General features: G+C 32.6%; 1 protein-coding gene across 1 annotated transcript; it reads left to right on the forward strand.

The window, feature by feature from the left end:
• Positions 1-8116: 8116 nt before the first annotated feature.
• Positions 8117-83127, forward strand: LOC129217242 (uncharacterized). Its single transcript, XM_054851516.1, has 4 exons — positions 8117-8240; positions 51333-51689; positions 52913-53231; positions 82778-83127. The coding sequence occupies exons 1-3, from the start codon at positions 8175-8177 to the stop codon at positions 53225-53227; spliced, it is 738 nt and encodes a 245-aa protein (XP_054707491.1). The 5' UTR covers positions 8117-8174; the 3' UTR covers positions 53228-53231; positions 82778-83127.
• The last annotated feature ends 20031 nt before the right edge of the window (positions 83128-103158 follow it).

The raw sequence follows: 103158 nt of genomic DNA on the forward strand, positions 1-103158 counted from the left end.
TTTGTATACATTTCAATATCTTCTTCCGCCCCGGTATCTCATTTGAACCAGTTGCCCCTTTAATCACGACGATGTACTATGTTTAGCGCCAAAGAAATCTGCGTAATATCATTCAACTACGAAAATTCGCAGGAAAAAGAAGTATTTGGCTCATAAAGCCGGAAAAAAAAAACCCCCACATAAAATGAAGTAAAATAAACGTATTTATAAACGATACTTGAAACAGTAATGTAAATTTATACCATCGAACTGTACTGAAAATTAAAGTCGTTGAGCATAGATCAACCAGATAGTGACTTAGAATGCATTACGTAATTAAATTCCGTCCCACAAAATTTGCGAAACTCTGAGCGGATGCTAGTTTAGCTTCATATTAGGTAAATTCACTGGTCACCCAGTTTTCGAAGGATCTTGGCATTGTTTTCACTGCAATTTGAAACATCCAGTAGGATTGAAAACAAATGGGATATTAAACCGAATTCCTTTTCAAGACGTAATCATCTTGGATGACCTATCTGTCACTTTCAAGAATTGATCAGCAATCTTTATAATTTTCCATTTTCAGAAGGATCAAATATAAATTAGTGTTCATTACAAACAAAATAAAAGATATAAATATTAGAAACGCATTTATGTGTTTGAGTTATTAATTTATAGCATCGACAGACTTATAGCCGTGAACTTGAGCATATCAATAAGGAATCAACAAAACACAATTGAAGTCTTCCATTTTATTCTACTTGTTCTGATAATATTATTTAAAAATAATTATTAAATTCAACATTCTTTAATATTTATACAAATTAGTTCGAATTTTTAAACATTTAATTTTTGGACTTATTCCCTGCTTAAATCTGACGATTCAATTAAGAAACACTTCTGAATTTAAATTTAAATTTCAAACCTATTTGGAAATATATTTATGAAACTAAACGTATGAAGCGCGATAAAGAAAACGGCAAAATTACGATGTAAACACAAAATTCCACTTTCAGAATTTCACAGATAATATACTTCAGTTTTAATTTCGAGAAGCTGGTGCTGTATATTTAAAACGAAAGCTGTTGACTCGTTGGAGATTATTTTTGATCCAGTTCCTTATCTTTTGAGTTAACAATAAATTCGTTATTCTGAACTCGATTGCAACTGTATCGGTGATAAGGTGAGGTGTTTAATAACAAAAACACTAAAATCCATGAACTATCAAAAAGGTTTTTTTTTTTAATAGTTTTCTCTATGGAGTTCTGTCCCCTGTTTGCTGGCGCTCACCAACCCCTGAAGATTGCTTTGCAATCTTATTTGATTCCAAAAGATTTAAATCGTCGATTAGAAAGAATTAGATTAAAAAATGCGTTCCGAGTTCCGCTTCGAACAAAATGAAGATACCCCTTTCCCTCCTGTAAAAATAGAACTTAAGTAAAGAGTTCATAAAGTAGATCCCAACTGTTCCCACCCTAAGACAAAAAGAACTTGGTAGAAATATACATAACCCCGATATTTAAAAAAAAAAGCTGTTTGACGAGCACCCTTTTCCCGGGTTCCAAACTAACTTGTACCATCTTGTACAGTCCTATAAGTGCTAAGGTGCTCCTGAACATAGCAAAACGGCAGTTTTGTACATTTGAAATGTCGCTTTCAAATTCGTCGTCTATAGTAATATATTTTGCTTTTTAGCTCCGGGCTTGAATTGAGTTGAGCCTTGGACTTTTCGCTAAAATAGAAACCCTTATATCTGCTGTTATAATTAGTTAAGGAAATTAGAACATGCTTTATTTAATGCAGAAAGAAAATCTCTTTCAAATGACATAGAATGTTAAGGGGTATGGGAAATCTTTCATTCCTTAATAGGCAATTTATGTGAAATTTTAGCTCAAAAATTAGTTACAAAGAAACTAATTCGAAATTTAAAATGTAAAACCCCCGGGGCTGGAAATAATTGTTTACAAAATTTCAAGGCTGTAGGTGTTTTGGGGTCTCCAGGACGCAGGCCCGCCACAGACTTCTTTTCACAATTTCTTTGACCTAACTATATATATATATATATATATATATATATATATATATATATATATATATATATATATATATATATATATATATATATATATATATATATATATAGAGAGAGAGAGAGAGAGAGAGAGAGAGAGAGAGAGAGAGAGAGACAGAGAGAGATAATTTGGTACTTCGTTTTTCGTTGTTATACCAGTGATTCTTAATTTGTGGTCCTCGGACCATTAGTGGTCCGCGAACAATTTTCATGTGGTTCACGAAAAGCTTGTGGAAATTGATCTGTATCATTTTTATAACTTAAACTAATTTTATTGGAGAAAACTTTCGGATTCCCCTCTTTTCATCTGATATAAGTATTAAGTAATACGTGGTACGTTTGAGGTTTATTCATGATTCGAAAGGGTGCTAAGCGGTCCCCAGTAGTGAAAAAGTTGAGAACTACTGGTCAATACTATCCTGCCACCATGCGATTTGGAATTATTTATTTACACGCTAAACAGCTTCACATACATAAAGGACTGCGTGCCAAGTGCTTTGCCTCTGGACACACACAGAGAAAATTTACAACACAAGATAAAGAAATAACACCCCGGGTACCGGCGGGGATCGAACCTACGACCTCCGGCTTAGAAGATGAAGCTTCTACCACAGAGCCACGAAGGCCCTGGTTTGGAATTGATACTTCTTAATGAAGCCACAAACAGCTGCCAAAAACCCGTTTTACTTAAATACCAGCTTAATTCCATATCGCCCCAGTAAAAACGTATAGGTAAACAACACTATTATGATAAACTGCTTAATCAACTAACACTTTTGATTGCACAGGCACATGGCATAAAGGTGAGAAACCACATGAATTTAATTGGGATTTAAATGCAATATTTTTTTTAAAAAAAAGGTAAAATAAGTCCAATTTACTTAAAAACTAGCTCACTCCCCCTTTTTTCCCTTATCGCCACTGTAAAAACGTACGGGTGACATTAACAACACTGTTCTAATAATTTACTTAATTTACTCACATTTGTGATTGTAAAGGCACTTGAATAAAGGTGAGAAACTACATGAATTAAATTGTAATTTAAATGGAATATCCTCATATATATAATAGCCAATTGATTGGTCGAGTAATGCTCCTGATGTCACCAACGATGAAACTCGGGCCACAGCATGATAATTTGATAATATATTTTGGTAATGTTTGACATGCAGGGAAATGCTTTATTTTGACGAGGTTGAAATCCGGTAACTTAACTGTTTCATTGGTAAGGCTTACGAGAATGAAGAAACGAAAAAGTGATCAACAATGAACGCTATCTCCTTGAGTTTAGGGTCCATCCACTAGAGTCAGGGTTAAAATTTCAACTATCAAAATATCACTAAACAGGCAATTGCTTTGTTTAATTGTAAGCAGTTTCAACCGTCATACCTTGACGGGCGATTTTCCAGTTAACGAATAAAAGTAAAATATATCCAATTTAATTAAAACCTAGCTCAATCCATGTTTTTACATATCGCCACTGTACTGGCTACATCAACACTATAATAATACATTGTTTAATTAACTTACATTCGGTAGGGCATGCATAGGTACCTGGCATAAAGGGAGGAAACACACAAGTTTAATTGGGATTTAAATGGAATATGAAAGAATAAAAATAAATAAGTCCAATTTACTACAAAACCAATGTCATCCAAATTGTTTTTGTCTAAATAATTAATCAATACTGATAATTTCAAAAAAAAAAAAAAGTCTTACGCTGAATGTTATTCAAACGAGAAAAAAAATATTTTCGAAAAATGAAATGAACAGAACATGGTTTTTTTTTATGTCTCTTCTTTAGCGTTTTATAAAATACATTAAGCTAGTTTTGTTACTAAACACCTAAATCTAAAAAGGCAAAACTACTACAGTCGAACTCTAATATAACGAGCCCTGATTTAACGAGAACTCGGTTTTAACAAGGAAATTAGAAATATTTGGTTGGTACAATGTTAAATATATGGGAGCAAAACTCGCTTTTAACGAGCAAACCCCGCTTAAAGCGAGCAATATTTTTGTTATTCATAAAATTTCTATTGACTTCCAGCAAAATAATGACTCTTAAATCCTTAAAACAAGTGATGATGGCATTTTTTTTTTAATTGTAGCTAGAGAAGGATTGAAAAATTACATATTTGTGGATGTCAATGTCCTTCCGAAATACTTATTTCCGATTATATTGTAGCTCAAACTCAAGCTAAGTCAAACGAAAAAAAAAATCAATGAAAGCGATGACGATAACAAAAATTCGGAAGAAGTTGAAACTGATAACTATCGTCTACATACACACTATCTTTTGATACGCAGAAAATTTTCAACCATTTTTCGACACCAGGGGTCAAAATAGCCAATGAATATTTCCCAAAAGACGTCAATAAAGTTAAAAAAAATGAGAGTAAGACAGTTCAAAGGAATTAACCAACTTTTTTGGAATTGTAGAGAAATTGAAACCAGGCAAATCAAATATTGTGTAAGAGTTTCAGTGCTTTTTTTTTCTCAAGCCCGTTTTTTACGAGCATTCTGTTATAACGAGCAAATACCGTGGTCCCTTCTCTTTCGTTATAAGCAAGTTCGACTGCACTACATCTTCAAACCAATTTAGCAGTTTCAGGTTCTGCCTCTCGAAAGTTAGAAGACCAGACTTTTTCACTCCAAGACAAGTTTTTTTTTAACTTAAAACATTTAACTTCACATGTTTTATATAATGCATATAAAACATGTTTTATATAATGCTTTGAATAAAGGACACTTTCTGCAAGTATCTATAACTTTTAAAAGCGAAGTTCTCTTTGTTTCAATGACTTTTTTTTTGTCTATTGATGTAGTTTTTTCGTAAAAGCAATCCAATTTAGTACGCAATCAAATATTTGCGAAAGAAATTTTTGGCTTTGGCATTTCTGTTAATTAGCTCTCTTGATGAAAAAAGTCAGCAAGAACAATACCCAGTATAAATAAATTATTAATAGATGATTCATTTTATAGAACAAGGTAACAGAATGTCATAAATCAGAACTTCTCATATAAGTAAAAAAAAAAAAAAAGCTATTTGTTCAGTACATTTCTACCAATCTATTTTAATGATGCCCTCCTTAATTTTTTTTAATTCGATTAATCTTGAGTAATATTTTGTTACTTATGGAGCTGATCCCGATTATTAAGATTGCTTTAAAATTTCAGGATTGTGTACTTACAGTGCATTCTGAATTTCTTCTTTTTTAGTTATTTCGACTTGAAGACTTGATTCACTTGCTGACTTTTCAGAAATACTAACCACTTTCAGTGATTAGCTGTGGTACGACATTTTGTAGTTTTCAATTATTTATGCCCAACATCGTTCTTCCTTCCACTAACTGATCTACCGGTACTTTTGTTTACTCCAGATAACTGAAAAGCATACATATAAAACTTGAAACTGAATTGGATGATTAAATTTACCTTTTTGAACTTGTTGTACAAAAAAAAAAAAGATCCTTTTTCAGAACGAAAAATCAAGTTCTGAATATTTTTGCATTACAAGAGTTTATTTAAATATTCGCATATAAGGCAAAAAGTCACGAAAACGTGCAAAAATTAGCTTCTTTACCAAAGCAGTGGCATATGTTTCAAAAGTTCAAGAGAAAAAAGTGAGTAAATAATATTGATAACAACGATAGTGATGACAAAATATCCCCTTCTAGTCCTAGCACAGTTAAAAGAAAGACATTATTCCTTTTTTAATAAAGTGTTTAAAAAACCCCGAGTTTGAATGTTTTCCATTCATTTTCAATTGTTTTGAGGAAATCCGTCATTCTTATGCATTGCAAAATATTTTTCGCAAAAAGTTTAAGTTAAACTGAAAATAGATGTTGATACTTGCATGATTTACTGTAATTTTATAAGAAAGTTTTTCACCAATTTATAAAAAAAAATCTAACTTTTAGATTAGGGGGGATTATTATGATTACAAGAAATAAAACTTTTTTAATAAAGAAAATTTAAATTTTGTGAAAATTTTTAGAAAATATCAGGATGAAATATGAAAACGCATTTAGGTAACATGATAAACAATAACAACAAAAAAGATTTTTGATGAAAAAATATTTAACCCCTGTAATAGTAAACCACACAAAAGATGCTCAACTTCTTTCAAAAATCTTCGATCTCAGTCCCAAAGTAACTGTATTTAGTTACACTAAACATTTTTGGCATTGTAATTTATCCAGTTTTATTTATAAAAGCTATTGTGCATCAAAAGACTTTAGCTTTAATCTCTCTAAAACCACTTTCCTGTAATGGGAAAGACCTACTTGAAAATCATGACTGTTCCTTTATGATTTATTGTTGTTAAAAATGATTTGTAAAAGGAAGAAATACAAAGAGAGAGAGAGAGAGAGAGAGAGAGAGAGAGCATTCCTCACAAAACTTTTGAGAGGTTGAAAACTTCATATTTCATTTTCCTCGTTTCCGGATTTAGTTGAAGAAAACTACAGATATATTTTGTATGAAAAATGCATTTCATTTTTTTTCCTAAAAAAATTGTTATGTTTGACAAAATGCAAACTCGTATACCTCATTTCAAAAAGGATTCAATGCTAAACTTGATACAGAAACAAAATTCAAATGTTTGCAGCACAATTAAAGTTTAATGCACATTAAACTGAAAAATAAACAGTAATTAGATGTTTTGTATATTCTAAGTTTTCTGATCAATTAATGCTTCTGAACTAAGAATCAATCAAATGTTAATAATTGCCAGCATAGCCGACATCATGTTTGGAGTTGAAACAAGTTATTATTGTGTTTTGCTCTATCGAAGGAAGACAGTTTATTATGTGATTAAACTAAAATATCTGCATAACTTCTTTTGCGTTGCAAACATTTGATTTTTTTTTCTGCATTGAATTCAGTATTAAATCCTCTTTTAAAATGATGTTCACGAGTTCGAATTTTGTGAAATCTAACATTTTCTATAAGCTTGCAAAGTTGAAATAGTTCTAAATGTGTCCACAGTTTTGGCTACCACAGTACAGAGGGAGAGAGACAGATCTGTCAAGAAATGAAAAAAGGGCAGGGTGCTTGCTTTGAAATAAATGACAATTTTACTTTTAAAGGACATCCAAATCTCACATGAAAAATTGTTCCATAGTGCACTGTAAAGTTTTACCAGGATTAAAGTACAAGAAACTTTCCCCAAAAATCCGAAAATTATAGTCTATTAAATCATTTATAAAAGAAAAAAAAAGGTTTGCAGCTTTTTCTTTTGAATGAATAATAAACTTCACTTTTAATGAAAAAAAAAAAAAAAACTTAGGCTTTGAAAATAAAATCATCTCCGTGTCGGAAAATAAGTACCAGAAAAACGTCATCGCTATACTAATATTTGTATTTTCGCGCCACGATATGTTTTCAATAATACCACGGATAGAGCAGATTTTCTCTCAAGAACAACCCCTCCGTGGCACTCAAATTGCAAGGATATTCCAATAATATATTTTTTTAAGATCTTTTTTCTGTAATCTTGTAAGATTTGTAAAACATAGTAAAACTAAGTTCTCATGTTACAATACAATAATAAACGAATGTGTTTTGGTGAATAAAAATACATTATTGTTTTGTTTTTTTTAATCCCATTAAATAAATTACAATAACATAAGTAATAGCATTTATGAAATTTGATTATTACAAAAACTGAAAGGAGATGACTAAAACAATTTCTGTGTGGGGATAGAAACTAGTATAGACGATTTAGAAACCACTTATTTAATCCCATAATAAAAAATATATACCGTTGCTGACCTTGACTGGAATCTCACCATTTCTATTACAGCAACTTAACCACATAATTTAGTTTGCCCTAAAAAGCTCATTTTCCAATTTTAATCCATCTTCGGAATCATAACTTCCGGAAATTTCTCAAATCATTAAAAAAAAAAAAGTTTTGCGGCGAACGTCACGTGAAACGTCATAAGCCAAAAGAGGCGTGTCTGAGCTCTTTGAACCCTGATTCGCCGAAATTCCTAGAACGGTGGGCATCAAACAGCCTCCGATGGAGGCGCCCCGTATAAAATTCGTCGGCCGCTACTCTGTTCTTCCCATTTTCCGCCGAATCAACTGGTGTCATTTCGAGGAAAGAATTTCCCAGATGTATCTCCACGTCTCTGCATTCCTTGCTGTTGTGTTCCATTATGTTCTCTGCCTACCCAATCAAGTAAGTATATTTAATACTAGTACAGTAGAGCTTCGATTATCCGGCACTTCTTGATCCGGAATCTCGTTTAACCAACATCAGTCTTTCTTGAGTATTATTACTTTTAATTGGTAAATATTTGAAACACGGTCAACGAGCCTATTTTATAAAATGATATTAAGTTTGAAAGAAATCAAATCTAAAATTATTTTTTACCACGCATTAACGTTTAAAGTTGAAGAACAAAACATGTATAGTTAACAACACATCATTAATGTAGAGAAACACACATCATTAATGTACAATGAAGACACATCACTAATGTACAAATTAAATATTACTGTACCACGACTTGCTAAATTTCTATTGCATTTTCTGACAAAAATGTGTTGTTTATAATTTTATAACTCAAATTAAAATTCTTACATTTAGAAATACTTTTGTGAATGTTCACATGATTCACTCCAGATTTAAAAGTTTCTACAGTCATCCTCTTTTATCTGGTATTTTTATCTAACCGAAGATGGTTCAGTCCCCATCACTTTCGTTAATTGAGGTTCTACTGTATCTAGTAAGATAGAAAGATAGAGTAACCCCTTTCCTTACACTTATTTTTAACCACTTCAAACAGGAGGAAGACATAAATTCACACCGTACGGCTTTTAAGGGGGGGGGGGGGCAAAGCATAATTTTAGAATTTGGTCATTTTTTTATCGGTAGAAGAGAAAGGTCTTGTACCATAGTTTGGTCCATCAAAAAGTATATTGTGAACGAAAATTTGTAAAAATTACTTTAAGGCTTTTCTCCGTTTTACTGATTAAAACATTTAAAGTGTACCTTGGAAAAGCAACCTAACTCCACTTTTTGAAGAAATCTATGTTTTACGTTTTATTTATTCGAAAACAAATGTTCGTTTTAACATATCTAATATTTAGAATTAAATACAATTTTATCAAAAGTGCTTTAAAAAAATTATTAAGCATAGTAAGTAAACTTACATTTCCGTTTTATTCGAAGATTGGACTATGGCCGTTTCTGCAGTGGCCCCCTTCATTTGTGATCGAATTATTCAATGAATATGAAACTAATTGTATAAGATAGTGCAAGTAATTAAACTACAATAATTATCTTGCATGTTCTCCATGAAATATTTCTTCTCCCAAAAGAATTAACCGACAAAAAATTTGGGGGTGAGGGTTGAATCAAATGCAAAGCTTAATTGAGAGAGGAAAAGTATATGTACTATTCATGTAACTGTAAATTCCACTAACATGTAAAGAAGAAATTCCCATTCTCTAATCTAAGCAATCTCAGTTCCACTCTTAAACATTTTTTTTTTTATGCTGGCGCAAAAAGGATTTATGTAATCGCATGTTAACGTGTAGCAATTACAAATATCAAGATAGTTAAGGCAAAGCTAAACGGTTTGCGTAAAATTCAATAGAATAATAAAAAATGTATCAATGTTTTGATAAACTATTCACGTACAATTGTAACAGCATTTTCTGCATTTTCGTTGCTATTTCGCTGTTACGCTTAAGTGTCGTGTCACAGTTGTAACAAAATCAAGAAGACGTTTTTGCGCTATCTGTCTTCATAGGGTTGGAGAGATTGCGCACATGGCTGACGGAGAGATTGTTCTTAATAATGACAGTAGGATTAAATTTTTAACAACAATAACTATGCTCATAACGACATTATTGTATGGTTTTTGTATACAATCATTGTTGTAGTGGTAGTAAATATTCTAATCTCAATCATTAATAAATCAGAAAATTTATAATTCTTAAAAAGGAAACAGAAATTGTAATTTAAGAAAAAAAAATAAAGATACGAAAACAAGGAATGTCAGAAAATATGCAAAATTACATTAAATTACTTTGCAACTTGTTTAACTTTAAATTTATCAATTTCCGTTTTACACTTAACATACATTACATTAATTGTTTTTATTAATATATGATACTTCGGGTCACATAATTTCTGACAACATTAAAGTTTTCCCTTCTGTATTGAACTCGGAGCTTTCAAATGATCTGGAAAGAAACCCCAAAAACACCGGATTTTACGTTTCTCAAGGAGCTGGGTTGAAAAAACGTAAACTACGTAAAATACATAGAAAGCAAAAATCAAATAGAAAAAAACTAAAGACAGTAAAGATGACCCTTTTAAGAAGTATAATATCTTTATTTTAAGAAATAGAAAAACATTATGTGCCATTTTACATTAATCAACTGAATTTTATTTGTTATAAACGAGAAATACTTTAAATATTTTGCTTATGAGAAAATAATGATAGTGCATCTAGATTGACCATTATTTTGGTTTTTCTTAAACTACGTGATGATTGTACAATTGGACATCCAAACATTTTGTACCTTAGGACACGTTCCAAGGTACAACATATGCATAGTTCGTAATAATTAAGATATTTTTAAGAACATGAAACAATGTTCCAATCTTATGTAATATTTTAAGCACATTTAATTATAGATTATAATTCATAAATCATTATTCATAATTAATTATTCATAATGTAATTCACTAACATGATTTTTTTTTTTTTTTTTTTTTGTGCAAAATTGGTTCAAGAACTTGGCTGTTTCCTGAATCATGAAGACTTCCCATAGAACAACAGGGTGTGTCCCAAAGTACAAAAGGATGTTGTAGCTTGGGACAGCTTGGAACATTTACTTTAAATAGCTGTCAATATTTTATTTTCAAGCTGTCTGAATTTTTAAAAAAATATATTGCACAGGAGCATCATGTTGAGGTATTTTAATGTGACTTTTTGATTTTAAATTGGATTCAAATAATTGACGTTAAAAGTTAAAATATGAAAAGTGTTCCAAGGTACAACACTCTCCCCTAGTCTTTATGACAAGTGTACGGGTGCAAAACTATATATTTATTACCGCATCCTAATTACCTTTTTTTATGGATATGTAACGCATTACTAATCTCGAAAATCATCAGTCATACTATGACGGATGCGAATTTCCGCTCCATTTTTCTTCCATTCCATTTGTAGAAACAAGAAACCCGACGAGTAGGATTCTCACGCGGTTCGTGATTGTGAAAACACAATTTGAATTCAAGACGTCAAAATTTAAATGAATACCAGGGGCTGGATGCTAGATGTTTATACTATTATTTTTAGTAGTTTATGTTGGAGAAAACTAATGCTAGGGATGCCCTTATGCCGGGGTGCCCCCTCCCCTTAGAGCAAGGTTGAAAACCCTAGATACCGCAAAGACCCTTTAAAAATTAATATCTCCCCCCCCCCCCAAAAAAAAGTGAAAGATAATCCTCAACCTCTTTTCAATTTCAATGGCGCAGTCTGGGCCATGATCTCCCCCTCCCTCCCCAGGTGAGCATTCCTGCCTTATGCTAGTCAAAGTATCCATAAAATTAATGCACTATCATCAAAAAATTTTATTGAGTTTACTTTAAAATAAAGTTAAACAAAGCCACTTGTTATTCAATTGAGATCATTTATAAAATGGTTTAGTATACAAGTGCAACCAGCCCAAAAATATGATCATTATAATCGACTCGTAAATATCATGCACAAAAGAATTATTCGCACATCATTTGAGAAAGTTGAAGCATCGTTTGAATAACAATAAAAATATTCAATTCAATTTTCTACGTTTCATCACTTGTGCACTCTTGGAGAAAAACGCAATTGTTTTAAGCAGATGCTAATGCTTAAATTCGATTAATTACCAAATAGCGTGTGTAATTTGATTTTGTTCAAATGATTCTGCCGCAAATATTGCTCAAAGAAACATTTCAAAAAGAAACATTTTTTTCAAAAAGAGCGTTCTGTTTGATGCGTTCCAATTTGATTCACTGCTACTTTCCATAAAATACACTCATTTATAAAAATAATTGAATTAGCAACTAAGTAAAGCAAAATTGTTCTTGACTCAATGAATATAATTTATTTTCATTGAAACTGCTCGGTAAAAAAATGGAAAGCCTGAATGAGCTGTCTCGTCAAACTATTTTGAGAAAGTTGTTTTACTAAATTATCTTTTATTTTTCTTCTTGATCAAAGAAAATTTTTTGATTTTTCTATTATCTAACGTTTTTGTAGAAACAAGAGTAAAAAAAGGAACTTTTTGCATTACTTATGCTTAATTGCTCGGTTTCTGTTAGGAAAGATTTATTAGTTGCTTTTAAAAGATATTTTCTTGTGCTATAAAAAGTATGTAATTTTCTGTTATCAACCGAAATACATATAGTACTAACATTCATCATACCTGAAAAAAGAGATTTGTTTAATACTTTTTCCAATTTTTACGAAACATGAATCCTTGTATAAATTGGTTATTGAATGCTTTCAAACCTGTTTTTGTGCGGTTTTTTTTCGTATGATTTTTTTTTTATATTATCAGATCATTACGCCGTATATATATATATATATATATATATATATATAAATGGATGGATGGATGTGGGTATGTGTGTATTGATTTCTTCCAAATTTGGCACAAAGGTAAATTGTTGCTCAGGAATTCATATAGGCGGGTTTTTGGAATTTTAAAAAACACTCAAAGAGGTCTAATTTCATTTTTTGAGTCATGAAATTGCTCTTTTCTGCACGAACTAATTTTTGTATAGTTATGAATTTAGTCTAAATGAAAAGCCCGTAAAAAACTGCCCTAGATGAAGTTTCTTCAAAGATTGTCTTTAATCATTGAATTTGTGAACCTTGGTTCAAAGCAAATATTAACATATAACCACCAGGAGCAATTTTAAGTGCAATTAACACAAAACGTATCCTAAACGATGGCCATCAATGCCGTTTAGTGATGAGCGTTAAAGCATGTTTGGCGAGAAAACCGTATGTATAATAAATGATGCTGTACATCGTTTCTTAAACGGCGACCTACGAAGCCCCAGGGGTCCATTGATGCTACTCATGGTGCTACTTAGTTTGAATGCTACCGTTTGATGATAATTTTTAAATATTGTTTAATTATAAAATCCACAACAGTAAGGCTTCGTGTAATTTTTGATCAATGTTTATCCCGTTAATAGCAGGAAAATACAAACATGAGTAAGGTAATAATGTTGCATTCAATATTGACGTACAATCTTCGACTGTTTCAGCATTAGACTACTTTTATTAAAACCACATCTATTTCCTTGCAACAGAAATTTTATTTAATGTTCGATGATCCTTATCAAACCAATTTGCAATTTGTAAATTTTCTTTATACTATTCCTTGATTTGCGTCAAATCTTTAAATAATTCGATTCAACTATATCGGAATTTGTGAACCTTGGTTCAAAGCAAATTAAACTGGTTAACAACATATAACCACCAGGAGATATTTTAAATGCAATCAACACAAAAAGTATCCTCAACAATGGCTGTTAATATGGATCAGCGACAAACGTATAGCATGTTTGGCAAGAAAGCCGAACGAAAAAGAAATGCTGTCTTTCAGTAGTTATTAAATTGCACCCTGCAAAGACACATGGATGCATTGAAATCACCATCGGTGGTTCTTCTTCAATTTGCTTGCGCATTTGGCTAATCAATTTCAATTAATAATTCCGTAACAGTAAACGAAATTTTGATCACTATTTTCTATACATAAACACCACAGAAAATACCAAAATGAGATAGGTATTATCGAAGTACAACCTTCAACAGTTTTACAATTAGAGTACTAAATTTATACTAAAACGACATCATTGCATCGGAAATATAATTTAGTATTGTATTATCCTTAAACAAATCGATATGTATATGTTATTTATACTATTCCATGATTTACCTAATTCAGTTCACCTAAGTTTCACAGAAACCGCTCCAGGTTATCAAAGATCAGAGGTAAAAATACTAATATGGCTAATGAATTGTAAAATAATCATTTTTGCGCATAGTAGCGTAGATTGAATTTATCTTTCAAGGGGGGGGGGATAGTCATGGGTTTCATTATATGTACATAAACTATCATACTAGGATTGCTAATGTGTGGTAGAATAAAAGGCTGTGCACCTTTAGACTCGAAACCACACGAAAGTTTAATACGACAGAATTCATAGTTTTAGAAGGGTAAACGTTTAAAGTTTGAAAAATGTAAAGAAATATTAATATGAATTTAAACTTTTAAAATGCATAAAATGTCTCCATTTCTTACGTAAACAAGTTTCTTAGTTGTTTAAACTTTATATTACTCTAAAGCTCGAAGCAATAGTACACCTGAAGGAACATCTTCGCTGACTAGCAATAATTTTAAACCAGTTAGCGGGTATGAGACAACTTTTCACACGAAGAGATTGCTACTGAAATAGGCATGATGAAATATTACGCCACATTATAAAGTTTTTTCGTTTTAGTTTTCATCGTGAAATTAGTTGAGCAAAGCTCCATTTTCAGTTACAAGACTCTCAGATCGATAACTTTTGTTGTAAACAATCGAAAAATATTACTGTTTGTAACTACCACTAAGTAATTCAACCGTCATTGAAAAAATGCTGTAAGATAAAAATGGATACGCATACGTGTTATAGAAGCAACTCTGTTTACAGTGGAGGGATAAAGTAAAACAATTTGTATCTTACGTATATCCGCTAATCGCAATACATCATTCTTTAAACTTGAAGAAATTAAAATCTCCAGTGAGACTTAAGTTCTGTATCACGATCAATAAGTCAGAAGGGCAGGCAATTAAGTACTTTAAATGCATGTGAAATTTACCTATTTCCCATATAGATAATTTTTACGTTGCATGCTTAAGGTTGGGTTCATTAAAAAAATGTATTTCATTTTGCTGCTGGAAGGGGGACTAAGAATTGTATTTAGGAGCAAAATTTGAGTTAAATTTAGAAAATTTTGAATAATTTAATTTTTTAGTATTTGGATTATGTTTCTAAACGTGGAAATAACATTTCATTCGTTTTGAAGCTGTGGATGTGAGGAAAAGAATAAGCAACAAGCTTTTGTAAAACATAAACAAAAGAATTGTATATTATACAGTTGTAAGTAGAAACAAGACTTTTTTTCCTTTCTTTTAATTTCATAGCCTGCAAATAATTTTTAAAAAAATGACGCGGATAGTGACCAAAATGTGCACGTCTATTTCTTTTTCTACAAGGCAGTTTAATTGACGGGTTTTATATAGTTTGTTCCATAATTTGGCGTCCACGTACTCCATTTTTAATGCTTTATGTATCCTAAAATAATAACTGTGACTGTTTCTATGGCAACTATTATTCTGTGGAACCATTCCTACCCCTAATAACGACTGTGCCTCTGCAAATTAAAATTTCGATTTTCTCAAAGGAATACTTCAGAGCAGCAAACTTAAATAAGTGCTCTTACTACCTGCATCAATTTCAGTTATCATGTACAACATTTACGGCAAGTGTGAGGTTTTAAAAATTTGAAATAAAATTTCAATCCAGACAAATTTTGAATCGTTGCAAGACACCAATCTAACTGTCATTTTTACCTACGAAAATAGAAATTTGACATAAATATAGGGGAAAAAATGTAGTTGACGTACGTCTTTTTATGCAATTTACACTTATCTAATATTACTCCATGGCATGCTACTAAATCTTCACGGAAAGGGCAAACAGACACATTTTGTGAAGTTATTTGTACTAAGTGAACGTTTTCTACGGAATGTGCTTACATTCCTGAACACTTACAAAAAATTATAAAATGAGTCTACCTAACACGTAAAACCTTGAAAGTAAAAACACCGCCAATTATCCGTAAAACGGAATGTTAACGGCTATTAATAACAATGACCGAATTCCTTATTTTCTGTACAGTGGACTATATGTTTAGCTTTTGGTCATTGAAGATGATTTTCATATCTGAAAATGTTGTAAGGGTGGCATATTTTATATATTTTCGTAACTGATAACAGCCATTGAATTTATTAACGACTCTTTCTAGGAAAACACTCCAAGATTTTTTTTTCCAGAATAAAATGTATGTGAAGAGTACTATAGCATGCTTTAATGTCTTGAGGTATACAAAACCGTCAAAGGCAGCACAACGGTTTTCGTATTCGAAGTACCACGCAAAAGGTTATCCCACAAGATATGCAAGACAATCATTTGTCTCTGCATTAAGACATTATATGTACCGCCCGTCTGATTCAACCGCAGACAACGTGCCAGTGGACACGACAGAACCAAGGAATATCGTTGACAGAACCCCGATAACTTGCCTCATGCTGTTTCGTTTTTACTTGATGCGATTTTTCCTGTAAATGCTCAATTTTCTGTGCTATTTACATTCTTTTGAAAATTTGAGCCTAGAATGGTGTGAATGCAGTTTTTTACTGTCATTTAGATAGAACTAATCCATTTAATTATCTAAACGATATGTTGCATTGAGGAGCACCCGGGCAACGCCGGGTAATAAGCTAGTATATATATATATATATATATATATATATATATATATATATATATATATATATATATATACAGGAAATACATAGAACCATTTTACATTATTTTAGCACATTTAGTGGCGAATCCGGGCGTTTTAGTTGAAATTTCGCAGATATATATCAGTTGATGTATATCATGATACATATCACGATATATATTTTGAAAATGTCATGACATTTTGATATTTTCGATATTTATTTTTTCAACTACATATTTCGAATATAAAAATTGTATTAATCATAGTAATATTGTTCATTTATTATAAAAATAACCAAAAAGTTATGCACTACATTTATAGAGAAATAAAATGTCATCATCATAAATACAGCATCATTACACAAACATCATTAATGCAGCAAAGTAATATATAATGTTCTTTTTTTCTTTTATATTCATTATTATTATTAGTAATAGTAATGTAACAATTTTAAATCATATTCAAAGTGTCTAATTAAATTAATATTAAACGTTGATCAGAAAAAAAGAAAATGTCTTATGACTGTGCAGCAAATAATGCATATTTTTATCATTTTAATAATGCATCAAAATATCCGATATATATCAAAATATCGAATCTTTTCGATATTTTCAAGCCCTGATTCAAAGTAAATGCAGCATCTTTCAGAATTGAAATACTTTGTAAGTTTTTTTCCTGGAATAAATTCCTGGAAGAAAATAGTCTTTTACCGTTTGTAAGCTCCTTAACGCAACATTGAAATAAGTGACACGCTGTGTCTGCTCATCTTCACTGGCAGGCGAAAAGTCCATAAGGACGGCTACGGATGGAGCAGTAGCATTTCTGTTTTCATAGGTTAACTTTCAACAGCGTGGATTAGTTTTAAAAAAACACACAAAAGGAACCATGTTGTTTATATTACAACATTTTTTCCCTTACTTCTTATGTTAAACATAAAATGCCGAAAATTCACAAATAACAAACTTTCCATCCGGGTTAAAACGTTATTAGTGTATGGAAAAACTGACACCTGATGAAAAAGCGTTAAATACGGGAAAAACGTATATTTGAGGAACTTAAAATTGGGGTTCCAAATTATGTAAGCAGGCCCAGAGCCTGTTGCTGGTCGTCGCATTTGTATTCGTAATACATGAATTAACTTCTAGTGCAGTCAATCTTGCCTTGCGGGACGATCCGTTTTCAGACAAGAAAACATTTCAGGTGTAATTTAGCAGTATGTTACCTCCTCCAAGCCAGGGCTATGGCAGAACTGCATGCAATATCCCTAACAGTCCGGTTATCACGTCCAGAGACTGCAGTTTCGTTCTTATCACCAGTTTGTTGGCACTCTCAGCTTCAGTAAGATGACATCTGCCCCCAGTGCTCCCAGCTCGATTATTCACTAATCCAGACTGATTAGTTCTAATCTGAACGAAACTGCAGTCTCTGGATGTGATAACCGGGCTGTCTGGCATATTGCATGTATATTCAGTAAATTACCGCCCATTAGCCAGGGCTAAAGCAGAAATACGTGAAATACACCGCCAGCTCAGTCATTTCCAGTCGAGGAAGGCAGTTTCGTGCTTATTAGCACTCATCAGCCCGGCATAGGAGAGCGACTGAGCTGGAGATGGAAACTCCAGCTCTTCTCACTTTCCTATGCCGGGCTGATGAGTGCTAATAAGCACGAAACTGCAGTAATCGGCTGGAAATGACTGAGCTGGCGGTGTATTTCACATATTGCATGTATTCCAAGTGTAGGTTAAGGTGCGCGTTTAAATACATTTACAGTTTGAATCATTTTTCTGCTACAAAAATGTGTACCTGGGAGGTCAAGGGTACTATGCCACAAAAACAAAAGTTTCCAGGAGGTGTGTTTAAAGTCCTTCTATCTCTAAACCAGCATGTGCTAGCAAGTGCTGTTGCTATCGTGTATCTAGCTTACTTTTAGAAATTGGACTCAGTGCTTTATACCTCTGAACGAAAGATAAGAGAAAATCACCATCTTCTGTTCAGAGAAAAACAGTGAATAGGGACCGCAAAACAGTGGATAGGGACCTATCCTCCGCATCAGAAAAAAAAAAGTATTCTGGTCAGTCATTTTGCTTTTGTTCGTTGCTAAGAAGTTTCAAAATTAATGAAGATGTATCTATTTCACTTAATATCTATTGAATGCTTACAATCTAATGTGTACTAAACGTTATCAATAAAAGTAAATCACCATTAAAAGTATTATAGCGTTCATTAATTTAAAAGGCATATCAAAGGGGTTTTTTTTTATTTGGTGCCAGCATTCTGTTAATTTGTGGCGTTTTCTGATGAAGTGTAAAAAATAGTAAAGCATTATAACACAAATCAAAGAATTTTAAATAATGACTTTTTTTCTCTTCCATTTAAGAAGAGATTGCTTTCTATTGCTTACATTCTAAGTAATTCAGTAAATAAAAAGCAAATAGTTCAGGTAAAAAACGAAAAAAAGCACAAATGTAATGTAACTGATTCTTATGACCATTAAGGCTTTTTACTTTTCCAAAAAGTTTAATTTAAGAAAACAAATATTAAGAATTTTATCATCACTGTGAACTTGGTTGCTTTGAAACTTTTTTTTTCTTTAATTGTATTTCAAGGGCTAATGTACTTAACGAACAAATGCTTACTTAGAAAATAGCATTTAAAATTATGTACTTCAAAAGGGAATTCTAACTGAACTTAAAATTTTGCGATTGCTTTTTAGCGTCAACCATTTTTTATTCTGTCATTGTATTTATACGAGGTATTACCATGCAAATTTGACAACTCTTAGCAACGTCTTTTTTTTTTTGTGTGTGTGTGTGTGTGTGTGTGTGTGTCTTTCCTCTTTTTTTTTTTCCTTTTCCAAAGACTTTTTTTTTTTTTGAATGTATTTAATGTTAATGAAAAAATACGGTTATATATTAGTCATAAATCTGCCAGAAAGCTGATGGTTTTAATATTTATTTGAATGTTAAAGAATGCTCTTTCTTCATATGGATATTTTGTTAAACGAGAATTAAGTATGAATTCCAGTAAAAGAAAAATAGTAATTTATGCTGAAAATAAAAACGACGCCTGTCAACTCAAAGACAGTCGACGACTGTTTGACTCAAAGACGTCTGTCACAAAATTCGATTCTAATTCTCTTATAAAAAAGGAATGGAAGAATGGTTTACATTTGCTTCTGTGTTCCACTATACCTTTTCTCCCCTCCCCCCTCTCTCTCTCTCTCATTCTTTTCCCCCTCAACCTCTCCCTCCTTCTCTTCTTAATCAGCATTTAAAATTTTTTGGAGCACTGAAACGTTTAAAATAAACAACGCGACGTCTACTGAAAAATCATGATAATCAAAACTTAAAATTTTAAATAATTTCTATTGCTTGCAGACTTTTTTTTTTAATTTTAAAATAAAATATTGTTGGGGCTAGCCCGCACGACCAATTCGGTTTTTTCATTACTACTGATGTATTTTTTTATTTCCAATGGTTTCGGTCTGTGTTCTGACTAGAGATGAGAACTCGGAAAATTTCGGGAAAAAACTGACACAATAACGTTTTTTTCCGAAGGATTTTATTTCCACTTCGGAAAAATTGAAAAAAAAATATTTTTTTTTTCATCTTTTCGGTTTCAATTGAAATTTTCAGCAAAAAGTTATTAGAAATTTCTCATACTTAAATTGATACAATTTTCTCCCCCCATCCCTTCCATGTTAAAATACTGTCTAATATGATAATGTAAGTTCTCTTGTATGATAATATAATTTGCTTATAGATTAGAACATGTAGTACTTTTTGCAAAAAAAAAAAGAAAAAAGAAAGAAAATAAATAAACTAATATCCTTAGCAAAGAATTTATTTTCCTTACTTATAAAACAATTAAGCATAACTTTAATCACAGAACTATGTTTCTTCTGACTGTGCTAACCAAATGTACAGGGTGCGACAAAAGAATCCGGGCAAGCAATTTTCCATGTAACTTTATTAAAAATAACGTTATTAAAAAAAATTATTATTTTGTTTATAAATTAACAAAATACAAAAAATAATAATATGAGAAGACCTTTAGCAATCAATAAATTAATTGGTTTCAACTGGCCGCCTTTTGAAGTAATACAGAGGTGCAACTGCTTATTGAAATTTTTATTCAAATGCCACAAGTCCATTAATCAATCCTATTCCGTATGAAGCAATTGGTTTAGAGAGTCCAAACTTTTGTATAGTTTAGGGTAGAGCTTTGACTCTAAAATAGGGCATACAGTGTAAAAAATAGGTTTGAGGTCTAGCGAATAGAGCGTTCACTCTAAAGATGATATTTGTCAAAAACAATGCACCTTGCACCACTTTTGTCTTTTTGGCCGCATGACCTGGTGTGGAGTCAAATTGAAATGCCCAGTCTACATTGCTGTGCTGAAGTGCTGTTAGATCCACAGAAGTACTACAGCATCTAAAATGTCTTTCTGGTCCATTTTTTTATTTATTTTATGGCCCTCATCCACAAAAAACCAGAGATTTTTTGTCGCTTGTGCTGATTCCATCGCAGACAAAGCCTGACTTCTTATTTTGGCGATGCTTAACATTTTCTAAGGTGCTTGGAGTGTCTACAGATCAAATCCCATTGTTCTGGGGGTTATGAGCTGGTTAAACGGTAAATCAGTGCGTGGACTTGCTGCCCATCTTAAACGTTTCTGGCATCTTTGGAGTCATACGAATGCCTGAACTTTTTGGAACTCGTAAAATTTCTGTTTCAGCCGTTTTTGAACTTAGTTGCACTTATCAGCCACAAATTCTCATCCCATCTTACGAACGACTTCTCTCGAGGAAACCTAAGGATTTCATTGAACTCAATTTTGGATAACCTGAGGATTAACGGAAATGTTCACTGTTTGTTTTTGTGCATTGCCTGGACGTCGACTATCATTTCCAAACCACTTGAAGCGGCATACCGAATCAAATAATGTTTGTCGAGGCACTACAAGCAACCGAACTGTCGCTCTACTTGGTTAAACAACTTTAAAATATCAGGTGTTCTGCTTAAAATTGTAAGAAAACCGAAAAACAATACATAAAGTAGGAGATATATTGTAAATTATTTTCTGATAAAGTGAGCGAAAAAAATAAATAAGACACTCAATATAAAAGGAAATTACTTTACTTACATTCGATGATGCAATCTTTGTCCGAGGTTAAAAATTTTATATGCGGAAAAAAAAAAAAAAAAAAAAAAAAAAAATTCGCAACCAAAAAAAAAAAAAAAAAAAAAAAAAAGCTCCACAAAAACAGGTTTGAGTGTTCAGTCCTGTTATTTGGGCAATCAGGGGATTCAATTGCACCCTCCCCCTACTGGATTTTAAAATGCAATGTAACTATGCATTTTTCATGTGTTTTGATATTTACGAGTATTTCTTGAAATGGCGAACATGTGCAAATATATGTTGAAAATACTCTGTTATTAATTGAAAATTTATGATTCCTATGTCTTGTAATTAATGTTTTGAAATTATATCATACGAATACATACTGGTTTTTAAATTAAATCATAAAGGTAACAAATCTTAATTCCCAAATCCAAAACTTCTTTTAAACGTATCTTCTGTTTGACCAACGAAGCAAATGTGCATAAAATACAGTATTGTGGCAATTAATTGGGAAATGTTATTTTTTTTCCCCCTTTATCACACGTAAGCGAACGAATACGCACTCAAGTTCAGCTCAGAGTTCAAATGACAGTTATTGTCAAACTAGTAGCTGTTTGTACACATCAAATAAGTAGCAGGAACATAAATTCTTCCGCCAAGTGGCTAAACGTTGGCAGTGTTAGTTGCTCGCTTGTTGTGGGACTAATTAAGAGTCATTGATATCAGCCCTGAAACACGTGCTAAAATGAGTGCACTTACAGAACACACTTCTAAAATGTTAGAAGAAAAAAGCAGAATATGTGGAGTGAGTATATCAAGTGTCGGAAGTATATGGCAGCGGTTTAAGACAACAGGAAATACTGGAAACAAACGTATTGGAAAATGCGGTAGAAAAATATCAACTTTGGCAAAAGTTTACATCGAATGAGTGTTATGAATCCTCGACTAACTAGTTTTAATCTGTCCAAGTCCATGGTTGCATCTGGTGTTGACATTGCACCTTTAACAGTGTGTTACATTCTTTTTAGAACGTTGGCGAAAAGCACGTCGACTATACACGAACAGGTTCTCACGCCTCGCATGAAGAAAAAAAGGTTAGAATGGGCACGGAAATATAAAACATGGGCTGAGGACTAGGAAAAGGTTTTTTTTTTCTGACGAAATAAATTTTGTGGTTCAGGGATTTCAATCCAAGTTCGTGAGAAGGAGCAAAGGAGAACCTCTTCGTCCACAGCACATTAATAAAGCACCCAAGTATCCACCCAAAAAGATCTTTTGGGGTTGTTTCTGTGTTTCAGGGACATAATCCCCTCTTCCCGTAGAAGGAATAATGAACAGTGCCAGCTACGAATCGATATTGACAAAATATTTGCTTCCAATCATGTCTAAACTTTGGCCGAACGAGATGGCGTTTTTCAACAAGACGGCGCGTGACATACATCAAAGCAAATGGTCAATTTCTGCTCTAAAAACAAACTTATAGTACTGGATTGGCCCGGAAACTCACCGGACTTAAATCCGATTGAAAATTTGTGGGCTATCATTAAAAAAAAGGCTTCATAAATTTGACCGTACTACGATGGAAAAGCTAATTTCGTCTATTATTGACATATGGAATAAAGACGTTGAAATTAAAATTATGTGTGCCAGTCTAGTGCATTCCATGCCATAACGCGTCTGTGATGTTATTAAGTTTCGGGGAGACCATATTAATTATTAGTTTCAAATGTGAAAAACTGTAATAAAACTTTTTTTTTAAAAGAAATGCATTTCCCATTTAATTGCCACAATACTATACTTGAGAACCGTTAAAATGATTACTAGTTGAGTAAAAGGTGTTCTTATGGAAATAAAAAGTTATTTGCACTCATGAAGCACAATATTTCATTACATTCATAGATGAAATGAAATCAGTTCGAAAATCAAAAATTTATAAGCAACACTGGGATATGTTTACGTTGAATACACCAGTTTGTTACTTTTTATTTATTTTTACGCAAAAATATTCGTACATACCCGTAGAAAGTCACTGGACCTCCTGATGTGAATTTCTTGATAACTGGTAACAAAATAAGAGGGTACCATTTTTAAAAATATAAATTTTTCCTCATTCAGTTAATTGTTTATAAACGTTCATGGCTTCAGCTAATGAAAACATTGTTCAACGGTTACGGTCAATTCAAAATTGCTATCGCATAGTGCTGTTGCTGTAACGGGATAGTAGGGTTGCACTCTTTCCATCTATTCCTTCTCAATGACTGTCAGCTTTATTATTAGTAAAAAGATAAGACAAATGTTTTAATTTCAATTCACTTTCAGGTTGCTAATCAGGGCCTTATACAAGGGGAAGGGGTCTTAGGGTTCAACCCCCCTTCCCCCAAAAAGTTCGGTTTAACATTTAAATGCTCGTTTATAGTTAAAAATTTCCATAAAATATTGTTCCTAAACTCAAATTTCTTTCATATGTATATTAATTGCATAAAACGCTTTCACAAAAGACAACCCCACGACTTAAACATTAGCACAACTTTCTTTATAGTTCGTAAGCTCTTCATGAAAGTTTTTAAACCCAACCCAAAATTATTTTTTAGTTGCTTTAAACCACCTCTCAGTTTCATTGGCAATAAATTCAGATGAAATAAAACTAACATTCGATGCAGTCTCGACTTCCAGCTTCATGTAACTTGACGCGGGGAAGATTTACCTCTTCGAAAAATTATTGCCCGCACCCATAATTCAATGATGCTTTCCTTCGAAAGTATGCTGTAATATGTTCTACGACTAAAATTTCTTTTAAACATTCCCCTTCATTTCAGAATTACGCTCACTATGTGATTAAGTTTCTATCTACCTCATTAGCCTCGTGAAGTAGAAATTCCAAGTCCATTTATTATTTTAGCGCTCCTTAAGTTAAGGGCTAATTATTGGCATGCGATAAACATTTAGCACGTTGTATTAACTGTCAGTCGCTCGTCTACATAGTAGTTATTTAATAATTAACAAAATAGAAAAAAAAACTTCTAATATCCGACTTCGTCGTCTTGTTCTTCATGTGAATAATAGTGTTATATATATATATATATATATATATATATATATATATATATATATATATAAACTTATGAAGGAATGTCCACATAAACTTTTATGAAATAGAAGTAGCTTTCTCGAGCACATTCATTGAGTTTTCACAAAGTTCGGATCATTCTTTTTTTTTAATGTAAACTTTTAGTCAGTAACGAATTGAAATGTTCTATCATAGGGTATGTTCGTTCTTTTAAGAAAAATAAAACGTTATTAAAAATTTTTAAACAGTTCCTTCACAAAATGTTATTAAATCTAAAACTGCGGCAATTACTGGAAATATATTTATATTTACGCTGTTATTAATTTTTAAATTTCATTTTTCTTTTGTAATGTTGCTTACATATAATTTTAATTTTGTAATTGTTTGTGTTTATGGCATGTTTTGTTGTTGTTATTTCATGTTGTAATTAACCTTCAGAAAAATATTGCTTACTTTCGCTATAATATATGCTTTAACCGTTCAAAGTGCCATAACTGCTTTATATATATGTTTGTCATATTCAAAAAAATAACACTAAAGAGTTGTACATTCTTCATTAGTTTTGAGAAAGAAAAAAAAACAAGTCATGCTTTTTTTTTGGTCTGACAACTTTTGCTTTAATTGGCGTTACAAATCAATTTTGATTTACAGGAAAATATGCAATTTCTGTCAGTGAATTAGTAAATTAACATAAAGATTCTGAGAACAACTTTCATTGTATTAATGCAAAAAAAAATTGGTTATGTCAAGGGATAACTTTTCGTTTTATTGTAGTTTATGAATTTATTGGCATTTAGCATACAAGTTGAAACTGTTGTTTTAAACTGCAGCTTTAATAAATGCAAAAATGAATATTGAACAGTGATACATAGATAGCCTTCATTTTTAATAACTCAAAAATTCCATTCGAATCGCTTCGCGTTCCGAGCTCGCAGCGCTCGTACACCGTATCTTCACTGTCTATGCGATGCGGGATCAATAGTGTGCTCGTAATAATATATTCTAGACAATATATTTTGTCCGGAAGTTCCAATGCTGCCAGAATGACGTGATAATTGCCCATCATTGGGTGATTGCATCAAAATTCCAAGTATCTACATCAGTTTTAATTTATAAATATTAATATAAGTTATTATAAATATAGTTGTTAAACTATAGGCAACAATTTTGTACAGCAAATGTGCACGACAGCGCAACTCCGGTCTTGTTTTAATCTATTACAAACTACAGTATTACCAGCTGCGTTGCCCGGTCTACATCAAAAATCCATTCGAATCGCTTCGCGTTCCGAGCTCGCAGCGCTCGTACACCGTATCTTCACTGTCTATGCGATGCGGGATCAATAGCAAATTCTTTGTCAATAGTGTGCTCGTAATAATATATTCTAGACAATATATTTTGTCCGGAAGTTCCAATGCTGCCAGAATGACGTAATAATTGCCCATCATTGGGTGATTGCATCAAAATTCCAAGTATCTACATTAGTTTTACTTTATAAATATTAATATAAGTTTTTATAAATATAGTTGTTAAACTATAGGCAACAATTTTGTACAGCAAATGTGCACGACAGCGCAACTCCAGTCTTGTTTTAATCTATTACAAACTACAGTATTACCAGCTGCGTTGCCCGGTCTACATCAAAAATAAAAGGTGTGTCAAGTGACGCATGTTCAGCAAACAGGCGAAAAACAAAGTGTAAAATTTCCCGTCAATGTGTTGGAAAGAGCAATTTTCTAACCCAAAATTTATATTTAGACCTCTTGGTATTCCTTCAAAATTCCAAAACTTCAGTCATCTTTTTATATTAACCAGCATCATGCGTGATTTTTCCACGTTTACTTGGTCGTTAGATTGATGATTATTAGTTAGATGAATTTTCATATGTTAATGAATTCTGTTTTGAAAAATTCTGAAAAATATTCAAATATTTAAATTAAAAGTAATTCTGAAACTAACGTGCAGCAACTTAACAGAATTTTGCCAATTTATTGTGTTCCACAAAAGCTATTAAAACGGGCAGAAAGCACAGGTGATACTTATATCACCTGCTACGAATCAGAAATTCAACTTAATTTAATTTCAGTTCCGTGACCAGAAACCGCAGACGATGCATTAAAAATGAGGATAACATTTGTTTTAGAGTATGACTTAAACTGAAGAATTAGAGGGTGTTCTAGTTACCTCTCAAATTTGGGATAAAATTAATACTGTGCAGCTATTTAAAAGCTTTGAAATGCTGAAAAATCAGAAAAAAGTGACTTTTTCCGAGGAGATACTCGCAAAGTAACGATTGTCTATAAAACTGGAATAAAACTCTTGGAACACTTTTTTTTTTTTTTTTTTGATGAAAGGTAGCCTATGTTCTATTCCTTTTTCTTGACAATGTGTATTGAAAATTTCATGGTAAACGGTTAAGTAACTAAGGTGTGAAAGAATTACAAACAAACACACATATACAAACAAAAAAACTCACAATAATATTAGTAAGGATAAGGATCTCTCTACTTCATCCTTTGCTAGAAATTTGAAACGTCGATTACGAAATCCATCCCGACTTTTTACGTCATAGCGTTGCAACGATTTCATTGGCTGCTGTGATACCATCATTACATGTTTACACTATAGTTAGATAATCAATTTTATTTTATTCATGTTGCATCAATTTAAAAAGAAACACATTATTACCTAAGCACTTTATATTTCTGTCAGTGCAAATACTCGCTTTGAATGTGACATAAGTGACATACTTCGCTGGTTCCCTAATCACTTTAAAACAACATTTTAACGTTACAAAATACGTTCATAATTCAATAAAAGATTTTCGGCGCATCTTAAAACCAAAATGCATCTTAACTATATTATTATGTGACACGTTGATGGAGATTTAAAAAAAAAGAGTTTCGAATCGGTTACTAACCTTTCAACATTCGTTTCTAATAAATGGTGGCTAATTAAACGAATTGCATTATCATAATTCCGAAAATTTTGCTTCAGTAATCAGGCTTTCTCCTGAAGGGGGCATATTTTAAGAGCTTCGTTTTGGTGCTAATTAGGTGGAAATATTTTTTTAGTTTTGTTTAATGACGCTTCGAAAGCTAATCTGATTTTGAAATTCACAGTAATTATTTGTTATGTGGTCTTACGGGAGCAATCATATTTCCGCGTTTTATTTGTTCAATTAAATCGGCAGGAAGTTCTTTCTAATGACAAAAATGCTATGTTTCACTTTTAAGTTTTCTATTTTTGAATAGCCGCGATGTTGAGAAAATTGATAAAAGTTAAGCAAATTAAAAAAAAAAAAATTAACAAAATCAGAAGTTCTATGCATAAAGAGAAATAACAACGTGTAATTGCACAAAATTGAAAATTACTGCAGATACGTGTCTCGGGGTTGCAAGAAACCCTGTTTTCAATATTCAATGTAAAATAAGTGAGCTTTTGGCTTGTGTCGAATTTCTTTCATCCTTGCTCTCTTATTTTGCCTGAAAAAGGAACTCCTTGCAACCCCGAAGCACGTGTCTGCAGTAATATGCAATTTTGTGCAATTATAGGTTGCATTTTTTTTCAATTAACTTTTCAAGCGCAAAGATATTTATTCAACTTTAACCATACAATGGTCAAAAGACACGTGGAATATTTTATCCCCCCACACTTATTATTTTTATGGATACAATCGGATACGTAGAGAATATAGTTTTACGTGTTTTTAAATTATTGGCTTGGAGCGGCTTTTAATGGTAAAATGATTTGTTGATAAACTACATATGCGTTACACAGGGTGTCCCTGATTAGAACTTTCAGCACTCTTTTGACACAGAGAGTCTCAGAATGTTGAATGAGTACCAAGCTGGAATATCCCATGCGTCAAATTCCAACACTCATTCTGAGTTTTAAGTCTAAGTGTGAACATTATCAGGAAAGAATTTTTTTCACATGAACCACTTGAGTACAAATACAAATCCTGACATTGAAATACCGATTTACACATTTTGTATGAGACTCTTATCACCATTTGTATATTTGCATATTGCTATTCCATGGCTTTTGTCATCTAAGTGTATAGTTAAGTGTAATGGTCGAATACGACAACATTTATCAACCACTTAGTTCAGTTGAGAATGGAATTAGACATATGTGCGATTTTAAGCATATTTTCGCAAATTATGCTTCAAATATAATACATACAAGGTTAAAACATAATGGAGGTATTTTGTAAATTGCGAGTTTCTAACTGATATTCTCCCACTGATCGTTTTTCCTGTAATTTCGCATATCTTTCCTCTCATATTCACTGTGGAAGTAGAAAAAGAAGACTTAACGAAAACTGATGAACTATTCATTAATAGTGGGACCCACACGGCTTTGCCCGTAGTAAAAAATTAAAAGGTCTTTTGGTTTGCCTGTATATTTACAAATAATGTATAATGAATTTCTCGCCAATTGGCTTGCCCATGTTACGGTTCCACGTTATGATAACTTGGTAATTTACTCGTCCTCTTATGATGATTTTGCTCGGGAAAATGTTCTTAAAATTGGAATAGAAAAAGAACAAAATCGAATTTTCGAAAAATCACTTCGAGGTGCACACCCCCATGCTACAAACTAATTCTGTGCCAAATTTCATGAAAATCGACTGAACGGTCTAAGCGCTATGTGCATCACAGAGATCCTGACAGACAGACAGAGATCCAGACAGAGAGACTTTCAACTTTATCATAAGTTAAAAAAAAAAGATGTGTCACAATATTGATTAAAATTTTTACTTAAATTTAATTTAAGTTGAAATTTTAAAAATGCAATTAATTATCTTTTTTAGGGGAAAACTGACAAAAAACATGTTATAAAACTGAATATCTTAGCTATTAAATAAATCAATTAACCAACGTTTTGAAGCACAAAATTTGCAAATTACTGATTTTCAATTTTTGTGCTTCAAAAAGTTGGTTAACTGATTCATTTAATTTTCAGCACAAAGTTAATTATTCGTTATTTTCTTTGCTATTGCTCGATAGAAAATGAAGCAACTATTCAATTGATTTGGGTTTTGAAAAGGAAGATTGAAACGTCTCTTTACAATCAATTCAGGACTCTAATTTAAAATACAATTTACTTTTAACTTACTGCCCAGTTTGATAGCTCTTGAAACAATTTCTTTTCAATTGCCATTAACCTACTTATATTTTTTTAATTCAAATTTAGCATATTTGAGTATGTTTAGTTATTTGTTATTCTGAAAATGTAAAATAGCAAGACATTTCCATTTAGTTTTCCGTTACATTTGCGCGTAGACACTAAATTATTAACACTTTTGGAACCTCTTTCATTTTCTCTGCTAATTATTATTTTCTAACCCTTTAATTGACTCTGACGTAATTTATCAATCCAACATTTTAAGTTTGCACTAACAACAATTAAAATTTTAACAAAACTTTCGTAGACAATTTGCATAGACTATGGTCCTCCAATGCTCTGAAACATATAAACTAGGAAATATTTTGAAAATTGGTACTTAATAATAATTGCTTATCTTTCTGTCCAGTGGCACTCAAAATATCTCACCCCCGCTCAAATTTATCTTCCCACAGTTCATTAAAGCTCAGAAAATCACGAGCGGAGGCTTTTCAAAGTTTGGGAGAGTACAAGAGGGAAAACTTCAATGTGTAAAATTGATTATGGCAGATAAAATTCAATTTATTTGGCAAGACATTTTTCGCATTGTTGCCTGAAAATAATAAGAAATGTTTGTACGACATACCCCTGTATACATTAATCTCAAAAAGCAATGATTTTTACAAATCACCATATTTTTAAGATATTTCTTAAAAAACAGTAGATGCTACACGCAAATAACATTGTAAAATTTTCTTTTGATGTGTGTTAACAGCCAGACTAATAGCTAGAACAGTCGCTTTAGGTTATTTTAAACAAACGGATAGTTTCTATTTGTTTAATTATTTTTGATGTTTTTCATGAGAACAATTTTTTTATCGTTAAATAAATAAATTTAATTAATTTTCAAATATTTCATGCATTTTTATTCTTTAGCACTTTTAACGATATCGAATGACGTTTATTAGAACTCTAAGTTTTCTTTTCACCAGAATACAATTTTGAGCATCCAAGAGCACATAGCGCAACAGAAAAAAAAATCTTTTAAGAATTTTGATGTTACTTGAAAGCGTTTTTTTAATGCATAAAATGTTGATGAACTTCAAGCAGCAACGCATGAGTTCATCGTGTGGGACATTGCACAGCATCTTAGCACCTAGCTGTTTCGGCTTATGTTTTTCGAAAATATTAAGCAAAAATCCCCCCCCCCCCTTCACTCCCTAAAAAAATTTTTTTTTAATCGTGAATTTTCATCGAACCACGGAAGACAAAAGAGAAGACTATTTTGCTCATATCATCTTATACATATAAAATCTGAGTATCTATCTATCTATCTATCTATCTATGTCCAAGCTTCTTCTCCCGAACGACAGTGAACTGACCATCGAACCAGGTATCGATGGATTCGTCATCTTCCCGTCTTCATGTTTGGCTATTTAACATAATCCTCCGGTAATAATTAGCGGAGATATCAATTCAAAACTATTAATTATGACTCTTAGATTTCAAAACCAAATCCCTATTTTTCGAAGGCTTTCCTCCATTCAAATTATTATTCAGTGCTTCATCTCAACTTTCCATAACAATGCTTTTATTAAAATGTATAGCGGGTGAAGAAAATCATTGAGATGAAAGATCTGTTGCCATTTTTTTTCTCGAATATGAACAGGTAAAATTCTTGTTTTTATTTTGAGGCTTTTCCTGTAATCAGGGGATTTAAAATGTTTACTTTTTGGGGTTTTCCGCAATCTGCCGAAAAATTTCAGTGACTTTTTTTTTTGGTTCAAGCCTGATTGTTAAATACGCGTCACATGACATAACTTTCATTTTCGAGGAGGACCGTGCACGTCGTAAAGTAAATGAGTGATTTACAAGTTATTTGAGTTCTTTGAGGGTTTGTACCTGGAAAACGGATTGATGTAATTCTTGTACGACCATGTGGATAGAATCCATCCAAATATTTATCTGAGTGGTATGTTGCATTAATAAACACCCGGGCAACGCCGGGTAGTAGACTATTTTATGTAAAAAGCGGATTGTTATTGTGCATAAATATTTCCGATATAGTCTATCAGATGTAATTCAGTTTAACGTGAGTAAAGATTATAGTTGATAATGCATATATTTTCCCCTTTTGTGCTGACTGAAAATGTACTCATAACTTGTATCATTGATAACGATTATTAACGTTGATGAGGTGTTTTGGCAAAAATATGTTTTACTGGTGTTTTGCAAACCTTGCTTTACGCGCATTTATTTATTCCTTAACGCGTTAGAAACTAGTGTCAGTGTACTACAAAAGCATCAACTGGACTGCTCTTACATTTTTTAGGTAGCCCGTGCAACGCCGGGCACGCAGCTAGTCTTATACATATAAAATCTGAGTATCTATCTATCTATCTATCTATGTCCAAGCTTCTTCTCCCGAACGACAGTGAACTGACCATCGAACCAGGTATCGATGGATTCGTCATCTTCCCGTCTTCATGTTTGGCTATTTAACATAATCCTCCGATAATAATTAGCGGAGATATCAATTAAAAACTATTAATTATGACTCTTAGATTTCAAAATCAAATCCCTATTTTTCGAAGGCTTTCCTCCATTCAAATTATTATTCAGTGCTTCATCTCAACTTTCCATAACAATGCTTTTATTAAAATGTATAGCGCATAGACTAATAATAAGAGTAGACCGAGCTTTCTCATTCTTGCTGATAAAGAAAATTGGTTCATAGATGTATCATGTGACTAGTGGAAGGGCTTGGCGAAGACTTTAGCAGCATGGTTGCTAGATGGCAGCATTATCTATAGTTTGGCACTCGACATGTATTTTAAGACAATGTGTTTTCATTAAAAAAAACTTCCAGGTGCAGAGATTGAACTGTTTTTCTTTTAGTTATGCATTATTTTGACATTAGTAATAGTTTTTGATCAGTTTTCGGTAACTTTTATTTCATTTGGAGCTGTCAGCGTTGGCGTGAACGAAATGGCGTAAACGTTTTGCGTTAACGCAAAAATGTACTAATCGGTATCTTAAATTGAAACTGTAGGTAAAAATCTTACCGTTTGCTGATTCTTCTTGGTCGCTTGCATCTTTTATTGCTTAGAAAGTTATTGAAATTGACTAAAGAAAATGCACAATACTATCTAAACGAAAAACTCACTATATTAACAAAATATTTACAACTTAGAATAACAAATTTACAAATCGGACTCCATAAAAGATCATTCTTCCGTGTTCCATCAATTCTATTTATTTTATTTCGCGGTGGCGTTGATCGTCTGCTACGATTAACGCCCGCTGTTGCTAGGATATCCACCAGTCACATGGTTTGGTTTATGAGCAGCAAAAGGGTTGCCATAGCTCGGTCTACTCTTATTATTAGTCTATGGTATAGCGGGTGAAGAAAATCATTGAGATGAAAGATCTGTTGCCATTTTTTTTCTCGAATATAAAGAAATAAAATTAGGCTTTTGTTTTAAGGCTTTTCCTGTTTAAGTTGTTTACTTTTCGATTATTTTGCCGTAATCTGCAGCAAAATTTTGCTGTTTTTTTCTTTTTTTGTTCAAGCCTGATTGTTAAATACGCGTCACGTGACATAACTTTCATTTTCGAGGAGGACCGTGCACGTCGTAAAGTAAATGAGTGATTTACATGCAGTTTATTTTTAGTTTGCATAGTACTGAGTTAGAATGTGAGTTTCCCTGTTTTCGTGTGGACAATCTTAGAGAACACTTCCCACTGATATAAATCTTGGTGGGAAGATTTTGATAATGGGGTTATTTCCTTCAGTGAAGAGTACTACTTTTCGTCACTAAAATTGATTAAATAAGCAAAAAATAAAAAAATAAATAAAATAACATGGACCCTGAAAATACATTTTTTTAAACTTATTTTTTAATTATTTTTTTATATGCCAGATTTTTCAGACTTTGCGTTGTCTTTATTACGTCACAAATGATGCACTTTGACGCATTTTTCTGTGGCATTCCCACGTTATGATAATCAAGAAGCGAATTAAATATGGCGCTCTACGCTTGCTATCAACCCTATCGTTTCCAAAACACGTGAGTAAAGATGCGAATTAAATGTCACACGGCCACAATGAGGGAGTTCATTTGTAAAACATTACAAGGAGCGGGGAGAGGGGGGGGGGGGGGTGCTTCTAAAAACTTAGTCGGCGCAAAAAAAATTCAAATATCTTTGGAATTGAGAAATTCAAGTCATAAATATTCAATTAAAACATCATATTTTGTGTTTTAAGGTAAAATAATAAGGCTTTCCTCCATTCAAATTATTATTGAATGCTCCATCTCAACTTTCCGTAACAACACTTTTATTAAAATTTGTAGCGTGAAGAAAATCACTGAGAAAAAATATCTGTTGCCATTTTTTCCTCGAATATGAACAAATAAAATTTTGAGCTTTGTTTTGAGGCTTTTCCTGAAATCGAAGAATTTAAAATGTTTACTTTTTGGTTATTTTTCCACAATCTGATTTTTTTTTTTTTTGTTCAAGCCTAATTGTTGAACATGCGTCACAACTACTATTATTTTCGAGGTGCACCGTGCTTCATCTCAGCTTTCCGTCGATTGCTAATTTAACGTTTCATATTGTCTTTGTTTCATGAGTGATTTTTTGAGGCTTTTCTCAAGTCAAATAATTAAGTAATTTAAGTAAATTACCGCCCTATAGCACCACCACACTAGAGTCACTCTAGTGTGGTGATGCCTATAGCCAGGGCTTAGGCAGAAATACTCGAAATACATCGCCAGCTCAGACATTCCCAGTCGAGCTGGGAATGTCTGAGCTGGCGGTGTATTTCGAATTAAGTAATGTTTCTTTAGAGAGTATTCGACCTAAAGTATTTTAGGGCATCATCACAAATACAATAAATGAAGCATTTAAGCTTTATTTCACGTCGTAAAGTAAATGAGAGATTTATCTTATCTTATACATATAAAATCTGAGTATCTATCTATCTATGTCCAAGCTTCTTCTCCCGAACGACAGTGAACTGACCATCGAACCAGGTATCGATGGATTCGTCATCTTCCCGTCTTCATGTTTGGCTATTTAACATAATCCTCCGATAATAATTAGCGGAGATATCAATTAAAAACTATTAATTATGACTCTTAGATTTCAAAATCAAATCCCTATTTTTCGAAGGCTTTCCTCCATTCAAATTATTATTCAGTGCTTCAACTCAACTTTCCATAACAATGCTTTTATTAAAATGTATATCGGGTGAAGAAAATCATTGAGATGAAAGATCTGTTGCCATTTTTTTTCTCGAATATGAACAGGTAAAATTCTTGTTTTTATTTTGAGGCTTTTCCTGTAATCAGGGGATTTAAAATGTTTACTTTTTGGGGTTTTCCCCAATCTGCCGCAAAATTTCAGTGACTTTTTTTTTTTTTGGTTCAAGCCTGAGTGTTGAACTCGCGTCACTTGATATAACTTTCATTTTTTAGGTAGCCCGTGCAACGCCGGGCACGCAGCTAGTCTTATACATATAAAATCTGAGTATCTATCTATCTATGTCCAAGCTTCTTCTTCCGAACGACAGTGAACTGACCATCGAACCAGGTATCGATGGATTCGTCATCTTCCCGTCTTCATGTTTGGCTATTTAACATAATCCTCCGATAATAATTAGCGGAGATATCAATTAAAAATTATTAATTATGACTCTTAGATTTCAAAATAAAATCCATATTTTTCGAAGGCTTTCCTCCATTCAAATTATTATTCAGTGCTTCAACTCAACTTTCCGGATGAACGCTTTTATTAAAATTTACAGCGTGAAGAAAATACGTTCGGATAAATCTGCAACGGTCTACCTCTGACGTCACAAGAATGGGTGGAGCTACGTAACCTTCTGACGTCACATCGTTTTCCTTGCTAAGTTGATTTTCGCGTTTGATAATTTTTTCTTTTCGCTATTCGATCATATTTTTTTATTTATTTATTTCTCTTTATTTCCTTTTTATTATTGTTATAAAACAGAAAGGGAGTTTATTTTTTAAAGCAATAATGGTTTTACTTCATATTTAATTAAAATATTATTTGTTTTTAAGACATAAATTTGGCGTTATAAAAATATGATTATTTTATTCGAAAAATGGGAGGGGTGAGGAGATATCAAGAATAGTTTTTCAAGTTATTTACCAAAATATGTTTTATTTTAGCTATTAAAGGGAAACATTTTGTGGGGAAAAATAGATTTTAAGTTTCTGTAAAATAAAACGGTATACGAAAAAAAAATGTTTAAAAAAATCACGAATTTTTTTGTTATAAAATAATTTATTTCCTTTGAGAAGAGAAATAACAGGAATTATCTAACGTTTATTAGCACAAATAAATAGATTGTTGAATACACGTGTTTCGGGGTTTCCAGGAACCCCTTTTTCAATTCAAAGTTGTGAACTTTTGGATGTAAAGACATCCAGTAAACATCTGTTTATTTGTACTAAAAAACATTGGTTATTTCTTGTTAATAATATTATTAAAGTTTAAAATAGGTGGTGACGATTGTCAAAATAAGTTTGTCAAGTTACTCAACCATTATATTTTTATTTTAGCAATTAAGTAAAATTTAATAGCTAAATGGGATAATTTAATAGCTAAGTTTATGGGGAACAATAGGTTTTAAGAGTCCGTGAAGTAAAACAGCTGACAAAAAAACAATGAAAATGGAAGAGCAGGATGGGGAGGGGGGGGGCAATATTGTTATACCAAATCCAAATTATTTCTAAGGAATAAGAGAAAACAGAGGCATGGATTAAAACGAAAAATATACATTACTGAAGTTTAGTGCATTTGTGCTCAGGCATTCCAACTCCTTTAAATGACTGCTTTTGACAAAGATTCGGTTTTTTTTTTTTTTTTTTTTGTATTATTTTATGGAATAAACTAAGATGACTTTAATAAGAGTCCCCTGCTCGTTTCGCTACGCCGCAGACCCGGGTTTTATGCCAAAGTTCGGCACGGTCAACTCGGCCTTTCATTTCTTCAGTGGGTCGATAAAACGAGTACCAAGCGTGCTTGGAACCTAAACACTAGGGGCTGCGCGTTCGGCTGACCGGAACATCTGATTTTAGCACCCCAGTGCCAATTGTTAGTTCATAAGTTTTGTTGATTTTAATTTCAAGGATATAAAGCTAGCAATACGTTTTTTAAATGAATAAACTTGTAAATATAGGATCGAATTGAAAAAGTTTAAAATTTTCGGGGGAGGGGGAATGAAATGAGAAGGAAGTGTAACTTTTTTTTTCTAGCAAATACTTGGTAATAGATTAATAGCAGATTAACAGAAATAGCAATACCTCCGTAGTCAACGTGTTAAATAACACTAGCCTACACTCCAGGCTCCCTTGTCAAGGGAGCCCATATAGGGGGGAAAGTGGGAGCTCAACCCCTCCCCTCCCTTAGATATTGGAATCTCCTTGCTTTTAGTACTTTTTCTTTGCAAAAATGAAAAAACATTTCTTCTCTAGCCATCAATGAATAATTTATTAAAAATGTCACACTTCAAAAAGTCTAATCTGCACTGAAATCGGTTTCTATGGGGAAAATATGTCCTGCTAAACCATGAAAAAATATCTGAGCGCCCCCCCCCCCTATTTTTAAAATTATGCATATGGGCTCCCATGTTCCCGTACCTGCCGCTTACACATGGTTTCATTGGTCAGATAGGACCCTGAAAACAGTTAAGTTTCTTGATCCAGACCAGGAGCTGGGCAATCCCTGATCCAGCACCCTCGAAGATATCAATTTGGAATGGAAACTTGGAGGTCTTCGTGATCACGACTGATTAAACGTGACGTGAACCTGTCACCATTAGCGTACACGGAGGATCTCCGACCAGCTGCATCGAACCCGAGATCCTGCAGTTGCGAATCCAACGCCCTACCGATCAGAAGAATACGGCCACGTGTTAAGAACATGCAAAGGTCGTTGTATCATTTACCTGGGGACCCTACTCAATGTACTTATTTTTCCCACTAATGGATTTTACCGCAACGCTGTAATTGAATTCTTGACTTCAAAATTCAAATGATTGCCTGGGACTTGATACTGGATGTTATGTTTTGGATGTTGTGTGCTGGATAATGTTTTCGCTTAAAAAGGATGTGTGAAATCGAAAAGGTCGTTAATAAATAATTCGATTTCGAGGTGCATGGACGCTACCATCCAAGGGGAGGAACATGCTAGCGGAGGCTCGTGGACTAGAGGACATGGACGCGCCACCACCTAAGGAGGAGGGACATGCTCGCGGAGGCCCGAGGACCAGAGGACATGGGCACCACCATTGAAGAAGATGGACACGCTCATGGAGGACCGTGCACCAGAGAAGTTTGCATCATAAGTATAGAAAAATGCAATCAACGGAAATCAATTATTGTCAAGTAAAAACAATAAACAACCGCGATTGCTCAAAAACATATTTATATAAACTTTTTTATTTTACTTTTTTTTTTAATTCAGCAATTGTGAATTACTTATTGTTCTCACTAGACCGTTTTGGGCGTCCGTCCGTCCTTTGATTTTATTTTTGCCACCACCGGTGGATTTTTAGAGGGATTCCACCTCGTCCACCCCCTCCCCAGTCCTCATACTGCTACTCCAGCGGACACCGTCTCCAGGTTGCATCCATAGCCTACACACACGCAGAGGCCTACACGCACACACACGCCTGAACACACACACACGCGCCTGCACACACACACACGCCTGCACACACACACACGCCTGCACACAACAACATGCCTGCAGATAGACTTACACGCACACGCCTACATACACACACAAACTCGTGATTGCGGAAGACATAGTCAAAATTAAAATTAATTTTTATTTATTAATTGATTTTCCAATTTTTAAAAAATTATGTGAATAATTATTTATTTATTTAATTTATCTTAAAGCGACTTCTAAGACGTATTTCTATTTAATTATTTTGTTCAAAAGTTACATTTTTCTGATCACAATATTTCTGCAGTTTTGTATTAGCCCTCTGCTTAAAATGCAGTTATTTTTACTTTCTTTCTTATTCAGTAAAAGTAGTTACAGTAAAACCTGTGTAAGTTGACCACTCGCGGTGCAGTACTTTGGTGGTCAACTTAGACAGGTGGTCAACTTATAAAGGGCGGTAATGATTTTTAGTTTTTATTTTTGTCATTTCTAGCACCATGTATTCCTTTTTTGAGTAATTCACCCATTTTCTTTCTGTTCTACTCACTTTCATTGTTTAACATTATTGAAAGGGAAACAGTAATTAAAAATACTATTCAAATAATTTTGTTATTTTTTTCCTTGTTTTTAACTATATTAGACACTATATGTAGTTTTAGAATTTCCATATGTGCCGGTTAATTTTCTCTGACTTTCTCCATTTTCAATTAATTTTAATATAATATTTCATACTTCTTATTAATCTCAAGTTCAACTAACTTTCTTTTTCAAGCCTTTTTTGTACAACTTATAGCACAAAGAGCAATAAGTGCAACTCTCCCAGTTCATAAAGGCAAAATTAAAATGCCCTATCTGTTAATCCCTTGCACCAGAAACATGTAACTTTACTTATCAGCAGGCGTACATCTGCGTACCCGCAGAGCGAGGGACCCGCATCCTTAAAGGGGCTAACGGTCCTAAAAATTGAAGAAAAAAACCAGCACTTCTAGACTTATTCACTTTACAAATAGACATTGCTGGCCACTAGGGAGAGGTCCTGCATATTTTGTTGCAGGGTGGACCAAAATGTATAGATCCTGGCCTGCTCTTTTTAGCACAATTCCTGTGTTGCCACAACATATTGCAACGGAAAGAAACGACTTTGAACTTTTCTACTGACACCTATTTTCATTGAAGAAAGTACAAAAAGCTATCTCAAATAGAACAACAAATGAAAAAAGAGTTTGGAGAATAAAGAGCAGCATAAGCTTTATGCTGCTGTTTAGTTAGTAAAATGCTAGTGTCTCATCAAAGCATTAAAAACATTTTTGGAAACAGGGGCGGATCTAGAGGGGGGCCATGGGGGCCATGGCCCCTCCCAAAGCCTTGTGATTGTAGAAATTTTTTTTAAGGAAAAAAAAGAAAAAATATTATGAGAAGATAACAATATTTAACGCATGCGTTTTACTGAAAAAGAAGTATAGGCCTTAATTGGGAGACAAATTATATCCCTATCCTTAAAACAAAACTTTTATTTCCAAAATTTTTCTCCATCTTTTACATCATTTCTTGATTCCAACTGCAGACACTCGGACGATCTCTAAATGTTGCGGTTCTCAGAGTATACATATTGTTCACAAGACCAAAGAGAGCCTAAATTTTCGTTTTTATGGCTTTAATTTCGAAACTAGGGAGAAAACCCCCTTTTCCCATGCTCTTTCACAAATGCCTTGATATGTAGCAAAAAATTGCATTTTAAGTCTTTTATTTGGAAAAAAAATGTCAACGGAAACTAGTTTATCCAGCCCTTATCACTTAACTTGCTTAAAAGCAACTTAAATGAAATTTTTTGGGACTTCAATTAGAAACGATTTTTGATAGGACCCCCTCCCTCCCTAGTTTATCTCGTGATGATAACTTTAAAAGGAGGTTTTTTGGAGGAGCTCACGAATCTTCCATTCCTTTCTAAAATATGTATGAATATAGTTAAAAATCGAATTTTTAGAGCCTCAAAGGCAAAATATTTCAGGGAAGGAAGGATTCTAAGCACCTTCACACTTCCTTTAATGTAAGCAAACATTACCTAAAGGTGCATTTTTAGGCTGGACAGCTGAAGAGCTAGAAGAGCACCCCTCCTCATCTAACTTCTCAATATATAATGACAGAATATTTTGGTTTCTAAGCTTTATTTTCAAAAAGTATTTTGGGGTCAGCGCCCAAAACCTGACCTGTCTCCGTACATCATCAAAAACAGACAAAATGCGTTTTTAGTTTCCTAATTTTCAAAAATTACTCGGAAATTTAAATTTTGAAACATTTTTGTGGGAGATTCCTAAATCCACCCCCTCACCTAATGTCTCGATATCCCGAAAATTGAGTTTTTTATAAACTTCATTTTAATAAAATTTCTGGGGAGTTCGGAGTTTGTTCAAAAATTTCGGATGGCCCCTCCCAAAACAATCGGCTGGATCCGCCACTGTTTGGAAAGCTATCAAAGAAAAAAAAAGAAAGAAATAATAATAATAATAATAATTAATAAATAATTAAATAAAATAATTTGCTGAAGAAAGTTTTAAAAAAAAAAAAAACCAAGTGGTCAACTTACAAAGGGTTTTTTACAATACTTCAAACCAAATTTGGTGTACATTAGTGGTCAAGATAGACAGGTGGTCAAGATAGAGAGGTGGTCAAGTTAGAGAGGTTTTCCTTTATTATATGAGATAGGACTAATTCCGTTCCTGACAAAAGCGGTCAACATAGACAGGTGGTCAACTTTACAGGTTTTACTGTACTTTCTTTCTTATTTAGTATCATTAAAAACATGCTTAAAAATATTTTAAAAGTATTAAAAAGTTTTTGTTTTTAAATTATTGCAACTTTTTTTTTAAGTCGACGGGGGGGGGGGGACTTCTTGCCAATTCAGGTAAACATAAGCGATGGAATAATTTTAATCGTGATGTATTTTGCAGTTCTTTAAGATATTTTGTAATTTTTCAATATGTTTAATTAATCCAATTTAGTTTTTATAAGTCAAGGATGAAGAATGCCCCTAAAAATAATATAAACACCTAAATATAATAGAAAACATAGTGATATATGTTTAAATTTATTATAAATAACTAGCAAAAAAGTTAATATAAATAAAATGTTTTTTGAAAATTATTTTTTGATTTTTTTTTTTTTTTTCAAAAGCCGTGAGGTATAAGAAAGCTTTCTTGCACCCCCCCCCCCCCTTGCCGGCACCCATGTGCACATCTCTTTTTTCCTGCGGAAATAATAGGTGTCACATCATTGTCGTACCAGTAAAATTACAAAAGTATAAGAAAAAAGAAATGAATGAGTTAAAAAAAAAAAAAAACAGCGAGAACGTAAATCCGCTTATTTCAGAACGTAGCTCCACCCATTCCGATGACATCATAAGGCAACGTAGCTGTGACGTCAGTGGTAGACCGTTGCAGATTTATCCGAACGTGAAGAACGTCATTGAGATGAAAGATCTGTTGCCATTTCTTTTTCTCGAATATGAACAGGTAAAATTCTTGTTTTTGTTTTGAGGCTTTTCCTGTAATCAGGGGATTTAAATTGTTTACTTTTTTGGGGGGTTTTCCGCAATCTGCCGCAAAACTACACTGACTTTTTTTTTTTTGGTTCAAGCCTGAGTGTTGAATTCGCGTCACTTGACATAACTTTTATTTTTGAGGTGGACCGTGCAAAGCCGGGCGACGCAGCTAGTAGCTATTATTTTCTGATCATGGTAAACTGTTAGATTTTTCTCTTAGTAGTGTCAGTTAAGTTTATATCTTTTGCTACGAATACACATCTTTTCCGCACGAAACTCTTTCGTCCCTTTGAACTTCTTGTTCTTTGCTCGATCAGTACAATAATCAAAAACTTTCTTTTCGCGTCAGAAAGTAAGATACGCTGGACCAATCTGGGTAGGGGTGCCCCCCCCCCCTAAGAGCAATGGAACCCCCCAAATCGCACGAATAAAAAGACCCCTACAAAAAATGAGAAAAATACCCCTCAAAACACCCCCCCCCCCTAAAAATTTCTATACCGCAGTCTGAGCCATGTCCTCCCCCTAGGTGGGCACCCCTGAACCTGGGGACTTGAACACTTAAGCAGAATTTCCTTTTCAAATTCATAAAAACTAGCTAAAAACTAGCATTTGGTACATGAACGTAAGACATTTTAGTTGATATGTATATGCAATTCTTGTAAAAAAAAAATCAGAGAACTTTTAAGGTTCTGCGTTAGTTTCTTGGGGTCGAAATGAAAAAAAAGTAATAACTCAGTAAATGAACACCTCCAACCAGAAGGCAAAAACGCATTTTCTACTTGTTTTCCTTTTGGAGATATATGAAAGGTATTTACTGCTGCCAATTCGTCTAAATTTCAAACTTTTGATTTTTTTTTAATGATCTACTCAATATCGTTTATAGACGTTTGGCCACGATTATTACAATTAGACTAGACATTGTTACGTGTATATATTGTTTTGACATTTTTTTCTGCATGGAAAAAACAATAAATAAGCAGTTCTAATGCTAATATAATGTTGTTATAAACCATTATTTTTTGTTATAACGATACTATAACTTGGGCAAACTTAACTTCGCAGCGTCGTAATGCTGTGATTACGATCTGCGTAGCCTTCACAATGCTACCAAGTTAGATTTACCCCAACCATAAGTGCACCTATATTCTGCTATGTTTTAATAATAAGCATTTTGATAAGATGTTTCGCCATGTTTGAAGAAGTTTTGTTCGAACATGTATTTTAAAGAATAAGGCCGGCAAGGTTTTTAAAATTTTTCAGATTTCTTGAGCCCTAGTATTCATATGTATACTGCCGTATGCAGGTAAACGGCAGTATCTGCAGAAATGAGTTTTCGAGATATTTGAAGAAACGCGTTTCGGATTCAATGCAAACAATAGGGAAATGTTGGAATTAGACGTCTTTTTCGCGCCTTTTTTTCAGCGGAAACCAAATAAGCGAGCTTGTACGATAAAGATAACGTACAATGGATGACAAAAATGCAAAAAAATGAAAAATGAAAAAATCTGCAGTTACTGCCCTTTGCCTGCACACGGCAGTATAGTATTTCATTCCATTAATCAAAATCCGGAGAGTTTAAGTTATCTTTAACTTTCATTACTTAATATTTTAATTCACATTTTGTATATGACTATAAATGCTGATCTAGTATATGATTAAATTTTTAATATTTAAATTTTTCTCCGTCATAACGATAATCTTCGAAATAACTCAAAAATATTCTCTTGAATCTTTACCCTGAAAGCTTGCTACGAGAGCACTTCTTTTTTTAAACGAACAAATTACATCCGCTTTTAAACTTTGAATACTTTAACGACGCTTTGCTTCTTAAATTACCCATTATAAAGTCATTTAGCATTGTTTTAATGCAACTGTGACGAATGACTCTCCTATGAATATTCATTCAAAAAGCGTTCCTTCCCTACATATTTTCCGGTATCTCTGGTGCTCTGAGCTTAAGGGATTATATGGAATACAATAGTCCTATTAAGATTTCACTCTTAAGAGCCTCTTATTTTTTCCCGCTAAAAGCAAATGTCTATCTTTACTGAACGCCCAAAAAAGAGACTCTTCGTAACTGTTCTAATCTTTTGGTATATTGGATGAATTATGCATCTTTATTGACAATTTTCCCCACATTATTAGGGTGATTACTGAGGTTTAAATTAATCGCATTGCTTCTGTTTTTTTCCCTTCGCCTTTTTAAGTAAATTAAGACTTTTTTGTTTATAGTTCTTAAGCAGTTGAAAAAAAAATCTTATGCCGGTTTTTTTGAGGGATAAAAACTTGGCCCTGTTTCGAGCTGATAGTTCTCTTTTTGCGGAGAGATCGGAAATACGGTTAGATATTTTGTCCATGATGACTTGAATGATGTTATAACTCTTCCCCGCCTCTTTGAATCTGAATTAGATAACTGTGTCAAATAAAGCGTATCTGGATTTTGAGAATTCCAGACTTAAAAGGTTGATGCATATTTAAATTTCGTTCATAACCTACTTAAATTAAAATAAACATACAAAAAAAGAAAAAATAATCAATTTGTTTTTCCATTTCTAAAAGACTATTTTTATTTATTTATTTATTTATTTTTTGTTGAAAGAACAGTTTGGTTCCTAACACAAGAAAACTTCTTCAGAGACCTAATCGTTTAAAATAAAACTGAAAAAGATGAACACAAACATCTATCTTGTGATATGAATGATAGACTTCTAAATCACAAAATTTTCCAAAATATTGCATACTTGTGCTTTTTGGAATTACAAAGAAAAACTACGCTTTTTCAATGATGCCGAAAAAAATTTGAGCTTTCAACGTTAAGAAGCAGTCACCAAAGCTCCGAGCTAGAAGCTCAGATCAGAACGTATCTCCAATAAAATTCTTAACCAAAAAAAAAAGGTAATTAAAATTAAAGTTGACAAGATTTCTGTTAAGATAACAAGACTACATTTATTAACAAACACAATAAATATTAAAATTCATAACCCTAAGATATTATTTCTACCATTGTACCATTCAAAGGTCACAGGTAAAGTCAATATGCTGACATGACAGGTAGTGCGGACCCTCAGGGGGGTGATGCCATTAAAAGGTCCAGCGACCCCCCTTCGTCATCCAAAAATGAAAAAATCATGTTTATTTCTATACTGAAAAGAGATATATTCAAAGTTCGGCAAAAGAATTACAGTCTTATAGGGTAACTTTGGGCTCCACTGTTTCTATTTTAATAATTTTAAGCTCAATTTTAAACAGCACCATTTATATTTTTTATAGCTTTATTGTAATTTTTTGGTATGTAACGAAAGAGACAATTCTAAAATATTGTATAAATATCCAAAGTTCAGAAATAACAGGTAATTATTAACCTGATTTAAACAGGGTTATTCTATTTTGTCCACCACAGAAAAAACCGCCCCGGACAAAAAATCATTTTGTCCTTTTCCTCCACTTTGTCAGTAAACTGAAAGTACTTACTCAAAAATTCAAAGTTTGAAAATATTAAATAAATAAACAGATTCTTCTCATTCAAGTAATATTTTAATATAAAAATGTCAAACATAAACATGCATATAAGCAATTGATTCTAAGATATTTTAGAGTGAAAATGAAAAAAAAGTAATATCAGGTTGAAGGTTATGCAAATGTTTATATAATACAAATGAATATTAATTAATAAGTTATAATTCACATAATATCATGTATAAAAACAACAGCAGTTAATTTTAAGATGTTTTCTTGTGACATGGGAGGTTTATTGCTCATAATAAATGTCTATAAATTTTAAAAGTAGAAACATCAAGTTTTAAAAGGTTACAGTCTCAAAATATTAGATGAGCAATTCCACGAAAATGTTAACCTTCTCACCAAAATTTCAATATTAACAAAACTATAAGTATTGTATATCACTTAAAAGCTTGAAATATATATTTTTAAAGTGCAACAAGTTAAATTTTAATTTTTTAATTTTTTGTATTGTAAATAAGCCGTAACAGATGTCTATGTCCTTTCCGGATTTTTTGGGGAAAATTTGATCTTTAGTAATCAACCTTTTTCTTAAAAAATATTCCAACTAAAAGGGAAAAAAATAGCGTATTTTGTTGTAATCATAATATAGTTTTATATTGGAAGTTTATACCAAAAAAATATCTTTACAGTGTTTTGTTCAGAAACAATCTTAAAATAAGTTTATGAAAATGTCAGTCAGTTACCATAAAAAATCAACTTTTCCCCCTTGGCATGAAAATTATTGGTGGAAATATTCCAAAATTCATATTTTCTGCCAACGTCAGGAGTATTTAAATGCTGAATAAGTAGAATTGAAAGTTTACAACCGGAACACCGAAAATTCCTCCGTAACTGACTGGCACACTTGATACGGTAACTGACTGACATTCTGTTTAACTTTAAAATGGCTGCAATGTATTCATTTTAATACTCCTAAAAACAGAATTATTTTATTTTTAGCCTTTTTTTTAGTAGTGATATCAAACAACCCAACTCTTTTAGTTTTTAAGAATGACAACCTATTTTACTGATTTTGTTCATTATTGATTCTTACATAATTTAGAAATGGTTGGGCCTAAATTTTAGAAATAATTGCCTAATATTCCAAAAATACATCAATTCAAAACAGAAGAGGAAAGCATTTTACGGCTGTACCGATAAGTCAGTACAGCCAAAAGACAATTTTACAGTATCACAATTTTCAAAGGGGAGAAATTGAGAAATATGGGAAGTGACTGCTAGTACAGAAGAGTTTGTTTGAAGTTTCTTGTGATCTACAATATTTTGTAGTAAGAGTGATAGATAATAATTGGGGAAAAGCTAAGGTGAAATTCTTGAAAAAAGGATTGCTTTTTTTTGCGTTGAGTTTTATTTACAAATTGTAAGGCTGTTAGACATTCGGCCAAACACATTTATAGATGCTACCAAAAAAGAAATCGAAGGAATTGCTGCAGAGTTCGCCTACAGTTTCTGTCATTTTATATATTACAGCTAGAGTACACTGAGGGTGTAGACTACTTGAACAAAATATTAAATAACACAAAATTATTATTTTGATGTTAAAAATCAATCTTTATATACATTTTTTGTCACCCTTGGTTTTAAACAACATAATTAGCGTATTAAAACTATATTTTGTAGTGATTTTCTATATAATCTAATTATTTTGGGGGTCCTCATAGGCTGAGGGACCACTGGTCTAGCCCTAATGTCAAAGAAAGCTCTGCTTCTGTGTACACTTATTTGTTTGTTTTACTGAATAATTCTGAATTTTTTATATTAGGATATATAGGAAATTTAGAAATGTCAGTATTTGCTCACTAGGGTGTTCTAATAACTGTAATTCTGTTATTTTAGTAATATTTTTTAAAGCAAATGCCATCTGCTAAAAGACTATTCATTATTCCTTTGATCCCAATTTAAATTTATGTAAAATTCCTTTTGCTTTTAGAGGATAATTTTTTATTCAATCTATACTACTTTTCCCGCAGGGTGCATTCATGTCAGTCAGTCATCATGCTTTTAACATATTAAATGATCACATTTTAAATGATCAAAAATTATATATATATATATATATATATATATATATATATATATATATATATATATATATATATATATATATATATATATATATATATATATATATATATTATTCATTTTTCTTTAGTCCTGGTCCTATTTTAATAAAATTTCCTCTTACTTTTAAAAAAATCTCTTATTGAATCAGTATTACTTTTCACACAGGTTGCATTCATGTCAGTCAGTTACCATGCTTTTAACAATTTTTCTAAAATCACCCAATATGTATTTTGGAAATTCAATTATACCATGAAATTCAGCTTAAAAATTACAATAAGCGAGGCGAAAATGTAATGTTTAAAAATTAATATTTTATGGTTTATGTTTCAAAATACTTATCGTTTTGCTCTGTGAATGACAGCCAGTTATCCGTGGAATTGCCCAGAAACCATATGAAAAAAAATTGATATTAATAAAGCAAATGTTACCATGAAATGAAATTTGTTCTTGTAATGCTAGTAAAATGTGATGATCAGCAACAGGCTATGGGCCCAGCTGGGCTGTTTCTAGTTAATTTATTAGTCCCCAATGAAGGTTAATGGCCCTTTCAAAGCTATTTACCCCCTTTCTTATTATAGCTTCTTCCTTTGGGCTGTACCTAGTGCTCACAACAGTACTAAAGTAGTAATTTTTTCCTAACTTGTATGACATTAACATATCAATAAAAACATGCAGTGCACAAATATTTTACTATTGAGTGACATAAAAAAAAGATAAAAAAATATAACCGTAAAAATGTTTTCAGATTAAATTATTGCAAAATGCAGAATAAGAAAAAAAAATACAGCAATGCATAACAGCCATACTGTGAAATTCTAATATGATATTCAATGTGCATAGATCAAAAAGTATTTAATAATTGTCAAATGCTTCCTCAGTAAGCTGTTTATCCTTAGAATTTCAGATTTCATTAGCAATTACCAAAATTTGTGTTACTTACCAGTTTGTAGTCCGCAAGCCAGTTTCAAAGCTTGCTTTGAAACTGGCTCTATCAATATTTGAAAAAAATTAGTTCAGTACTTGCTGATGAGGCTATGCAGTGAAAAAGTTGTTGACATGCGAAATTGGAAATACTTTCTGAATTACTCTATCTCTTCAGTGATTCTCACCAATCTGCTGGTGATAGATTATGTTTTTGATTATATGTTTGTCTAGGAAAAATGCAATATATTGGTTGCTAGAAATGGAGATGTTTCAACAGAAAATGTAACAAGCATCGACAAGAGATTTTTATCAATGTCATTCAGCCAATTCCTTGTTATTTCTTCTTGGTCCCTAGTAAGTCTTTCACCCATGTATTTCTGATGCACTACGAGCTGGGGTGATGCAGTCCTCAAACCTTTTCCGTAAAAATCTTGCGATGAATTTTAAGTTTATCAGCTTTCAAAAGTGTTTGAAATTCATTAGTTACGTCTACAATAATTGAGAAATTTCTTTGTAGTACATGTAATGAAATACTGATGGGTTTCAAAAGACTAATTAGATATTTCTCTTATTTATAACTACCCAGTATTATTAATTATATTCCTTATCTTTGCATCCATTTCGTCCTGATGTTCATCAATAATTTTCAAGAAAATAGCGTTGTTTTGTATGTATGTCTTCAAGTATTTTATGTGACTGTTCCATTGAGTTCAATATCTGTTACTGTAATATGTAATTACGCTCTTTCGCTTGTTCACTTTGTTAAATTTTATTACTTTCAAGTTAGTTATAATCTAAAATTAGTTGCACAAATGTGAGGTTTGGATTTATTAGATTGTAAAGCATAAATTCATTCTAATTCAATTAAATGATCAATTGACAATAGCTAATGTATTATAATTATGTACTAATTTATTACACCATAACAATAAATATATGTATCAAACATATGGAAAATCAGTTGATTTTTATTTCGCCCATTTTGTCCATTTCGTCTAATTTTGTCCATTTCGTCCAATTTCTTCCGGCGTCCCGGACTTTTTATGCAAAAAAGAACGAAATAGCAACCCTGGGTTTAAAGTTATGCTGACATTTAGTTTAAGTTTGATACAAAAGAAATAATATTAATTAAATTGCAAATTTCGAAAAAGGTTCAAATGTAAAAATTAAAATTTTGTTGAAGACATTTAAAAAAAGAAAAAAATGGCTTTTTCTATTAAACCATTTCACTGATTGGTGCAGTTTTTTTTTATAACATTATCGAACACTATAAGGCAAAATAGTATATTTGAAGAAAGATTTGAGGAACAAAATGGTTGTTGCAGTTTTCTAAGATGAGTCCTTCTCGAAATTTATTTGGGTAATTTTATTAGTAAAACGGCATTATTTTACTTTAAAAGAACAAAATCACAAGTTTTCTTTTACATTTCACTATATTGTTATGCAGCTTGATTAGATTATCGTACAAAAATTATGAAAATGTCGCCTAAAAGGTTTTCATTTAAAATCTTCTTCACCGTCCATTTGTGATACCGCATCTGTCGGCCACTGCCTTTATAGAACGCTTCAAAAATCTTCAGAAGTTGTTTTCCATAAAATCGTGTGTTTTGCACCAGTAGAGAAACCTGGTGAAAAACACATGACAACATTTGCATCAGTTTCAATTTAAATATGAAGATCAGAAAGGCAAAAAGGTTAATGTTGAGAAAACCTCAAGATTGACCCTTTTCAAAAATTAGCTAATCATTTGAAGTAGTGGAACTTTAAAGCAACAAAATCAAAGCAACACCTTTAGAAACATTCCCTTTGCACTTCACAACACCTCAAGATGTCAATCATTTATAATTTTACATTCGTGTGCAAAAGTTTAAGACCACTCATAGAAAAATCAGATTTAATGGTATTGCAGGTTAATAGGATAATAAACCAAAATCTGTAGTCAAACGTCTTGAAAGAGTACTCGAACTGACGTTGGTACCTTTCGCAGACATAGCAACTTTAATTCTACTGCAAGAGGTTGTTGGACATTAAGACCATCTTTCTTGTCACACGATCATCACGTGCACAAGTTTTTCTTGAGCAACGCTACTCTTAACATCCGTATAATTCTCCGAAATTATAGAATTTACAGATATATTGATGGATAGCTGTGTTGCTGAAATTTAATTTTAAACTTATTTTACGTTCAGAAAATCCAACTTCACGCAGGTCCACTAGTTTTGCCCGTTTTTCTACAGTTAAGTAAAGTATTTTTACCTATTACAACAATTGTACAACAACACTGTACATGAAAAGTCTGATAACAAACTACTGATAAACGAGATAGACACGTTTATTTATAGTAGTAGAAAGTGTCTGATGATGCCAGCAATGCATGAGATGTCGCAAACACGTATGTAAATGATGAAATCTGTTAAAATACAGGAATATGACTACTGGTGTTAAACTTTTGCACGCGACTGTACGTAGAATATCACAATGTAAGAAGAGCCATTTCAACCACTTCAAAAATAGAAGCGAAACGGAGGATTTAAATACTCTACTAAATATTGTTCAAACTGTATCCTTTAATATTCATTTAATATTGACATTATTATTATTGCCATGCTTATTCAACCATCTTCTACGCTCTTTATGTCCAATAGGGCGGCTCCCGTCTTTTGCGCCTCGCCCGAGGAAGCACCGACGAAATATCGCTGCCCCTGCACCATTCTGAACCCAGCGGGGGCGACGTGCTGCGGGGCCTGCTTTCGGCCCACGCCCTGGACAGGCTGGGCGGAGGAGAGCTACTCCGTGCTCTTGCACCCCTGAGCGGCGGGGCCGCGGCCCGGGCCCTGGAAAGGATCGGCGGTGGAGGGGAGAGGGCGGTCGACTCCTTGGACGGTTTCCGGGGCGGAGAAGTGCTGATCGCCCTCGATCGTCTGACTGGAGGGGAGCTACTGGCCTCCTTCGATGACAAGGAAAGCACGGCTGTCTTGGAGGCTCTGGAGATGGCTAGACAAGTGAGTCTTTAAAACAGCTGAAGCCTCAGTAAGCTTCCTTATTTAAGGCTGCGTGATTTTCAGTAATTAAGGTCAGTTGGGGTACAAGGAAACAAGGGGTAAATGTAAACAAATTCTATCACTACTCTGGTGGTAATTTTTGAAACTGAACTGCTAGTGACTGAAGACTACACAACATATAGAAGTGACAACATATACAAGTCAGTCTTTACCACAACTGAAACCTCAGTAAGCTTCCTTATTTAAGGCTGCGTGATTTTCAGTAATTAAAGTCAGTTGGAGTACAAGGAAACTCGGGGTAGATGTAAACAAACTCTATCACCACTGTGGTAGTAATTTTCGAAACTAAACTGCTGATGACTGAAGACTAGACAACACATAGAAGTGACAACATATACAAGTGAGTCTTTACCACAATTGAAACCTTAGTAAGCTTCCTTATTTGAGGCTGTGTGGTTTTCAGCAATTAAGGTCCGTTGGGATACAAGGAAACATGATGTAAATGTAAACAAACTCTATCACCATTCTGCTAGTAATTTTTTAAACTAAACCGCTGGTGAGTGAAGTCTAGACAACATATAGAAGAGATTCTGAGTGTTCCGTGTATTTCCAAAAATACTGTAAAGGCGCCATTACTGTTTGAAGATGACACTGCGAAAAAAGTTGTTTTTTAAAGTTTAGTGACCTTAAATTTTCGCACTAGATCTACATAAGGTTGTGCCTCTAACATAGCCTCATTAGAAAGAAGATAAAAGACTTTCATCGCATGAACTTTAAGGAGATGAACTCTACTTCTCTGTGACGCAATTACGTTTTGAAGACTTCCATAAGCAATTGTTTAATAATTTCATTGTTAACGTACGTATCTCATAAGACAAGTCCGTTACTAAGTCAAAAAATAGTACTTGAATAATGTTTCGTGAAATCTTCAAAATTTATTTGCATAAAGAAGTAGAGTCTATGTACATGTTCGGAGTCTTAACGGATTCTTTGTGTAAGAAATGAAAAAATTATCAAAATTGAATTACTCATTTATGAGAACTGTGAAACCTACTCTTGCGATGGACTTGGATTTGGAGATAAATGCCTTTTAAGAATGTAAATTTATTTTACTGTTACGTATTTTTTCGTTTAAAATATGTTTCGCTTATGTTTATTTCAGAAATCTTTGCGCTCGTTGCAGTTTTGTCAAAAGTTTATTCGCTCTCTCTTGTGGTTTTCAGAGATCCCGACATCGGCCTGCTCCCAAAAGGACCTTAGACACCCTGAGCGGAATGGCGTTTGGCAACAGTAAAAAACGATTCGATTCTCTGAGTGGGTCCACCTTCGGTCTTAGCAAGAGAGACTTCGACGAAATCGACAACGTTGGATTTACTGGATTCGCGAAGAGGGGCAGGGGAGGTCTCTCATTGGCTCTCGCTAAAAAGAACTTCGACGAAATCGACCGAGCTGGATTCGAAACCTACAACAAGCGGAACTTCGACGAAATCGACAGGACGGGATTCGAGACTTTTGAGAAGAGGGATAGGAAAGAATAGAAAGGTAAAACGTTGAGCAGTTTGTTTGTCAAGTTACCAAGACAGCTCATCTATTTGTGTATGATCTTGACCCATGTTGGGTTAATTTGATACATTTTAAAATAGTTTTTAAATGTATACATTTTTTTATATGTATAGTATGCATATGAAAAACATGTCTGACTACGATGGGGAGGTCCCGGGTTTGAATCTCGGCTAGGACATGGATCAACTTTCTCTCTCCTGCTTTTGTCCTTTCTTTGTGTGAACGTGTTGTGCTGTAAATGGTTGCTTGCTCATTAAACAGGTCCATATGGTATATATGTACTGTAGAGGTCGAACTTCACACCAAATTATGGTACAGTTGGAAAAGTGAAGCAGCGCACCCCAAATTTTCAGCATGGATGGCACAAGACAACAACAACAGCATATGAAAAACATAATGTCAAGAAAGGTTTCGAAATCCTAAATAATTAGGAAAATAGTACTAGCATTTCCAAAAAAAAATATTTTGGTGCACCACACAGGGGTGGATACAAGAGGAAGATCATGGAACTGATGACTCATGACTCCTCCCCCCCCCCCCAAATCATCGGCAGTATTATTCATCCACATTACGTTCAAAGACGTTATAAATAAAATGTAAAAATTTAGGGAGAACGGGGTACGTTTACGCAGTGCCCGTTTTTCGAAACGAATTGTAACTGAAGAGCCAACAGTCATAACATATTAATTCTGCTCCCTGGCAAATATCCTCACAAGTTTTTGAGTATCAGTCGAGCTTCGGTCTAGCATGCAGAAAGAATAATCTGTTTTCCACCGAGTCGAGTAAATTTTGAGTTGAACGTTTTGAAGCTTATTGTGAAAAATAATACTTAGTTAAGAAAGAACAAATATATAAAAATTAGCAGGATTTTATCCTTTTTCAAGAATTGTAGGGGAGGGTGGCCCAAAGCGGGTAGGTCGCCCAAAGCAGGTAGACCTTTGTATGCCTCCTCCCCCATGGTGTGAAAGCGGCGATAAATACGTATGTCATGTTTACCCGAACACCCCGAGTTATTCAGTCCCAGCGAAGCAGCAGTGAAGTGGCATGGCCCAACCAGGCTTAAAATAAAAAAATGATACTTTTTTTTTAAATGAAGTTTTGTAACTTGTGATTAGTTGAAGACCAAATAAATTACGATGATCATTCGGTTTTTTGTTTTTAATTATTAATTTCGGGTTATAATTATTGAAATAAAAAACGCGCCTTTGGGCAAAGCGGGTCGAGCAAAGCGGGAATAGGATTTAATAATATATTTATTTAAAATTTCTTGACTCGTGTGCTGACTTAAATTTTGTCTTTCAATAGGATAAGCATAACTTTAAAAAGTTATTTTTAGGATGGCACAATTAATAAGTCTATTAATTAACTCAGTTATTTCTTTACGTTTTATAAACAAATATACTGACTTTTTAAATTGGATAAGTACAACCGTTTTATATTTTTTTTATGTAATGGCAGGTAGCTAGTCAATTATTTTAGTCATTTATAACTTCATATTTGATTGGAAATGTACCAAACCACAATTAGTTAAACTTACCCGCTTTGGGCTCAATTGTAGGGCAAAGCGATTTTCACATGTTTGTTAAGTTTGATAATAAATAAATAAATATTGGACTTGAAATAATACAAAAATCACTTTTTATTTTGAAGTTCAAGAACCCTGCTAGGAAATAAAACCGAAATTGTTGCGATTAAAATCTAAAAACTACTATTTTCGAGCGTTCTTCGAAACCCTCCCCTGTTTGTATGAACTGAAATGTTATTATATTTTTTGCAAGTTAAAAATAAATCCAAACTTCACGATGGGGTAAGTTTATACGTGCAGGCGTCTGAGCACCTTTGCGCACGTTCTTACTGTGTCTTACTTCTAAATGTGCCCTGACGCTTTTTTCGCTCCAAACTGTCTCAAAACCTTTTAGTATTGTCAGGCTATTTAGTTTTGAAAATCACCATTTAATTTTAAATTGAGTTACAGATTCGTATCTTATAGCTTACAATCATGTAGTGCGGTCTTCATGCCCGTTCAGCTTTTACTTTATATACTACTCAATTTGTAATAAATTTGCTTTATTTCAACGATGGTAAGACATTATGTTCAAAGCACTAGCAGAACCACATTAGGTGTCAAAATAAATATACGTAAACGTGCCCCGTGTCCGGGGCAAGTTTACGCAACCGACTTGGACTCAAAAATAATTTTTTTTAACGGTTAAAAACACAAACAGAGCAACAACTGAATATACTAATTTTGACTCCATTAACTGCTTCATAAAACCGCAATGTCTAAAATTTCCTAAGTTAAAACGTAAAAATTAGAAAATTCATTGAAAAAAATCCGCGTAAACGTGCCCCGGTCTACCCTAATCAGTTTCAGTAATCTTTTCAATTAATTAATTATTTTCAGGAGTAAAATGTTTGAAATATTACTTCCTTTCATTGCTTATGAAATTAATTCGTTACATTTAGGCACTACTAGGTGCCATATCTGGCTGATTTGGTACTTTTTATTAACACCAAAATAGTTTCCGAAATTTTATGCCCCCCCCCCTCTCTTTAAAACGGTAGTCTGTATCCACTCCTGACAGCATACTAGTACAAAATTATAAAAATAAAAATGTAAAATATCTTTCAACGATATCCAATTCCCCCTTCTCCAAACATTCAGTTTTTGAAAGCATCCCCTCTTTTGCTATATACTGCATTATGAATTACGAGTTATTATTTCTCCATCAGCAATAATAACAAGACGTCATCTTCGTGCACTAATGAATATAATACTTTCATATAAACCCCACAAGAAAAGACTTTTCGTCTGATTGCGTCTAATCTTTCTGGTTATTAAACTCCTTTAAGACTCATCCATGGTGACAGCGACTAATTTGAGGACATCATTTGATTTTAAATGGATACATAATATGGCGTTACTCATCAGTAAAATTAATATCCGTTAATATCAGAGATTGAGTTTACTTTAAGCTGGTATATTAAAACGATACTTCGTTCACACTCTATGAAGACTGGGTCTGCGCAATCACGGCAAATGTCCAAAATTGCTCTTTGCTGCAAGTGAAATGCATTATTAGTTTGAACTACTAAATTTCTCGTGCCACAGGAAATCAGATATTTTGAAATGCGTCGTGTTATTGCTTTCTGGTTAAAGAAGATATTCAGAAAATGAATGTAATGAATGTTGTTGTCCTGTTTTAACAGTGCATATGATTGGTTTAATACGCACGTAGTTGTTCATAAACTTTACACTTTTCATTATTTCACATTGTAAAAATTTATGTTTGCACTAGCGTAGATTATACAACAGCATCACACTATGTATACAGTGACGGCAAAAAGAAACTGCATCACTTGCAGAAAAAGTGGAAAAGTGCAAATAATGTCTTACGTGTGAATGTTTTATGCAAAGATGGTATTGTTCCGATAAAATACAGTTGTAGGATTAATCTGAACCACAATTTGTTAGGATTAATAAATTGCTTACTCTCTCATTATTTCGAAAAATGAAAAAAAAAGAAAGAAAAATGCAATATTTAAGAAAAGGTGAAATGAAATAACAGATGACACAAATTCTGTAGTTAATGCGCGTACATTTTACACTTCTGTCGTGTGACATCACAAATGATGAAATGCCATTCAATGTTGCCATTCACAGGACAAAATATTTAATTCGCATCTTTACTCACGTGTATTGGCAACGGTATGGTTGATAGCAAGCGTAGAGCGCAATTTTAATTCGCTGCTTGATTATCATAACGTGGAACCGTGGGATGCGCCGAAATGCATCATTTGTGACGTCATAAAGACCACGCCTTGTTTGAAAAATAGGAAATTTTTAAAAAATTAATTTAAAAAAAACTGTTGAAAAAATAAAAGTATTTTCTGGATCCATGTATTTTTTTTTTTTTTTTTTGCTCATTCTATCCTGTTTCAATGACTAAAAGTAGTACTTTTGACTGAAGGAAACCACCCCATTATGTTGCATACAGAAGTGTAATACTCAAGAGGAACATTTCGATGGTTCGTAGATCCTCCACGAGCTACGAGGAGAGCTTTACAATGGTCTCCCATAGACAATATCAACTTCTGAATGTACTCCTATCACTTTCATGAAATCAGAACCTAATAATGGTTTCCTGTAGTTTTGTCTCAGTATAAGGCTTTTTAGCAGAATTTTTATACACTCTTCGGGTCAACATTTTTCAATTCAGAGTTGATTCCAGTCAAATCTACCACTTTAACAACTGACTTTAATGACGTTTTCTTGTAGGACTGCTCATAAAGGAATTAAATCACGAGAAAATTACTTTTCCAATATTTCCATTGTTATGGGGATGAAGACTTGTAAATTCGACTACGAATTTATTCATGAGTAACTTACATTGTGCTTATCGATATCGCTGCATCAAAAAGAAAGTTCAAGAAGATATCTCCCATCAGAGATTCTCTTGAAAATGCAACTTCCCACACCTTTCAATAGATTAGAATAGCTAGCTTTGAACATTTTCCTAAGATCTTGTTATACACGAATGAATTCACTGTTCTAGTTGTAAATTCCAAGCTTACAACCCCTGTGATGGATCATTTTGAAACTCCGCGGAAATTGCATTTTTCAACGGATTCGTCACTCTGTCAAACAACAAAATTAGTTCGTACAATCCAACTTATTCATGAATTATTCTGAGTCTTAATTTACAAGTTTTCATCATCACACCATTACGGATATTGGGAAAGCAATCCTCCCCCTATTTCCCTTCCTTCCAGTGAAGTCCTACATGATGAATCTGGACTTAAAGTTTCGGATTAAAATAGTCTTGAAATTTGTTGACGTTTCATGGGTAAAAAATTTCTGATTGAAAGCCCTCTTCCAAGATAAAAAGGCATGAAAGCTTTATTAGGCTATGGTTTCCTATACTAGTCTGGCGTCGATTCAGAAGTCGATATTTCCTATGCTGCCATCGGCTTTCCATCGGCTGCAAAGTTCTCCTCGCAGGTCATGGAGGGTCTGCTAAATAAGTCTTCTTCAAATATGCGAGTGCGTTTTGTTGTTTTTCGGTATACGATTTATTGAGTTTATTATCCTTGCCGCTCCCCCCCCCCCCTCCCCAACAGAAAATTTTGACAGCTCAAAATCAGGGTATAGTGGGTTCAAATTGTCCATTCATCCCATTTCACTCGAATAAAATAATCCCCGTAAAAATAAAACTTGATTATAATCTTAAATTTGATTTCAAATAGACGGAGAGAGTTGGCCGGGATGAGACGGCGGGAAAAATGGGACAGCTGCATTTATGCCAAAATGAAATGTGAAACATTTCTTCTTTATGGTCTAGTAAATGCTTAAAACCCTTGCAGGATTCTAATCTGCTACATATACTTACCAAGCTAGAAATAATTTTTAATTTATTTTGCCACAAATTCAGACGACCCAGTCCTCCTGACTTTCCCCCAGCTATTCTGTTTCAAGTGGATGAACGACACATGCGGGCGTAAAATTTCGAAATCGACGAGGAGCAAATGGTTTGCAACCAAAGCATTTCGATTGCTACATATTGCAGCGATTCTAAAATAACGTATCATTGATCTCATACTCGGAGTGGCATCCTCAAATTCTTCCTATCACTTTCGACCACATCGAAATTCTTCGTTCCATCATTACCCTAATCCACACTTGGGGGAGGCGTTATTATTGGCTTGATCAGCCACGAAGGAAATAATCCTCCCTGTTTGGCGGGAGCGTTTCTGGATGTGAATTGTTTGCAGTGTTGTTCAATAATGTGTTGCAACAAATTCCTAACAACGCTAATGGTTTGCATTTAATATAAGGACTCGTGGCTGAGCAAACCCTTAATAGATATGTAACATGAAGTTCTGGATGATGATAGTTTTCAATATAATGTTAGTCATTTAGGTTCATTGAGATTTTATTAAACTTCTAATTATAAGCATGTACATCTACTTGGTATTTATGTACTATTTTATTGTTATTTTTTAATGCCAAACACTTATTTCATTTCGAGGAAATTATATTATTTTTCCATGTTGACCGGAAATTTGAATTCAATGAAGATATTTTCTATTTCGAGAGAGAATTCAATAATGATAATGGGGTTGTTTCCTTCAGTCAAAAGTACTACTTTTAGTCACTGAAATTGATAGAATAAACAAAAAAAAAAAAAAATAATAATAATAATAATAACATGGAGCGAGAAAAAGCTTTCATTTTCCCAACGCTTCATTTTTAATTACTTTTTCAAACTGTCCGACTTTGTAATTAAGGCGTGTGGTTTTTATGACGTCACAAATGATGTACAGAGGTGTGAAAATTATTAGAATAATTGTGAAATCCATAGTAAAATCTTGTTATTTTAAAGAATAAATACTTTATGTTTAAAATATTAATATATTTAATATTGAGGGCACGTCCCTTCGTTTTTTACTAAAGATCCGATACGTCTTGGCATACTTTTCATAAGTTTTTGGCAATTAATTTGCATTTCCTCTCCATGGTGCCAAATTTGGATTAGTCCTTCTGCCAAACAAATCTTATTTGTAAAGTTCTATTTCTGTAATTTTTTCTTTACAATATGGCTCAAATATTCTCTTTTGGGCTCATATCTGGACTCTTTCCGTGCAGTGGAAATGTTTTTATATTTTTTCATCCAAAACGTTGGTCACAGACAAAGCTTCAAGACACAAAGAGATTCATCATGTATGAATATGAAGTCTTCGTTTGGAATTCAATCTTTTAATTGGGAAATCTTTTCTCCAGCATTTTTTTCTGCTGATACTGAGTCATTATGTCTTCTACAGTCTGAAAACATCCAGCACTCTGAGTGGTAATTACGCTCCAATCCATAACTTGGGAAGGATTTGTTTAACCATTTGGGCTATGCGATTCGAGGGAAATTCTTTACCGGTACTTCTCCTGACATACTACTGCTTTTTTTTTTTTTTTTTTTTTTTTAACGTTTTAAACGTTTATTCATCAGAAAACTATACCTGAAAGGTAAAAAAACCTTAACGCGTGTAATTTGTTAAGAAATATTCTTATAAAGAAAGTGTTTGCCTCTTATATAAACAGTTCTGAATCTTAAGCCAGTATGCAATAAATTTGATTTCAAGAAAGGGAATGAGAAACTTGAATTCAACTGAATACTTAAAGGAAAATTAATATTTCTCCGCTTGCTCCAATTACTTACGAATTGTTCATGCACAATTTTTGGCTAAGTAGGTCTCTTTTCTATAGCAAATTGGATTTTAGCACTTTTTCGAGAACAACGAGCAAAAAGTTAAACAGAGATGAGCTCTCTACGGATAGAAGAATAGCATAGATACACTCAATACACTTGTAGAGAGATTTTTAGTTGATGATCAGTTGTTTTTCTGTTAGTTTTAGAAAATTTGAATTAATTTGCTTTCTGTCCTTGCAGTAAATTTTCTTTTCCTGCTGTCTTTCCCTGCTCTGGAATTTATGTGTTCGTATTTGAAGACCAAAAATATTTTTATTCTACACACAGATGCTTGCGAAATTTTTAGTTTTTCTGTGATTTCTTGTTTTGTATTGTGATTTTCTTGGATCAGACACTTTATCACAGCTTATTTTCTAGGAAAAATATCATTTGTTTCACTCATAATCGAGCAATAACCCTTTGACAAAAGAAAAAAAAAAGAAGCCTTGATTATAAACGAATTAAAGCTGCGAAAAGAATAGCTTTAAGAATAAAAAAACACTAATGTCAACCCAAGGAAAAAAAATAAAATACTAGCGCAGCAATCAGGCAATTTTATTTCATTTTAAATTCGATTGTTAAGGAAACACATTCTGTATGCAATGCGAACATCTTCTTTACTTTGGATCAACTGTTTTCATTTCTTAAAAATTCCAACATTTGACAAAATAATGTCCCCAAAACTATTCTAAAGAAGCGAAAAATCAATTGGAACAGCAAAACAAATCACCCTGCATGAATTATTGCAAGTTTATACCATATTATTCAAGAAAAACTGAAAAAATCACAATTATTCTAATAATTTTCACACCTCTGTACTTTGACGCATCTGTCCACCGCGTTACCACGCTATGATAATCAAGAAGCGAATTGGATATTGCTGTCTACGCTTGCTATCAACCATATCGTTGCCAACACATGTGAGTAAAGAAGCGAATTAAATATTGTGCTCTGTGAATGGCAACAGTGAATGGCATTTCATCATTTGTGATGTCAAGAGTAAAAGCGCACCGATTAAAGTAATTTTTTAAAAATATTAAACCTAGTCAAATTATTTAAAGAATGGTCAGAGCCTATGTTTTTAACCATACTCTTTCAGAAAAGAAATACTTTTAAAATTTCGGAAACGACCGTAATCATAATTAGAGCTTCAATAGTTAAAGGCATAGACCATAGACTAATAATAAGAGTAGACCGAGCTATGGCAACCCTTTTGCTGCTCATAAACCAAACCATGTGACTGGTGGATATCCTACAACAGCGGGCGTTAATCGTAGCAGACGATCAACGCCAGCGCGAAATAAAATAAATAGAATTTATGGAACACGAAAGAATGATCTTTTATGGAGTCCGATTTGTAAATTTGTTATTCTAAGTTGTAAATATTTTGTTAATATAGTGAGTTTTTCGTTTAGATAGTATTGTGCATTTTCTTTAGTCAATTTCAATAACTCCCTAAGCAATAAAAGATGCAATCGACCAAGAAGAATCAGCAAACGGTAAGATTTTTACCTACAGTTTCAATTTAAGATACCGATTAGTACATTTTTGCGTTAACGCAAAACGTTTACGCCATTTCGTTCACGCCAACGCTGACAGCTCCAAATGAAATAAAAGTTACCGAAAACTGATCAAAAACTATTACTAATGTCAAAATAATGCATAACTAAAAGAAAAACAGTTCAATCTCTGCACCTGGAAGTTTTTTTTAATGAAAACACATTGTCTTAAAATACATGTCGAGTGCCAAACTACAGATAATGCTGCCATCTAGCAACCATGCTGCCAAAGTCTTCGCCAAGCCCTTCCACTAGTCACATGATACATCTATGAACCAATTTTCTTCATCAGCAAGAATGAGAAAGCTCGGTCTACTCTTATTATTAGTCTATGGCATAGACAGTAGCTTTTACTGATTTTTATAATCTTCAATTCCTCGAAAGAAACCATGCTGACAAAAGCATTCACGAAAAAAAGAAATTATATACAAAATACGCAAAATAATGTCAAATAGCATTCGTTTGTATTTGCGATTGACTGACGAGTTTGGAGAACACGGGGAAGTGCTTTCTGTGCTGATAACTAAACAACTCTTGCGAAGTAGTTCTTAAATTTGACTCGATAAATTATTTAATTTATTTCAATAATTAAATGTTCAGAATAATATAGTTGGAACTTTTGTTACGCTTTTATTTCAACATGATGCTTGCAATGTATGATGTAAAGGAAGAAAGTAACAAATTGTTTAAGAACAATTGAAACGTTCTCTTTATTATCTATTTATTTGTTTTTGCGTCAATTTATTATTTATTTATTTACTCATCCATTCTTTTGTTTTAATTTTAAAAAATATTATTTGCTGATATACTAATTTCAAAAAAAAAAAAAAAAAGGAAATGAACGTATTGAAGAAAGTAAAAAAGAGTTCGAAAGGTGTCGCATGGAAGATTAAGAGCAAAACCATAGCAGTTTTTTTTTTTTTTTTTTTTTTTTTTTTTTTTTTTTTTTTTTTTTGAGGGAGAGTAGACTGAAAATGAGAGCTCACAGTTGAATTCTCATTTTTCTTGCAGTAGAGAAAGAGATGGAAAAAGAAGTAAAACAAAAAGAAAAGATCACAAAAGTACAAAAAAAAAAAAAAAAACTTTAAAAAAAATGAAGAAAGGAAAAAAAAAACAATCATGCATGGAATTTTATTTATTTTTTAATTATGTAGAACGTGAAGTAAAAGCTGGTTGATTAATAATATTACATTTCGCTAGGTTATATATTTTACTGTGTGTGTAAAGTTCAATCTTGTCTCTTCTTACTATCATATTTATATTGACTTGTACTTCTCTCTTTAATCCATGAGACAATTTTTAACTCTTCAGGCATACAACTGCAGTTGTTTGTCAACATTTATTTGTTTTTTTTTACAATCGTGGGTCAAAAATTCATTCTTTGCTTCGCTTTAAACTCGGAAAAATGGAGCAGCCGAAAAAAAAAAAAGATCTATTCTTTCATTCCCCCTTCAACCCTCCTGTGTGTCGAATGTAAGTTTTCTTTGCATTACCTCATGAAGTTTTCAGACATTTCAAATATCAATTGCAAGACGAACAGAATGAGGTTAGTCCTGTGAGGTAAAGCAGATTGATGTCAATATTTGTATTTTATTTCCAGAAAAACTTCATTCTGTCTGTAAACATTCTAAATATTTTCAAACCCGTTCTTGCGTTCTTCAAGTGTTTGCAAGAAATTCTCAAGATATTTCATGAGATTACATTTTACAAACTACTGATCCAAGCCTGAAATCCGCAAGTAAAATGCTCGCTTAGAAGGTTATTTCAACCAACTAATACAGTAAAACCTGTGTATAACGATACTGTCTATAACGATAACCTGTCTATAACATTTTTTTTTTTTTTTTTGGCCCCAACAAAATGTCAGCATGAATAATCAAACTGTTTATAACGGTAACCTGTCTATTACGATATTTTTTTAGGTCCCAACAGTACCGTTGTAGACAGGTTTTACTGTATAGGTAGTGAAAATGACTCTTTATGAGCAATTAAAATTACAAACGTATAATAGAAATTTAGAATGTCACTAGAAGAAATGCATAAATTATATGATTTTTGAACTAAATTAAGCAATTCTTGGAATATAAGCGCCCCAATTGGTTGGTTTGGATTATCTTTGATAATAAATAGATCATACAATTAATTTTTTTTTTTTGAAAAGTAAAATGTAATTTCTAGATTTTCATATTAGAAAAGGGATATTTGTAGAACGGTAAATTTTGCTGTCGTTCATTAACCAAAGAAGAAAATATTAATAATCCAGTTCATATTTCTGAGAGACCACTGTCTCTATCGAGTAACGTTGGCAAATCAAAAGATTTGACTCAATATTGTTTATCGAACCCCGAATCGTCTTGGTAAATCAGTGGCATCCTAAAAACAATCGCAATATTCATGTCTTCTGAACCTAGTTTACTGGGTGTAGAGCAGAAAAGTCTCTTGAAAATCACTGATTTGTCACCTAGCTGTTAATTTTGTACTGTTTTAGCAAGATGCTTTTTTAATTAGTACTTAGTAAACAAAATATATGAAAGCAGAGAACTAACTCACTGACTTTCACTTAAACTATTAAAGAACAGCTATACTAAATAACAAATCATTATCTTTTAGCTACTTTTTAACGGCGAAATGATATCAATTTGGCTATGCTATAAGAAAAATAGAAATAAAGAGAGAAACCATTTTTTAAATGTAACAGAAATATGAAAAAGAAAAAAAAGTAAAACTCATATTAAACTATAGTTTTTTTTAATGAAATTTACACATAAAATAGCTCAAGCTGATTCCTATTCCATTGAACTCATAACATCAAGGACATTTTTTTTAAATTTTGTTTATTTATTTATTTTGATGCTATCTATTTCTCTTGTGTATACATTAAAAATCCAGCCACTTTTAAAGTTTTTGCCATTTTTTCAGGCAAAGTGATCAACCATATTGGTCTCTAAAACGGTCAGCAAGCGCAATGATAACCAACAAAAATGATTGTGGTAAGGTAATATCAACATAATTGAAATGAAAGTGACAGTGGCTGCAGCGTACCCTATAGTTTATTGGACTTGCGAATATTCGCAACTCCAATAAACTATAGGGGGCGCTGTCTAATGGCGAATGAAAAAGGTAAAACAAATAAATGCCGCAACTTATAACTTGCTTTGAAGCTTAATGAATGTCGGTAATTTTTCATCGTGTTTGTGGGAAGCTTTCTTTTCTATTCCTCTGAAATTACATTATACCACAAACTGTTTGAAGCTTGTAATTTACCCCAAAGAAAACACGTGGAACGGTATGTTTTACCTTTTTCGGCAGTATTGTTAATCACCTCAAGGTAGCGTATTCGAGCTCTGGAGTTGCGAATTTAATTTCAATTTCGTAATCAGAAACCACAGACGATATTTGAAAATAAGCCTCGTTTTAGAATATAAATTCGACAGAAAATGAAGAATCCGGGGGTGATCTAATTCTTCCTTGAACTTCGGGTAAAATTCACATTGTACAGCCTTTTAAGGGCTTTAACGTGCTGCAAAAGTCGAAAAAATGTGACTCTTTTTTGCTAAGATACTTGAAAATTTGATATTTCTTAAAAATTGGAATAAATATCTTGGAATGCGCTATTTTTCTGGATGAAAGAAGCCCTATGTTCTATTCTACGCCCCTGACAATTAGAGACCCTATATAAAGGGTCACTACTGACAACGTGTACACAAAATTTCACGTGATCGGTTGAGTAGTTAAGGGGTGAAAAAAAAATTACAAACAAGCAAACAAATAAACAAACTCACTTTCGCATTTATAATATTAGTAAGGATTATTTATTTGGTTATTCAGTTTTTTTGGCAATTTCTTTTAGACTGGATATTCTCAGTATGTTATTGTCATTTAACCAAAAATTTTGAATGATTATTCTTTAAATTATACCTCATTTCAAAATTTCTTACGCCAAATATATTTAAATGAATTCATTTAGAATATGCTTTTCATTTTCATTATAGTTTTTTTTTTATTATTCATTTTTTAAAGTACGTATTATCTTTTGTTTCTTTTTCTATAACTGTACATATTTCTTTCTGCATATATAATTTATTTTTTTGGTTATGCTCTTTTATTATGCCTCCTTTATTATTGTATAACGTTTAAAATAATTACGATTCATTAGTGTTCTTTTTATATGATTTTAGCTTGAATAAGGGATAAAAAAAATGTACTGAAATGTCTGCAAAGGTATGACTTTTAGAAGCATGGACTAATCATCTAGCTGCGATTTTTGGTTGCAAAATTTTTAATTCAAACCCTTCCCCCCCCCTCCCGCATTTTTATTAGTTCGTTACTGTAAAAGTTGATGGTTGTGAAATGATAATCAAAGTCAATTAATTTATTTCTAGTAAAATGTTATAATGGGAATTAATTGTTTTTAAGAAGAATAAAAATGTTTCAACTTATGATTTTCCGTTTCTGGGTTGACTTTTGATCATTTGGTGATTTTTGGCGTGAAAGAAGACTTGCCGCGTTTAAAGCCTCTTAATTTCTTACGTAGCCGTTTTTAAGGTTTCTAAAACTTAAAAGGTTTTTCTTTTTTTTCTAAGTATTAAAATTGCAATTGCTATTTCATTCCAAATGATAAAAATAGATTCTTCCGGCTTTTAATTGGCAGTTCCTTTGCTTCAGTTTTTTAATTTTTATACTTGCTAATGTTTTCTTTCCTTGCAGTCAAAACTGCAAAACGCAAAAATAAAAGTACTTCCTTCTTCTTGAATAATAAAAATTAAAATAAAAAAATTGATGACAGTTAGAAAAAATAACTGAAGAACGAATTCGATTTTTTAATATTCAAAGTGAGCAATGCTTTCATCTCCCTTTGTTTGTGAAAGGAGTAATTAAATAAGATTTGGAATGAATTTAATACCCTTTTAACTGTTTTCAAATCCTCATTAACATGAGATTCGGAAAGTCTTTTTTCAAATGAAATGTAAATACACGCGTTTTTCTTCATTTCTTTAAAACAAAAAACATCATTATTGCAAAATATATGCCCACTAAGTCTCATTTGCTTCTATGGAAAAGAATTAGGGGTGCAAATATACTTTTTTTAGACACCATAATAATCTGCGCAAGCGTGAACAAAATCCTTTAAATTGGAATGAGATTAAGGATTTCTTTTTTTAATTATTATTTATTTTAAAATCTTCTTCAAAAACTTTTCAACTTCAAAATTTGATTTTTTTCGTGAAATCATTTCCTTATATCAAATGATTTAAATTTAAAAAAGATAAAGAAAACTGAACTTTAATGGTTTTGAGTTCTTTTAAGGTAGCGTGAATTCACATAAAAGATTGGATTACATTTGAAACAAAAGTCTTTGGATGCACTTTAATTGAGGGAGCTTTTAGTTTCTCTAATGAATCGTCTGCAAAAGAAGAACAAAATTACGTCTGCACTTTCTGACTTAAATTCTTAATTTTCCACAAAATTATAAGAAAAGTATTTCTTTGCTGATATCGTTATTAAGTTTTCTTTTAAAAGTTTTCAAAGCGGAAGTGTTTCAAAATTTAACTAAACTTTTCTCCACATTCTTTTTGTCTTGGAAAAAATATTATAATGATGAATTTTAACTGATTATTTTTTGATTAAGCTTTATTAATTTAATTGCACTGTTTTAGTGATTTTTTGATAACAGCATATCAATTTCTCTCATCTTTAAAGTTGTTTCTTCCGCCTCAAACATTTAATAATCGTGAAAGATTACTTCTTTTTTTAGAAAAAATCAAAAAATAATTTAAAGCTCTAAAAACAGACAAGAGCACGTTTTGATAAACGCAAATTGAAAGTTCTAGTTTTCCTTTCTTCTTTTTAAACACTTTTTTCTAAATTTTGTTTTTAATAATGATTTTTAGTCCAAAATTCGAAATTTCATGCTCACTTTAGTTTAGCCATAAAATTGATTTCCTAACTTTGTGAATAAAATTTACTTTTGCTTCTGGAAATGACTGCGAAGGGAAATTCTGAAAACGATTACGGGGGGGGGGGGAGAATAATAACAAAGATCAGGCTGCCCCCCCCCCCTTTCTTCCCCAAACAACAGCGCAAGTATAAAAGAAGCTTATAATGAAAATTTAAAAAAATGCCACCTTTGATTGAGAAAACTTTAATTCGTCGGAAGCAAATTTAAACATAGTGATTTATTTCACATACATGGAAGAGTACAAGCCTTATCCCCATTTTTTCGTCGCCTCAGACCAACACTAAGGCATCTAATGCCAGAAATAACACTAAGATATCCTACTGTTGCTATGAGGCGGCGATATAATAGCCAAAATCACTGATGGAGTAACGCTCTGACGTCCTTAACCATGAAACTCGCGCTGCAGCATGAGTATCAAAAATTCAGTAAGTTATTTATAATTTGATAGTATTTTTCAGATTAGATTTTGACAAGGCTGAACTGGATTTGGTAACTTAATTGTTTTACTGGTAAGACTTCATTTCAGGGGAATGAAGAATCGAAAAAGTGCTCAACAATGAACGCCATCTGCAGGAGTTAAGGGTTAAAATTTCAAGCATCAAAATATCATCAAACAGACAATTGCTTCGTTCAAATGTAGAAACAATTTTCGCCCGTCATACTTTGACGGGAGATTTTCTAGTTTAAATATGGTTAAGACTTACATTTATTATAAAACCTTCAGTAGATCAAAATGGCATACATTTAGTGGAAGAATCCGATGGAAGAATGATGTTGAAATAGCGTCTTTAAGTCATTGCCACACAGATTACCGAAGCGAATTCTTCCCTTGCAAAGCATCTAGAAAATCCGACGGCATTTTAATTAACGTCAAATTGATTTGGCGGCATTCCGAAACTCGCCGTTGCCAGGCAAAGTGCCTTTAAAAATCAACACGCTCGGCACGGTGAGAAAATTTGATGCCCATTTGATTTCTCTCTTGCGAAGGTAATTCTGAACTTTCTGCAGATAACGCATTGTTCTTCGACCGTTTTGTCTCTCGGCAATTACAGCTGTAACACTATCATTACTACTGAATTACTGCTACTTTAATTTCCATTACTATTTGATATCCAGGGGTACCCAGTGCCCACCCAGGAGGGTAGGGTCATGGCGCAGGTTGCGCAATTGAAATTTTTAGGGGGACTGTTTTGAGGGGTATTTTTTACTTGTTTGGGGGGGGGGCTCTTGCTTTGGGAGGGGGTCTTCGTGAAATTTAGGGGGTGCGCCTTTGCCCTTAAGGGTGTGGGTACCCCTGTGATATCACTATACCAGTGGTCTAACTGATGGGATTCAGAAAACTAGTAAACTGGATGCGCCAAATAAGGCCATGTAAATATGGCCCCGTGCCGTCATGTGACGGTAGATAATAATGTAAGAAATGTACTGCACGGTCCATATATAAGGAATATATATGGCGTACCGTATTTTTTTTCTGCGATTTTATTACTCTAGAAAAGTAGATTGTAGCTCAATAAGGCATAATTGGCCTTAGTAGGACTCCATGTCCTTATTAAGACACTGAAGGACCGGGTGAAGGATATGACCCTATGCTGCATATGTGCACGAACTGTGCGCCGAAGTGACCAAAAAAAAAAAGCATAAAAATATGATTTATCTGTGCCCCAAATGTGACAATAAAGAATTTCTATCTTTTTTTAAAGCTTCATAGTACTTCTTGGCGTTTTTTTCAGAATTGGTAATACTGGGGACCCGTGTTACGGTCAAATCAATTTTCTTTGTTAAAACTGATTAAAAACGTAATTGAAACTTAAATTTTCACAAGGAACTATTTTCTTTTATTTTTTATGCGTCATGTGATGAAGGAGGAAAATTTGAAGACTCTTGAATCATAAATGAGCTAGGTACTAGGCCATGCATCTTGTAGGGTGGCCTTAAGTGCCGCAATTACCTTATTTATATAAGACAAGAAAAAAAAACCTAATTCCAATTAAGTTTTGTTGCCAGTTTCTACTAGGAATCGATTTCTTAGGATTGTTTTTAAACATGGGATATTTGTTTGAAATATCCCACAGAGGAATGGGGCACATTTGTAATGATAATCTAATTGTAGAAGTACTTATATTCATTCCATAATATAGACGCCAGTTGCGGAATCGCCAGAACATACTAGCAGAAGCGCCCCAAACATTAATTTTTGGGAGGACGGGAATTCTCAATTTACCGGATGGAACTCCAAATGTTGCCGAATGATGATAATTTTGCCGAAGGGAACTCCAAATTTCGTCGAATAATGATAATTTTGCGGAGTAGAAATTCAAATTTTGGCGAATGATTACAATTTTGCCAAATCATCCGACAAAACTTGCCGAATAATGAAATTTTTGGATGGTCACAGTCACAGTGACCTCTCTTGACAAATAAAAAAAAAAAATGCACGTTTTTGAGCACAGAAAAAAGTTTCAAACTGATTGAAGCATAACGATTTGCAAAATGAAAAAAACTTTAATTTGCGGTGAAATTGAAAAAGTCCTCACTGAAGTAAGTGACGATTAATTTGTGTCACAATTTTATCATCGATCTTACAATTAAAGGCCATGACGTGCCGAAATGTTCTAGTTAAAAAATTTGCTTCTCGTATTACCAAATTAATGCGTGCTCGGCTTGGAATGGAATGTTTCTCACTGTTTCCGAAATTAATGAGCACTAAAATCAATAACATTTTACTTCGAATTCAGCTCTGCAGATTTGTAATCGTTAACAGCGATTTATTTATTTCTTACCTTCTTTGCACTTGTAATGTCTTTTATTCGAAGTTCGTATAATTAATGGGAAATGTGCAATTAGAATTAATAGCCCTATATTATGTATTAGAAAAAATGGTAAATTACTTAATAATTGAGATAACCGGTGTGGAGGTTATATATTCTTGCAGAAATTCGCTCATTAATTATTGAAAGCGCTATGTGTTATTTTTGTTTTTAAAAATCACTTAGGAGTCATTCTACTGTCGTGGTAAGGCAAAACGCAGTATCCGCAAATTTTCACTTATATTATCTGGACCATTCCATGTGACGAACGGGACATTTGGAGTAGTATTGTCACTAGATTTTGCGTTATAAATACAAATAACAAAAGCTAGAAAATTTATTTTTGATAGCAACAATAAGGATCTGTCATAAGAATTATGTAGAACATTAAAATTTATCGATTTTAAGTAAAATAATTGAAGAATATGCAATAAAATGCTCGTGCCGGAACAGGACTCGTATGTGTCCCGTTCCGTCACAGGCATTTTATTCCATGTTTAATGATTTTTTTTGTACTGACTAACTTTTGATGTTTTACGTAGTTCTTATGACAAAACTTGACTGTTGCTGTCAAAAATAAAATTTCTAGCTTGTATTATGTGTTTTTATGAAACAGAGTCTAGTGATAAAACTATTCCAAATGCCATATTCCGTCACACAGAATGGCCCATTTGTTGAACTCTAACTTTATTGGAGAAGCTTGCTTATTTCGTTTCCGCTGAAAATAAAACACGCGAAGAAGGTCAAACGCCAACTTTTCCCAATTATGAATGCGAAACGCGTTTCTTCAAATATCTCAAAAACTCATTTCTGCAAATATTGCGCTTTACCTTTCCATGGAAGTCCATGTCAAGTGATCTAGTGGTCCATCTTAACCACTTCCGATTTGGGTGAGATTTTATAGAGCTACGGAGATGCATTTGAAGCTTCCGAGATCCAAATCCTGAGGAACTGGATCTCCCAAAAAATATTCCAAAATGGCGAGTCAGCTTTGTGAAACGAATTGCCATGTTTAGGCTAAGCTCGCATAAAATTTCTGAACACTACACGCCTGAAATTTTGGAAGAGTAAACTGTGCTTGGCTCTTAATACTTTCTAGTGTTTTTGTGAGTTTGAGCTCATTAGATTTTATGTAGCACGCTTATTAACTCTTGAAGAAGCTCAGTGGGAGAAAAATTTCCGGGATATTAGGTTGTCGAAAAATTGGAACAAAAATGACTCAAAGACTTCGTGGTTCTGTTTTCAAAATACATATTTTTGATGGGTTGCAATTGCAGAGAGTAAGCTTTGATTTTCTTAAAGATATTGTCATCCAAAGTGGCTATAAAAATGGATTATATGAAAGATAACCTATTTTCAATGCGATGTAGCTCAAGTTTGTCACTTTTTACCTTCTTTTCGTTAGTACCACTAGAAGTAATAATTTTTTTAACTATCAGAATATGTTTCTTTTTCCGATAGTGTTGTTCTTTAGAAGGTTTTAAAAATAAGTTTAAATACGAAAAATTTGGACGTGTCAAAACGTTATTGTATATATTGGAGCTGTTTTAGATTAGTGTATCTTTAAGTTTAACAAAATTAAATATGATAATGGAAAATACATTTAAATTGAATCATTGAGCTATGACAAACGATCACTGACACATTTAATTTGCAAACTTAACTTGAAAAGAAAAATAAACGAGCTGATGTGTGCATCACATGACTTCCTTTTACACCAATTTAATGTTATTTCTCTATTATTGCAATTTTAATGTGATTCTCTCTCTAACTCTCTAAATATCACCAACAATGGCTACATTAAAACCAGATTTAAAAAAAAATAGCCAAATTTGTCGCCAAGTTGGCGAAAAAATTTGGCAACAAAACGGCTACCAAAAGACTGGCGATATATCGCCAAGTGTCCGCCAAATTGTAACACCACTTGAGTTTGCATCGAAATTAACAATGAATTCCCCCCAAAAAGGGGCAAAAGTCCCCGTTAGAAACACCCGAATGCAACCAAAAAAGGAGGTGCACCACTAAACCTCACTAGGAGTCTACGTACCAAATTTCAACTTTCTAGGACATTACGTTCTTGAGTTATGCGACATACATACGCACATAGCGTACATACAGACGTCACGAGAAAACTCGTTGTAATTAACTCGGGAAACTTCAAAATGGATATTTCGAGCGTCTATACGTTCTTAGGTACATATGTACGTGTGGTCGGGTCGAAAAAAAAAACTCAGCATTCATTTGGGGGTGAGCAAAATGGAAATTAAGGCCGATTTTTGAGTGAACATTTTTTCGCGAATACAATACTTCCTTTTTTGTAAAAGGAAGTAAAAAAGAGTCACCACTGAGCTGAATATATGTTTTTTTAATCTCATTCTTATAAAATAACAAAACAAGAATGGCTAGGTATATTTGGCAGGAGAACAATTAATTTATAAGAAGCACAAAAAAAAAAAAAATCGTCGCCAAGTTGGCGAAAAAACTTGGCGACCAAAAGCTTGGCGATACGTCACCAAGTGTTTACCAAATTATAACACCACTTAAGTTTGCATTGATATTAACAATGATTTCCCCCCAAAAAGGTGCAAAAGACCCCCTTAGGAACATCCGAAAGCAACCAAAAGGGGAGGTGCACAACAAGACCCCACTACGAGTCTATGTACCAAATTTCAACTTTCTAGGACATACCATTTTTGAGTTATGCGAGATACATACGCACATACGCACATACGCACATACACACATACGCACATACATACAGAGCGTCACGAGAAAAGTCGTTGTAATTACCTCGGTGATGGTCAAAATGGATATTTCGCGTGTCTATACATTCTTAGGCACTTTTCCGCATGTGGTCGAATCGAAAAAAAAACTCAACATTCATTTGGGGGTGAGCAAAATGGAAATTAAGGGCGATTTTTGAGTGAAAATTTTTTCGCGAATACAATACTTCCTTTTTTGTAAAAGGAAGTAAAAACAAGGTTCAGCTCATAACAGCTATAAACCCCCTTAAAACCGTTTCCCAGACGATCACTTTCCATTATACATTGTGAAACGAATTTTTTTCGTGAACGACAAACTTTTTTTAATGGTTTAGTTCATTTGTTAGTTGTATTTTTTTTTAACTTTAATGTAATTATTAGTCATGTTTAATGGATTACTTCATTTAAAACGTGAAAGTGCAATTACAACAGTATCGATTTTGGCAATGTTTGACGTAAAAATAAGCCCTTTGTTGTTTTGACCAGTTTGGCGAAATTTTTTGAAAATGAGCCATGACATAGGAGAAAGGGAGGACAAGTGAACCAGGGTTGGTAAAAAAAAAACGGTTTTTTTCAAACAAAACAAAAAAAAAAAGTTTTTTTTTTTTAGTTTAAACCAGGTTTTTTTGGTTTAAACCGGGTTTGTTTTTGGTTTAAATACTATTTGCGAGAAAAACAATTAATTTTCGGAAGGTAATTAAGGTTCCATGTAATTAACAGTTATTCAATAGTCACATTATACCTATTTCTTGATTAATTAAAGAGATAAGAACAAAATCTTGTAACTAAATTAAATAATTAAAATAGTTTTCTGCGGGGAAATATTGATTGAAATGTTTGACTTGATTAACATAGTAGTATGCATGTATATATAGACCCTTTATGATACGAAATACTTCAAGAAGTGGTTGTGATGCGGGTTAAGATAAAATATAATGAAGATCCAAGAAAAAAACTTTATAAAACCAACATAATATGAATAATTATCTAATAAAGGTAAAAGTTATATTTTTAAGCATAATCTTTTCAAAAGAACAATTTTCATATTTTTTTCTTTCTGATCTTACATAACGCTGATTTTTATATACACAATGTCGCAAATATTGAAGTAAAGCAAAATGTACAACAGTACATGATTGAACATTCAAAAAATCAATTGCTGATGTACTGACAAAGTTTTTTAAAAAAGTGCTGCTCTATATTCGACTCAGTTCTTATTTGGAAAAGATATCGACTATCGCTAAAACAAAGAACCAAATCAAAAATACAAAAATTGGTGTGACATGACTTAAATTACAGCTTATTTACTGGCATACATGTTGCATCCAGCATTGAAGTTTAAAAAATATTAAATGCAAACTCTTTAGAACAAATAAATGTGTAGCAAATTCTATTTCAAGAATTTTTTTTTGCCAAAAACGTTATATCTTCTGCAACAGTGACTGAGTGGTGGAAAAGCCAGGAAAAAGAATTTGAAAAATGCAATGCAACCGTCTTTAAAAGTCTTCAACATTACAAAAAGGTTAAATGCGTCAAGGACTTTTCGGACACCCTGTATATTTATTTATAAATGTAATTTTAAAATTTTTGTTTGTGACAGATTAAAAATATTTTGCTTTAAACCAAAAGAACCGTTGTTTTCTCCAACAGTCTTTAGAAAAAATTCATTTAGTTGAAAGCCTTGAACAAAAAGACTAGCTTTGAAGCTTTTTCCAATCCTAATTTGTTTCTTATTCAATATGTGTGGGGAAATCAATGTAAACCTGTAAAATGGTTTTTTTTTTTTTTTTGGCTTTTTTTCTTAAAACCATTTTTAAAAAAAACCGCATGGTATTTTTTAAAAAACCAATTGGTTTAAACCATGGTTTTAACGAACGTGGTTTAAACCAAACAACCCTGAAGTGAACAATTTTTTTATTTCCTTTTTTATCAACAAATTTAATCAATTAAACAGAGCAAAATATCTCTACAATAATCTTTTCTTTGTGTATTTAATTTTTTGATTTAAAAATTAATAATTTTTTTACTGTATATCATTTTTAAAAAATGTTTTCAATTGTTTACGTGTGCCCTTTTGGGGGGACACTTGAGAATAAGCATGGAGCTTATACGAACAGGACAGGATTAATAAATGCAGGACATGCATCATATTTCAAAGAAAATCTCTTCAATGTGAAACATATACGTATTGAAGAGTTTTTAAATACGTATATGTGTGTGTATGATGAAACATATAAGTATATACTAATTACATTGAAGGATTTTTAACCTATGTGTACAATTTGAACAACTGTAAAGAATGGGCTTTGTTGTCCCATGCATTTATTAAAAAATCTCATAAACAGTATGAAAGCTCGCGGTGAAGCTTGCAATAGCAGTACACGGTAGTCACACTCCATATTAGACAGGCTTTTTGCGAGATAAAAGCGTTATCTCTGATTCATAATTTAGCACTTTTTGATATCCTATTTCTTAATTCCCAATTAAAATCTTTTCCATGTTGTTAGGTTTCTATGTTCTTTCTTCCACTGCAATAACCTCTGCCAAATTTCGTGGCAACACAGTGAATAGTTTTCAGTTTTAGCAGATTTTATGTTTGTGACCTTAATTTTGGACATGAGGCTTCTTACTGTCAAATTTTAAGTATTACATACCACTAAGTTGTTTATCAACTGTTTAGTTTAAAGAAAACTTTCATAAGAATAATAAAAATATATAAATGAATATTTAACAATAATAATAATTAAGAATAAATCTGTAAACTGATTATAGAAAAAATATAACTGCAAATATTCATAATTTTTTGACACTTATAATATCCTACACTAATATTAATATTACAGGGAGGATTTGGGAGCTGTTCACATGTGCCCGTAGATGTTGTGTACACATGTGTCTCATTATCTACCTGCGCTTGCAAAAATAAAGAATTCTTACTTTTATAAAAAAAAATTAAACATTGTCATAAATGCACTTGAATGTTTTATAATGTTTTTAAAAATATATTAAAACCTGTCAATTAGTTAAAAATATGTTTTCGCGTGAAGAAGATTGCAATAACATTGGGACAACACACCTGTTAAAACAATAGAATTACCACACAGAAACATAAAATGGCTCATTGCTCTAAATTTTTGGCCAAGATCCTAGAACTGGCACTGCCATTGCTTGAGATTTTTTGCTTGAAGATATCCTATTAAAACATGCCATGTTCATATGAACCCCCTCCCCTTTTCCTACATATAACCAAAAAGTGCCATCCTTATCACCGTTATATAGGAGCTTTTGATAGCTTTCGTGGAAAAAACATAGTAAAATATTTGCCGCTGATATTTATCACTTCACCTTAATACAATAAAAATTTGCAAAATGATTTTGGGTTGATTTTGGGTTTTAAAAGTTTTGTTTTAGTTGCTCATTTTCTCTTTTTCTTCTATCCAAAATGTTTCATGCACATAAGTATAATTAATGTTTTCACGTTTAGCCTTGCATTTTCCTCATCTTAACAAGTTTTTAATAGGTTTTAAACAATATTTTTATTGAAGAAAAATTACAAAATGCTTAACAGTCTTTCGATATTGTCCGTCTTAACCTATACTCGCAGGCACTGGTTCTTTAGCACACTTGTCCGCTGTTCAATTATTGTACATTTTTCTTCCCTAATTTTTTTACAGAAATATTTATCTTTTCTTCATAATTTATTTGTCTTTAGTTATATTACTTATTAGTGGTACCCGCACGGCTTTGCCCGTAGTAGAAACTTAAAAGGTCTTTTGGTTCGCCTGTATATTTACAAATAATGTATGGTGCATTTCTCACCAATTGGCTTGCCCATGTTACAGTTCAACGTTATGATAACTTGGTAATTCACTCGTCCATCTTGTGATAACTTTGCTCCGGAAAATGTTCTTAAAATTGGAATAGAAAAAGAACAAAACCGAATTTTCAAAAAATTACTTCGAGGTGCACACCCCCATGCTACAAACTAACTTTGCCAAATTTCATGAAAATTGGCTGTACGTTCCAGGCGCTATGCACGTCACAGAGATCCAGACATCCTGACAGAGAGACTTTGAGCTTTATTATTAGTAAAGATCTCATTGCTTTGTTATTGCATTTCCTTACCTTTCTACGGCAAAGTAGAGTAAAATCGATTTGAGATATGAAAATAAATTTTAAACTTGAAAAGACATTCTCATTCTGCGACAAAATGTGAATTCCGGAAAGAGTTTATCCCTCAAAAAGGAAAACTAGCTTCGGCGCATTTATTCCTGAATCATTTATCACATTTTACTAAATTCAAAACCGCTTTCAACAATGCAATCTTCTGTGCAACTGCTCGCGCTCGGAGAAGTCTTTGCTTTGATGTTCAAAGGAAAAGCAGAAAGTACGCATTATGGTCTATTTCTGGAGCCAGAGAAACTTAGGGCTACGAAAGAAAATGGAAGAGTAAAAGGGAGATTACTCATTTTTTCCCCATAATATTTTATCACGTATCCACAAAGGTGCTTCAATACCTTATTCAATATATTCTTAATTTAACTTTGCATTTCATCTCCAGTTTTTTTTCTTCTTAAATTCCCTTCGCAATAGCAACTAATTCATTCTCTGAAATATGGAGAAACAGTAAACTTTAAAAATAATTTAAAGGGATAACTATGAGGCGAAGTTATTATCCTATTGAATATCAGTTGCAAAACAAGAAATAATGACTTCGAGATTTTACGATGACTTTTGAGTCATTCCATTTCAAATCAGGCAGGCAGGTATGAAAAGTGTCATATGACCATCACCGATTTTTTTGAAAAAAAATACAGTAGTTACAACTAAGGGACATATGAAATATCCCAAAAGGATTTTGCAAGAAAATTTTTTTTTCTTCAGTTACAGCCTATTAAAATTCTGCACAAAATCCGCCATTTTGGAAAAAACCGGCAAAACACTCCATTTCAAATGGACATTATTTCAAAAGTATTTAACCTATTTGAATAATTCTTTTTTCTAAAAATAAATAAGGACCCATACATCCTCTAGACATCATTTTTGAAAGTTTAGTTAGGTTTTTTGATAAAGAAAAAAAATCATTTTTGTCGCGAAAAAACTGCATTTTTACCGATTTTATGATTTTTTTTTCTCCATGAAAAAAAAGTTTTTTTTTACTAAACGGAAATGGCAGTCTAAAGCCCTTATATGATAGTTTCATAACATATTTTATTATAATCCTAGAATGCATACAGCCTCGGAAATAAAATTTGAAAATTTGAAAATTTTTAAAAATTAGCGATTTTTGAAGTGATTTTACTCAAAAAACCCATTTTTTAAAAATCTAAAAAATGGCTCATTTGAACCCCATTTAATGCTTAACAAGTGGGTAGACACCGCATCCCGTATTTTTTCCCATAAAATGTTTTATGATTTTTTGAAAGTGACCTTATCGCCCATGGCATGCATGTAAAATAAAAATTTCTAATAATTTCAGTAACTGAAATTCAGGTTATATTAATGCCTAATAACTACAATAAAGGTGCCCTTTATCAGGAACAACTAAAATCTTACTAACTGTTAATAATATATCAGTAACAAACCTCTGTTGATGACCTAGTCAATTCGTCTTTTTCTAAAACTCTGTGTGTAGCCTTTAGATAGAAGAGCCTTTGATGATTATATTAATGACTAATAGCTACGATAATGATGTACTTTATCAGAAACAGTAAAAATCTATATTTTTTTAAATAAATATTAGTTTATTTTGTCTCCAAAGCTATGCATTCACCGTTACTTTCATATGCAGCAACGAATCATATTTTTTTCTCTTTCAATTCTCTTTCTCTTCAACTCAATTACGCGACAGGGGAAACCATCAAAGGGAAGAACAATACAATGCATTTAAAACGATTAATTTTAATTTCGTGCTTTGGTTGACATTGGCAAATGTTGTCACATAATTTTTGGATCCTACCTAGTATGATTACTTTTATACGTAAGAATATGTATACTAAATTCATACCGCAAAACTCACTTGTAGTTTAAGAATTTAAAAAGCCCACTGTTTTATGAGAGAAATAATTAATTGAACATGGTTGTAAGTTGAGGTAACCAAACAGATCTCACCAAAGGTAGCTATTATAGCCAGGGATCCAATTTCTAACAAAAGAAGGTCAGGATCCCTATAGTCTTCAGAACTTATTTTAATGCTTAAGTGGCCTGAATGCGGTCAAAAATACAAAAATTTGAGTGAAACAAATAAGGAAGTATGGGATCTCAGCTCCCATAACAATTAGGCGCTGATCAGCAGAAAAATATATTCATTTAACAAAGTACAAAAAGACGAATTGACTGGGTCATCAGAAGCGGTTTGATACTGCTACATTATTAAAAGTTACTAAGATTTTAGTTGTTCCTGATAAAGGGCACCTTTATTGTAGTTATTAGGCATTAATATAACCGGAATTTCAGTTACTGAAAATATTACAAATTTTTATTTTACATGCATGCCATGGGCGATAAGGTCACTTTCAAAAAATCATAAAACATTTTATGGGAAAAAATACGGGATGCGGTGTCTGCCCACTTGTTAAGCATTATATGGGGTTCAAATGAGCCAATTTTTAGATTTTTAAAAAATGGGTTTTTTGAGTAAAATCACTTCAAAAATCGCTAATTTTTAAAAATTTTCAAAATTTTAAATTTTATTTCCGAGGCTGTATGCATCCAAGGATTATAATAAAATATGTTATGAAACTCTCATATAGGGGTTTAGAGTGCCATCTCCGTTTAGTAAAAAAAACTTCTTTTTGATGGAGAAAAAAAATCATAAAATCGGCAAAAATGCAGTTTTTTCGCGACAAAAATGATTTTTTTTCTTTATGAAAAAACCTAACTAAACTTTCAAAAACGATGTCTAGAGGATATATGGGTCCTTATTTATTTTTAGAAAAAAGAGTTATTCAAATAGGTTAAATACTTTTGAAATAATGTCCATTTGAAATGGAGTGTTTTGCCGGTTTTTTTCCAAAATGGCGGATTTTGTGCAGAATTTTAATAGGCTGTAACTGAAGAAAAAAAAATTTTCTTGCAAAATCCTTTTGGGATATTTCATATGTCCCTTAGTTGTAACTACTGTATTTTTTTCAAAAAAATCGGTGATGGTCATGTGACAGACCCTGCCTGATCTGAAATGGAATGGCTCTTTATTAGAAAAAAGCAGTTGCGCCTCGAAGCGGCATTTGGGGGTTAAACACTCCTGATCCCTTACTTTTAAAATAAATTGCCAATTGCAGTACGGCAGTTTGCATACATGTCGGACTGTTATGGATCCCCCCCCCCCTCACAGCTGGTCAATTCGTGTTTAAAATATTTGGAGCGAAAAAATGCTTTATTTCGCAGAACACTTTTTATTCATCTGTTGTTGCACGAATAAAAATTAACATTGAATTTCATTCAAACTGTTTTTTTTTCTAAATGTATAGCCATTTTATGGAAGTTATAGTTATTATGTATTATTTCTCAGAGGTCTTTTCTTCGGACTACTCCATAATTTCATCAATTCAACTTCATAAGTTAAGCGTCATTTTTAAGATTATTTTCACCGCTGTCAAACAATTTACATTTTGGTGGGGGGTTTCGATTAAAAAAAAAAAAAAAACACTATTTATTCTGGTTTTTATTTTATCATGTAATTGCTTCAATGCATAGCAGCCCGAATTGGAGACTCATGGGCTCAATTTGGTTAGCGTGCTTCTGCTTATTCGAAGATCATGAGCTCGAAGAAGTATTTCACTTTTAGAAGCTTATTTAACATTTTAAGAACAATTATGGGACATGCCTTAAGTTCATTATTTTTTAAAAATTTATATAAATTTGTTCCCAGTAAGTTGTAAGTGGTCATCTGGCCTTTACCAGACCTAGTCCGGTCCCCGACAAGGCATCAGTCTTTCATGTGCCAACATTAAGGTGCTGATGCATGACACAAGTAGTTTTGATGCAGTTTCCGCCAGATGGAGGCACCAGGGCTGTCTTCGATGCAAAACTGCACTAGGAAATTAATTTTTCTGAAGGAATTCAAAGCCAAACGAGTACCCAAAGAATCCTTTACATGCCACATAACCGTACGACATGGCTGCTGATGATTTTGATTTTCTGCATCTTGAAAATCCACCGACTGGCCACCTCAGGCCAGAACCTGGGTCCAAGGGTAGAAGGCCAAAGCCTTACTATCACGCCACCAGCCGGAAAAAATTATTGAATTTAACATAAATTATGGAATGCAATTTATAAATTTTTATGTCTTGTTATTCAGAGATCAGAATCTTAAAAAAGCAAAAAAAAAAATGTTCTTATTAATAATAATAAAAAATTAAAAATCTAATTTTCTTTTGAAAACTTCCATATTCCATTTCCAAGGGCACCGTCCTAAAAGGGCTGAGAATAATTCACTGCTCTACTGTACATGATATTATAAGCTCCAATGCTTTTTTAAAACGAGCTGTTATTTGCATCACATGACTTCCTTTTACACCAATTTAATGTTATTTCCCTATTATTGGCAATTTCAATGTGATTCAATAGTTAACTCTCTAAATATCACCAACAGTGGCCAAATTGAAACCGGATTTTTTAAAAAAAAAAATCGCCAAATTTGTCGCAAAGTTGGCGAAAACACTTGGCGACCAAAAGCTTGTCGATATATCGCCAAGTGTTTGCCAAATTAAAACACACTTGAGTTTTCATTGAAATTAACAATGATTTCCCCCAAAAAAGGACAAAAGACCCCCTTTAGAAATACCCGAATGCAACCAAAAGGAGAGGTGCACAACTAGACCCCACTAGGAGTCTACGTATCAAATTTCAACTTTCTAGGACATACCGTTCTTGAGTTATGCGACATACACACGCACATACTTACAAGCATACGTACATACGGACGTCACGAGAAAACTCATTGTAATTACCTCGGGGATTGTCAAAATGGATATTTCAGGGGTCTATACGTTCTTAGGCATTTATCCACGTGTAGTTGGGTTGAAAAAAAAAAAAAAACTCAACATTCATTCAGGGGTGAGAAAAATGAAAATTAAGACCGATTTTTGAGTGAAATTTTTTTCGCGAATACAATACTTCCTTTTTTGTAAAAGGAAGTAAAAAACGAAAAACAATTGACTTTTTATTTAAATACTTTTTCTTTCTTTTTGTAGCTCCTCAGAATGATGCCTTGACAGCTGTAACCTCAAAATATCCGACAGGACAAGCTGTCAAGCGGGCTCATTTGTGCCAAAATTATCAGAAGAGTCTGAAAGAACTTTTAAAAGTCAGAAAGACGATGAAGAAAATACCTCCAGAGAGTTATGTTCTGGTCATCGTCCGCAACTGTTATATGTTCTGTGATGATTATTTTCTAAATTCAAAGTTAAACCTATGTCCACATTCTTATTAAATTTGTTTTTCCTCCCTACGTTTTAATTTGATGTTGTTTGTTAAATAGAGTTATTGACAATGATTTTGCCTGTAAACAAATAAAAATCAAAAGTTTCTTATGTAGGCGCTATATTAAGTCTCTTATTTCATTTTAAAGCCATCCATTTTATGTTAACGATTACATATTTTGAAACTCTACATTCAACTTTATTCTTTCACACAAGTTTATTCTTTCAACTCGCTATTGATCTAAATTTCGTTGATCAAAACTGCTCACGATCCAATGTGTTGTTTCAACCTAGTAAATTCAACCTAAACTTACGGCAGAATGTAGGGAAATGTGGGGCAAAGTGAAATGGTTAAGATGACTGATTTGTTTTGAAAATGACAGTACATAAAGAAAAAACATTGTATTTAAAAATAAAACTTACGTTGAAACAATATTTTTTTTATTTTTGGCAGTAAATTTGAGTCTTCAATAAAAAAGTAGAAATTTTTGACTTTCTTTTTTTCATGGCAAAGTTAGTAAATAAGAGGTTGAATGAATAAATGAGAAGATAATGAAAAAATAAACGAACAATTAAATGAGTAAATCAATTAATATATGAATAAAAATAAATGAGCGAGAAAAAGAATGAATCAATAAGAAAATACGTGATTAAATGAATGAATTACTAAATGAGGGAATGTAAATGAATTAATTAATAAATGAAAACGTAAGTGATCTATATGAAATGATTGAGAGTAAGGAAATAAAACTATCTCACTTTTCCCCGAGTGTACTTGACTGATTGTACTATTTATTTAAAACACAAATAAGCTTACAATTAACAAAATTAATACTGCATTGAATATTAGGAGGTCTCAATTAATATTTAAAATATTGATAACAAGAACTTTATAATTTTATAGAAACAAAAATAATTTTTGATTTACAACAAAATATTACAATATGACTATAATTATTTTTTTTAATTGCCTGTACTACCAAATGCTTTAATCTTCGGCGGCATTTTTTTCCTGACTGGAATAGACTACAGATATGGTACTATATAGTTAAAATAATACCAAATAAGTGGAACTAAAAGCAGAGTAAGTATTTCACCATATCACTTTGCCCCATGTTCCCCTACTAAGCCGAAATGTACACGTGGTAAAACTGGAGAGTGGTAAATGACGATCTTGATAGACGATTTGGCACTGTAATACGGTGCATGGCAGGAACTGTACATTTCAAGATAAAAGTCATTAACGATTATTTAACCATCATGCAAGCGGCGACATAACTAAAGAGGAAGTTAGAGATCCTAAATACGGAGAGATTGGACAACTTTGGAACGGCGGCCATCTTATGTCCAAAGATGCTCTCTCCCCGTAGATCTACATCTTCTGCTCCAAATATCACTGTACGTTGTGTCGAAAAAATTAGAAGCTAGTTATGATATTATGAAATGCAAAGTGCAGGTCACAAATATCTGTTTGTTTTCTAACTTTATAAACGAATTTTTGAAAAAAATTATTTTCTTTGAAAGAGCTATGACGATGCGAAACGATTGGCGCCGGATTGCCAGACATGGCGCTCACTCCGTTTAATGAAAATACGAGGAAAAAAGAAAATCTGTCTGTTCTTATAAGCTTTCATATCCTATATTCCGCGGGAAAGCTAGAAATTCACATGGCGCAGCATTTCGAGCTGACAACACTTGAACTAAACATGGCGGAGAGCGGCGCGGAGGAAGATAGAAGTGTGAGCGAAAGCGAACCACACACACAGATCAAGGTCGGAGCTCAGTGGCTTCATGGCAAGGAGGATAAAAGAAAGGGGAGACGCCCAAAGCCGCAAACTTGCCGCGTGCACTTGTCGCCGCGGACAGAGAGGGATAAGGAAGGTGGAAGGGGAAAAGTCTACTAAAGAAAGCAATGATATCTAAAATGCGGAGCAATAGGGAGAACGATCAGAAAGAGAAAGAAATCTGTCGTACTTCCATAATATTTATTGTAGGAGCGTAAAACATGCTTTACTTATCACATACAACAATGTAAAAAAACTATATATTTAAGAGGAGCGGGGATTTTTATTTTTATTCGTTTTTGTTGCTAGTGAATGCATTTTTGGAATTTACCCCCCATTTCAGAATGCCACGTGATTTCAGAAGCTTAAATGCACTTAATTTATGAAAACGTATGTCTAAAACTAGAGACGTATCGAGTAGCGCTTTGGCCGAGTACCGAGTAGGGTAGATCGACCAGTGAATGAACAGTTAAGCAAAATTTCGTTTTTGAAAAGTCCTAGTAATTTTAAATTCTATACTATACAGATCGTGATAGTTAAAACATTTTAATTGTTCTATGTAAATATCTCTAAAAAATCGCGGGAACTTAAATGGTACCGCTTCCGACTTTTTTAGGTGTTTAAAGAGAAAATGGCACAACGACCCAGTGAATGAACACCTCGAACAACATGATAAATTTTGATTCAAAAAGAAACTAAGTTTCTTTGAGATCTATTTAGACACACGGCAGTGTGTCAGTCAAGTTCGGAAATCAGGCGACACATCTGCCAGTGTGTATCTTACACGAACCATTTCAAGCTACTTTTGACCCCCTCATTTCTCAAAAACTATTAAATCTACGTGCCTGAAATTTTGTATGTCTAATAGAGCTGCATAGTAGACCTATAATCCTAAGTTTCATGAGTGTACCTCTTATAGTTATACAATTATTAAGATCTGAAAAGTCATTTTTAACACTGACTCACTCACTCGCTCATCAAAATGTTTATGAACTTCCAAGTTTCTCACATACTTGAAATTTGGCATAAAGATAGATTTTCATGCATATGTAAAGGGAAAAATCTAAAAAGTCAAAAAAAACTACATTAAAGTAGCAAAAAATTACGCTATTTTTTATGAGCATCACGGCGTAATCATTTTACCGCGCGATCGTAAAATATTTCACCAAATAAATCAAAACAAAAGGGCTCGTCCAACGTCGCCAAAACAAGGTTGTTGATGTTTTAAATTAACAATTAAATTTCTAACCAAAATGGGGCTTTAAACGATACTTTAAATTCCGCTAAAATGAAAAATGATCCATCAAATAATTAAAATTGCAAATCTAGAGCTAAGCCTCTAAAATCAAAAATAACCAGCTTTAAAATTTATAAAATCTTTAGATCTTAATTAAATGCAAAATTTTACAGGAGGAGCAAAAATGGCAGCAATAATTTCAACAATTGAGAAATATTTTCGCCAATTCTGCATATTTTACGATCTACGTTATGATTATCCCCCTGAACAATAAATTCCAGACAGATTTTGAGATGAGTACCTAGCTATCTATCTCTATAATAGTCTCTCTATCTACGTATTTATCTTTCAACCACTACCTATCTATTTATCTATCAATAAATCTATAGATCTATCTACCTACCTATTCTATCTCTATATTTATCTACCTATACATCTATTTACCTCTTATTTTTTATATATCTATTTCTACATCTTCCTCTATCCATTCATCTATCTATCTATATACAAACATACATACATATCTATCTATCTATTCTCTCTCTTTGTATATATATTTCTATTTCTCTATCTCTCTATCTACCTGTCTATCTATCAAGATAGATAAAGATATAGAAAGATAGATGTAGGTAAGTAGGTTAATATACAGATAGAGATATATATAGATAAAAGATAAAACTCAGTAAAAAGTGCATTGTTTGCAAAGACAAAAATAAAGAAGTTATAAGGTATTATGAAATACATAAATAAATAAGCATATAAAACTATCTGCATTACAAAAAAGTACGAAAATGAAAATATCTCAAAGAAACTTCAAATTTCTTTTTAAATCAAAAGAAATTTTGCCATTGTTCATTCACTGGGTTTTTGCAATTTTTCGTACCCAGTGACTGAACACCCCTCTACCTGAAAATCTACGCATTCTGCATTGACTGAAACAATTTAAATCCATAGTCTAAATATGTATACTTAATTTCTCTTTCATAGAGTTAAAAAATAAAATTTATCGATAAAAATAATATGTATCAAAATATTTGCTAGCACGAAACCAGCCTTATTATTTTGAAAGAGAGAAAGAACGATTCACGCAAGTAAAAATTTCAAATTTTTTCCAGGAAAAAAATACGTATCCAAAGTAACCAGTCAGGTGTCAGATTGCTCAGAATATCAATAAAGAACGCTTTTGTAGTGAATTTATTCAGAAAAAAAAATTTGGAAGCTTTTTTTTTTAAAAAAAAATGACGCGCTGTTCATTTACTGGGTGGTGTTCACTCACTGGTCGGTCTACCCTATTCGGCCATTCACTAATCGGCCGAGTACCGAGTTCCAATTAGGTTTTAAGAAGAACCACCGGCACACGTGACGCATTTTGAGTTCATTAAAATAGTAGTATAGACCTCCATATCCGAATACGTTTTTAAAACAAAATTCTAGCAGAAATTTAATTTCGCATTATTTAAAAGATTTTGTTTGTGTCAATAATTTTACAGTATAAGTTATTTTATAAATTAAAAATAAACAAATACTTAAGTGGTTGGATTGATCAAGTTGAAATTAAAACAAATTATATCAATCTATACTTCTAGTCCGCCAAACGTAAATGATTTATAAAAGCAAATGAAACAAGATTAAAAGCACAAATGTGCAAGAGCACTGCAGACATGTGTTTCTGCATGACAAGGAGCATTTTTTTCAGTGCATAAAATGTGAGCTAATGAATGTGAAAAAAAAACCGACTTTTGTCGGATGTCTTTAAATACAGCACATTTGTGCTTTTGACGTTGTTTTATTTTTTAAGAAAAGGTATTTTTATGCTTCTTATAAATAATTTTGTTTGTGGCAAAAATCCATTTGATAATATAAAAATTTCACATTTTCTGTACTTACCCTTTTTGCCCCGTTTTTAATAAATAAGTTTCATTAACTTTGGGGCATTAAAATATAAGATTTACTCCATTGAAGCATAACAAATTCATTATGCTCAAAATTTGAATTTGAACTGTAAAAGTGCAGTATATTATATACTTGCACTTTTTTATTAATTGTAAAATCTGCTTTGAACAATATTCAATTTTTTACAACCATTCGGTATTGGCGGAGCACCTGATCAAAATTTGGCCGAGTACCGAGTAGTTACCGAGTATTCGGTACGTTTATCTAAAACAGTGTTTAGTTAGAACTAGGCGTAGTCTTAAAATAGTGTATTAACACGTAACGTATAAATTAGGCTTTAAAATGTGGATTTTTATAATCTAAAATTTTGAACATTGTTTGAAAGAACTACAGAATGGACTAAGAACAGAGAATATCTTTATTATGCACAATAAATGTTGACATATTGAAAGTAAAACAAATGTATATATGTTCTATCCTCCTTGCTTCGTGGTAGCGCTTCAGCCTGGCATCCCAGCAGTGGGTCGATAAAATGAGTACCAAGCGTGCTTGCGAACTAAAACCTGGGGGATTCACGTTTAGCAGACCACCTACTCGGAGCCTCTGCCTTGCAACCTAGAACTCTTAATCGCTAAAACTGAGATTGGCACACCCCTTGGCCCCCATGGGCTGTTGCGACACGGAGTTTAGTTTAATAAAAATCAGAATTAAAAATAAAAATAACAAAAACATTATGTATAGGACAAAATTGTGACCTGTACAAAAAATGTGTCTGGATTTTTATCATTTGGATTTTATATTTTAATTTAGTTGATATCATGGACGGCAGTTCTGTTTTATATTACTTTAGACAACTAAACTAGGATAAACACAATTTATTGTTCTTAGCGTGCCTCCAATTTTAAATTTTTCTTTGGTTAAATGTTGGTTTTCAGTAGACAAAATAAATTTGTTTTAAGTTTTTCCTGATAAGCTTTTTAAGGACATTTATTGCTCATTTTTGCTGTTGAGAATGGCATGCTGACAACTTAAATGAGAAAAGCAGTTATTTATTCGTTAAGTTTAAAACGGGAGATCCCTCCTTCACCAAGAAGTATTATAAAGTTAAGTAATTGGATACGAAACTACTGTTCCACAAAGTGATTTACAAAACAGGTAAACTACAATAAAACATAAAAATAAAAAACTACGTCTGAACACACTTAATCAATAAAAAAATATCAAAAAAATAATTTAATGGGAACACACGAAATAACCAAGTTCCGAGTTAATTTTTATGGTTCAAACAAAAAACTTAAATGGAATTAACGATGTTTAACGGAGAAATGATTTCATCATTTGTCAGCCACCAGCCGGAGGAAAAAAAGTTATATCTTAGAAAAATCGCAATTCTGAAGGGTTTTATTTTAAATAACTTCGGGAGAATAATACTTTGCAGAAAAGGTGAAGGGGGAGGGGAGAATTATAGGACTTAGCACATTTCTGCATGTGTGGAAGACTTATTAGTTCTTCAGAAGAGTAAAAGAAAAGGAAGAAATGTAAAACGCTGAGATATGCTTAAAAGGATTATGGGATTTTCGTACTCTTTTCCCCTCTTCATTACGTTTCTGGATGAAGAATTATGGCTAATGCATTTGCCATTAAATATACCTCGCAGAAATTTCTCCGACTTACTGAAAGAAATAGTGGGTGAGATTCTAAAGGGTGTTTTTTTTAGAAGTAGAGAACTTTAGGTTCAAATAAAACACAGTTAAATGTTAAAATGTCAGTAATCCAACGTTATTAAGCACAAAACTTGCAAATGATTGCAGACACGTGTTTCGGTGTTACAAGGAACACCTTTTTCAATGCAAAGAAGTGTGAGCTTCTCGCAAGTCTCGGATGACTTTTCATCCAAAAGCTCACACTTCTTTGCATTGAAAAAGGTGTTCCTTGTAACACCGAAACACGTGTCTGCAATCATTTGCAAGTTTTGTGCTTAATAACGTTGGATTACTGACATTTTAATTTTTCAGCACAAAGGTATTTATTCTTTATACAGTTAAATGTTGTTAATTGCCATGAATGTTGCTTTATTCGAAAGATGATTCTTTGCTATTTTTATTCAAATATAATTTCTGGCATATGGCCACCTCGGCTGGCTCGGAGAACGTCTAATCAGAAAGTCCAATTTTCTCACTTTTTGCAGCAATCGAGGCCGTATGTCAGTAATAAGGTGGCGAATGTTCTCTTCCAAGGCGTCAATCGTCTGTGGCTTATCGGTGCAGACCACAGACTCCACAAAAAGTAGTCCAGCGGTGTTAAATCGCATGATCTTGCAGGTCAATTCACGGGTCCATTACGCGAAATTATTCGTTCACCAAATGTTTCTTTCAATACATCAATTGTGACACGCGCTGTGTGGCATGTTGCACCGCCTTGTTGTCTATTCATGATGAAATGGCAAACCGAACTGAACACAAAACAAATGACAGTTATCAAAATGGCACACATATCAAACAGTGTTGAAAACTTAAAGTTCTATACCTCTAAAAAAACACCCTTTACATTGAGTCAGAAACAATACGGAAAACTTTCGGTTAGTTTGTCCGAAGATTATTTTACATCGAAATAAAAACTTCCATCTTGAGTGAGTATTCTGAAACAAGAGATTCCATGCTAACTTCCATGCGGTCTTCATGCCAACTGCATAATCTTTATACAACGCAGTTGAATGAAACAAGCTACTGGCAGTCTACTTTCACGTGACACATTTAACGGAATAGAGTAACGGCACCAGTAACAGACATGCTAAGACATCGCTCTCAGGTTAACTCAATTTTCTGAGCCTTTTAATGTAATTAGACTTTTAAAACTACTAAACTCTCACGTAACTGCATCTCGTCTAACGTTTGGCTGCTCCTGGATCCTTTGAATTAGTTAATTCTATTTTTATTTGCTCGATTTCGAAAAAAGGTCCGACCCCCCAGTAACAGACACCGACAATTTTGTTAATAACCAGTAACAGGTGGGATGAGGAAAGGATGAGTAATGGACACATTTCCCCTTTTCTTTTCATAATGTGCAAAAGTTCTTTATTTTTAGATCTAAAACCTCATTAAAATCAAATGAACATGAAACACCGGCAGACCTCAAGGTGACTGTTCATACCCTTCCACCACTTCCTTGTAAATACCAACTGGCTCATAGAATTCACTCTGATAACACTAGATGGTATTACCGTATTCATGGGTCACAGCAACACCAGTTTTACCCGCCTAAAATTCTTATTATTCAAATCCAAACTTGCGACTGTCTGTTACAGGATCCTTGTCTGTTACTGGTGCCGTTACCCTATCTATAGCATTAGTTTTCGTTTTTAACAAAAACTACAAAAGATATAAAAAATAAAAAGAGATTTAAAAAAAACATGCTGCTTCTCCTTTTTTGCATAACCTGCAATATTTAGCTCCTGATCGTTGATATAGAAAGAATAATTTCTTAAATAGCAGTAAACGAGCTTTATATGATAAATAGAATTGTAGCTGTTGCAAGAAATTGCTAAACAGCACATTAAAACATCCAGAGACTGCAGTTTCCCCTTTGTTTTGTACTCGGTAGTCTGGAATAACCATGACAGAGCTGAAGACAAAAAAAAAAAAAAAAGAATATTCTCATACTGGTAGCTAAAAATATTTCAGCACAGCAGCGAGAGTTCCGTAAACATAGTACGGCTACACATCGAAAAGGTAAAATCACAGCTTGCTTATAATTTTGCAATTACTGCCCCATTAGCCGGAGCTAAGGCAAAAATCGTACCCTATAGCAATACTATACAACTTAACATTTAAAAAGGCAGTAACAGATATTTGCATGAAACGCAATTTAATAATGCCAGTCAAAACTTTCAAATTAGAAATATTAAAAATTTGAATGAAAGGGAAATAAATATCCGCCCTTCTTTTCAAAGTTCAATTTACAGTCATAGTTCTCTCACATCGCTTTTCCGTCCTCTTTTTTTTTTTTTAATTATTATATACTAAATGAATTTTCTGCCATTTTGTATAGCTTCACCCTATTTTTAAATAATCTTTGTGATTTTTTTTTAAAGAAGGCCCATATTTACGGCCTATTTTTCTGATGATTTAAAAAAAAAGCTTTTTGTAAAGAAAAACCATTGATATTAATCATTGCGTTGCCTTCTCACATTTAGGCAGGACCAGATTAAGGCATGGGCAGATGGGGAACAGGCCCAGGGTACCAAATCTATAAATTATTTCAAACATATTTTAAGACGATTTCTAGGAATAAAAATATGCTTCACTCATCTAAACAATTAGATGCGTAAAAAAATAAATAAATAAACGAACAAATAAAATAGCAGCACCTTTTAAACAAAGCAGCTAATACAATTTTTTTCATTAAAAAGAAAATTCTCTAACCGTTTTTCAAAAAGAAAAAAAATTAATTAATAAGCTCATTAAATTAAATATATCATATCAAAAAAAAAATGTTTTTCCTGTTGCCGAAAAATATTTTTTTAAATGAATTAATGTACTTTCCAAAATAAATGAAAACAATAAAATGTCAACATAAAAAAAAATAATTTTCATTGTCAGGGAAAAAAAATCGTCTGCGCATATTTTTATGTAGAAACATAAACAGGCTTCTGACAGTTTGTCGTGTAATGTAATTTCAGAAGAATAGAAAAGAAAGCTTCCCACAAACACGTTGAAAAATTACTGTCATTCACTAAGCGTCAAAGCAAGTTATAAGTTACGGTATTTGTTTTACCTTTTTCATCCGGGGCATTAGACAGTGACTGCAGCGTCCCCTATAATTTATTGGAGTTGCGAATATGCGAATCCGCCGAAAACTGAATACATAAATTAAAACTTGAGAGTGAAAATAAAAACAAGTCATATTAACAATAATAATTTCACAGTTTAAACCAAGGCTGCGGAATCAGAGTCGATCCATTTTGGGATAAAAGAGTTAGATTCGGGAGCCGAAGGTATTTCATTCAAAGACTCGGAGTTGGAATCCGTCATTTCCCTTAGAGTATGCAACTCTGCCAATGCTTGCGGAGACGGACTTATTTTGGGATAACGGAGTCGGAGTCGGAGTCAAATATCCAAGAATCGGATTCAATCATTTTTCCTCCGTGTATAAATTTTTGCCATAACTACGAAGTCAGAGTCGAAGTCGGGGAGTCGGAGTTCGACTAATTTTCGGGCACAATAGTCGGAGTCGGGAGTTTGTCGTCAAGAGCTATTTCCAACAAAATTTGTTTGAAGTAAAACAGCCTTCAAGTGCGGAATCTACATTGACTTTCAGTTTCCCCGAAGACGCTAATGTTAAGGGATTTGAACTGTTCAAAATTGAACGGAAAATTGTTCAAATCAAACAGATATTTTATAAGTATACATGTTTTTCATCCAACTTTGTTTGAAGCAAATTTGCCTTTAAGTTCGAAATAGCCTTGAATTTTCCCATAGGCGCTAAAGTTTCTTTTAACTGCTCAAAATTGAACGAAAAATAGTTTAAATCAAAAAGTGAAATATAGGAATGAGGTGTCCTCGCCGAGATCTTTCGAACAAAAAACAAATTCGTTCGAATCAGACTATTCACTCAAAAGTTATAAAGGGGGACAGACAGACAGACATTTTCCCCCATCTCAATACCCTACTTTCCAATTTTTAATTTTTCGATATTTATTTATTTATTTATTTATTTTATTTATTTATTTTTTATTTATTTATTTATTTATTGCGAATTTTCACGAAGCATTCAGCCTTCTTTCATGCTTTTTTCTTCCTTCTCTGACTTTTACTGGAAAAGTAGGCTAATAAAAGTAAGAATGTAAAAAGGTTAAAAAACTGGGTTAGGTTAAAAAAACATGCTGGTTTTTTAACCTTTTTTCATTCTCAATTTGTACTTTATACACGTTGTCATATTTTATTCACTATGCAGTACAAAGTTTTCGACTACTTTTTATGTAATAAAAGTAAGGTTTGAAAGAAATTCTGGAAGGAAGTCTGTGGCAGGTCTACGTCCAGGAGGCCCCATAGCACCCACATTTTATAATTAATTTCTTAAGCTCAAATTTCGCGTAAATTGCCTTTTATTGCCTATTAAAGGGGCAAAAAATTACTTGCACATTATAAAATTATATATCGCTGAAAAGGGTAGAATTTCCCGCGTTCTTCGCAATTTGTTTCAATGTTATAACTTAAATACGGCGGGAGTTATTTGCGTTTTTAGCTCGAACTTTTTAGGCTTAGCTAAAACTTAGGCACTACTTTCTTCATTAAATCTATCAGTAAAATGCGTAGGAATTGTTCTAGTTTTCTTTTGACACCACTGGAAAGAGCGGTTTTTTCTACTCCAGATCAAACTCAACTTATGGTCGAAAACCTAAGCTTCTATCTCCAAAGGAAAAAAAAAATACAAGCCGTTAAAAATCAAGATCGAATAATCTCATCTCCATTAACATTATTGATATTCTACTTGGCGTTGCCATTGTTACGTCTTTCAATTCGGAAGTTTCTTCTTTCTTATTCACAAACTTTAAGGGTTTCGATTTTAACGGAAAATCTTAGGTTCAACTCAATTCAAGCCCCAAGCTAAAGAGCAAAATATATTACTAGAGACCACGAATATGAAAGCGACTTTTATAACGTATAAAACTGCAGTTTTGCAATGCTGAGGATCCCCTTAACCCTTATCGCTCTGCAAGTTGGTACAAGTTATTTTAAAACCCGGGAAAGGGGACTTTTTATTCCAAAGGGCGTTATTGGGCAATAATGCGTTTTTAATCTGTTTCTTTCTAATTGACGATTTAAATCTTTGCGAGTCAAATAAGATTGCTTTCGGGGGTTGGTGAGCGTTAACGAGCAAGATACAGAGCTCCCTAGTAAATAAAAAAAAAGTTTCTAATCTCGCACGTTAATTAGAAGAAAAAAATAACGAAATTTGTTTTACAATATTTTACTCAAAAGTAATAATGAAATTTAAATCAAACGAGCTGATGTGTGCATCACATTTCTCCCTTTTACCCCAATTTAATGTTAATTCCCCATTATTGGCAATTTTAATGTGATTCAACTGTTAACTTTCTAAATGTTACCAACAATGGCCAAATTGAAACCAGATTTAGAAAAAAAAGTCCGCCAAATGTATCGCCAAGTTGACGACAAAACTTTGCGACCAAACGACTGGTGATACATCGCCAAGTGGCCACCAAATTATAACACCACTTGAGTTTGCATTGATTTTAACAATGATTCCCCCCAAAAAAGGTGCAAACGATCCCTTTAGAAACACCCGAATGCAACCAAAAATGGAGGTGTACAACTAAACCTCACTAGGAGTCTACGTACCAAATTTCAACTTTCTAGGACACAACATTCTTGAGTTATGCGACATACATACGCACATACACACATACGCCCATAGATATGTAAATACAGACGTCACTAGAAATCTCGTTGTAATTAACTCGGGAATCGTCAAAATGGATGTTTCAGGCGTCGATATGTTCTTTATATGCACGTGTGGTCGGATTGAAAAAAAAAAAATCAACATTCATTCGAGAGTGAGAAAATGTAAATTAAGGTCGATTTTTGAGTGAAAATATTTTTGCGAATACAATACTTCCTTTTTTGTAACAGGAAGTAAAAAGAGTTGCTTTTCTCATTTGTAAATTAGAGTAAAAATAATGAAATTAGTTTGTGACAACATTTAAGGCTAAGTAATAATAAAGTAAATAAAAAAAAAGTTCCCTGTCTCATTTGCAAAGTAGAGAAAAAGAAAGAAAAATTAGTTTGTGACAATATCAATACTATTTAATTCCAAAGTAATGATAAATTTTAAATTAAAAAAATAGTTGAGTTTCTTATTTGTAAATTTAAGTAGCAATAATAAAATTAGTTTGTGAAAAAATGTTAAGAAATTAGTTCATAAAAAGGCTTGCTTTTTAACATTTGAATTAGTGATTGCACTACCGGTACTTGGTATTTTTTAAAACGTGATACCGGAATTCCGGTATAAGAAATTTCTCAAAAAATGATCGAAAACATATTGTTTTGTTGTCATATTTCATTGTTTTTGTGCAAAAATTGTACTAATAATGAAAACGTATTGTGTACAAATATAAAATGAAGGAACCAATCTGTACTTCAGAATCAGAAGAACGTAAGTTAAAAAAAAGGCGATTTTCCGTTTATTAGTGCATTATATATAGAAGTAGGGTTGTTGGTTAAATCCATGGTTCCAACCACGTGGGTTTAAACCATGGTTTAAACCAAGTGGTTTTAAAAAATAATAATAATTTTTTTTTCAAAAATGTTTTCTTTTTTTCTTTTTTCTTTGATAAACTGCATCGCGTTTTCCCTCAAATGTTTTCATAAATTTTACATATTATTGCAAAGAGTAAAATCTTATTGATGCAAAGTAACTATCAAAGCTTTATAGATAAATTATAGATTTAATAAATTTAGAAACTTATATTTTTTAAGGTAATGCAAGTTTGCTAAATAGTTTTTTTTTTCCTTTTTTTAAATCAATGCAACTTTCCTATTAGGTACATAAATATACAAGGCAAACCAACTAAGTTTTTTTTAAATTACATGGAGAAAAAATCCAAGTAGCTCTTTTTTTTATTCATTCAATTATCATTCTTTTTTAGTCTTTTGCACTTCAAAATAGTCCAAAAAGCATATTTCAACCAAAACTTCACTTACTATCTAATTTGCTTGATTACTTAAGATTTATTGAGGTTGATTATGTACCATTGAAGCGATGCATAGTGTATATACATTTTACAGAATATTCACATGACAAAAGAAAAAAAAAGAACTAAAGAAGTGCATGAACATTTAGAGTAGGCATAATTGTGCTTATACCTGCACACTTTTTGCATCTCCGATAGACGATGCAGTGAAAACAAGAAAAGAAACTATATAAAATTATGAAAACAGAAAATATTTACGTAACTCAGTGCTCTTATTAAAAAAAAAATAATGCCAAATTATCACCCTTCAAAGAACTTTTTTAATCCCAATAAAAAAAAAGACTCATGTATAAATGGTGGGAGAATCAATAAACACTCATTTTTAGGAGTCTTCATTATTAAAATATATTGAAAGAGTATTTTCATACTGAGTCTTTTAATTATTTTTTTTTCTTTGATAAAAAAAATTGTATTCCTAAATGCGTTAAACCAGGAGAAATAATGTCTCTCTACAATGGAAAGCACAATGATTTTCGTAAAATCTAATTGTCCTGTTTCTATAATTGCTGTCACTGATACATTTGGTAAATAAATTACATGATTTCTAACTCTTTTAAAAATCTTTAAACAAAATAGGTGTTGGTCTTATGATTTTAAAAGTTCTGTAATGTACATCAGACTAGTGATTCATTAGTAGATACTGCAAAATACCTACCATGTTTAAGAATGCGTGATTTTAATTTTACTTTTATTTTTTATTTATCGTAGATAGCTATGATTATGAGGAAATCAATTTACAAGAATTTATTCTTGATTATTTGTAATTAATAATGTCTCAACTATCACAGCCAATTTTTCTTTGATTATTTTTACCAAGGCTCATTTACGTAAAGTATTTTTTATAATAGCTAACGATTTTCAAAAAATATTGTCCTATAATAAAGCTATTTTGTCTAACATTTCAGCATATAATTATATGAAAGGCTCATTGAAGAACAGAATTACAAAAAAATATTTCTCACAGCATGATTTCGAATTGAATATGTAAAATCGTATAAAGTACGTATTCACTACGCAAATCTTTAATTAAGCTGCAATGATAATTAATGAAGTTTTACAGTTCATAGCAACTACCATACACTCACTTCCTTTCTCATTAAACTCACTAAAAAGAGTCCTAATTGAATTAAAATTGTTTCTCAGAATTTTAATTGCCTATTTTTTAGAAGTGATTTTTTTCAAATAGAAATTGTTTTAAAATCTTCAACTGAGAAAAAAATCGTTCAAACATGGAATCATTTCTGTTAAAGCATTAATAAATTTAATAATTAACTTTTTCTTTTATTTAAAAGAAATGATGAGAATGTGAAGCATTACTTTTGCTTCCTCAATTTGAACTTTAATTAAAAAACCAATAGAAATCGTGCTGCCAGGTACTTTACGAAAGAAACTCAGACGAAGTTTCATAATTCAATAGTTTTTCATCACTTCTTCCTTTTAGCTCATTGCAAGTTCACTGTGTATTTAACGCTAATAGTCTAAAAAGTTTCCTTCCTAGAAAAAATTGCAATTTATAATTTTTGGAAGAGTTTCGTATATTTTAAACACTTGATTAGTGTAAAAGACAATTAAACAGTTGAAAGCAAAATGCAGACACGTATTTAAGATATTTCGCTTACTACCCCTAAGCCAGAGCTAAGGCGGAATTACATGCAATAAACCAGACAGCCCGGTTATCACGTCCAGAGACTGCAGTTTCGTTCTTATTAGTACTGATCATTCTGGATTAAATAGCCGAGCTCAGGGTTCCGAGCTCAGATTTTTGAAACAGAAAAATACTACATTTTTGGTGCCATCTAAAAAACATGAAATAAACGATCTCATGTGTGCCTCACATGACTTCTTTTTATTATAATTTAATGTAATTTTCCCATTATTAGTAATTTTAATGTGATTCAATAGTTTACTCTCTAAATATCACCAACAGTGGCCAAATTGAAACCAGATTAAAAAATAAAGAAAATCGCCAAATTTATCGCCAAGTTGGCGAAAAAATTTGACGACCAAAAGACTGGCGATGTATCGCCAAGTGTCCGCCAAATTGTAACACCACTTGAGTTTACATCTAAATTAACAATGATTTCAGCCCAAAAAGGGGCAAAAGACCCCTTTAGATATACTCGAATGCAACCAAAAACGGAGGTGCACAACTAGATCCCACTAGGAGTCTACGTAACAAATTTCAGCTTTCTAGGACATACCGTTCTTGAGTTATGCGACATACATACGTACATACAGACGTCACGAGAAAACTCGTTGTAACTGACTCGGGAATCGTCAAAACGGATATTTCGCGTGTCTATGCGTTCTTAGGCACTTATCTATGTGTGTGAGTAAAATGGAAATTAAGGTCGATTTTTGAGTGAAAATTTTTTTGCAAATACAATACTTCCTTTTTTGTAAAAGGAAGTAAAAATATCAGTACTTCGGCAAGTTATTAATGATTTGTTAATGTTTAAATATCTTTATAGTAATAAATGTACTTAATTATTCATTTTATTTTTCCCTTTCGGCAACTATTGCCAGACGTAGTATTCCTGATACTACGGTAGTATTTGAAATACTACACCCGGGGGTAGTATTTCAAATACTACCGGTAGTATTTCAAATACTACCCCCCCCACCACCCGGGGGTATATTTTGGGGCGAAAAATACTACGTCTGGCAACTCTGGCCGAGCTGCACTGTCAAAAATGAAACGCTCAATTTTGACGATTCGGCAATCCTCGAGCACTATTTCGTAATTTTCGACGATCCTTTCGTCACCGAATCACGTGATATTTGACGAAACCAGAAATCTCAAATTTTTCACGAAATTATTTCGTCCCAATTTCGTTACATTGCAGTGCATTCTGGGAATTTTCGTTTCAATCTTGTACTTGCTCGTTAAATTATCTTACCTCAATTATTCTAAAGGATTCATAAAAAAGGTTAGTAATTATTGAAATTTGTATGTGCAATGTGCCTTCTTTTATGTATTGTTACATTTTTGTTTAGTGTTGTGTTTGTAGTTATATTTAAAACACATTAAAATTGAAAACGAACGGTTCGATTAGGTTTAGAATTATGTGTGTGTTAACTTTGAGTCACCTCCACGTTAGGCTTAGCTAGCGTTGTTTTTTTTATTTGTAAAAGAAAATGTTGGTTCGTTGACATTTGTTTCCAAAAGCGTACTTCCTTTATTTCGTTAAAAAAATTACAAACATGACTAAAGAGTTTGTACGAATTTAAACTTACAAAAAAAAACCCCTCCACCGTAGCTTAACTAACACAGATGATAAATACAGCGCTTTTATAAAAGGCATAGAACTTTGAAGCTTTTAATTTCAACATGGAATATATTAATTACATGGTTATGTGCTTTCATTCTTCTCCATGAATTTAAAAAAAAATAATTCTGTTAAACGAAGTGTATTTTTTAGTTTAATAATTCAAATTTGTTTCATTCTGCATTTTTATTTTCTTAAACAAATACTATATACCAATCCCCCAATATGCTTACCAGCTTACCCCACGTTGTTTATATAATCTCTTTCCCTGCGGCAGATGTTTCTAGCAATAAGTGCTTATGTTCAATATTTGTGCAGCTTTTTTTTTTACTTGCATAAACATGAAGTAAAGTAAATATCAATTTGATAAAATCATTTTAAGATAGAGAAAATATTAATTTCCATAAAGAACTCTATATTTGTGCTTGATATTTCAGCAGAATATTTTCAATATTTTTTCAATTTTTCCGCAAATCAAAATAAATTATTTAAGTGAAGTTTTAATGTTTAACCTCGATTTAAAAAGAAAAGATAGTATAGCATGTTTGAAAATTGTAATAATAATAGTAAGCATTTTTTGTTGTTTATTTTCCCACTTCATGCACTAAATTTATAAGTTTTTCTATGTCAATTTGTGTTACATGATTTGTCATTATTATGAATTTTTCCATTATACATAGTTTCTACAGCTAAAATAAATGCAGCATTAATTTTATTGCCATATTTGCCGCCTCAAGATATTGTCAACAAAAAGTGAGAAATCCCGGTCTACATTAAATCAGACTAAGAAGTATTTTATAGATGATTTCCAATAAATCCAAATCTTTTAGTTGGAGTTGTGATTTTGCTGGATATAAAGTAAAATGCCTGAAAATTTAACCGAACTTCAATTGAAAAATTGAAAGGATAATGAAAATATATGAAAAATTAAAAGGATAATGAAAATATATGATAAGCTTTATATATGTAACAAGCTTTGCTCACCACACTAGAACCTATTTTCATTATATACCTTTGAAAAAAAATCCATTGATATCAGTCAATTAGTTCTCAAGACACAAACAAACAAGAAAATGCACTTAGTTATTGGGTTTCCCCTATCTTTTTCAACTCTTCTCCCTTGCCGTTTTTTTTTTATTTACTGCGTGAAAATTGCATATTTTAAAAATCAAATATGCTTAGTTAAAAGGTGATACCCCCATCGTCTCCGTCCCAAACTAGTAAGTAGAGTTATGTTTGAATATTTTTGTACTAGTGATTGATTCTGATGATTTTATGATTTTGTTCGAATATTTTGTAAAGATTTCAAGGTACTATACTATCAATTAACAACTTTATTTGGCAAGCATTCTCTCTTAAAATCATTACCAGCTGAGTTAAAGAACTCCGAAGTACACACGCCCTTAAGCTACGCCCAATTTTGTAAGTACTCTACCCCCAGTATAGCAGAAAAATCAGTTTTTTTCCTACTAAATCCCTATCCATCAGCTAGAAGATAGCTTTATGTAATTACTAGTCAACTTATGAAATGGAGCGTGGCTTCGAGTGTTGGAGCCCTTGGTTTTTGACTCTAATTGATAGTGGTTTAAGGAGGTAAAGCTCGGTAAGTAAATGTTGTTTATTGATAACATAGCACAATAAAATCTCTGAAAAAAGTGCAAATAAAATCATAATCAACCAGTTTCAGTACTACTTAATTCATAAGTACTTTATTGGAACTAATTTGGGTAGGGGGGGGGGGGGGGGGAGTAGTTCAGAAAACATTCGTGAAGAAAAACGGAACACGAAAATCGGGGGGAAAAAACGGTGTATTTTGGCTATATGGTTAAAATAAAAAATAAATTTAAAAAAAAAAATCACAGATCAACAATTTTCGCACCCTTGATTTTTTTATAGCTCAAAAAAAAAAAAAGGAAAATTCACGACTTGATGTGCAAAAGAATTAACTCGTTTAATGGCTAAATAATGCTGATTCTCGATAAATTGAAGAAACTCTAATGCTAGAATAATTATTCAGAAATTAATTTCAGAAACTGAGAGTCTAGCTGAATAAATGAAAATTTTGTTCATCCGCTGTAAAAAATAACTCATTCTTCTTGCAATCTGCTTGAAAAAAAAGCTGCCAGCATCGAAATAATCATATATTTTGAAAAATATGAAAATTAAAATCAGGTGCTTTTCAAAGTCACAAGCGAATCGTAGCTTTTTAACTTAAGAAAAAAAACCCCTCAGATTTTGAAAGAAATCGTGAAAACATGTTTTATTTCAGAAACAAATTGCTGAATTTAATCGTAAAAACTTTCCTCGAAATAGAAAAAAGATCCATGTGCGTGAGGGCATACACACATGGACTTAAACCTTTACTTATTATGTATATATACTATTTTTAAAACTTTTTTAGGATGGATCCAACATCACGGAGATAATCAGAACAAGGACAGACGAAGACGTTTTCATAATATATAACAATATTCTAAGTGTTCGTATATTATACATTGATTTCTTGTTACAACATGTTTGGAAATAAAAATAAAAAACTTAGGGATAAAAAGCAAAGGTATATTGTTATAATTATTTAACAAACATTACACTAAATTAATTTTACCAAAAGATTTATTTCACATTTGCATTTTTTTAAGATTTATATTTTCACAAATACCTTTTGCAATTTTGGAGAGAATTGTTTTCAAAGCATGAAGCATGAAATGCATGCCAATAATAAAGTTCCTGTATTAAGCATAAATTTGGCCAAATTAACATTCTACATACAAGCAAAAATTAATAAAACAAATAATTAATTGGAAAAAGAAAAAGGTAAGCTTTTTCTTAAGATTATCTAATTTTATTTTCTGTATCTAATTTTAGAACAAATATGTACTAACTTAAAGTTGTCCATTTTATTGTACTTTTTCTTTGAAATTTGTGGTTTAAGTTGGATAAAAATCTTTTTTTTTCTGAAATTTTTTCATGCGATGCAATGAAGAAGAAACTTCTCAGCAATTTTCTCCCGAGCATATAATCGATCTAACTGTGCATAAAAGTGGCACAATGATTTATTTTTCCAGAACTAAATGTCTGCTGAGGAAGTAGCACTTTTATATTACCAGTAGGGGCAGGGCGATGTAGGAATTTCTACATCGTGATGCATCGCCATCCTTATATCGCGAACGTAGCGATGTAGTTCAAACAGTTTGAAA

Source organism: Uloborus diversus, chromosome 2 (assembly GCF_026930045.1).
Source record: "Uloborus diversus isolate 005 chromosome 2, Udiv.v.3.1, whole genome shotgun sequence".
Lineage (NCBI taxonomy): Eukaryota > Metazoa > Arthropoda > Arachnida > Araneae > Uloboridae > Uloborus > Uloborus diversus.

What these genes read in the sequence shown, in the direction of transcription:
- LOC129217242 (XM_054851516.1), top strand. Translation starts at nt 8,175, where the DNA reads ATGTATCTCCACGTCTCTGCATTCCTTGCTGTTGTGTTCCATTATGTT. An exon ending in TTCTCTGCCTACCCAATCAA is followed by an intron (nt 8,241 to 51,332) that starts GTAAGTATATTT and finishes TATGTCCAATAG; the next exon opens with GGCGGCTCCCGTCTTTTGCG. An exon ending in CTCTGGAGATGGCTAGACAA is followed by an intron (nt 51,690 to 52,912) that starts GTGAGTCTTTAA and finishes TGTGGTTTTCAG; the next exon opens with AGATCCCGACATCGGCCTGC.